This window comes from Puma concolor, chromosome D3 (assembly GCF_028749965.1).
Source record: "Puma concolor isolate L17-30 chromosome D3, mPumCon1.1.hap2, whole genome shotgun sequence".
Taxonomy (NCBI): Eukaryota; Metazoa; Chordata; class Mammalia; order Carnivora; family Felidae; genus Puma; species Puma concolor.
Window position 1 is genome coordinate 12,324,353 of NC_141678.1, and position 144,179 is coordinate 12,468,531.

Below are 144,179 nucleotides of genomic sequence, written 5' to 3' on the forward strand. Positions count from 1 at the left end.
CTGTCAAAAGGCCCTCCTCTCCTCTTGGCCCTTAAAAGAAATCCATTAATTTGCACATCATGTCGTTTCTCGGCATGCCGGCTGCCATCTCCCATTCTCCCTCGGAAAACAAGAATTCTCCAGAATGCCCACGAGCGTGAGCATCACTGTCATCTCTCGTTGGCTGTTGGTTTGTGTCCCCGGCGGTACCTGCCCAGGATGTGTAATATGGATTTTAGTGCCTTCTCGTTAATAAAGCCAGCCCTCAAACATGTGGCAGCTTTAACCCTTACCGACCTCAGCCCCGTGCAAAGACGCTGTCCTCTCTTCCGATTGGTTCCCTCTGACCCCCCAACCTAATTAACCTGAATTCCGCCTCTCCTCTCCCCAGGGGGAGGAGAAGCCTGCCCGCCCTTCATCCTCCTTACTCTTCCTCCCCGCAGTCTGGGACCAACCCTCTGGAGAAATCCGCGTGTGTCAGGCCCTGCAATCACCAGTTTCCTCAAGCGGTGCTCTGCTTAAGATGATGGGGTGTGTTTTTCATTTGAGACGAATCCACATCTGGGACTCACTTAACTTGATTTGGGAAGTCCTGTGTTTCTGATCCAGAGAACAAAACAAAACAAAACTAAATTGGTGAAAATAAGCCCGATTTTTTTTTTCTTTCCTCTTGCCGTGGATTGATCTAACTTCCGTTAGATTTAGCTTGCAAGGAAGACAGGGAGAGGAAGAGAGAGCGAGAACAAGGCATCCACTGAATCGACTCGGCTCCACAACTGCCTTGCCTTGTTGGATGACGAGGCCGTGCACAGGCGGGCTGATTGAATTATTCCACTGCCACTGCGGGGGGGGACAAGGCCAGGCTAGAATCCTCTTCCTGATTGCTGTCCCTTCGGGTTTCCTGCCCAGGAAAAAATGGTGCAGGATGAGGGAAGGCATTAGAAACCACAAAGAAGCAAAACCTAGCTGTGTATTTGGCTGGCCTGAATTACCAGGGTAAATACTTGGAACTGTGTTCCATAGATCTGGAGGGCCCCAGAGGATATCTGGTTATAGAAAAATATGCAAGAAGTCCCCCCCCCAACGCCCCCATTTACTAGGGGTGCATAGGTGATGGACCCAATATGAGAAAATCCAAATGTGAAAATCAGATGTATGTAGGGTGTGTGTGTGGGGGGGAGGGGAACAGACAGAGGTGATTATTTACTTTCTAAAAAATTCATTTTTTCCCTGCAAGAACCCACTCTGTTTTTTTAAAGTAGCTAAGCCCTCTACTTAAAATGTATCTAATTTGCAAAATGAGAGAAATGTATTTTTTTCTCTATAGTTTCAAAATAGCCGAACCCTCTGCTTAGATGTTCATTGCATTTTCCCAAAATGAGTGATGCATGTTCTTTTAATATAGTTTTTTTGATTTTTGATTTTTCTTAATTTTTATTATTTATTTTTGAGAGAAAGAGACACAGCATGGCAGGGAAGGGGCAGAGAGAGAGGGAGACACAGAATCCGAAGCAGGCTCCAGGCTCCGAGCTGTCCGCACAGAGCCCGACGCGGGGCTCGAACTCGTGAACGCTGGGACCATGACCTGAGCCAAGTCAGACGCTTAACCGACTGAGCCACCCAGATGTCCTTAATATCGTTTTTGCAACTAGCCAAACCCTCTGCTTAAAATTTTAATCTACTTTAACAAAAATGAATGATGCGTGATTTTTAAAGAAATTTGCCTCGTGTGTATGTGTATCTGGGATGCACAGCAACTGAGTCTGACCTTCGGCTTAGAAAACAAAACGTGGAGGGGCCCCCCGGGTGGCTCAGTCGGTTAAGCCTCTGACTCTTGACTTCAGCTGAGGTCATGATCTCATGGTTTGTGGGTCCAAGCCCTGCATGGGGCTCTGTGCTGACGGTGTGGAGCCTGTATAGGATTCTCTCTCTCCCTCTCTCTCTGCCCCTCCCCCACTTGGGTGCACGCTCTTCCTGAAAATAAATGCATACGCTTTAAAAAAAAACTAAAAAAAAGCCCAATAAAACATGTAAAGATCATCCATGTGAGATGCACACACGCAGACGCACGCACGCACACACACACACACACACACACACCACGCTTTTGGGTCTAACCTACCTGAACTGTGCACATCAAAACTCCCACCCTTCAACAAATCATAGATCACTTTGGGTATAAAGTTTATACATTGCTAGTGCACACGAGTTGTTTACACTTTTTCTTCTTATTAAATAAGCAGGGTGCAGGTGGGAGGGTTGGAAATACACCACAGGCTCTGGCATCAGCCAGACCTGGGTTCAAGTCACAGTTCCCCCCCCCCCCCCCCGTTACTATCTCTGTCATCTCAGGAAAGTTAAACCACTTCATGTGCAATAATAACTGTTTCATAGGGCCCTTCCAAGGGTTAAATTAGCTAAGACACTTAACACAATAACTGGTGCTTGATACGCTAAAAAATTATTTCAGAATCAGGATTGTGATTAAATACGATGAAATAAAATAATACATTTAAGCATTTAGCAGAATTCCTGGAACTCAATAAATATTCAGTAATTTGTAAGGACGTAGCCAAAGAAATAATCAACCCAGACAGTCTTGAGTACATCTAATGGAAAACAAGGCTTACATCAGTTGAAACAAGCCTATAATTAGGACAGGAAATAGCAGAGTTTAAGCTCCTTCACCAAGAAAACTGAATTTGACTTTTGTGGCAGCACCAAAATTTCAAACCGGGTTAGATCAGCTTTGGGAAGAAAATCAACCAGTCATCATGCTGTGAGGACTTTACAAATGCTCTGGATAGTGCTCTTCGCTAACATTTGTGAAGGGCTCAACCTGTAGCAGGCATTGTTTCAAGCTCTTGATACGAATTGAGTCTGGTTAAGGCTCACAGGAGCCCGATGAGGTGGGTACGGTTCTCAGTCCCATTTTCCAGATGAGGACACCCTCAGTTACGTGCCCGAGACCACACGCTTAAGTCAGCGGCAGAGCGGGGTGGGGGTGGGGGACCCACGTGCCTGCACTTAACCATGAGCCTTACTCCCTGTCCGTGACAGATTCTGGCCAAGGAAGCCCTTTATCTACAGATAAAAGGTTGCAGACATCACACAATGGCCATTCTCGGGAGCAGAAGAGTGGAAAATGAGAAGACGCCACAGACTGGGAAGCCACGATGGAAGGGCGGGTTGGAGGCACCTGCCGAGCCTTAGACGCTTATCTGTCACTGCGGGCAATAGGAATGCTCCATATGGATGGTGGCAAAAACAAAAAACAAACAAACAAACAAACAAACAAAAAAACGGTCCAATAGGAGTGCTGCGTACTAACCGAGGCAAATCGAGCCAATCCAGTTACAATTTGTAGAACTTTACCTGGAAAGCCTGTGTATATATAAAGAAAAAAAAAACCCCGCTTAACTGAGCTGCAATCTTTGTTGCTGTCAATGCTGAGTTATTTTTTTCTTCCAGGTAGTGGCTCTTTTGTGTATTTAATAACTATTTACTGGGGCCTGCCATATACCAGGCATGGGCTAGGGACAGAGGAGACGGTAGTGAGCCAGACTATCTTGGTTCCTACCGTCTCTCCAGTGGGAGAGACCTAATTTGAAAGCTTTTTCAACGATGCAATTAAATTTCAGACAAGAGCATTTGGAGAAGGAGGCTAGGTGGCCATAAAAGTATAAATATCTAGAGGTGATATTCAAATAACTTAGCAACCCGTAAACCCATCCAGGGTAGGTCCGTTCTGGGTGAGACTAATCTAGGCAGCGGGGGACAGGGAGAGTTCTGTTGAGGAAGTGAGTTAATTATTTTTAAATGAAACCTTTTACGGGGCACCTGGGTGGCTCAGTCAGCGTCCAGCTTTGGCTCAGGTCATGAGCTCGCGTTTGTGAGTTCGAGAGCCGCGTCAGGCTCTGCGCTTTGGATTCTGTCTCCCTGTCTCTCTGCCCCTCCCCTGCTCGCACTCTGTCTCTCGATCTCTCTCAAAAGTAAATCGACGTTAAAACAATGAAATGAAACCTTTCGTTTTGAGAGAGTCATGGAGTCACATATCACTGTCGGAAATAATGCAGGGAGATCCTGTGTATCCTTCACCCAGGATCCCCCCCGCCCCCCACCAACAATGGTAATATCTTGCAAAACGAGAGTACAGCTCACAACCAGGGAGCTGAAATGTATTTACAAGGAAATTTAGTAATCTGAGTTTTGAACAGGTTGTCCATGCACATGGAATGAGGGTTAATTTTTGCAAAGGGGGAGACAAGGGGAAAGTGAGTCTCCCTTATTCTCTGTCCCTCACACTCCCTGGAGTCCAATATTGTTATAATTTTCTTATATATCCTTTCTCAAATATTTGACAAATGTACAAACATGATACCTGTGTGTCTTGTGTATGTACAGTGTGTGTGTGTGTGTGTGTGTGTGTGTGTGTGTAATTTCCCTCCGTACCTGTGAGAGCATACCGTATCCATAATTATGCATCTTGCTTGTTGTACTTAACATCTTTCGATAAGAAGTGACCTTTCGGGGCGCCTGCGTGGCTCAGTCAGTTAAGCATCTGACTTCGGCTCAGGTCACGGTCTCGCGGTCCGTGAGTTCGAGCCCCGCGTCGGGCTCTGTGCTGACGGCTCGGAGCCTGGAGCCTGCTTCCGATTCTGCGTCTCCCTCTCCCTCTGCCCCTTAGCTCTGTCTCTCTCTCTCTCTCTCTCTCTCAAAAATAAGGAACATTAAAAAAAAAAAAAGGAATGACCTTTCAAGATGAGTCTGACGAAATGGTGGAGAGGCATTGCTGGCAGAGGAAGCATCCTGAGCCAGAGACCAGGAGGATGGAGGCCACTGTTGGTGAAGAGAAAAGGAGGAGGGTCGTGGCAGGTGCAACAGTGACTCTCGGACTTTGAACCCACCCTTATGTTCTCCATGTGGCCTGTACCCTGGGGTCCAGAGTCACCCTATGGCTCATGGGCACACGTCCCACCTCCGATGACAAATGTCCACCGCTGAAGATCAGCTCCTCACCGGTTGGCCCTACCTAATGCAGGGACACTGCTTGCCTCCCCAGACCCGGAGAAGTGCATTTGGGTGACCAAGGCTAACCGCTAGTTTCCTCAAAAGCCTGCCTTCTTTCTCCTCCTCGGGACGTTTCCGGCCTCCACAGGTCTTTCCAGACGGCCAAGGACGAGGAAAGAGAGGAATGGACGAAGACCACAATTCTCGACTCTTTTTTTGCTCCACTTTGCAAGACAGCAAGGCGGGAAAATGTGCCTCTGATTATGACCCCCTCTGTGCTTCCTAAAAGCTTCTTTCTGGACTTTTAAGTCTTCTCAGGTTTCCAGTTCTCTCTTTCTCGTTCCCCTGTTCTGTTTTCCTCTATTTAAACTAATCTTAAAAAAAAAAAAAAGCTATAAAAAGCCCCTGACACTATAAATTCTCCTGTAAACCCAGGTTTTATGGGTTTAATTGCCCCTTTTTACAACACTGCGTGCCTGGGTCCTGAAACACTTCAGTTTTGCAGGACAAGTTCAAATTCATAGCAAGAGTCTGGGCCACCCCGCGAGGGGGTTTTGAACTCTGGGAGCCCGCGAGGCGCTTGGGGCTGGGCTGGGCCGAACGATCGCTTCTCAGGCTGCTCCAAGTTGCCCCGAGTAGCCAGAGGGAGGCTTGTTTCTAAGCGAGAAGGTGACCACATCCTTAGAGAAGGCCGAGAGCCGTGAGGGCCCTGGGTGAGTGCTGGTTGGAGAGGACGCCCATAAAAGCCACAGCGACACCGATGGTATTTACTATAGCCACACAAGCAATCACCATTTATCGAGGGCTAGTAACTATGCAAAAGCATTTTACGTGCACGGTCCTCACTACCGCCCAGTGGGTAGGGTGACCGCCTACGGTGTAGGAGACCACTGGTGTAGCACTTTTTATTACCAGAAGCCACACCTAGGCTCAGAGGTTGATGTCATTTTTGTGAGCTCACACAGCAAGCCCGGGATGACAGAAAAGCCAGGCTTCTCATCTTCAGATGCAAAATCGAAGATGTGCCAAAACCCCTCGTGATCCACGTAAATCCCGTTTTAATGCCAATATTAAAAAATAAATAAATAAATCAGGGGCGCCTGGGTGGCTCAGTCGGTGACGGGTCTGACTTTCAGTTTCGGTTCAGGTCATGATCTCACGGTTCGTGGGCTCGAGCCCCACGTCAGGCTCTGCCCTGACAGCACGGAGCCCGCTTGGGATTCCCTCGCTCTCCCTCTCTCTGCACCTCCCCTGCTTGCTCACTCTCGCTCTCAAAATAAATAAAGAGACATTTAAGAAATTAAAAAAAAATCAAAGTGCCGAATGATGTCCCACGCGCCAACCACCTGATTTCGTAAACCCAGGTTTTTCGGGTCCGAGGCGGGGATTCAGGGCAGTCAAGGGAAGCTGAGTGGTCCCGATGCGGGTCTGAATCCTGTCGTTTTTTTACACTTCTGACATTTTTTTCCTCATGGACGCTTTGCATACTTGCGGGGGAGGATTTTTGAAATAATGCCTTAAAATGTTATTTATGCCAGTTATGGAGTTTTTTTGGTGGCCCCCTTCAATTTCACACCCAAGAGGCATGCCTCACTTGCCTCACCCTAGTCCTAGCCTTGTCACACGGTGAGGAGCACAGACCCCAGGCCTCCAGCTGACTTCCAAGGCGATTGGGAATTGTGACCTCGAAAGCACAGTCATGGCCGCTTTGCCCGGTGATGGTGGCAAGTCGGGGCAAGACTTCACTGTGGACCCTCCCCGCTCAGGCTGAGGAGGGGCAGTCTCCTGCATAAAATTGCCCCTGGAATATTCAGCAGCCTGAAGTGTCATTACTTGCTACCCCCTTAACACCATGTGCCCGTCACCACCTTCCGTCTGGGAGAGAGGACACGGGGACACCTTCAAGGCAAATTTCCACACCTTGTACGTTGGCAGGTTCATAATGTTCATTCATCTCCTCCTCCGGAAGGCCTTCTTTAAATATTTATTTATTGGGGCGCCTGGGTGGCGCAGTCGGTTAAGCGTCCGACTTCAGCCAGGTCACGATCTCGCGGTCCGTGAGTTCAAGCCCCGCGTCGGGCTCTGGGCTGATGGCTCAGAGCCTGGAGCCTGTTTCCGATTCTGTGTCTCCCTCTCTCTCTCTGCCCCTCCCCCGTTCATGCTCTGTTTCTCTCTGTCCCAAAAATAAAATAAAAAAACGTTGAAAAAAAAAATTAAAAAAAAAAATAAATATTTATTTATTTATTTATTTTTGAGAGAGAGAGAAAGAGACAGAGAGCAAGCAGAGAGAGAGAGAAAGAGAGAGAGAGAGAGAGAGAGAGAGACCCAGAATCCAAAGCAGGCTCCAGGCTCTGAACTGTCAACACAGAGCCCGACGCGGGGCTCGAACTCACAAACTGCGAGGTCATGAACTGAGCCAGAGTTGGACGCTTAACCGACTGAGCCATCCCAGTGCCCCAGGAAGGCTTTCTTTGAAGGCTCCTCACCGGCGATCCAGACAAGGCCCTCTCACCCCTACGACCTCTCCTTCGCTACCCTTGTACATTGACATTGATTGACTTCATTGTGGGCAGTGGTTGGGTTAATGTCTACGTTTCCTGGCAGCTGGTAAGTTCCAAGTGGCGGGTCCAGGGTCCAGCTTGTCCAACACCTCATGGCCAACGCCCACCGTAGACCTGGAGCCCAGGGGGAACTCAAGAAATATTTGTTAACTGAACGAGTGGCTCTTTGACCTAGTAGATTGCTCTTAACTTCCCTGAGCCGAAGGGTTCGAAGATGTGGAATGAGTATAATTTGATTTCAAAGGGCCTCTGACATTCTGTTGTGAGTCTGCGATACCATCAGGGGCCTCGTTAGGGAGGACACAGTGCATTGGAGTTCGTCCAAGGCCTGGGGCTCCCATGTTCCCTGTGAGATGAGATGCATTCTTACTGACCACTGAGGCAGGGAAATGGAGACCGGTCTGGTCTTTTCATCTCAGTCAAGAGATTGGAATCTCCGACAATACCAGAGATTATCCGCCCTCCCTGATTAGTCTGCCTTCAGCTTGGGGGCCAAGCAAACAGCTTGAATATTACCCAAATCCATCGAGGTTTCTCTGGAGTCACTTTCCCACTGAGGGCTTGATTCCGTCTTGAGAAAGAGGATGATGTCACTGTTTGGAATTAAAGGCATCGGAAGATATCTGCTGACATACATTCGTGGTCGGAGAGAAGCTAAGCTGTGTGCGTGTAACAACATTTCAATATGGAGTCCCCCAGGCTGGTGAACTTCCGCGAGGGCTGAAGGTCCACAAAGACTTAGCTGCAAAGCTGGTTTATGAGGAGTGGAGCATAAGAGCATGGCAACACTGAGTGAAAGGCCTTCCGGCCGGGCATGGGTCCCCCACCACTGTCCTCCTGCCCTGTCTGAACTTCAGTGGGTAAAAACAAACACTCGGGAGGCAGATTACCAATGGGCCCACGGGTGTTCCTCAGATCTTCCGGAAGACTTTGGTCAAGACCTTTATCTTCTTCTCGTTTCCCACTTGGCACCATTTGTGGTGTTTGGGTAGGTCTATGGGAGAAAATTCCGGAGTAATTCTTTCATAAGTTCAAAAATGATGATGCTGTTCATTTGACCTTTAGGGATGAGACATCGTTCTCACCACCCTCCCGGACTCGTTCTTGCTCCAGAAGACTGACCTCGGATGCCTTCTGCCTTTTCAGTAGCATTGGGGAGCTTCTCATTGCCTCCCCCAAAGAAGAAAGCCAAAATGGCACCCTTCGCCTGGGTGGCGCAGTCGGTTAAGCGTCCGACTTCAGCCAGGTCACGATCTCGCGGTCCGGGAGTTCGAGCCCCGCGTCAGGCTCTGGGCTGATGGCTCAGAGCCTGGAGCCTGTTTCCGATTCTGTGTCTCCCTCTCTCTCTGCCCCTCCCCTGTTCATGCTCTGTCTCTCTCTGTCCCAAAAATAAATAAATGTTGAAAAAAAAAAAAATTCAAAATGGCACCCTTGCCGCTCACACTAGGGTCCTGTGGCCCGAGGTTATGCTGCCCGCTGACCATGCAGCGTCGATCAGGTCACTTATGTCTCAGAGTCTGTTTCTACAACTCTGCAACAGGCATGATGATGACGATCGTACCTGCATCCCCATGCCTGCTCTCAATGTTAAGAGAGAGGCCGCACGCCAGGGCCTCTTCCCTGATTCACACGTATCGGCCGTGATAATTGTTATTTTCCACCATCCGTTTCCTATCATGTTCCATACTGTGTTCTTCTCTTCTTTGCTTTGCCGCACCAGCCCCCACCCCCATCCCCACCGCAGAAGCCTTTCTCCCCATGACCCCATTCCTACCCAGGAACTGTAGGCTTCTCATAGAGCGCCTCGTCCCATTCCGCAGACCCTTCCATACTTGCCAAGCCCAGTTCTGGGATTGCTGTGAGGAGTAAGCAAAATGGCACTTAGCCTGGCACCTGGCATGTATTAACAGCTTAATAAATGGCTTGCCGAAGCTTCTGACTCTGAAAGAAATGTCTTACAAGAAATCTGTGGCTATAAAAGGTCACATTTCCTGCGTCTCCCCACAGCACGACCTCTGTTCTGGAAACTCCGCCGTTAAAGATGTGTTTCCCTAAGAGAAGTAAATATGGGATTAAATGCAAATGCGGGTTTACGCTTGATTACTGATTTTGCAAAGCGCGTCAAGTTCTATTTAGTCACTGTACCCTCGTGTGAGCTCGTTTCTCCATTCCTACTTACCCTGACAAGTAGCTAAGACTCTGCTTTTAAATCCGTGGTAGGAGGAGGCCTGGCAAGAGAGAATTGAGAAGCTGGTGATGAGAGAGGGAGAGAAATCATAAAGCGATACACATGTACCGAAAGAGGATACGGAAAAGCTCTAAGGACAGACTTCTCCCATCTTGTGGTATGGCTGAGACTTAACCCATGTATTTGTTGAATGAATAACTGATTGCTCTCAGAATTCTCTCTATACTTTCTCTTTGGCTTTGAAGCCGGTGGCTACATTTTTTTTCACTGACCACGTCAATCTGTACCCGCCGAGATTTTCTATAGGGTTATTCAAGGTCCGGGTTCCTCCAGATTTCCCCACGTGATGTAGGCTCCCAAGAGCAAGGGAGATTCTGTGTCCTGTTGACTTTCCTGAACTCAGCCTGTCACACGACGATTGTCATGTATATAGTTGGGACCCATTCCACGTTTGTTCAATTGAATACATTCAGCTTGTTCCGTCACCAACTTATGTCGGTGTTTTCTCCTTTAAAACTCTGGTCTTCTCTTGGGGCGCCTGGGTGGCTCAGTCGGTTGAGCGTCCGACTTCGGCTCAGGTCACGATCTCCTGGTCTGTGAGTTTGAGCCCCGCGTCGGGCTCTGTGCTGCCAGCTCGGAGCCTGGAGCCTGCTTCCGATTCTGTGTCTCCCTCTCTCTCTGCCCCTCCCCTGCTCATGCTCTGTCTCTCTCTGTCTCTCAATAATAAATACATGTTAAGAAAAAATTATAAAAAAAAAATGAACACTGCCCCTCTATGTAGGTTTCCAACAACACCTTTGAGAGGTTCTGCTTTCACCAAGCCCCTCCTGGTTTTTTGTTGTTGTTGTTTTGTTTGTGTTTGTGTTTTCGTTTTCTTTGTTTTTTGGTGCTTTATGTGAGTCCTTTTCCTGCAAAGCCCTGGGAACCTGACCAGGTGAGGGATTGGCCCGGATGAGGTGCCACTTTGGCGAGGCTGCTGGTGGGAACCGGCTTATTACCAGTTTGGAATCCGCACCTTCAGCTACTCCTACGGCAAACGTTGATGGAGCATCCGCCCCGGGGCCAGGACCTGGACGCTGTCCTGGGGGCCCAGCCCCTGTCCCGTCACAGCTGTGACGGCTGTCTGTGGGGGAAGGCGGACAGTTCAAGGAGCAATGACGATACATCGCGAACAAGCGGGCTGGCCCGAGGTCTTAGAGCTTGGCTGTTACACCGAGTGCCCCAGTGGGCGCCCGGCCTTGTGCACAATTGTGTTACGATTGTGCCGACTTGAGTCTTCTCTCCCGTGAAAGGGGAGTGCCACGGGACTTATCTCACAGAGCTAAACTCACGAGGACTTTTAGGGCCTTCGTCGCGAAAGCGCTCAGAAGCGTGCTGGCATGTGAACGTGTGAGCTCACAGGGCGTATTTACACACCCCCATTTTACAGATGCAGAAACTGAGGCTCGGAGCCCTTCAGCTGTTGGCCTTGGGCTCCGAAGGCATCGGAGAACATGGGGAGGACTGAGAAATAGAGCTCCGTGCCCCGCCCTGCAGGCTCCAGGCCCGGGAGCTCTCTTAGGCTCGAGGATTGTGCCCCAACCTCTCGCTGCCTCAGCCCAGACCTGCGGGAGCTGCCCCGGGGCACAGTCGTCAGGAACTGTGGAAAAAGTCCAATCTGGCCCAAGAGGGACAAACTAACTACACACAGGCTAAATTCAACACCGGCTATGGGGTTTTTCTTCTTCTTTTCTTCCCCCCCTCCTTCTGAGCTCTCTCAACTCTGAAAAATCAGAAACCCCATTTACTAATAATAGGTCTTCTTGTATGATTTCTGGATTCAAGGCAGGTAGGAAATTGGAGAGAGATAAATGATTCAGAGTCCCCAAACGCAATCATTTGGCCTGCGGTTTGGAGAGGGTTTCACAGCTGTGAGGGAGACCTCAGAGCCCAGCCAAACCTGAATCCTGTGTGCAGTCTGGCAAGACCACAAGTGCAATTGATCTGGAAACATGGGCAGACGCCTCCTCTCCCCACTGCCAGCTGGGACCCCAGCAGTGGAAATACAGAGAGCTGGCCTCATCTCCCACACTTCCACTCATGCCTACTGTGCCACAGGAAAGCAAACAGACAAGCAGAGGGTCCAGAGTCTTCTATTCTCCTGTGACACTGTCTGCTCGAAGGAAGAAGATGGAGAAGGAGAAGGAGGAGAAGGAGAAGAAGAAGAAGAAAAGAAAGAAAGAAGGAAGGAAAGGAGAAAGAAAGAAAGAAAGAGAGAGAGAAAGAAAGAAAGAAAGAAAGAGAAAGAAAGAGAAAAAGGAAGGAAGGAAGGAAGGGAGGAAGAAAGAGAGAAAGAAAGAAAGAAAGAAAGAGAAAGAAAGAAAAAGGAAGGAGGGAAGGAAGAAAGAGAAAGAGAAAGGAAGGAAGGAAGGGAGAAAGAAAGAAAGAAAGAAAGAAAGAAAGAAAGAAAGAAAGAAAGAAAAGAAAGAAAGAAAGAAAGACAGGACACACTCCCCCTCCCCAACTCAACTCTATGATGACCCAGAAGCTCTCCTTCCAAATAATGAAATTTGGGGCAAAAATAAACACACAGCTCAGGGATGGGCTGTCATGAATTCAAAGAGTACATCCATACGGCAGATTATTGAGCTAATACTGAACCGATCATTAAAAATGTTTCCAGTACAACGTGAAGTTTTTTTTTTAAAAAAAAAAAAAAAAAAAAAGCAGAAACTTGGGTGAGCTCAACCACATAAGGAAAATAAATACAGATGGGGGCAAATGACCAGAAGGAAATACCCCAAACCATCACTCCAGAGCGTTTGCCTTTGGGTGGGATGAGTCTTTGTGACTGCTTTATTTATCACCCATTCCGTGAATGAGGCCCAGCCCTCTCTTGGCAGAAACATTCTGGGAGTAAATCCTTGCAATGATGGAATTACTCTAAGTCTTAGCAATATATCAGGACAGATCGCAGCCCTTCGGGAGCGGTCCAGGTAAGAAGGAGCTGCCTGTGGTGGCTCCCTTTTCTCTTTCCCACAGAAAGGCGTCCCTGATGCAAACTAGCATAAATTCCTTAATCCCAGGAGTGCTTCCCACTACGCATTTCACAGAACATGAACTCTGGGAGATGTTTCCCTCCAAAAGGGCAATCCACGCCAGCATTCGGGAATCACCTGGACTGCCTGCCGTTTTCCACTCTTGAAGGCTCACCCGGCACATTGGTGATTAAAGGCCCTGACAAGTCCTGCACGGAAGCGTATTTACTTTGTCGAGCCCAACCTTTCACAGATTCTTTGATCACACACCCCTTTATTTCCTGTCATCCCTATGCTCCTTCCATGGGACTGGAGTCCCAGGAAAGAGCCATGGGAAATAAACTGTGTTTGACTACAAAATGGCCACAGTCTCTCCCCTTCCCCGGTATCCACGTGCTTTGTAGTGTGGCTGCAGCATGTCCTATCAAGCACTGGAGAGTGTCCCCGTCCGTGAATCTAGGCAGGCCTTTCGACCTGCTTTAGCCACTAGAATATAACAGAAGTGACAGGTGGCAGTTCTGGGCCGAGGCTTCAAGAAGCCTTGCACACTTTCACTTCCTCTTAGAACGGACGCAGCCACCACCACGGGAGTGAGCCCCAGCTATCCCGCTGCAAGAGGAAAGACCACTGGGAGGGTGGGCGAGGGTTCCGAGCGGAGGGTCCCCTGGACCAGCCAGCGCGCTCAGCCAACCCCCCAGCTGACTGCAAGCACATTTGTGCGTCCGGCTTGGACCAGAAGAACAGAGGTGGCGGTTTCGATCGCCACTAAATTCGGGAGGAGCCTGTCCCGCAGCGAGAGCTGGCGTGTGTGTGCGTGCGTGTGTGTGTGTATATAACAGGGATCGCCTTGAATTAAGTATATATTTTTTAAAACGTTAATGATCTGCAACTTATTCGTAAGGAATAAGGATTCTAATACACAGGTGTATGTCAACCAAGCTGGGTTGGAGAACCGCACCAACGTGGGGTTTGGGCCGCATCTTTGCTTTCTCAAGGAGAAAAAAAAGTCCTGCTGCCTCCGCACAACTGCCCATAAGGCTGTCTTCCCAAATCTCATCCCATTCAACAGGCTTCTTTTCTGCTTCCAGCTTCACGGAGAACTACAAACCTTACTCTGTCTGCCCAGACGGGAGATGCACTTTGCTTTGTCTGTGGTTGCGTGGAAGGGGGGGGGTGGGGGGGGAGTGAGGGTTTGCTAGAGCAGAGGCAGGGACTGGGGCTGGGGCTGGGGCCGGGGGCCAGGGGCTGGGCCAGGGCCAGGGGCTGGGACAGGGGCTGAGGGTGGGAAGAGAGGTTTTCCAGGGCCGTGCAGCGCTGGAGCGAGCAACCCCGAGCCGGCCAGTTGCAGAAAGTGAGATCTGGAAGGGACGTATGTTAACAGGCCAAGGAACGTACCAATGAACTGGTTGTTGATGGAGTGGCTGTTGCACGCAGCCCTGCCATCTTGTAAAAAGGGTTTTATTTGTCCTTTTTTTTGTGAGGGTCCTGGGAAGCGGTCATTAAAGGAGCAGAGCCCAGGCCGGCAGCACAGGTCTGGGAGAGTGTGTGCCTGTGTGCGTGCCTGCCCGGCCTCCCTCTGGCACCCGCCCCCCGCTTTTACAAGGGCCAACTGGGTTGCAAGGTTAAAGTCAGAGGGGACCGATTGGTGTTGTGGGGCTTTTTTACAAAGTGCAAAGGATCAAAGTAATTAGCAAAGGGCGAGAGACCAGGCCTGTTAGAGAAAGAAGCCAGCCACCCCACGCCTTCCGCACACACTGCCCCTCGTCCCCAGGCCCGCTGCTAATGCCTCCTTAGAGGGCCAGGAAAGGGCGCGTTGCGGGGTGCGGGGTGTTGGAAGGGGCTCCTTTGGTGTCAGGCAGGAAGTGCGCCCAGAAGAAGCCAGCTCTGAGCCTGGTGAGCTTTGGGGGATCTTTAGGTAGCCCAAGACGTTTCTTGTTTCGGGGGGAGTCCCCCGTGGCTAGACCCAGACTTGGAGAACAGGGTGAGAGTAACGGACCCTTACGGAGCACTTCCAAAGCTTATCAACTGTGATAATGTCAGGCCAAGACTTAGGATCAAGTTAAGTCATTGTCCGGGGCATTATGTTAAGTCGCCTACAGACAGGACTTTAAATTATATAGAACTACTCGGTGAATAGCTTCCTTCCTTCTTCCCTCCCTCCCTTCCTCCCTCCCTCTCTCTCTTTCTGATTCTACCAAGAAGTCTCTGTTTGGAGCTAGGGTGCTGCAGGAGACAGAATAACGACCCTAAAAGCTCTCCACACTTGTGACTATGTTCCCTTACGTGGCAGAAAAGACTTTGCAGGTGTGATTAAGGTTAAGGTCCTTGAGAAGGAGCGATTTTCCTGGATTATCCAGGTGGGGGGACCGCTCTAGTCACAGCAGTCCTTGAAATCCAAGAATCTGCCTTGGCTGCAGAGAACCAGGGAGCGTGAGAAGTCTCCAGTGACCCTGTGGCTGGTCCCCAGAAGTAAGGGTGACATATGTTGGGGCAGGAGAGAGGCCTCCTGGAGGTAAAAGCAGTCCCCAGCTGACAGCCAGCATGGAAATAGAGCCTTTGGTCCTATAACTGCACGGAACTGAATTTCGCCAGCACCCTAACCGGCAAAGAAAGGATGCTCCCCGGGGCTTCTAGAAGGGAATGTAGTCCTGCTCCAGTGGGACTTCTGACCTGCAGATCTGTACTATAATATGTTGTTTTAAATGATTAAATTTGTGATAATTAACACTTACGCCCCTTTTTATTTACACACACACGCACACACAAATTAGCGAGCGAGAGAGAGAAGCCCTCCCACTCAGCTCTTCCGGAAGGTCGTAAGACTCAGTTAAGACTTAATACCGTTGTAAGGTTTCCACTGCACCCATTTCTAGGAAACCAATAGGAAGAAAAAAAGTGGTTGGAGCAACCAGCCAGGTAAAGCTTTGTAGCGTGGGATAACGGCTAGGCTTCAGAACCAACCAGAACTGGCTTGGAGTCTTGGCTCAGCCCCCTTCAAACTGTGCGCCCTGAGTGAAGTACCTTGACTTCTCCGAGCCTCGGTTGCCTTATCTGCGAAAAAAAGGAGCCAATGGGAAAGCCCTCACTGGGCGGCGGTGCGGATTAAACGAGGTACCCTCTGTAGAGAGCACAGCTCGGGAAGTGCAGGAAACAATACGACCCATTATTACTACTCTTAGCTGCCCTCCCAGCGGCCGCCAGCCCGTTCACTCATTACAGCCTGTGATCTCCGCCTCTGGTGTTGGAGGACTGCCCTGAGGGGGCCTTCTGGGCAAGGCTGGGGCAGACAGTGTCCAGGCACAGCAGGCCTGAGCTGGTCTCTGTCACCCTGACACGCAGAGAAAAGCCGGGAGGAAGGAACCCGCAGAGCGGTAGGAGGCTGGGCGGCCACGCCTGCCCGCAGACCCTCTTTCTCCTCCACCGAGAGGCTCTGGCCCTTTTCAAGGACGGGGACCGAAGAGAGAACTCGCCGGGCTGGGAACAGAGCAGTGCAAGGCTTCTCAGCCCTGACCAGGGAGGTGGCATGCCAGGGCATTTGTGCCTGGGGAAAAACTGGGGAGAAGGGGGGGGGCGGGGAAAGGCAGCAAAAGGAAGTACTTTGTTCTTTCGCTGCATTTTGGGCCGTGCTTGCGATAAGTGTCGCTTGGGGTACCGGACGGGCTGGGGTCAGGAGAACTGCCTCTGCCAGTTTCTCGCTGTGTGGCTTTGGACAAGTGACTTCCCCTCTCGGATAATCACCATCGCCAACGCTCATCGAACCCCGGCTTCGTGCCAGGCTCTGTGCTGAGCACTTTACAAATATTAAATAATTTAAGCCTCACAGCAACCCGCTTGTAGGCGTGATCACTATCAACATTTTACACGTGAAAAGACAGAGGCGCAGAGGCACTTTGCAACTTGCCCAGGGTCACACAGCTAGTAGGGGGCAGATCCAGGATGCGATGCAAGGCAGTTTATACTCTAGTGTGGGGGGATATGTTATTTTCAAGATTTGTGCGTGTGTTGTTGACTGTTTAAATCTTTAACAGCTGTGATTTCTTTTCTTTTTCATTTTTAAGTTCATTTCTTTATTTTGAGCAAGAGAGAGAGAGAGCGAGTGAGTGGGGTAGGGGCAGAGAGAGATTGGAGAGAGAATCCCAAGCAGGCTCCACCCTAACGTAGCGCAGAGCCCGAGGCGGGGCTCGAACTCACGGACTGTGAGATCATGGCCGGAGCCGAAATTGAGAGTCGGATGCTTAACCGACTGAGCCACCCAGGCGCCCCTAAGGACTATGCTTTCTTAACTCGATTTTTTAGATTCCAAATGTAACTGTAAGATTCTGAGGTCGCACGAGGGTGCTTAGCAGTGCGAGACTGGCTCCAGACCCAGGGATCCTGCCTTATAGAAACCACATCTCTTCCTCTGTTCATTAAGCCGGCACACGCTTATTTGTTGCCTACTGTATACTCCACACTGCGCATATATTATGTCCCTGCTGTGGCACTTTCGCACCGACCCATACTCTGTTCCTCGGCATGCCCTCGGGATCCCCATCCCCCCCCCCCCCATTCCTGTGCTCAGGAAGCCAAGCCCTTCTTGGACCAGAACCCCAAGCGGACCAAACTGCCCGCAGATATCCCCTAGCATTCAGGACCCTGTCAGCAAGCCGCGGCCCCGCTGAGAGCTGGGTTTTCGGCCAAAGTAACGGCAGTCTGGATTAGCCGCGGCTTGAAGGAGGCCGTGCTGAGACCCTCCTTGTTCCCGGACACCTGCCAGACTTCCGGGGGTCTTCAGCTAAAAGGGCAGACCCCACCCAGGCGAGGCTCCTGGGCTTACATACTGTCTTAGAAGAAATCCGATAGATGTGGAGCCAAGAAGGAGGCTGTGGGCGGGGGACTGAGGCTCAGACTGTGTGTGTGTGTGTGTGTGTGTGTGTGTGTGTGTGTGTGTGTGGCGGGGAGGGGGAGGGATGTTCCCAGAGAAGATTCTGCCAAGAAACCTCTGAGTGTGGGGAGAGCCCTGCCTTTGGGCCTGCTGAGCCAAGGTCAGTGGCTCCAAGCCCCGGACAGCCTATGGATCTGTCAGGGTCTGCAGGTACGACGGTGACATCCCCGGCGGTTCTCTCCTCCCCTCCCCCTTCCACGTGTGCCTCCCTCTACTCCTTCCCAGGTGAGATGCTCTGACTTCATGCTCCCAAGTCCCTTTCAAAAGAGAGGCGATCGGTGAGTGTGAGATGATACGGAGGGGGTAAGGGTTGAACTGCAGCTCGGCCGCTTTGCTCCATGGGGGGCTTAGTGCCCCCAAGCCTCAGTCTTGGCACCTGTGAAATGGGCATGCTGAGGGCGTTCTGTTCGCGGCTAAGTGTCTCTGAAGAGAATCCTATGCTCCTTTGTTTGGCCTCCTCCACCTGCCACTCTCTTTTTTTTTTTTTTAATTTTTTTTTTCAACGTTTATTTATTTTTGGCACAGAGAGAGACAGAGCATGAACGGGCGAGGGGCAGAGAGAGAGGGAGACACAGAATCGGAAACAGGCTCCAGGCTCCGAGCCATCAGCCCAGAGCCCGACGCGGGGCTCGAACTCACGGACCGCGAGATCGTGACCTGGCTGAAGTCGGACGCTTAACCGACTGCGCCACCCAGGCGCCCCTCACCTGCCACTCTCAATCCTCCCCTTCCCTGGCGGTGGTTCCCCCGGAATGCTTCCCCGTCCTAATTGCTGCCTGATGACCGAAATGCAAAATCTTGCCTAGCCTTCAAGGCCCCGATGAAATGGTTTTTCTTTCGAGGAGCTTCCTTCGGTTCTGTCCCCTCTGTGGTTTTCCTAGCCCCTTCGAAGTACCGAAGAAGAATAATCAAGACGGCGAGGACAGCAGGAAGAGCAGGGACACGTGCCTGCTGTGTGATGAGCGCCCTTAAGTGTTCGTCATGATTAAGGCACGGCTTAGTTGTGCCAACGGACTCCCCGGCGCCATGTTCTTTGCCCTGCCGCTCTGTCCTCCCCTCCGATTCTAGACTCAGTCACGTGACTGACTTTGACCGACAGAATAGTAGCAAATTCGATATGAGCAGAAGCCCGAAAACGCACGCAAGCATTTCTTTCCACGGACTCTCCAGGACCCCTGCGATCACTTGGGCTAGCCTGGCTAGAGGATAAGCAGCTCTTTGTCTCCTTTCTAAGGAGAGGAGCGTGTTATTCCAGCCAAGGCCATCCCCGATCCGCCAACGGTGAGCCAACTACAAGACACGTGGGTGAGCCCCGGCTGAGGTCGGAAGAAGCACAGAGCGTGCCCAGTCAAGACCAGAAGAAATACCCAGCTGACCCCAGGACTCACGAGTAATCATAAGTGATTAAATCTTGGGATGCTTTGTTACGCAGCAATAGCTAACTGATACAATCATCACCACTAAGCACTTCCTGTGTGTCAGAAAACCCTAGGGAATACTCTATAAACGTTACGTGATTGGTCCTCACCTGAACTGGGCACGAGCCCCATTTTCAAGATGAGGACACTGAGGCTTAGGGAGCGTGCCCCTTCTCCAAGCCAGTGGCCCTAGAAAGTGGCTCCATACCTGTCCGGGGAGTCTGATCCTGGCTTCCCTTTCTGGTGATGTGACTCAGGGCAAGTCTCTTTTATTTTTGTGCCTCAGTCTCCTAATCTATGAAGCAAACATGATGACAGTTATCATGGTTATGGAGTTGCCATACCGAGAGCACTACAACCTGCTGAGATGAGAGACTGAGCTGAACTCATGGTGGATGCCCAGCAAAAACGTTAGACGTTCTGTTTCTCTTCCTGTTCCCTTTTCTTGAGGTCTGAGAAGCTGATATTTTTAGAGCTGTCATCTCCCATGGAGGTGCAGTCTCCTTGAAACCCTGCGTCCAGGTCTAACTACTCTGGGTCCCCCCACCACAGTGCCTTGCCCAGACTATCGGCTTCCGCAAATACATACTAAAAAGCTAGTTTAACTCCTTTCGCTGGAAAATGAAGCGTGAACTTAGTGCCCTCAGAAGAGGAGGTGGCCAGGAGCACATGGGGGAGAACGATGAGATACAGCTTCGTACGAGGGCTTTAAGTTAGACTCCGATAAGAACTTCCCGGGAGGGGAGAGAAGCCATGGGTTTTTTTGGTGTTGCTGTGGTCTTGGTCTGCTTTGGCTTCTTGCGAAGGACGTGTCCTGCCTGGAGCTCTCTGAGCAGCTCTGGACGCTCTCAACCAGGCATAATTTTCAGTCTATTTAGAGACTCGGGGGCGGGACCGAGATCGGTGACCCCTCCGTGCCCTTGCCTGCGCCGGGGATCCTTGCGAGACTGCCCGTTCCTCGCCACTATTTTTCTTTGCAGCTGTCTCTGCATTTCAGAGTTCACATCTCTGCCAGGGACTCTATTTTGGGATTTGTGGGAACAGGCGGGTTTCGGCAAATAGGAAGCTCTCGAAATCTCGGCGAGCCTGTTCCCCTGGGCCTCCCAGCCGACTCCGAGGGCAAGGAGAGGTTCGGAGGGGCCGCCCCGGGGCCCCGACATGTGCGCACGGGAGGGCAGGTTGGCCCTTTCCCAGCAAAGCCCCGCCGCTGGGGGCCACGGCCTCCGACGCAATCAGCAATCAGCGCTCAGAGAAGCCTGCAGACACGGAGCTCGTTTATGTGCAAACTGACACCGAATCCCCACCACATCCCCTCTCCCTTTCCACACGGAGACAAGTGACAGGTGGCAGCAGGAGAGCCCCGCTCTGTCTGACTCAGAGGAGCCCCGGGGCCGAGGCCTTAGGGTTGCACGCGTCCGTGTGTCCATGTATTTGAAGATCTGTCCTTGCAGGGACCCAAGGCTGTGCGTTGGCGTGGGCGGGCCTGGCGCGTGTGTGCATCTTCCAAGCCGTGAGCCTGAATCTGGTGATCTGTACGCGTGCGTCCCTGGTGCTGGGGCGTCTGTCGTCATGACATTCCGGAGGCCCTCGTCTGTACATTTTGATACGTTTTACCTATTTGCGAGAGACAGCATTCTGTCTCTGCGAGATAGCTCTCTGCGAGGGCGGCAGAGAGGGAGGGAGACGCAGAATCCCAAGCGGGCTCCCGGCCCCGAGCTGCAGCACAGAGCCCGTCGCGGGGGCTGGAACCCACGCTGGTGAGATCGTGACCTGAGCTGAAGTCAGAGGCTTCAGGGACCGAGCCCCCGCACCCTCCTTATCTGTAAATTTGTAATTCACCCGATGTGTTCATGCATTGTATATATATTTCTTCGTCTCTTCCTGTTCACAGAGATGTCCTAAAGTGTAAGCTCCGTGACAGCAAGAATGGTGTTAGTATTAGTCACCACTGTATACTTTATATACAGTGCAGCAAATACTATGTAGATACATACATAGGTATATATACACACTCTATATATACTTGCAAATACACACACATACACACAAATACGTATGTAGATATCACTTGTATATATAATATATGCTGATATTTTATCATGATTGACTGTATGATGAAAAGTTTACATAATTATGTATCGCACGTGAACGCATGTCTGAATATATTTCAGAATTTACCCAAAGTAAATTTACCAGAGTGGTTTTATAAATGTTCACAGTATACAATTTGTCCAAGTAGAGCCACGATTAGCAAACAGTTCTATACTCTTATTTTTTATCTTTAAAACAAAAATTTTAATGTTTATTTATTTTTGAGAGAGAGAGAGAGAGACAGAGCATGAGCAGGGGAAGGGCGGAGAGAGAGGGGGAGACACAGCATCCGAAGCCGGCTCCGGGCTCCGAGCTGTCCGCACAGAGCCCGACGCGGGGCTCGAACCCGCGACCTGCGAGTTCATAATCCGAGCCAAGGTCAGATGCTTAAGTGACTGAACCTGCAGGTGCCCACAATGAATCATTTTTTAATGAACCAACTGGCAATCGCATTAGCCTAGCTCTAGAGAGACAGACGGCCTCACTCAGAGCCCATCTCCTCCGGCTCTCAAGATCCCAGATGAACTCGTGGGGATAGGAAAAGAGACCAGGAGAGGAACACCCCACGGAGGACCCCTTGCTGCTGACGTCGGGGACAGAGTAGGTCTCCGGGAACGTGATCCCTCTTTCGGCATCTGCCCCTGGGCTGGCTCCATCAGGGAAGGGAGAAGAGGAAGGGGGACTCCAGGTGCGAAGTCCCAGCCCTTGCCATCCATCAACGGCCTCCTAATGAGATGATAGCCCTAATGTGTGAACATTGATTTCTGGGGTGACAGCAAAGCCGAGATGATTTACATTCAATTTCCCATTGGTGATGCACCATTGATCTCCGTGGGCACTGAAATATTTACTAGAGAGAGCAGGACTAGAAGGTCCCTGGCCAGGGGGAAGCGGGCAAGTGACCAGTGGGTTAGAGATTCAGGATGTGAAGCATCTTGCCTGAGGAAGAAAAGCCCAGGAAGCAGACTAGGGCAGCCCAGGGATGTTCGGAGCCAAGAACCCCCCCCCCCGGACTCCGGGCCAGAGAAGGGATGCCAACCTGAGCCTGAGCGTGTCCCTCAGTTCTGCCGACGGTCTCCGTCACTCCACATCCGTGTCAACGCTGACACCGCCCCGTGTTTGGCTCTCTGCAAAGCACTGACTCCGATGTACTTTTCTCTGGGTATGTGTGCATATGTCTGCTTCTCCCCCATTGGATTCCGAGCCCCCCCCCCCCCCCCCCTCGGAGAGCAGGGACATGTCCTCCTGGCTCGTCGCTGTGTCTGCACTTTCTGCTTGGTGCACAACAGGCACCTGCTAATTTTGTAGGATGACGAGATGGGCCCCTCCGGGCTGGCGTTCCTCAGCGCCTGTGGGATTATCCTCAGCTCCAGAAGACGAGGTGTCTCTCCTAGACTTTTCCAACACATTCTCCCGGGAGGAGGAGACACCTCTTGCCCCAGGTCGTGGCCCTTTCACCCAGCGCTCCCAAGTCTCCAAATCCAGGATACAAAGGGCGCTCTCCCCAGCTGAAAACCTTCCTCGGACTCCCATCTCCTCCGCCTCGCAGCCCAGACTCCTGAACCTGCCGCTAGGGTTTTACGACCTCGATCTTCACCCTTGTCCTGTTGTGTCTCGCAGCCGTCCTCCCTTCCCCTCGTGGAATCTACCCGTGTTAGAATGCGTATTGGTTTTCTTTTCCTCTGCATCTCAGGGCCTTTGCATAAACGGCTCCCTTCCCCCCAAACCCTGTCCAGCGCTGAGAGGGTCTGGAAAGGGAGAAAAATTGATGTTAACAACAGCAACCAGTTGAAGTTCAATCATTGACTGCTTTAGGTATTTACATGTGCCGATAAGAGAAGGAATCACACAGACATCAGTGACTGGCTTTTACTTTACGTACTTTCTTCCATGTCTTCCCCCTCCAGACGCCATGGAAGAAGTCCCACTGTTGACCCGTTTTACCAGCGAGGAAACGGAGGCACAGACAGGGGAAGACACCTGCTCCAAATCCACAGCTCGCCAGTGAGAGAGCTAAACTTTGCACCCAGCGGTGTCTAAAACCGAGGCCTGACTGTGATATCTTTAGGGAATTCATGGTCTCCAGCGGGCGGAGATTATTCGGGGGGCGGGGGGGGTAAAGTGAGAGAGTAGACTCTTATCGCTGCCATCAGTTGAGCGGCTGGCATTGTGCTGGCGAAGGTGTTCTGCTGGCTACCCTCCCAGTGGCCCAAGAGATACACCTACTGTCCCTACGTTGGGGGTGAGGTCAGCAGGTTCAGGAGGGATGGAGCGTCCTCCCCAAGGCCACATAGCCTGTGAGTGGCAGAGTCAGAATCTGGACGCTGGTTTGACTCTCCATTCCTCCCGGCCTCCCCACTTTCTAGTGTGCCCTATATGTTTCCAACTAATGGATGGCCCCTACCCTGCCCGGCGCTCTAGGCATCACCCTCCAGGCCTCTCCGCCCCTCAGAAGGAGCCCGAGTCAGCACCCCCGGGGCCCATCCCCAGAGGACATGGGCCACCTGCATCCAGGCAGATGACAACTGAAGTCCCATCAGGCCTACCTGAAGGGTTGGCCACCCAGCCCCGGGCTCCGCCCCCCGCGGGTGAGTGGTGTATCTCTTGCAGGGGAACGTCCACTTGCCAAATGGAAGGTCAGCTCTCAGCCGGGCCAAAGCCCTGGGAGGGCCGACTGGTAACTTGTTTCCAGTTCATGGGTCCCTCCGGGTCCTGAGGTCAGGCCCCTTCAGGCGTCTCGAGGCCAGACCTTCTGTCTCTGAATAAACAGGCTGTGGAAAATCACCCACAGACACACACACACACACACACACACATGTGCGTGCTTGTGCAAAATTATTCTCTCCGCCACCCCATGACATGAATGCGATACACAAACAGACCTGGAGATTTACATACTTCCCCCATAGCCCCGCGTAATACACCTGCGTGGACATCTGCCCACCTACGCCCTCCCACACGACACAGCTTAAGGTGGGCCTGCACACCCACGCAGCAGGTGCACGCTCCTACCAAACGCACGCTCACGCGCAAACGCGCTTGCACCGGTAACGGGGCAGTCCCACACTTATGCAAAGTCACACGCACACTCTCCACACAGACATACGTCCACACGTGTAGAAATACCCCCATACGTCTACACTTGTACAATACGCATCTGGAAACCTTCATATGCCCCAAATAGGCAGACACGCACACGTGTATCCACATACACGCACATTCGCAGACATCCATCCTTAGACACGTGCCCATTGGTCCCGTGCGTGCAGACACACGTACGTCATATACAGGAATCCACGTGGGCACAGCTCCCACGTGCCGAGTCAAGGGTAAAAGGTACGCATTTCTGCCAACACGAACCCCAACGTACAGAAACTTGCACACCTGTGTGTACCCATATGCCTTATGTACACACATACCCCCCCCCCCCCCCCCGCCCCATAACTCGAGATCTTTCTGGACCTGATCCTCTCTGCACATCACAGCGTCTGCTGAAACTCTCATTTCCTGCTTGGAATATCCTAGAGAAATGTCCTGTCACGACGCACTTCATTTTGGGAAGACACTGGATACTCTCTGGAGGCATGCAGGGTGCCCTGGCGTATCCACTGGAGGTCCCGTGGGGCCAAGGCTGGGTGAGCTCTGGGCGTTGCCGGCATCCATTCGGCAGCCTCAGTGAGACTGATAAGTGCTTTATTTCTTTGCAGGCGTTATCGCGCCTCCTCCCAGGGCTTTTCATCTCCTACCCAGAAATTCTCTCTCCCTCTCTGTCCTTACACTGCCCATTATTTATATCTGTGCCAACACTTTTCGGGGCGCCTGGGTGGCTCAGTCCGTCAAGCGTCCGACTTCGGCTCGGGTCACGATCTTACAGTCCGTGGGTTCGAGCCCCGCCTTGGGCTCAGTGCTGACAGCTCGGAGCCTGGAGCCTGCTTCGCGTTCTGTGTCTCCTTCTCTCTCTCTGCCCCTCCCCCACTCGATCTCTGTCTGTCTGTCTCTCTCGTTCTCTCTCGAAAATAAATAAACATAAAAAAAAATAAATAAATAAAGGCCAACACCTTTGCCCTGTGTCAGAGTCTTCTGGACACTGGGCTCCCAGAGGGCAGAAGACATGTTTAAATTGTTTCCTTTTCCCTGGGGCTGGGCTGTCCGATCCCCGGTACCTGCAGGCGCTTAATAAAAGCAAATCCAAACGACTGCTGTTTTGATGCTTCAGTGTACAAGCATGTATGATCGGTCTCAAGACGTTCATCAAGCCTTCATCAAGCAAGCCGGCCAACCAGCACCTTCCGGTGGATGGCAAACTACCATATTTCCTAGACTCGAACTTTCCCCTGCAGACGGATCTGCCACTATTTTGCATCTCACCCGGGAACGGGAGGCAACGCTGTCGTTCAGTTTAAAAATGCGTTTCCTTCATCACTTGGCATTTTTCTTTTATATTCATTGAAAGAGCCCTTTGAGATTTATGTAGATATGTATTTTCATCGCCTACCACGCTGGTGCATGCTTCAAAAGAGACACCTAAGCAAAACAGATCGATTGTGGATTTCCTTACACATTTCTAACGGAGTCCGAGATTTTCAGATCGCTTTTTAAATTTTTTAAATTTTTTATTTTCTTGTCTCTGTTCAATGTTTATCTTTGAGAGAGAGAAAGAGAGACGCGCTTCTCTGTTAGTTCTGGAATTTTCTTTCAAGGTGCTGCCACTCATTTGCAAGTTTGGATGCTAGTACTCTCTTGATCTTACCAGAAGGTGCCCCGCGAGGTTCTCAGACATAACCAGGACACGCACACTGGATGGGAATCGTCTGTTTTCCAGCAGGGCTACCCCGGCAGACAGAACAGGGACTGTTTTATTTGCTGTCTTTGGCTCATCACGGGTAATCAAAATAAAGAACGTGCCCAGGACAAACTAAGGGAGTGGTAAGGCATCTCCGCGTCCTCCCGCATACCTGAGTGGCTCCCTGGGCCAGCGGGCACCTTCTTTCATCACGAGGCTGCGATGACCACAAGAAGGGAACTGGCATCCTCTCAGACTCTTCTGGATGACACCTGCCTCAGGAAAGCAGGTGGAGAAGAAACCAGGAGGTATTCGGGCAGAATGGTCTAACACTCCAGCCCTGCCTAGTTTCCCCTCTGAGTTCTGCCCCAGTTTGTGGCTGGATGGCGACAAGTTACAGCATCTCAGTCTCCTTGTCTGCTGGAGGGTTGTAGACACATTCGCTTCACAGGAATGCCTTGAGAGTCACCTAGAGTTTTCTTTCCTTTCTTTTAGTTGGCAAACGTTTGCTGCACCACTTACTGTGATCCGGGCACAAGGGACACAAGGCTGAACAAAAAGATGTGTTGTCTCCTTGTATAGTAAACGGGAGGAGCAGAAAGAGAGAGAATCCCAAGTTCTGTGCTGCCAGCATAGAGCCCGACTCAGGGCTCCATCCCATGAACGGCGAGATCCTGACCTGAGCTGTGACCAGATGCTTAACCGACTGAGCCACTCAGGTGCCCCGTCAGGTGCATTTTTTTAAAGTCCCAGGTGGTTCTGTGGTGCATCGGCATTTAGGATCACGGAGGAATAGCCAATACGTGCAAAATGCTTAGTAAAAATACACGATGCCGTTATTATTTGTTTGTTTCACCAGCGTTTCGCTCCTCCTCCGCCACTCCCCAAATTCCTGCACCCAGGACACGTTAGTGAAGGACAGATTCAGCATAAGAACATGCTATTTAGAGCGGGGATCTGAAACCCAGGCCTGTCTGGCTCTCTCCCCCCCTCTCCCCTTCCCTCCCCTCCCCTCCCATCCCCTCCTCTTCTCCTTCCTTCCTTCCCCAACCAAGCAAATAAAATCATAGAGAAAAATGTAAAGGGCACTATGTTTCCAACATTCAGAGTTTTCCAGTTCATTATGCATTCAATCAACAAATATTTATTAAGCACTTGCTCTGTGTAGACCCACAGGGCAGTAGATGGGCCAAATAGCGCTGGCTTCGCGGAACTTCCATATTTGCTTTGGATTTTTCTCCCCCCACCCCCGAGAACGACATCATTCCTAACATAACACAACGCTCCCCGTTAGCCCTTCCTTCTCCTGTTTCCCTCTCACCCAGCTGGGACATAAAAACGACCCCAACGGTTGCAGTGATGAACCCACAGGCTTCTCTCACATTTATTCATTAATGCCTTACAGCGTTGCTTTGTAGGTTTTCGAGCTTTTTATACACAGTGTCGTTATATAATCATATATATATATAATCCGTACATCATATAACGTATCTATTTCGCTCACTATTTTGTTCTGCAATCATCCAGGCCAATGCATGTAGCTTTTTGGTTCCACTGGGTCGAGTATTTAATTATAGGACGCCGTAACTGTGGGTTTAACGGTTCGTTCTCTTCCTGAGGGACACCCACCTTGTTCGCCCGTTTCTAATGTAACCAGTGCCACAGTGGACATCTTCCTATGTGTCCACCAATACCTGCCCGTATGCTTAGGAGTATGATTGCTGAGTCATTCAATCCACACTTTAGCCTTGCAGGCTACATCTAGATTGCCCTTCACCTTGGGTGGAAACCAACGTACTCTCCCAGTGGCAGACTATCTGTCCCTCAACCACACTTGTCTTTCAATTTCTGTCAAGCAGGTGGGTCCGGGGGGGGGGGGGGGGGCACGGGAAGATCTGGAGGGAAGTAATTCTCTTCTTTTGTTTATAATTAACACCTGCTTGGTTGTTAGTGAGAGTGGACATCTTCGCTGATTTGTATTGGCTTTTTGGATTTCCTTTTGCTGGGAAGTGCTTGTTCTTACCCTGGTTCCGTATTTAAAAAGCAGCTGATTTAATGTATCATTAGGTCCGAGCTCTTGGCCGCTCCACCGGCCGGCTTCTCCGACGGAGAAAAACAAATGCGTTTGATAAAGGAAGTCAGAGGCAGCAACCTTCTTCCTCCAAGGGCCGAGAAAAAAGAATCTCTTATTGACTGGCTTCTATCACTCATCTGATTAAAGGTACCACTTACTTCCAAATGCTTAGAGCTGGGGCCGGAGCCATTCATAAAACTCATATTGAACGATCGGCTTTCACAAAGTTTGCCTTAATGTTTTTGCACGGTATCGATCTGCGGGGGGAAACTATAAAAATTGACACCAGAATAAACTTTGAAAGACGGCTCTCGCTCCGCCGAACCGGGATCAATGCAAATCGACCGGGGTGATGAGGGAGGGGGAGAGACAACCCCTTCTCCATTAGCTGCTCCCCACTCGACCAGCAAAAACTCTTCTGGGTCTTTCCCGGCTGGGCTTAGGGATGCAAACGCAGAGGCGGTGGTGGTCAGGGGAAGCGGAGGAGAAGGTCTGCATCCTGAGCGGGGAGATGCCTTAGGCAGCAGCGCCCGGGAAATGTCATTTTCCCTTAGAAACCTCTTTCCCCCACTGTGGTGGGAGTTATGAGTGAAGAAGCCTTGGAGAGGAGAGAGTAAAATGATCATTTCTGGGGCGCCTGGGTGGCGCAGTCGGTTAAGCGTCCGACTTCAGCCAGGTCACGATCTCGCGTGATCTCGCGTGATCTCGCGTGATCTCGCGTGATCTCGCGTGATCTCGCGTGATCTCGCGTGATCTCGCGGGAGTTCGAGCCCCGCGTCGGGCTCTGGGCTGACAGCTCAGAGCCTGGAGCCTGTTTCCGATTCTGTGTCTCCCTCTCTCGCTGCCCCTCCCCCGTTCATGCTCTGTCTCTCTCTGTCCCCAAAATAAATAAACGTTCAAAAAAAAAAAAATTAAAAAAAAAAAAAATGAGCATTTACTGAGCACTCGCTGTATGTCCCAGGTGTCAGCGCCAGACTCTTTGCAAACACTCAGGAGGCAGTGTAAGGTTAGCACCACCAATAACTGCCAGATGGCTGGGGCACCGATGTGGCTCGGTTGGTTAAGCGTCTATCTCTTGATTTTGGCTCAGGTCGCGATCTCACGGTTTGGTGCGTTCGAGCCTGTGTCGGGCTCTGTGCATGGAGCCTGCCTGGGATTCTCTCTCTCTCTCTCTCTCTCTCTCTCTCTTCCCCTCCCCACCCCACTGGCACACTTGCTCTCTCTCTCACTCTCTCTCTCGAAATAAATAAACTTAAAAAAAATTTTTTTCTAACTGCCAGATGACCTCAGACAAGTGACCTTTGGGAACTTCCGTTTACTCCCGTGAAACGCAGAGCGTTGGGACAGCTGCCCTACAGGACTGTCTTCTGGTTTCAAGGGGTCAGCAGGGTGCCTAAAGAGAGCGTGAACCTGTAGAATGTGTTTTATTACCCCAGTCGGTCCTAACAGCAGCCCGGCCCTTAGAACATGGTCATCCCCACGCTGAGGAGGTAGAGACAGAGGCTCAGAGACGTTAAGCGACTTCCCCAAGATCACACAGCCAGCAAGTGACAAAGTTTGAACTCTGGGCCCTCTGCGTCCCAAACCCATGCTCCCTCCCTGAGAGCACACTTCATAATTATTCATCTCGGGGTCGGGGAAGCACACGGCTCTCGGATGAAAGGCACGATGGCTCCCAGGGTCTGCGCGAACTGTGGGTGACTCGAGGCCTCCTTACATCATCTGTCACCCCGAGATGAGCACCGTCAGCCAACCCGGGGAGACCTCAGACAGAGGGTGCTGTGTTTGCGGAAGTTTGCAAGTCAATTCGAAGGAGGTGCGCGTGGTCAACGTAGGAAGCAGCAGTGAGATCATAAAGGCGTCATAAGCACTGACTCATTCCGACAGTGCAGACGGAGGCCTTACTGTATGTGGGGCCCTGGGCTAAGGGCCAAGGAAACAACGCTGAACATCGCTGACGTGCAGAGAGAGGTACAAACTGTCACGACACAGAGTGAGGGATGAACTGATGGGGGGCCACGTGGGGCGGGATGTGGGAGCAGAGGAAAGGCTCCCCGGCTTAGAACCCCAGCCCAGCTTTCCCAGAAGGGCCCCTCGATTAGAAATGAGAAGGGCTCAAAGATCATCTTAAAACGCAGGCTCAGAGGTACTTTCTTTAGGGACTCTGATTCAGTACGTGGAGGGTGGGGAGAAGGGAACCGTCCCCAGGTGAGCAGACAGTCAGGTTTAGCAACCTCTAGGCCAGCTGACCTCCTAAGATAGTCTTTCTCAGCCCTGGCTGCACCTTAGAACTACCTGGGATGCTCTAGAGAAATCCCAGTGGCCAGACCCGCATCCGGATCAAGCGAACCCGTTTCCCCAGGGGGTGGGTGGGGCCCGGGCATCGGCATCCTTGCAAGTTTCCCCAGTTGATTCTGATTCACAGAGAAAGTTAGGAATCACGGCTTTAGAAGGCAGGTGCAGTGTTTGGACCAGCAAGCAGGGAAACATCGGGCTGCCTTGAACTTCCTTTGAACGAGTAAGAAGGCTAACAGCATGTATTAGGCACTTACTGCATACCAGCCCCTTTCCCACCTGCCAGTGAACTGACTTAATCTCTACAATGTCTGGGCATTACCGTCATTTCTGTTGCCCGGATGAGGCCATCGAGACTCAGAGACGTTGAGTTGCAGCCCTGAGTCACAGAGCTCAGATGACTCCCACCCAGCGCACCCCCTCCAAACGTCCCTGGACGTGTGTGGCCACAGCGACGGTAAGAACATCACAGAGCAAAGAGAGGAGGGCAGTGGCTCCCTCAAACCTATTCCTGGGCCACCGGCCAAGTATGGCAAGGAATATCTCGCTCTGGACATAGGCGGAGGTTGGAGTTGGCGGGGGGGGGGGGGGGGGGGGGGGGGGGGGGGGGGGGGGGGCGGGGGGCCAGGAGGGAGCTTCCTGGGTGTTAATGGATGCCACGTGAGCAGAAACACCCCACGGTTAAGAGCGCATTTATTATCTCCATCTCTCCCACCAGAAAATTTATGACCTTCCAGTTCTGACTTGAAAACACACAGCACAGAGCCATCAGCGGCCGCTTCCCGGAGCCTCTTCTTTCTAGTTACTTATTTATTTTTTCCCCTTTCTCTCGGGCCTGTGGCGTTTGCTTTCTCCACGCACCCTGCTTCGGTGGAAGCTGGGAGAGAAAACTCCCTCCCGGAGCTGGGGTTGCGGGCGGGGGGTGGGGGGGTGTCGTCACTTACTGGGGAGACTCGGGGGCTGAAGGTTCCTCCCCCCACCATAAATAACCTTGATCCCTCCCCAACCCACAAATCACTCCAGATTTTTGGAGTAAATAGTAATTGCTGTGTTTTTCCCCCGTGGGCAGAGCTGAGGGTATATGTATGAGCTTGTGTGTGCTTTGCTTATTTATTTATTTATTTTTTTATTTTTTTTGAGCCTTGTAAAAGCTTCTGTTCCACCCACCAATTCTAAACACTCTCTTAGAGGGATTTAAAGCCTCTGGAGTCAGGGGCTTGGAAAAGCACTGTAGGTTGGAGATTTACTGTGGCTCCAGGGACCCCAGAGACGCACCAGCTCAGTTCAGGGCCGGAGGCATGTTCTTCTATGGTTTTGCGTTGGGGACAGACACTGTGACATCCTTAACATCCTCTGTTCTATACCCGTCCCCACTGCCCCGGCTCTAATGCTAGTAGGATCTGTACAGCCCTGTTCCCTCTGATCTCTCTTCCACACCAGCCGGCCCTGGAATGACCTTTCTGAGCCTCTGGTCTGACCGTCGTACAATGCTAATCACTATTTCCAGTTCCTGCCTTCACACCTCCTAGTGTCCTTCCGTCTCTGAGTCCCTCCTAAGCAGATCTGGGGACAGGGATTTGGATGCAGGTACTTTATCTGAGAGATGCGAGCAGGGGAGCGGAGGGAGGGTCGGGACGGTGAGGCAGAGGACGGAGGAGAGTTACAGCTGGTTAATACTGTCGGCCCCTGGGGCTCAGTCCCCCGGGGAAGCTCAGGCCATCTGTGTAGAACACGCCTCTGGCCACAGAATTTTCCCATCCTTGATTTGTTTCGGGTCGCCTCCGAGGGTGTTCCCTCCTCTGCCCTTCCGGGTTGTGCCTGTGCCTCGCTGAGCAAGCCTTTCGCAGCTTTGGAGGATGCACAGCACAGGCAGGGCGACGCGAGGTGGATGTGGGGTGCAGAGGCAGGATCCCGGGGGGTGTGGGGTGGGTCATGACCCGCACCTGCCACCCCCCTCGTCACTTTTAGGATAAAGCCCAAACTCCTTAACGTGACTCGAAGCCTCTTCAGGATCTGACCCTGTCTGAAGTTTCCAGCCTCACTTCTTTCTCTGGCGTTCTCTCCACCTGGAACCTTCCGTTCTGGCAGCGTTGAGCTCTCCCCACACCCACCAGAGTCAAATCCTAGGGGATGGGACTGGTGCTGTGGGCACCAAGACTTGGCAGGTACTCAGGAAGTGTTGACTAAATCGATGGGTTGAAACGCGTCATTCTGCATAAAAGGCCCTTTTGGTGGGCTTTCCCCTTTCCCAGCCGGGACACAAATCCTTCACCCCTGGTCTCAGCGCACCTCCTGTCTGGGTAAAGAATAACGCTGGGGTACAGTGGCAAATGCAGGGAATTCGGGGTCAGAACGCCTGGGCCTCGGAACTTTCTGGAACGAGAACTTGCCGCTTGTTGGCTCCATGACCTGGAGGGTGCCCTGCCCCTCTGCAGCTGTCTGGAGGGGGTCAGACTCCACTTGACCGGACTCTCATTCCGCCATGGCTTTCCTTCTCCGATAGCAGAAGCGGTGGCCGCATGGTGTGCTGGGCCATTACTGGGTCCCACGTGTCTGCACTGTGCTCTGCGCTCGGGGACATTGACCTGCATTGCCTGTCCCGATGGCTCCTGTTCCCTGTGGGTTCCGGGTGGGCTCAACCAAAGGAGAACATCGGTGGGAAATCAGAAAGGGAGCACAACATTAGGGTGTTTGTTCCGCTGACCCTCCCGTGGCAGGATTGCGGTGGGGCGGGGATCGGGGCTGCTATCAACTGTCCCTTCCCAGAGCCGCACTCTTTCTGCCTTCTGACCACCTCTCTCTGGCCCCGGGGTGGCAACAGCACCCCGCTTCGCTAGCCTTGTGGGACTGCGCCTTCCCTTGTGAGCTCCTCAGCCTCTCTTACCCCCCCCCCCCGTCATTAGCCCTTTACTTACCTCTGCTCAAATCACCCCACTTGGGATGCCTTCTCCTCCTCACCACGATCCCCACCCGTGGTCCATACCTGTCGATTATGTAGAGGTGAGCCACGAGAGGAGGGTCACTTGCCGTCACAAGGACTCCCAGGCCCGTTCTCGCGCTGAAATACCCTAGGGGAACCAAGGCATCCCCTCGGGGCAAGAGGGAGAGAACGAAGGCAGCGCAGAACCGTGTGGGATGCCCGCGAGGAGCTCGGGTCTGGAGTCAGACAAATCCTAGGTGCGGTTGCCACATCCGCGTGGTGTGGATAAATGTATCTCTGTGGCAGGGCTACGGGGAGGACAAAGAGCGTGTGTAACACATTCAGCACTGAGCGGGCAGGTGGAGACACTCGTCATGAGATGCACGGGATCGCCGCTCCGTTCCTAGTGCCACCTGCCACGTCACCGTTGTAGACATCCTTGTGCGTCTTTGTCTGGCCGTCTTTCCAATTAAAAGCTCCACGAGGCTGGGGTTTCTGTCTTACCCACTTCTCTTTTTTTTAACGTGTATTTATTTATTTTGAGAGAGGGAGAGAGAGCGTGAGCAGGGTGGGGTGGGGGGCAGAGAGAGAGGGAGGAAGAGAATCCCGAGCAGGCTCCGCGCTGTCAGCGTGGAGCCCGATGCGGGGCTCGCTCTCACGAACCACGAGATCACGACCTGAGCCGAAATCAAGAGTCAGGCGGTTAACTGAGCTGCCTGGGTCCCCCATGTGCCTTACACACTTCCATAACGCCCTCAATGCCGAGCTCAGGGCTCGGCAGACAGGAGACCCTCACGATGGATGGAAAGAAACCAGCATGTCCTGGGAATCCGGTATTATTCTCATTTTGAAGATAAAATATGGAGACTTGAATGACTGGTGAGCTTAACGAGGGCACACAGCTTGAATTTGATTTGAACTGACGGACCCCACCACCTCCCTGTGTTGTTTTACACGGACACACCTGCGGATGCTTTGACCCCTCTGATGAGGACAAAGACACCAGTGATAAAAATCTTCATCGGGTTATGTGAGATTGTAAAGCAACAGAAACCCATTCTGGCTACCCTGTGCACAAAAAAGGTTTTATTGTTCGGAGAAGCAAGTCTTGCCCAAAGGAGCAGAACCAGATGGCAGAAGGGACAGGGAACTTGTCAAGGGCAGGATCTGAGTAGCGGGAAGCGATGGGCGGGCCCTCCCGGGAGCTGCTTTGAAAGTAAACGAGCACCATTAGGATCTGGCCTGTGAATAACTCTGCTGAAGATTCAGATCCTGGGGAGGAAATGTCTGATTAGCTCGGCTTGGGTCACGTGGCCTCTTGGCAGAAGGCAGGGATGGATTGATGGACTTTGGGACCGCATGCAATGGGGGTGGGCAGGGTTGGTTTCCAGAAGGGAAAACCAGGGGCCCGAGATGAGAAGGGAAGGAAAGAGACCCCAGATTGGTCCCAAACAGCTGATGCCCCCTGCAGGGATGGTATCAGCTGTCTCTCCACAGTAGATAACATTTGCTGGGTCTTTCCACGTGTTACAGGGCTGCCGCGTACAGTTGTGCGGTCTGTGCCCTGCTCAAGGCCATTTGGCTGAGACAACGCAGGGCTGCTAAGTCCCAGCCTGATCTCTGCTAGCCAAGTGGCCGCATCTACCCACAGGAAGGGAGCTCTTTCCTGATGTGCAAAACTACACTAGGCACTTTGTATAAGTCATCGTATTTAATCCTCTTAACAACTCTGAAAGGTAGATTAAAGACAGTAACAAATCCTTTGTTTCTCCTGCCAGCAAGGAGCTAGTCTAATCCCTGGGGGACGGGATTCATCCTATTTGCATCATTGACCGGGTGGTATCGCTTTCCCCACCCCTTGAATCTGGAACCACCCCAGTGACTTGCTGATCAACTAAACGGTGGGGATAATGTCCTAGGATTTCCAGGGCTAGAGCAGAAGACCCCTTGCTGCCTTTTTTCTGGGTGTCTCGGACCCCTCTGCCACCATGTACGCGGTCCAGCTATCACATTCTCTTGATCGGTTGCCGAGCTCGGATCCAGGGGGAGGAGCCAAGCCATGACCCCCCTCCTGGGAGGAGGGCCCAACAGTGTGTGCACCTCCTCCATCTACCAACACGTGAGTTGAATTCATTCGACCAATATTTGTCTGTTGAGCACCTACTCTGTGCCAGACCTTGGCATAAACCCTGGGGAATATCGTGGTGAGCAAACCGGAAAAGGTTTCCTTCCGCATGCTGGTCGGAGTCTGTGTTCCGGCGGGAATAAATGGATTCGTGAACTGGAAAGAAAAGTTAAACATGTCTGGTCTGCAACTTTCAGCCTGATGCATGTGCCCCATAAGATCATCTCGCTGCGGTACAACATTGGAGAGATTTCGAAGTTGCAAGAGACCGCTTTCCGCCTCCTTCTTTCCGCGAGAGGCCCTGCACGTCGCCGGGCTTGGGAGCAAGGTGCTGCTTACGGTTCTCCGGGTTGACTCAGGTCCCCTGTCAACTAACTCCGGATTGAGGAACCTGCCTGGTGGGACTCACAGAGAAGGAGGGCACGCGGGGAGGGAGTGGGGTTGCATCACCGTGACTCGGGCCAGCCAGCGTCCACGCGGGAACTGAGCTGCAAGCTTCAGGATCCATATGGGGAGGTTACTTTGGGCCGGAGGGCTGGGGCTGGGTAGCGCTGAGGAATTTCACACGTGGTGCAGCCAGCCTGGGTTCTGTTCTGGAATAACGCATGTCAGTGGCGGGGTAAACTCGTGAGTCACAGAGCTAATCTGAGCTCTTTTGACCCGGGTGCCGACGAGATGAGCAAAGGCCAGACTTCAGCGCCATCCAAGTGGTTGCATGACAAAATGAACAGTTTGAACGGGAGCAAAAGGCTGAATCACGCAGGCCATTGCCTTCCCCTTGCCTGAGTCAGGCGTAAAGGATTAAGTGTGCTATTTTGGGGAGTTCCTAAGTGCTCCCTCGGAGGGTTTCCAGCAGAGGTGTGTGAGTTCCCATTAACTCCTTTCAAGTTACAGTCCATTTATTTTATTTTTTTTATTTCCATTATCGGGCAGCCGACCAATTACTATTTGTTGAGCTCTAACTCCGAGCCCCCGTAGATGCGTTTTGTATTAATCACCCAGGTTTACTTTTCTCCGGATGTGTTTTGCGGAACAGCAACTTTCGATCATGCTTCGTAGGTGGTCAGGGGCGAGGACGTGGGGAGGGGTGGTGACATGCATAAAAAAAGAGAATTCCCATCACCAAATACACCGGGGGAAATACTTGGTTACATTTTTCTTCTACCCATTCCTGCACTCTAGAATTTTAAGGTTTCCAACGTGCTCGTGTGCATTGAAAATCTCTAAAAGGGATTTCGATGATTCATTTTCCCCCAAACTCATTTTAGGCCTAGAACCCCCTCTTGTAGAGCAAAGGAATTGTGTTTTTGACGAAGATGCTTTGACAAATACTGTCCTCGAATTACCAACTTAGAAAAATTCTTTCGGGGCACCTGGGTGGCTCAGTCGGTTAAGCGTCTGACTTTGGCTCAGGTCATGGGTCTTGAGGTTTGTGAGTTCGAGCCCCGCGTCGGGCTCTGGGCTGACAGCCCGGAGCCTGGAGCCTGCTTCGGATTCTGTGTCTCCCTCTGTCTCTGCCCGTCCCCTGCTCGCACTCTGTCTCTCTCAAAAATGAAGAGAAATTCTTTCCAATTATGGGTGCACGATTCACTGGAGAGCTTGCTATAAAAATGCAAATTCCCACCCCAGATGTCGAAATTGGGTAGGTCTTGGGTGAGACTCGGAAATATTCATGTAATAATCATCTCAGGTGATTCTGATATGAGTGATTCACGACGCCCACTGGGCGCTGAGAAGTGTCTTGTCACACAACGAGTTTTTGTAGAGTCGGGAGACTGGCCCGGACTCCCTGTTCACAAAAAAGAAATCTGCCCATCATCTGCTGAGGCATGCAGGGCCTCATATGCATTAGAGGTTTCCATAACTAGTGATTAGGTGTTCAGGGGTGGTATCGAATTCATGGATAGATATGGAAAAACTAGATGACTAAATTAATGAATATATGTCCCTTATTCTAGTCCCTTATACCTCTTTTGATGCAACCCAAGAGCATCAAATTTGCTTTGCTGAGTTCCTCTGATGACAAAGAAAACTGAGGTCCAGAGAAGTTCAGTAATTTGCTCGAGGTCCCACAGCGAGATAAGGGTTGAGTCATCGTTGTAAGTCGGTTGTTTCCCATCGCAGACTCCAGCATCTCCGTCCCACAGCCCCCCCTTGGACTCTAGAGCCGGACTGGATTGTGGTTCGTGGATCTTTCGCTTTTCAACTGGGTAGCATCGAACCACTCCCATGACCTCTCTGGGTCTCAAGTGTAAAGTGAAGAAAATATTAAGTTGCTTGGTCACATCCCTTGGCATGGTGCCCAGCATGCGGTAAGCCCTTCATAAGTATTGACTACTACCCGTAATAATATCGATAACCGTGAGTGGTACGTAAAAGAGGAGACCAATACCTGTTGAGAAGGAAAACGAATCCCCTTTTGTTGGGTAACAATGCCACACTCAGAAATCCGTAAGGTTTGGCTTTCCTGGTGTGGCCGGGTGTGGCCGGAGTGCAGAGGCTCAGAATCCCAGAGTAGGAATGAGCTCTGGAATTCACCTGATCCAACAGCCAACCCTCCGTAGAGATGCACTGTGAGAAAGCCCCAGCGGCCCCGTCTACTCTCAGCTTATCACCTCCGCCGACCGTGAACTCACCACCTCGTGAACAAGCCCAGTTGCTCCCTAGAAAAATAAGTGATTCTGAGTACTGTTCCCCGGTGCTGGCCAAGCATCACTGCTTCCAGAAGCTGTTCCTCAAGAAAAGAGTTCTGCGTCCAAATAAGCTCGTGTGATGTCACGTGCTCTAACCGCTTCCCTTCCTTAGAGATACCTGTAATGCCTATTGTCATGTCAAAGGCTCTGAGAAGTCCTGCAGTTGAGAAAGAAAAAAAAGTTAATCTTTGTGGACCCCAAGGCCCTCTCCAAACTCATTTGACCAAAAAAAACCCTACAGACAGCCCGTAGAGCTTTTACTCCCCACCCCCCCACCGTGGAATCACTTTGAGGCCTTCTCCTATGTTAGAAAGTAGTTCCTAAGTGATTTTTTTTTTTTTTTTTTTTTTTTTTTTTTTTTTTTGGTAATCATGCTGATAAGACGTTGGTCCAGAATCATTGGAGTTGAAATACTGCTGTTGTCCCTTCTGAACGTGGATACTTCCCACATCCAGTGCTGGTCACAGCTGGCACACACAGGTGCAGGGGGACCGATGGGTCACAGCTGGTGTGTATTCCGATTGGCCTGTGTCTGGACCATACTGCTTGCGAAATATTGTGCATATTGCTTCTGCTAACCATTTCTTATTGCTTGAGCCGGTCGTCGCTCAAAACCCGCCACCCTCCTTCCCTGGCTGCTGTAGATCAGCGTCGCAATGCCTGCGCCCTCCTCTTCTCTCTGGGACCCTCCACCCAGCTCAGACGCTGGATCTGCCCTCAACTTGCTTCTCGAGCTAGCCAGTGACTTGAGTTTCTCTCTCCTGTCCCCCGAAAAAAGTGTGCCTGGGAGGAGAGGTTGGTGGGGAGCCAGAGGGCCCGGCACGGTGTTGGTGCTCCCAGGTTGCTATTTGACCTTGAGATTCAAGCATGTGTGAGCACACACACACGCACACACACGCACACACACACACACACACACACCCCTGCCAGACTCCCCCAAAGCAGATATCCAACCCTCGCCCCTTCCCTGTTGCGGCGGGGGTCTCCCTCCTGTGCACCAGGCGAAGCCACTTAGAGAATTTCCAGAGCCCTTGCTTGGGGAGGGGAGGAAGGTTAAAAGTGTACATGTAGCATTCTTTCTGGCTCCGCTCAGAAGCCGTCAGGGCAAAGGGAGTGGGGTTTCTGGTTTCAAAGGAAGCCCGGGGAAAGCTGCTTCTTTTCGTTGCAACCCCTCTTAGGAAAATGGAGCGCTTTCTTTCCTTTTTTTTTTTTTTACCTTGTGCAAGCAGCACCATAAATCACGGTCCTGTGAACGGGGGCGGGATTAGGGCTGTTGGGTCGGATTTGTTTGAGTGTGTGTCTTTTGGTCTTTATCGCCCTCCCCCTTCATAAACATCAGCTTGTAAGTTCCCATCCTCCAGAGGACGCACCGAAGGCATCACGTTAAATATTTAGAACAGGAAACCGCCTCATGCCGCTGGATGGGAAAAAGCAATCTCAGGAAAGGCGCTCGTGTGCGGGGGTCGGGGGGGGGGTGTCTCTCCCTGGACCCCGTAAGGGAGAAGACACCCTTTTGATACCCGGAGTGTCACCCCAAACTCTTCCCGAGGAAAGAGAGAGGCTTGGCAAGGCCGGCAGGTGAGGGCTTGGCTGGGAAAATGTCTCCTTGCAGCAAGGTTTTGTAGGCCAGGGATAATCGATAAAATACATTTTTAATAGCCTTTTTCTTGTGAGTAAGGTGGTTGTGAAGGGAGGAAAAGCACGGTCTGCCAAATCATCTGCCACAGCACCACCCGCGTCCAGGTGCTTGCTGGTGTTGAAATGCAGCACTGCTCGTGGTGCTTTCCTGTGCACAATCTTCTATGGCTCCCTACTGCCCAGGGAAGAAAGGTCAGGTTGCCACAAAGGGAAGAGAAGACACTTCAGGACTTGGCTCGAGTCCGTACTTCCTTTTTTCGTCATCAAAATTCTCATCCCTTCTCTTACTATCGACGCATTTTCACGTCTGATATCCTTTTTATATTTTCTGCTCTCTGTGGCTAGAATGATGTGTGCTTCATCATCCCTTCATATTCCCGGAAGGGTCTGGCCTGACGGGTATTAGTTTAGAATGCTTTCATAGTAAATAGCAATAACGAGTAAAGAAGATACCTCAACTGTGGCACTGAGAAGTCAAGGTACAAGGGACTTCAGGTAAGGCTGGATCCAGCAGCTCAAGCAACGGCAGGGAGGGCTCAGTTTCTCCCCTCTCTCTCTCCCCTCAGGAACTCTTAGCTCTCCCTTACCCGCAGTAGAGTAGTTCTACCAGGTCTAGACCTCATATACTCACCCCGTACCACCCAAGAGAAAAGAGATTCCTTTCAGGTAACTCCTTTACAAGTCTTGGGACTCATTCCTTCAATGGCCCAAATTAGTTCTTGTCTCCATCCCTCCACCAATGACTGGGACTGAGGGGATCATATCTATTTGTCTTTATACATGCCATTCTCTCTCTGTGAAATACTTTCTGTAAAACTCCTATTCAACCCTCAAAACCTGGGTCAGATATCCCATAATGTCGTTAGGCTTCCCGGTCCATTCCATCCTCTCCCAGGTGAGTGAGTGACTCTTTCTGCCATGTTGCCAATGCCCTCTGATTCTTTTCCTTTGTGCACCTGGCACATCGCCTCATGGTTGCATTTTAAAAATGTGTGACTTCCCCCGTGAGTTCTTCTAGGACACTGACCACACTGGCTTTATATCAAGAGCCCGTATGTTGACTCAGGTACCGTCGGACACACAGAAGGTCTAGAAATACCCGCTGAATGAATGTAGGTACAGTGTTCACGGACATCTGGTGTTATCGATAACACCTCGGTTTTGAGTCATCAGGCAAGGTAGAGGTTCTTGAACTCTCCGAATCAGTTTCGGCTTAGAGCTTGAGTTGATCTTAAGATATGGCACTTCCCTGGCAAGCCCCACCTCACTTTTGCAACACACACACACACACACACATCCATATGCACACACACGCACACACACTCACACACATCGCTCTCAAGGATCGTCTCAGGATAGACTCAGTCCTGAAAACCTAATCCCAGGCTGGTTCTAAACAGGGATGGAATATAGGTCAGACTCTCAGCAGGATGCAGGTGGGTGCCCCCAAATAGGGTAATTTAGGGAGGGTTTAACAGAGGAGTGTTTACAAAGGTGTGACTGGCTTACAAAAGTGTGAAGCAGGCCAGAATTAGCAATAACAGGACCCTGTTAACAACCTCGAAGGAATCCGGAGAAGAGAGAGCTGGATAGGGACTGGCATCTCATAGAAGCAGGGGCTGCGGAAAAAGGGGAGACAGACAAATGCCAGCGTTCCGGCAGGGAGGAAACCAGGGAATAAATACCCGATCTCTTTCTTCTCCCGCCGGGGGCTGCCATTGCCCAAACTCAGTCCGACAGCAGGGAACCAGGGACCTGCTGAGCTAGTCGGCACAGCTCAGCCTCCTGGGACAGACAGCAGAGCGCAGAAGGGCGGACGGGCACACGGAAGATGTCCACGGGGTGAGGTCCTGGAAAATGAAGCAGCGATTAGTAGGGGCCAGCGGGGTTTCCTACACCTGCTAAAATGGCCTCGTTGCTTCTTTCCAGATCAGGGAAGAATGCGGACTGTCTGCCTTGGTTTCAACTCGATATCTGACGAGAGTTTCCATGATGTGTTTTTGGAAAAGACAGCTAAGGGTGGGCCACACGTCTGAACCGATCCATGGGCTTCCTCGCAGATTGGATAATGACAACGCAGTGGCAGTGACTGAAGACGCGGAGACGGTCAGAAGGATGGGTGTGAACCCGGGCCACGGGCTCCGTCCGCAGCCCCGCCTGCTGATGTTACCAATGCGCTGGTTGAAAACGGAACACCTCTCTGTTCGTGATGCTTCCCAGGGATCAAAGGTTGGGAGAACTCCCTGGCAATCTGGAGAACAGACCAGAATGGCAAATGGATGCAGTGATGAGCTGAGTTAAACGAAGCTGAGTGAGGTCTTGCAGCTCACAACGTGAAATGCAGAAATCCAAGACCAAGGATGGTTTTTTAAGGGAAGAGAACAGGTTGGCCAGGCAAAGGTGACCCGAGTTCATCCTGGCCGGAGGACCGAGCGTGAGCAAAACAGCATCGAAATGAAGCAACCCACAAGTAGGGCTGGGTCTAGGCTGCTAATGGATGTGTCAAGAGGCAGGAAGCGAGGAGAGGTAATGCAGGGGAGATGGAAAATGCCCCGCTCGAGCAGGGTTTGCTGAAGAGCATCAGATTCACCCAGGAGGGGATGGGAGCTCAGGCACACGTGTTTAGCAGGTGCCTAAATAGACCAGATTATTTATTTATTCCCTCATGCGTGGATGCGTGCGGTTACGTGTTTCTTTTTGTTTTAATCAGTTGAGTGGTGCAGTTTTACGTCCGGAAGGTTTGATCACGGGAATTTTCAAACACGCAGAAAAATCGAGAGGATTGTGCAGTGAACACCCACATACCCGCCTCCTGGGTGCTGCCGTTGACATCTGGCTACGCTGGCTTTATCACACGTCCTGCCCTTCTTCCGTACTTCTCATCACCCACCAACCCACCTTATTTCTTTGTTCCCCCTGTAAGGAAGTTGCAGGCATTGGGACACTGTTCTCCTAAATCCATCTGGCTTCATAGCCTTAACTGTGGCTCATGCTTTGGTCACATGGGTTTGATTTCAAGGATGAAATCACTGCCTATCACACCCAGTAAGTCGATCCAAACCAGGCAATCCGATTGCACCGTGGCATCTGGTTGGAGCCAGCCAAGAGTTTTAAGTAGAGGACTGAGCTAACAGGTGATGGATGGGTCGGCGGATGGAGTCTTGATAAAGGAATGAGGCGTCCCCACAGGTACCTGGGCTTACCAAGTTGGAGGGGCCCCAGGACCATGGAGAAGGGATGCTAAAAGAGAGGGATGCGAGTTCTTCCATCAACCCACTGGCCCGTGACAGTCGAGACACTGGACTCAGAGAAGTCTTTGAAGACAGCGGAGATGGGCAATGGACCCTGTGCCTTCTGGTTTTCCTTAAATCTTTGACTCAGCCCAGGGCACTTGCCTTGGGAGGGAATGGGCAGGACTCTGAGTCATAGGTCAGTGCTAACAAACTTCCTGAACGTTCTGAAGAGGATGAGATAAAGTCCGGGAATGTTCATCACAGAAACACTAGAAAACCACAGTGGAAGAAGTGAGGACTTCACGTTAGCACTTGGGGCTGGAGTCCTCATGCTTCCGTGTTTAGCTCTGTGATCAAACCCAGCCCAGTGTCCCCGGTTTACTCATTTGTGTATATATGGAAAACTCCAAAGTGCTCACTTCCTTTTATATCGGTCCCGGTTTCTCAAGGCATCAGGGACTTTCCTCGGGACACACGGGAGTTTAAACAGGGCTCCTATCAGAGCTGTCTCAGCAATGAGTTAGGCCACATAGTACATCATCTGCCATCAATACATGATTAAGTGGCGACTTAGTAGGATTCCAGTCAATGAATAAAGATCAGCTAATTGAGAGGGGGAAAAAAAGCAATTAGTTAATTCTTGAATTAGTATTCCTTTTCCCTATCAACTGTCGATGCTGACTTTGTGTGTGTGTGTGGCGGGGGGGGGGGGGGGGGGTCAGGGTATCTTCTCTGATGTAGCAGAAAGCTAACTTGTCCAATGGTAAATCAAGCCGTGTCTGAATTTCCACAGCCAGTTTTGCATCACGGAGCGGGTGTGACCAGACACAGACCGGACATAACGTTAAGACGCTAACCTCGTAATCAACATGTAAATTCGCACTTCAACATGGGGGGGGTGGGGAATGGGAATCAGAGAGAAGAATCTCAAGGAAAAATGTCATTAGTTTTCTTCCTGGCCTGGCCTTAATAGTAGAATGTAATTTGGCTAATGGAGTCTTCGTTTCTCATTAAATTACGTGGGCATTAAAAATATCTCTAAAACAGTAGAACGATTCCAGGGAGTTAATTACTCCTGGAGTTACTCAGCCATTCTTGCCCTGTTCAGGAAAACCCCGCAGATTCTCTCTGACGTGAATGAGGAAACTGAGGGCGAACCTGTTGTATCGTGATGGGACCTGTGATTGGACCTTTGAAACGTACTTCGAAGACGAGGTTCGGATGGCTCTTAGGAAAACGTCTTTCTTAACGCCTTTGCTTTCGAGACGTGTCGGAAACGAACACATTGAAATAATCTGATTTGTCCTTTTACCCAGAAGGAGCCCCTGTGCTCCAGGGAGGAGGAGAACACTGAAGAAAGTACCAGTGGCCATCGATCACGTCTTTATTCTTTTACTCCAGGAGTATATTTTGAGATCCCATTGAATGCCATGGGCTCTGCGAACGGAGTTTTTCCTGGGAGTAAAGGAGTGAGCCTCTGTCATGCTTATGAAGCCAGGCCTTTCTGATATCAAAATAGTGGGGCGCCTGGGTGGCGCAGTCGGTTAAGCGTCCGGCTTCAGCCAGGTCACGATCTCGCGGTCCGTGAGTTCGAGCCCCGCGTCAGGCTCTGGGCTGATGGCTCAGAGCCTGGAGCCTGTTTCCGATTCTGTGTCTCCCTCTCTCTCTGCCCCTCCCCCGTTCATGCTCTGTCTCTCTCTGTCCCAAAAATAAATAAAAAACGTTGAAAAAAAATACAGTAATTCTTTAAAAAAAAAAAAAAAAAAAAAAAAAAAAGAAGCAAAATAGTTTTTTTTTGGGGGGGGGGACGCCTGTGTGACTCAGTCCATGAAACGTCCGACTCTTGATCTCAGCTCAGGTCATGATCTTATGGTTGATGAGATCGAGCCACATCTCGGGCTCTGAGCTGACAGCAAGGAGCCTGCTTGGGATTCTCTCTCCCTCGGCACCTCCCTCCCTGTCTCTCTCTTTCTTTCCCTCAAAATGAATAAATAAGCAAACATTAAAAACAATCGTTGGAGGTCTTGCAGGACTTCCACCTGTACCCTAATGAAAATTGCAGGTGAGCTGTTAAGTGTCCCTGAATTGTATCCGGGAATGGACCCATAGAGTGCTTCCTGCCGCCATCCATTTTTAGGCAGTGGGTTTGATCTACAACAGATTTGCTCCAACTCTGCTCTGCGGAGATCTAATTTGATGAGTCATTAATAGATGTTTAATAGACAATCCCAAAACAGCCAGATCAGCCTGGAATCCCTGCACACTGTGCCTTGCCCCCCGGAGAGTTGCTTATTAATGCCCCGAAGAAATACCAAAGTAAGATGTGTGTTGAACTGGGTGAAACCAAGATGTCTCAAACATGCTGAACATCCACACACCCCACGCACACAAACCTTTCCTTTCTTTCTTTCTTTTTTTCTCCCAGAGAAAGCATTTAGGCAGGATGCTCAGCTGAGTACGCCAGTAATCAGTGACTGTATCCGGAAAAAAACAAATCACAGCAATTCAGGAATTTCCAAACGCAGAGTCTGTCGCATCAACCGATATTCCGTGCCTGCAACGCTTGGCGAGACTACGGCTGTACAACAGCATGGGTGTCGCTTCCTGGTTATTGGGCGTTTGGCTTGGTTCATTCCTTTGGATTCCTCCTAAGAGGAGGGCAAAGTCCAGGACAAAAAAAAAAAAAAAAAAAAAAAAAATTCAAGATGAGTAGGGCCATAGTCATGCGGGTAATGACAGCCACCATTTACTGGGTAGGTAGCGTGTGCCAGGCTCCATTCTCGGTCATTCACGTGTGTTGGATCGCTTAATTCTTCAAACAGTCTGACGAGTTGGGTGAGGATTGTTAGTATCTCTGTCTTAGAGCTGGGGAAACTGAGTCACGGAGCGATGAAACCACTTCGGGGGCCCCCAGTTAGTGAGTGACGACTAGGCTGGAGTTGAGACCAGACACTCTGGTCCCAGTCCATGTGCTTTTAACTCTTCTGTCTTCTGCCTCGTTTGTAAAACAGCCACTCATAGTTCTGAGGGATTACTGTGTGTCAGGCACCGAGCTAAGCACTTGCAAGCATTGTCTCATGCGTGCACCTGGTTCAGAGAGGCTTAGCCACGTCTCCAAAGTTGCTTAGTTAAGCAACTATTCCAGTTCAACTCTAGCGGAATGGGGAGTCTACTTTCTTCACTGAACTGTGAAAAGGAAATAAAATGGTAGATGTCTTGAGGAAGGCGGAATCTGAGTCAATATAAGGAAGACCTTTCTAAGAGCCAAGGTTGTCCCTCAGTGGAATATCTGCCTGCCAAGGTAAGAGCTCCCCATGACTTGGCAGTGTTCGAATAGGGAGGGGCGATCGTCTGCCAAGGTTGTTGTAGCGGGGTCCCGATTCCCTGGGGGACGGCCACTTGGATACCTTTGACCTAAGATCGTATAACTGTGGGAGGACCTTTGGTTGGATGTAGGATGACAGAAATTCTGATCATCAGAGACGAGAGTATGCTAGGAAACAGTACATGCTTTTTGTTTGGATTCATGGGCACAGATTTGGCATTGCAAATGGTTACCTTATTCATTTATTTATTCATTCATTTGTTACCTAATATTTATTGAGTACCTACTGAGTGTCAAGCCTTATGAAAAGCCCTGATGAAAATCTTGTAGAGTTTACAACCTAGTGGTGGCGTCTGAAAGTTTTTTTTGAAGGTTTTTGTTTTTAAATAATCTCTGCAGCCAACACAGGGCTTGAATTTACCACCCAGAGATTAAGAGTTGCATGCTCCACTGACTGAGCCAGCCAGCCGCCCCTGAAGTCTGAATTTTGTAATGAGACAAGTAAACAAAATAAGCAAATCATTGGCAAGTGCTAGAAAAGCTACAAAGAAAGGAACCACAATCCAGTGATGAAGAGTAGCAGGACACGGGGGACAACCTCTTCAGGCTGTCAGGGAAAGACTCCATGAAAAAGACATTGAAAGCAGAGGCTTGAATTACAAGAAGGGGCCAGCCATGGGGAGATCTGGAGAAAGAGCGTCCCCTCAAGAGGGAAGAGCTTATGCAGGGCCACAAGCAGGAAAAGCTTGCTCAAGCAATTGGCCAAAGACCAGTGAGACTGGAGTCATCAGAGAGGGACACTTGTGTGAGACGGTGAAGAAGGAGTTTGTACACCAACCCAAATGGTTGGTTGTACCCAATTACAATGGAAAGCCATTCAAGAGTTTGAGAGAAGGAGAGTAATGCTATAGCATTTAGGTTTTTAGAAGATACCTATGGCTGATGGGTCAAGAATGGATGGGAAGGGAGAAGACAAGAACAAGAGAAGAACAAGCAGTTCAGGAAGGAGGATGCGACAGTCACTTAAATGGGACATGGTGGTGGTGGCTTAGAGCAGCAAAATGGTGATGGAGAGGTTAAAGACCTGGCAAAAATGTGATAAATACCCGTATGTATTTTTGGATTGGAGGTCGGGCAAAGAGGATTTGTTGATGGGTTGGAGGACACTGGGATAGACTGTAGGGAAAGGAAAAAGCAAGAGATCAAGCGTAATCCCCCTATTTCCGGCTGGATGATAGGATTGTTCACTAGGGTATAGGAAAACCCTTTGGCAAATATAACTGGCCTGTAATTGCCAGTCCTTTTGACTTGATTGCCAAATTCTTGGCCCAGAGGATGTTGGGAAAAGCAACATTTATTTATTTGAATCCCAAGGAACATGGACCAAGGATGGTCCACCAAGGTCTTGTGAACAGCGAAGACCTGACAACCATTGGGGGTCCACGGTCATCCCCCTAGACGAGGCAACTTAACACACACACATACTCCTAAATCGTCAGGGCTCTCTGTCAATTACCGATGGTAAACCACACGCTGGATCTCGACCAATCCCATGCTCCCACAAAAGCCAACAATTAAAAGGTGTATCCTCGGTGGATGACCAGCCACTCTGGAGACCCCGCTGTCCCTGGGGCTTGTCTAACAGCTTTCAAGAGCACGCCCCAGCTCTATCTAGCTCCCGAAACCCTGGCCCGGGCCCTAGGAAGTGCTTCAATAATGGATGATCACCAATAAACAGCCAGTGATTTGCTGGAAATTATGAGCGATAAATAATTGAGAGGTAGGGAGCCTGACCAGCAGTACCCTAGTCTCCTGCTGATTCTTCTTAATGCATTTTCTTGATGTAGGTCCCTGCAGCGTAGGGCTCAGACGGACCCATGCCCCCCAGAAGATGCTGACCAGTGAGCTCGGAGAGTTATAAATATATGGGCCTCTCTGCATTTTACTACGGGGGAACATCAGCCAACCGCCCAGCAAGGATGGGGTCCGGCAGCAAACTCTACTTAACCCACTACTTAACCTGGACCCCACTGGCCATGGTGTGATGCACAATCATCCCCAGTGGGCAGCCAACCTCTGAGACCCTGAGAAAGACTGCAGGTTGACAACCTACATGAGTTTAGGGAGAGATGAGAGGGACTGAGTCACCCATGAGAAGGAAGGGAGGGGTGTTTTGAGATGATCTCAATTGCCCAGATCATAAAGAATTCAAGCTATGTTTTCTCATCAGGCGTCAAAGCCTCCTCCCTCCACGGCCCCTCTGGGTCAGGCACGCGAAAGCGCCCCAGGTGCACGCCGCTTCTCGTAACCTCTGCTGTTCCGATCCGGTGCGGGCCACGGTCACCATCACCTGTGGCATTGCGATGGCCTCAAGCAGCAACCCCCTCGCCTAGTTTCAGTATAAGAGCCAGAGAAGGTCCACCATGGGTGAATCACAGTGTGTCTGTCTTCTGCACGAAGCCCTCCAATGGACTTGGAATGAAAGTCAAAGTCCTTCCTGATCTGGGCACCAGTTAGTTCCCCGGCCTCACCTCCCGCTAGTCTCCTCATCGCCGCCTCTGTTCCCACCACACCAGGCTCCCTGCTGTTCCTTGCAGGTACCAGACACATCCCAACCTCTGAGCCATCGTGTCTGCTGTTCCTTCTCCCTGGAGGGCTCTTCCTCCAGATATCAACATGGCTTTCTACATCCCTTGATTCAGCCCTTCGTTCTTGTTTATTTTTTAGGTTTATTTATTTTTGAGAGACAGAACACAAGCTGGGGAGGAGCACAGAGAGAAGGGGAGAGAGGATCTCAACGGGTCTGCACCGACAGCACAGAGCCCGATGTGGGGCTCGAACTCACAAACCCATGAGATCACGACCTGAGCCTAAGTCGGACGTTCAACCCACCGGGCCCCCCAGGTGCCCCTCAGCTCTTTGTTCAAATATCACTGTCCTGGGGAGGTGTTTTTTGACCACTGTGTTTCACACCGAGTCCTTCCCCGTGCCATACAGAGCGGGCACCTCTTCTGATATTACGTTTCCGTCAGTGCTTACCCTCATCTCTGTTAGTTTTCGATCGCTGCTGTACGTTACCGTAAGTTTAGCGGTTCAAAAACCACAGCTTTACCGTCTTCCGGTTCCGTAGTTGAGAAACGTTGGCACGGGTCTGTAGCTGAATACAATCGAGGTGTGGCCGGGGTTGCGTGCCTCCTGAGGGATGGAGGGGAGTAGCTGTTCCCTTGTGTTTCCCGGGTGGGTTCCAGAGGCGTCTTCTGTGGCTCGTGCCCCCCCCCCCATCCTCAAAGCCACAGTGCTGTCCTCTCTGCCCACACTTCCGCGGTCACATTTCCCTCTGAGCTCTTTCTTCCCTGCCTCCCTGTTGAGTACATTGCGCCCCCCTACCTAGACCATCAAGAATAATCTCCCTATTGCGAGTCAGATGCTCAGCAAAAGCAACTCCGTTTGCAGCCTTAATCTTCCGGTGGTCATGGAGCCCGACAAGTTCAAATTCCAGGCATTAGCATGTGGACAGCTTTGGGGGCTATCGCTGAGCCCACTAAGCCATCCAAGGGTCAACTTTGATAATGTTGCTTACTGTCTGTCTCTGACAAGTAGAATGTAAGCTTCAGGAGGGCAGGGCGTCTTTGTGGGATCGGTTCATTGCGTTATCCGCACTGAGCACCTGTAACAGCGCCTGGCACGGAGCAGTTGCTCAAAAAATATTCAATTTTTGAACGGATGCATGAACACATGGCACTCTGGGATCATTCTCTGCCCTTCTCCACTCACCTTTGGGTCCTGGACGCCCTGTGTGTATGCTGTCCCCTGTCTGGAATATTCTCTTGCCTGTCCTGTAAGTTTTTAACTGAAGCATCCTTAACACCGAACACTTCGGCTCCCTTCTGTGAAGTGTTCTGAGTCTCTCAGGAAGAAGGAGATTGCTCTGTCCCTCGCCTTCTTCCGGCACCTTCTGTATTCCTGAATTTTGTGTCTTCCTCTCTGGAATGCTACAGGAAGATTGCCATGATGTCTTTTGGTGTTTCGTCTTTGTACTCTCTATCCAGCATGTAGTAAGTGCTCCAGATTTCTTTTCATCGCGTGCCTTTACTTGCTTTCATGGAAAGGTCCAGATTTGGTGGAGAGGAGCTCTACGATTTAGAATTCAGTCGTGACTGGGGCAAGAGGCTCTGGAGACAGAGAGTATATTACATTTTGGAAAGTAATAATAATAAAATTGCTTGGAGTGCTTACTACTTGCCAGGAACTGTGTCGAGTATTTTCCATGCATTATCTTACTTGATTCTTACAACAAAGCTACTCTGATGCCAATGTCCATGCTTTTAACCACGGGGCTAAATGCTTAGGACAGTTGGAACCAGAAATAAGTCATGGTACAACAGCCAGGGAGAGAGGCTGTGAGTTCTGGTGCATACCTTTACACGGTCATTTATAAACTGAGAGGGTAGCAGGTGTAAGTGCGGAACAGAGGAAAGAAAAATAGTAGAAGCGGGAGACCCAGAGGGCAAGAAGTAATGGGTGTTCCCAGCACAAGGTGACATTTCCTATGGTGGTGCTTCTGTTGAACACAATGTAACCTGGGCATCGATCTCTGGGTCTGAACCTTACTGAGGCTAATGGGATTAGATAGGACTGATACTCGGCATGCGGAACTTGACTCAGAGTCAGTAAGTGACAAGGGGACTTCGGAGGCGTGGGGAAGTTCAGTGGGGGAGATCTTTTGAGGGGGAGGCTTCTCTGAGTCCCGCAATGTCGTAGGAACATTTGTGAACCCGAGGGCTTTCTGCAGCCTGATCCCGAGGGAGATGCCCAGCAGTAGGGATCTCGGCCTGCCCACCCTCACTGAAGCAGGGTGGGCTCATTTTCTATGCGCCGTGTTTCGAGCCTGCTCTGCACATCAAGGCGGGGATTGAGGATCAGAGAGCTATTTGTGTAAGATGTCTTCTGTGCATGCCTTCCGATCCACTGTCCCCCGTTCTCCGCTCAGCTTTCTGCCCTGAGAAATGTCCCTATGCACTTTTGGAAATGTCGTCAGCGATCTCCTGGTTTCTGTCTGCATTTGGCCGGCGGGGGTGCTGGCAGATCAGAGAGAGGTGGATGCGGGAAGGGGAGAAAGGTCAGAGTAGTTCGTTCTCCTGCTCTGTTCTTGCAGGGTCATCTCAGACCTCTGGTCCTTCACCCAAAGGACACAGCTCCTGCTGGGTGACCCTCTGGGCACAGCCACTGGCTGCAGGTGGTGACCCGCTCCCTTCTCTTACGCTTCAGGTCTGGGCTTGGTAATGTCCCCTCGTGACTCGTCCCCTGCCGAGGCTCTGCCCTGCCCCTTGCTCCTTTCCTTGCCTCCTGCACACATCTTTGCAGAGAGGCTCTTCATTAAATTCTTCCCAAACTACCCGGACCTGAGTGTGTCCTTTGTTTCTTGCCAAGACCCTGACAGACATCCTGTGACTTACCCAAGATTGCATGACGGACTCAGACTAGAGCTCTCGTCCCTCTACCTCCTTAGGTAAATGGCCCTTTGGCCAAGTGGGCCTCAGTGGGCACTCTCTTTCCTAGGGAAGCACTTTGGGGGGAGAATCCCATGGATCAAGCCAGGATGGGACAGTGTCTGCTTTGAGGCATGCCGGAAGAGAAGAATGAGGACCCTTAGGACTTGGGAAGACTTCAGCTCCCAGAAAGTCAACAGGCCAAGTATCAGCTAATGCTAACAGAGCAGGCATCGTAGACACGAACCGGTTAGATCCATGTAACAATCCTACAAGGAACTTAATCTCTTAACAACATTGATTAGAATACATCCCTGTGCCCAGAGTCTTTTAAGTGAGCATTTAAACGTCAAGAAAATAGGTATGACTTCCATTGTTTGCTACTGAGGAACCTCCTCCTCATTAATTGTGTTACAGTTCTTTTCTGTATTATCATCATCACTCATGTTATTTTTATACCCAGACCATGCATCAGACCTAGGGCATCACTGTCTCATAAGACTCCCTTGGAAGGCAGCCTGGTGAGGAGAGGTGTTTCTCCAGGATGTAAGCTCTATGCAGGCTGAAGAGAGTGACTCATCCTCATTAAGTGGCATTGTGTGTGGTTTCTGGTACACAGTAGATTCAGTCATCAAGCTTTCATTGAATGGATGGAGGAGGGGATTAAAGAAAGAAAGAGGGAGGGAAGGGAAAGAAGGAAGGAATAAAAGAAAGGAAAGGAAAGGAAGGGAAAGGAAGGAAAAGGAAAGGAAAGGAGAAAAAAGGAAGGAAGGACGGAAGGAAGGGAGGGAGGGAAGAAGGGAAGAAGGAAGAAATGAAATTGTGAGGTCATGGCCTTTGGGACATCAGGGCCAACTCCAGCATTTTTTAGCTTAGCTTTCTGAATTCAGGGTCCTCATCTGAAAAAGGGGACTGACAGCAGTACCTGTCTCACAGGCTCCTTGTGTCATGTATAAAGTGCCTGACTCTGCACCAGGCACAAAGTAGGTGCTCAGTAAATGCCAGTCCCCCATCCCGCTCCACCCCTGCTTGGGAAAGCTGCCAGCACTGACTGAGCAGGAAGGAATCAGTTCATTGCCTCCGGACCCTCCCCCACCGGGTCACTGCGGACGATCGGCACGAACGTGGCCCCACGTGGCCGTGGTAGGGAAGCGGGGTACGAGCCGAGGTGTAAGGAGATTCCTGACCTTGACTGTTCTCTGTAGCCTGATTTATGGGGCAGTGCCGTTTCTTGGATGAGAGGTAGACAGTGTGAGTGAGAGACCCGAAGAAAGCCTTAATCCCCCAATGGCAGAAAGAGACACGCTGGAGTCCAGGACGTGTTTGATTACATCAATCAGGTGGGGCATCATTCTCCCAAACAGAATCCCATCAGCTGTCAGTCCTATACTGGCGTGTCTGAAGGAGGAACGAAATACTGTCTTCACTTAGCTGACAAAATCCTCGGCTGATTTGCTAAAAAAAAAAAAAAAAAAAAAAAAAAGGAAAACCTGGCCTCAGAATATTACAGTCATGTCATTGACCCAATCCCGGCACAGAGGGGCAGGAGGCCTGGGGAACGGGGGACGGTGGAAAGAAAAGCCCTCTTCGGGGAAAAAAAATAAAAGATATCCTATCTCTTTTCGGGGGGTGAAGGGGCATGGGCTGACTTGACGTGAGCGGCCCACGAGGGCCCCGGCTTCCAGGGGGTCAGGCTGGGAGAAATGGAAGCGAATTTGCTGTTTGCCTCTTTCCCTGGTGGCCGAGCAATCTTAGGGTCCCTGGGAACAAGGAGCAGCCGCCCTGTTGCAGAATCCACCGTGCTCTGTGGCTCCCCTGCTCCTGTGCCCCTGGCCGTCCAGACTGTCAGAACTCAGAACATCCGGAGAGGATGATGGGATTCCCCCTAGGGAGAAGACGGCCATCCAGCAGCCGGCGAACGAGGCTGCCGAAGAAGCCAGTCCTGCTCACGCCTTGACCTCAGACTGCCAGCCTTCAGAGCTCTGAGATGCTAAAATTCCTGTTGTGTGAGCTGCCCACATGGCCGCTCCAGCTGACTCATTCAAGGGCTCAGCAAACTCTCTTTTTGTAAAGGGCCAAGTAGTGAGCATTTTCAGCTTCGCAGCCACACGGTGTCTGTCGCGACGACTCAGCTCTGCCACAGCCGTGTGACAGCGGACGGTACGTTAGCGAGTGGGCTTGGCCGTGTTCCAGTGAGACGTGACTTCCAGGACGGGCAGCTGCTTGGACCTGGCCCCCAGGGAAGCCACTTGCTGACCCCTGTGTGAGCTGAAAGCCCCACGAGACCAGGGTCTTTTGACCACTTTATTTTATTTTCGTTTTATTTCTGAGGGTGGAGAAGAGGACTGAGCACACAGTAGGTGTTCAATTGAATATATATATTGAATGTATATATATATCTCAATTGATATGTGTATATACACACATATATGTATCTATATCTTATTAATTGTTTACACTTTTTATGTTGAAATAATTATAGAGGTTGCAAAAATGCTACAAAGAGTTCCACGAACCCTTTACGTCGGCAGCTTCGCCCACGTCTCAGGCATCCAATCAGTATACGTCAACTTGTTTAGAGATGCTAAAGCCAGAAAGTCTTGCTCTGCGTATTTCCAGCTATGTATCCCCGGGCATGACACGCGACTCCCTCGGAGCCTCAGTTTCCTCAGCTGTAAAACTGTGCTAATAGTCGAAGCTATCCACTGGGCAGCGAGGGTTTGAACAGAAAACACATACAAAGAATGTCGCACAGCGTTCAGGACTCGGTAAGCGCTCAATAAATGCCGACGAGGACAAGTATTTAGCGTTTCACTTGGCATCGATTTCCTGATGTTTCCAGACCCAAACAAACCCCTCTGAGATGTAGACATCAGTCCTCCAGGTGACCCTGGGGAGATGAGCTTAAGACCTTTTCTAGGATGGCCCCTTGCTGTTGGCGTAGAAGAATCCCCTCCTTACGGGAGGTCAAACTGCAGGACACTCTGACGGGCAAGGGCAAATGGAATGACTCCAAGAAGCACGGAGTCGGGGCTAGATGAGGAAAGTACCAGCAAGGCACCTTATGCCACGTTTCTGGACCAACCTATTAAATAAGACCCAAGACCTGATGAACTCTTTGAGGACCAATGGAAGGTCCAACGCGTGACTTTCCTTGCTCATATGCAATCAAGTATTTACCGTGTCTCACTCCCAGATCTGGCCCCCCCTCAGAAAGGCCTTGGGGCCACTGGGTGGCTCAGTCGGGTTGAGCGTCCGACTTCGGTTCAGGTCATGATCTCAACAGTTCGCGGGTTCGAACCCCACGTCGGGCTCTGCGCTGACAGCTCAGAGCCCGGAGCCTGCTTTGGATTCTGCGTCTCCCTCTCTCTTGGTCCCTCCCCCGCTAGTGCTGTCCTTGTCTCGGTCTCTCAGAAACAATAAACACACACACAGACACACACAAAGAAAGGCCTCGAGGAGGCCAGTAATAAAACTGCAGAAGAGAAAGAGCCCCAAACCAGGAGCTGGGAAAGAGAAAAGTGGCCAAGCCCCAGGAAAGGACAGCTAATACACCCAGGGGCCTCGCTTAGCTCTGCGTTACCGTAGCTTGAACCAGGCTTTTCAAAAGGCGATGATGATGATGATGGGGATGATAATGACAATGGTAATAATAGCTAACATTTAAATAGCACCTCCTTACGTTTATGTTAATGCATTTATACAAATGACCTCTCTGCGCTCGCTTAGGTAGGTACAGTTATTAATTTTTTTTTTTTAATTTTACAAATGAAGACACTAAGGCGAAGCGAGGCGAAGTAACTCGCCCAAAGTCGCACAGCCAGTAAGAGGCAGGGCTGGGATTCGAACGTCTGTGCTCAACCACCAAAAGCGTCAAATAGCTCTTCCTCATAAAATAGCTCTAGCCAGTGGATATGGAAGCAAGTTTCCAGAACAGTCCCTCTGGCCCCAGGGGTCAGCAAACTTTCTATCAAGGGCCAGGTTTACTTTCTGCAAATCTGACTTTGTGAGCAAGAGACCAAACCGAGGGTGTTATGTAGGGACACAGGAAAAAATTTTTTTTTCTGCGATGGGAAATCGTCCCACAGTGATGTTATTGACACGTTTCCGTTAATACTAATTGAGTGGTGCTTCTTTGCTTGTTTGTTTGTTGTGGCCGTCTTGTGGGACTATAGGCCTGCTAGCAAGAAAGGAATTCTATTTTGAGTTGGCTAACCATTGGCACGAATGGGGTGCAGCGTGTTTCCTACCAGCGTGATAGAAGCATGGTCCCATTTTGCAAAGCCTTTCCTTGCTTCTTTGGAACACCGACCGTCCCGCTTGGGAACTCACCAGAACACCGGCGGGTGTCTCTCTTTGGCATTGGCATGCCTCCCTCACAGGGTCTGAGCACGCTCATATGGGGAAGCAGTTAGGAACAGACATGGCGGGGGCTGGGGGGTGGGGGGACACTTCCTGAGTCTGAATTCCAGGGAAACTCATCATTCGCTGTGTGATGTCCTACTGGCTTTACCAATTTAGAACAGAGGCTGTTACCCAGCACCGATTCTGTCCCACAGCGGACACTTGGCTGGAGATATTTTTGGTTGTCACAACTTGGGCGGGGGGGAGGGTACTGCTGGCATCTGGTAGGTAGGGGCCAGGGACGCTGCTTGGGGAAGGCCCCCACAACCAAGACTTATCCAGCCCCCGTGTCAGCTGGGCCGAGTTTGAAATACTCTGTTCTAGAAGCTTCTAGAAGCTTCTAGAAGCTTCTGTTTCTTCCCCTATCCGCTGCGTGTGTTAGTGCCTACTCCCGTAAGCCGAAACAAGCTATGAAAAAGCAAAGAGACAGAGCAAGCCATGCCATATTGTGAAGCACTTGGGAGAAATATTCTTCCAGTTTTTATGCAATGGTTTAGGAACGTAAAACCACTCTTAGGGGCCGGATTTGGCAGCCCCCGCGGTAGTCTGAGGTGGGAACAGAAGCTCTCAGAGGAAAGACCATTTTGTTATTGTCTCTCTTCCAACTCATCCGCCAGCCACCCCTGCCCTCCCCTCTTCGCCACGCTCGGAGACCGGATGCAAAAGCCATTATTAAAAAATGAACATGAGTTGTTTTTTCCCCTTTTTGATCAAATAATCCAGTTTGCTGCCTCAGACAAATCATTATTCATATGGAACCTGCCTGCGCCGTCCCTGGGGAGGAAGGCCAAATTGATTTAACATCTAATCCAGTTTGTACCTTCTGCTAACCCCAGTGGTATGCTAACTTCACCCTTGCAGGATGAGGAGGAAGGGGTGGGAGGGAGGGGGGCAGAGGGAGGCAGGAGGAAATTAACCCAAGGCCTAGTCTCAGAGCAGCTCTCCCAGAGAGGGGTGGCCACTGTGGCACCCAATCCTGCTGCCTTCCTCAGAGGGAATTTCCCTCTTTTCTCCCGCTCACTGTAATAACAACTCCACCATCTAAAGGACAGCCGCCTCTCCGGGGGTGGGGGGGGGGAATCCCTGAGGACACCCTACACAAGAGACCGCACAGCGCCCATCATACAGCTGGGGAAGCTGGAGTCACGGAGGTTGAAGACCACGCGGAAACACATAGAAAGTTCTAGAACGGGACTCAAAGTCAGTCCTGTCTGCCTCTGGAGCCATAACGGACACAATAGCGGGCTCCCGAAGGTAGGAAGGTGTTCAAGTTTGACGGCTTTGCTGTTACCATAAAGGTCACCCGAGTGACAGTCCAGGCACCTTGGGGTTGCCTAGGCGTGGTGGGTGAAGAGTCACGTCTGGCTCTTCCGCTTCTCGCCACAAAGCCTGCCTGTGCATCCTCCACCTGGGCCTCCGGGTGGAGGCGGGCGAAGTGAAAACAGCTTCTGATAGCCCATGGAGCGGAAGGTGGCATCCCAGGGCGCCGGGCAGTGACACGTTCTTTTTATAAGTTTAGTTTTAATTGTTAAAATTTTTCATTTTTTTTTTTTTTAATGGCAAACGTGCACGCCGGTGAGCTGTAGCGTGGATAGGAGTCTGGGCATCGGAGGGAGCCAGGGAACCACAGGCTCCCAGCTTTGGCCCAGCCCCGCGGAGCTCTGAGGATGAGCGTCCCCGGCCGGTGCAGCCTTGTCGGGCACTGCAGGGGGCTGGCGGCTTCTTGAGGACCAAGAAACGGTGCCGGTGACAGCTGGCATCTTCACGGTGGACTCCAGCACCCTGGCTGTGCGCCACCAGCCCTCTGGACCCGGCCAACAGCCCGGTGGAAACGCAGATTATTCTCCGTGAGCGCGTGTGAGGCACCCTCTGGGGATTCTGGAATAAACTGAAGGCCACTAAACGGGGCGGGGGTGGGGGCAAGCTGTGCAGGTGGGAACTCAGGGGCAGTGGCATTTGAGAGTCAACATCAGGGGACCTAGCTTCCTGAAGCACTGGTGACACCTCAGCCCCCTTCCCTGCACGATGCACGTTCGCAGAATTATCGCCCCGTGGGCACCGCGTGGGTGCTTCAGGAGCCAACGCTCTGGAAGGAATGGCACCTGTTGGTCCGAGCTCCCCGCGTGGGCGCCTGCGGGGGGGTGTCGGCTGTGCACTTGTGTGCCTGCGTGTTGCTGTGCGTTCACACGGGGGGTCTGTGTTCGTGTCTGGACTTCTGCCTGCGCCTCTGGGGGTCTCTGTGCCTGTGCTCTTGTGCCTGTGCGCACGCGTCTGTGTTTCTGGATGCTTCTTGTGTCTGTGTTTCTTTGCGTGGTTGTGTTTGCCTTTCCGTGTGTGTGTGTGTGTGTGTGTGTTTCAGCTTGTGCTTCGGCAGAGGGATCCGTCTTGTGCTCAGTTGAGGCTGGCAGATGGGCAGGTGGCTGGTGTGGGAAGAACGAGCCCACGTTGCCTAAATGACACGGCCGGTGGGTGATGGGGACAAGGAGACCCCACTGCATCCTGGTCGCCCTGGGAACCGAGGCTTTGGCCCAGCCCCCCACCCTCTGGGTTTAGGGCCCGGACGGCAGCTCCTCCCCATCGGCCTCATGGCCTCCATCCTGCCAGGTCGATGCTGGCTGCTCCGTGCATGACCTTGTCTTCCCTTCCTTGCCTGCTGCCTGACCGCCCCGAGTTCCGGGGCCGCACCGCTGGGCCCCAGGGACAACCCCACACAGTCCGTGGGACGGCGACTGCACAGCACCTACCGTGCTCCCTCCCAGCCTCCCCCCCGCCCCCGTGCTCAGATTCCAGGCCTGCTTCTCCCTCTGGGCCTTTGAATAATTCAGACGGGAGAATCACACTGCAGGCCCGGCCGGTCTAGCGACAGAGGGGACAAGGCGGAGGGTGGGATGCACCAGATGGAACCTGTCCCTCAAGCTCTGGGTGAACAGAGCCCCCGACACCAGCCTGAGTCTTGTAGCCAAACCCGCCAGCCCTGCCGGGTATGTCACGGGTCGATTCAGGCCACAGACGGAGCCTCTGACCCCTGACACGCCCCGGAGCGCAGGATCCGAGGAGGGGACGGAGTGAGGTTGACAGGGACCCGCGTTCTGTGCTGGGGGCATTTTGCAAAGAAAGCGAGAACCACCGGCAGCAAGTTATTTCCCCATCTGCCTCTGTAGCCACAGGACCGGAAGGTCCCTGACAGGGTCCAACCGAGACACGAGGCTGCCCTCTTGGCGTGTGATGTGGCAGGCCACTCAGTCGCTGAGCCTCGCTGGAGAGACGGTTTCTGGACAGAGGTATGCGGGAATCGGCCAGGGCCAGCCTGCCTGCCCCCCGGGGGCCACAGCCAGGGTCAGAGTGGTGGGAAAAGTGCACTGCCTAGATTTGGGTGCGTCCCAAAGTGCACCCTGATGTGGGGCCAAGGAGTTTATTGGGAGGGGGGATCCCAAGAGGCAGGGATGGGGGTGGGAGAAGATAGGGAAGAAGAAGGGCCAATAAAAGGCGCATCACCAGGCGGGTGGCCGCTGAGGGTGCTCTGGAAGGAAGGCTGTGGGGCATGCCGTCAGGGCAGGGGGCCGGGGCACTTACCGACCGCTTCCCATGCGTCGTGGGCTCAGCTGGGGGACGCTGAGCAGGTGTCAGGGAAAGGCAGAGAGAGCCAGATGCTGGAGCCCAGATGCCATTGGCACAATGGGAATTGTCCCCTAAAGCTGCAAGGGGCCTCACTGTGGCCAAGGGGCCACGGAAGGACGCTGCTGGTGTTTGCTCCATGGATGAACAGGGTCACCGTTAGCCGACCTGCCTTGTGCATTTGGTGTCTTGTTTTCTGTCCTCTGGGAACACCCAGCTTGTCCTCACCTCAGGGCCTTTGCATTTGCTGTTCCCTGTGACAGCGACACCCTTCCCAGCTCTGGGCCTCTTCTTGGAGAGAATTTCCTGGCCTCCCCCACACCCACGTCGCCCCCTCTGCAGTGGGATTTCTCTACTCCACTTGGGGTCGGCTGATTCTCTGTGATGCGGCTGCCCCGTGCTCTGGAGGACGTTATGTTGTAGACTCTGTTAGTCTGTTCGGGCTGCCATGACCAAACGTCAAAGGCCGGATGGCTTATGAACAACAGAAATTTATTTCTTACCGTCCTGGGGGCCAGAAGCCCGAGATCTGCATGCCAGTAGGGTCGGGCTCTGGTGACGCCCTCTTCCAACCCCAGACTGTCGTCTCAGGTGACAGACGGAACAAGGGTGTTCTCTGGGGACTTGTTCACAGGGACACTAATCTCATTCTCGAGGGTTCCACCCTCATGACCTCATCACCTCCCCAGGGCCCCTCCTCCGGATCCCATCACACTGGGCGTTGGGATGTCGACATTGGAATCTGGGGGGACACAAACATTCGGTCCGTCGCCCCCAGTTACAGCTAACCCTTGTGTGGAAGCGTGCTCAGGTCCCAGCGGGTGATTTCGTATAATTCTTGCGTGAACTTCGTGCAACGAGTAAGATCATCTGTCTACAGTCACAGCCAAAAACCAAAGTTTAGAGACATTAAGTTACATCCTCACGGATTGAATGAAGGAATTTAAGAGACGTCTCCGAGGCAGACGTGATGGCCTATTGATTCACTTACATCAGGGGGTCGGCAAACTTCTTCTGCAAAGGGCAGAGAATAAGTAAATATTTTAGGCTTTGTGGACCAAGAAGCACGATGGAGATTGTTATGCAGGGATGGATAGAACCATTTGAAATGGGTGCATTTGAAACTGTAAAAACCGGGGCGCCTGGGTGGCTCAGTCGGACGGGTGGCCGATGACAGCTCAGGTCATGATCTCGCGGTCTGTGAGTTCGAGCCCCGTGTCGGGCTCTGTGCCGACAGCTCAGAGCCTGGAACCTGCTTCCGATTCTGTGTCTCCCTCTCTCTCTGCCCCTTCCCTGCTTGCTCTCTGTCTCTCTCTCAAAAATAGTAAACATTTAAAAATTTTTAAAAAAAAATAAAGCTATAAAAACCATTCTTAGTTTGCTGGTTGTAAAATAATCATAATCATAATCATAATCATAATCATAATCATAAGAGGCAGCAGTCAGGATATGGCGACTCCTGGGCCATTATCTCCCTGCTCCTGACCTAAGCGTAGGCAGTTAGAGAGATGATTGTGCACTAGAAGGCACTCAATTGGGATTTGGAAATAAAGGTGGATACCAGATTTAAAAAGGAGGGCACAGCATCCTTGTATATAGTGGGGCCCGTGCTGCTCCCTCCGACCTGTCCATTTCTTTTTTTTAATGTTTATTTATTTTTGAGAGAGAGAAAAAGAGAGAGAGAGAGAGAGAGCACGAGCAGGGCAGGGGCAGAGAGAGGGAGACACAGACTCCCAAGCAGGCTCCAGGCTCCGAGCTGTCAGCACAGAGACCGATGCGGGGCTCGAACTTCCAAACCGTGAGATCATGACCTGAGCCGGAGTCTGATGCTTAATCGACTGAGACACCCAGGCGCCCCGAACCTGTCTATTTCTAATCTTCTCACCCCTACGCAGAGCTTTTCATGGTCTGACTTTGAACTGAACAAAGAGGCAGGCTGGGGCCAGGACGGGTGGCTTTGGGTCCCAGTGCCATGCACACTTGTGTGTGTTGGGGACAGTGTAGGAAAGCCTGGGGGGGGGGGGCATTGCTCCCATCAGACCTTAAGGGACACGTCCTTCCCCCGTGCTGGCAAACCCAGCTGCAAACTCAGTCCGCCGGTAACGTAATTTGCCTCTTGCTGCCTTCTGTTTTTCCCCGGGTCCACTCTTTGGCAATTGATGTTCTGGGATTAAAACAGGGCTGGAGGCATTTGCAAATAAAGGAAATGGAGAAGCTGATTAAGAGGTCCCGTGGACGCCAGAGTCCCCTGAATCAACACTGCTGTTTATGAGAACTTCAGTCCTGCGCCAGCACCCCTGGCAGATAGAGACCCAAAAAGCTTCCCCGACTCGCCACCTTTCAAGACTCCAGAGCCAGCTAGATGGTTCCTGATCTATTCTGACTGTAGATGGGGCCACTGTGCAGATAGAACCCACTCGGTGCCAGCACCCCCTGGGCGAGGTGGCCATTCGGAGGAACGGTATTCTTCCCCCGCCCTCCCCACCTTCCTTGGGACATCCTGGTATAACCAAAAGCTAGGCAGGTGTCACGAGACCTGACTCACAGACACTCTCCTGATCCCTGACTTCAGAGTGGGGGTTGGGCAATGACCAGACCCCTCTTCTCCTCACTCGCCCCATCCTATAAAATGGGACCAAACGCGATCTCATAGTGGGTGCTTTGTCGGTTGGCAAACTGTTGTTACGGCCTTTCTTGATTTTGATCCGCGCAGACCCTCCGCTGAATTTTGGATACAGATGAGCTTAAACTCGAGGCTGGAGGGGTTGAAAGCCTGCCGACGACCACGCGGCAAGAAACGAGAGATCGGGGAGAAGAGTCCGGGTTTTCCGACTCCAACGGCAGTGCCCTTTCCGCTGGAAGAAGAAGAATGCCTCCAGTGTGCTCGCCTCCCAAGGCTGTGTTGAGCGTCCAAAGCATGTGCAGGCAGGTTGGGCAGTGCAGGGTCACGGCCAAGGGTGTCGCACCAGCCACGCAGCATGAAGTTGTACGGAGGCAGAAGCGGGGGGCTAAGAGACTTTGGAGCCTCACTGCCTTGGTTCACATTTGGGCTCCACCGTGACTAGCTGGGTGAGCCCAGACAAGTGAGTTAACCTCTCTGTGCGCCATCTGTAAAAGGGGACGGTAATGACAGCCTACCTTCCAGGGTTATAAGGATTAAACGAATCCGTGCATTCACCCTGCAGAGGCCGGGCCCCGGTGTCCCTGTCACAGGCAGAGAAGGTTGTAGACTGCGAACCCCCCAATGCTAAGCGTTTCCCCTCCGATGCTCTCTAACCATCCCTAGGAAGCCCCAAAGACCTGGCACCTTGTCCAGGCACAAAAAAATCTCAGCGCAAGAATCTGAAAATCAAAAAACTCTAACAGCTGGGGAACGCCTGGGTGGCTCAGTCGGTTAGGCGTCCGACTCTTGGCTTCGGCTCAGGTCATGATCTCACGGTTCGTGAGTTCGAGCCCCCCCCCGTCTGGCTCTGCATTGTCAGTGCAGAGCCTGCTTGGGATTCTCTCTCTCTCTCCCTGCCCCTCCCCTGCTGGTGCTCTCTCTTTCTCTCTTCTCCCCACCCCAACTCTCAAAATAAATACATAAACTTCAAAAAATTATTAAAAATATTCTAACAGTCAGAGTTGATTTCTATTGAACAAGATGCCATTGCTCAGCCAACTTAAGGATGGCTTTCTCCCCGTTGACTCATACCGCAAAAGAACTTGGCGTCGGAGGCCGTCCGGGTTTTCTACAGGGAGCGAGAGGGTGGCAGAGAGGGTAAGAGAGGACGCTCCAGGGTAGCAGCTGCCAGCTACCCTCACCCAGCTCACGCGGGCTGAAGGTCTCGCCAGTGGCCATTGGGAGACAAGGCAGTAGACGGGCCTGCCTTGTCACCACAGAGGCTGGGAGAGGCTTGTGAGGGGGAGGATGGAAAGGAGGCTGTGGAAACCGATCCGGAAACTGCCACGGGAAAAAAGGAGAAGCAACCTAAATGTCCAACAGCGGGGGATCGGCGTAGGGGATCGTTTTTAGTCCCTGTCGTTCCAATACGTGCTCCGAACAGCTCCACTGGAGATATCAGGCGGTAAGATCATCGTGGGAAATACCAAACCTACGCCTCGGTTTGGCTGCGTGTGTTATTTAACGTGCTGACGTGTCAGCTACCCCCTAGCCTCCCCGCTTTCCCGTCTAGTCTCTGCCTTCCTCTCCTCTGTTCTGTATTACAGGGAGCTGATCCCTACAGACGGCATTTGCCAGTCTCCCTTGGTTTCCAGTTAATTTCAGCCAAGGGCAGGTACTGGCGAGACCCTGGAGGGTGGGAATCGGGGAGGAGCCGGGACATCTGTCCATCCTGCTTTGGGAGGCAGTGACTCTGTCTTCTTGGTGATTCCAGCTCTCCCCCCCACCCCAGGACAGCCTCTCTCTCTCCGTGCCCCCCAGCCCCTGGAGGAATGACGGGCCTTACCGCAGGTTGGCTTCTCTGGGGAAGAGACTCTGAGACAGAATTTAACGTGAGGGTATTTATCAAGACGCTCCTACAGAATCCACGCCTGTGGGAAAAGTTTTGCCCTTCTTTCCAGGGAATTGGATACCACCTCGAGGGATTAGTACGAGGAAAGGTATTTTAGTAGGAGACAAAACAAAATTGCTGCATGGCAGTGCGAGCCAAATTTGAGACCCGTCTACAAGACCTAGCTTGGTTGAGTTACGCCAAATTCTGTGTGAATGAACCGGGGCTGGGAAAGGCCGTTAGTGAGTTAGTGACACGAAGGCCCAGTTAACAGCGGTGTTAAAAGGAATGAATGAAAGGCGCCTGGGGGCTCGGTTGGTTAAGCACCTGATTTTGGCTCAGGTCATGGTCTCACGGTTTGTGGGTTCGAGCCCCACGTCGGGCTCTGGGCTGACAGCTGGGAGCCTGGAGCCTGCTTGGGATTCTGTGTCTCCTTCTCTCTCTCTCTCTGCCCCTCTCCTGCTCATGTTCTCGCGTGCGCTTGCTCTCTCTCTCAAAAATAAATAAACATTTAAAAAAAGGAACGAATGAGATTCAGAAGAATAGGTGTGGGCACTAGAATGCCAGGGACCCAGGGTCCTTCTGTCGGTTTGCTCCTCTGGGCACATCCCTCATTCACAGGTGCACCCTCATATTTCTATATGGTGGCATCTGTGTTTCAGGTCAGGAACAGCATGAAGGAAAGGAAAAAAAAAATGCGTCCTGGAAGCTGCACTGGGCACTTCCCTTTACGCTGCAGTGGCCAAAGCGTAAGTCATGTGACCACGTGTAGTGGCAGAGGAGGCTGGAAAGGGTGACATTTATTCAAGGAAGTTGTGTGCTCACGTGAAACTTCTAGCACAGCGCTGTTCAAGAAGGTGAAAAGGGAGTTTAGGAAGCGGCTGGTAATCCCTGTTATGGTACATGCGTACTATATGCACATCTAACTCCGTGCCCCTGATAACCCTAAAAAGTGAATTATTCCCATGACACGGATAAGCAAATGGGACCCAGAAGCGCCAAACTGATACAGTTGAGTATTAACAGCACTCAGTTCTCAGCCTCCTTTCTCAAGGTCTCCGTTACCTACATTCAACTCACGGGGGGTTAATTTTTCTATTTCTTTGGAGTTTCAAAAACAATACGTAGGCAAGACGGCCCGGCCCTCCTGGCTGACCTTGCTCTTTCTCCATAGCACTCCAGCTTTGTAAGAACTCAGAGCTCTGTTTGTTTTGCAATTACCATGGGTTAAGGGCCCTCTGACATTTTCACAGGGGACAGAGGGAGGCCCAGATCCTCACCCCTCCCCTTGGTTCTTTGACTGTCATTTCCTCTACCTTTAAAAGAAAAATGCATAATGGCCATCACTTAGGCACCTTTCCAAAGTACTTGAACTACATTAATGCAAAGGGCCGCGGGAGGAAATAGCCCCAGATGTCACACGCCAAGTTACAGAGTGAAAAAGTGGATTCAGAGCTCTCTTTACCGAGATCCCTTCGGTGAACAGGACCGCATGGGCACATGAATTGTGGTTATGACCCATTCTCCAGGACCCAGGGCCAACGCAAACAGTATCAAAGTTGTTAATGAGATTTGGCCCCATTAGGCTCATGTAAACATTTGTAATAAACCTTCAAAGCCTCTGTTAAATATGTGTGTGTGTGTGTGTGTGTGTGTGTGTGCGCGCGCGTGTGTGTTGGTTCCATGAGAATGTACGCAATTGAAAGAGACTAACCACAGCCCCTTTTACATCTGTCCTTCATGGGACCGATCTGGGACAGGTATTGGTCTATATTAGGGGTGGAAGGCCACAAAGGTAGTGTCGTCACTTGTTGAGTGACAAGTCAACCTCCGTCGTCGCCTTGTCGGGACCGGCACTCTCTCGGCTGTCTTTGGTAATGGTGCCTCATTTTTTTTCACCGGGGGGCTTACCTCACCCTGTGCTCGGTCTGTGTGGTTTGGGCAAGGCAGACTCTCTTCCCTTGACTTTGGCTAATTGGCACACTACTCTGCTGCTTATAGTGCCATGATTCGAGTTCAGTACGATTCGGTTCCGGAACTGTGGCTACAACCGTAGGGAAAGGGGTGACGCGGGACCACATCCCCCCCGGGTGCTGACCGTCCCCATGCTTACTGGCACTTCCTACCTCAAGCACTCGAGACTCTCTACCTGAGGGTTTTCTCTGCTGCTCTCAGACCTTGTGGGGGGCAGACAGAAGTGCTGTGGGGTTCATGCCCCTGGGAGCAGCCCTCGGCCGATCACAGACGGGTGTTGGAGAACCAGCACATCATCTCTCTTGTCCCTGGAATGGGACACGTGTTCTGTACTATCCCCCAGAAGTCCCCAGGGAGGTGTGGTCCCTGTGGTCTCACGGGGGTCCCAGTGGGATTGAGCAGTGCTTGCCTACAGTGACAACCTGCTCATTAACGCCCCTCCCTTCCTTTCCCTCTCCTTCCCGGGTTTCCAGGGGCGGCTTCCCAAATAAACCATTTCCACTTGAATCCTGTCTCAGCGTCTGCTTCGGAGGGAACCCAGCCTCAGAGAGAGCGAGCGAGCCCCCTTGACACAATAGGGCGAGAACCTGCCCAAGGATGCAGTCAGCACAGAAGAGGCAGTGCAGAGAAACAGAAGGAGAGATGCATTCTGGATGGTATGTTGGGCATCTGGATCCAGCCATGCCTGAAAGTTGAATTGCCCTCAGATGTGCCCGAAGAGGAAGCACATAAGGACAGGGATTCCAAGGTCTTTGTTGTGACTTGTGTTATTTTTCCTTTCCATGCTTTTCTGGATGGATCTGAGTATCGAGTCCCACGTACTTATACAGGCCAGTGACACGAATTTGTCCCCAGGTCTGTTGGGCCTTATAACTGAGAGAGGGTTAAAGCCACCAGGGTGACAGTTCAAATCCTTCACTGCAATTTCATGCAAATAACCTTCTGGCAGCTTCCTCTTCACTGCTGTGCTCTTGTCTGCCAGCCAATCTGAGGCCTGGGCATCCCCCAGGAGATGTTAAGTCATCTCCCTTATCTGCTTGACTGACTGTCATCTTCACACATCACTGAGCTGGTGACGAAGCCCTTAATTAGTACATGTCTCCGGGGCTCGCGTTTTGCCACCCTTCATCTGCCCTCCCCGCACCTCTCTCCTCCCCATCTCTCCACCGTGTCCAAAGACGGAGCCCCACCTCCTCCTTAGCAATGCTGTTCCGTTGACTCACCTCCTCACTCACCGTCGTCCTCCCGGGCCACACGGTCATTGCCGTCCGCACTCCCTGCGGACCAGATTGGAAGGCGAGCATCTTGGGGGGTTACCCCATCTTACCCTCCCAGCCCCCGCCCCGTGATGGCACCTGGGATGCCCGATATGCAGACGAGGATACGGGCCCAGAGAAGTGCACTTTCCAGTTTTGGCCCCGGGCAAGGCCTAGTTTGAGTCGCTGCTCAGTCACTGACCAGCCCTGCGAGTTACTTAACCTTTTAACTTTCATTGTCCTGCAATATAAGCGTGAGGATGTGGGCTTCTTTCTTTTTTTATGGTTGAATAGTATTCCATCGCGTGTGTGTATAGGTATGCATGTACATATATATATGCAGATATGTGCAGTCGTCAGTCGTAAACAAGAAGGAAACCCTGCCATTTGCAAAAAAAAAAAAAAAAGAAAAAAAAAAGGTTGACCTCGAAGACACAGGGAGTAGAATGATAGTCACCAGAGGCTGCAGGGTGGGGAAGATAGGAAGGTGTCGGGCAAAGGGCACAAACTTCCAGTTATGAGTAAGTCCTCATCAAATGTACCCATGGAGACCAGGCCTCTTTGAATGACTCCTAATTTCCAAAGGAAAAAAGGCTGTTTTCTCCGTGTGCTGTTGGCAATGGAGGAATCCCACGGAAAGTAGAATTGTAATAGACATGATCACGTTTAGGTAAAGGGCGCAGTAAGTGAGATAAGCCCTACAAAAATGTTTGCACAAGGAGTTCACGTAGTAAATGCTCAGTAAATGCTTCCTGTGCTTATTGTAATATCAGTTCCTGCTGCTGAATGGGTCATACTTTGTAAATCGTAAACTGCCATTTCATCTATTAATAAACACATTAACAAATATTTATTAGCTGTCAACTAAGGGGTAAACATGGCGGGTTCTAGAATACGTCAGTTGGACCAAGTCCTCGCGGTGTTTGCGTTCTAATGCAGAAGTATCCAATAGAACATTCTGGGGTGATGGAAATGTTCTGTAGGTGCCCCGTCCAATATGGTAGCCACTAGCCCCTGTGACTACCGAGCTGTTGAAGTGTTGCTATAGTATAACCAAAGAATTGGACTTTACATTTTTATTTGATGTTAATTAATTTTAGTTAACTTTAAATACCCACGTTTGGCCAGTGACTACTGCACTAGATAGTACAGGTCTAGTGGATGCAAACAGACGATCACTTGTGCGTTAAAACGCCACACTGAATTTAGTAGCCAGTGAAGCAACAATGATCTATCCAGTATCCACAGAGTGCTAAGCATGGGGGGGTTCAGTGTTACGAAAGTTGGACAAAATGCCAGCTCTAAATATAGGATATTTAAGCCCAAACCCAAATGGGATGGGCGTAGTCTTGTCTTGCGATGCTCATGTCCTGTGATGAGCCGGAGGAAAGCATTCCAGACAGAAGAATGAACAAAACTCAAAGGCCGTGAGGGAGGAACCATCCTGGGATGTAAGAGGAACATTGCAAAAGGCAAGAAGAGAGTGGACCAAAGCGAGAGGTGGAATGAACCTCTTGGCGTGATACCAAGATGGACAAGGACAGATCATGGCAAGGTTTTTGGATTCTACTGGGGCTCTGTGGGAACCCACCGGGGGCTTTGCGTGGGGACTGACATGATGAGAATAATCTGCGTGAAAAGTCCCTTGGCTGCTCTATCAATTAATGGCCTGTCCCAAAACCACAGTAGATAGAGATCAATGGTTAAGAGGTTGTTAGAGTCATCAAGGTAAGAGATAATGGCTTAGACTGGCACACTTACAGAATCCTCAGTCCTGGTCACGAAACAAGTGTTTGGAAGAGAACTATGGTTGTTTGGGAGGCTACGGGCTTCCCATGATGAAAACAATAGTTTACTTTTGTCAGCCAACCTGTCCTAGTGTAGTATTCATGGAACACTGTTATGGATCTTGAGTTCAAGGGCTTCTGGAGTCAAGTTAGACAGAGGCTCCTTCTTTGAGTAATCCCAACCTGACTGGGGAGGGCAGTCCAATGCTCTACAAACAACCGAGCAGATCCCAAACTAGGGCACGGCCAGTGGCTGGAAGACAAGGCCCTCCGTGAGAGCCCGCTAGCTCAAAGGAAACAAGCTGCCAAGAGAGACATTGCACAGTTTATCCCCCACAAGAATCCTCCTTTTGGAAACGATTGTTTTTTCCATTTGGAAAGCATTGATGCATCTTCCAAAAGAAGCTGAAGCCTGAGCACACACAGATGGGCAGCCCTGCCATTTCCTCGAGGGGTGGAGGAGAGAAGTATGGATGTGTCCCAGACCCAATGAATGGAGACGATTTTTTTGTGGGCAGCGGGGCGGGTTGGGGGGGGGTGGCGCACTGGGAACCGGGTACTGGAGGCCATTAAGTCTCTTGAGTTGAGGAGCCATCTGTGGTGTGAAATGCCACATCCTGTCATGGGGAGACGAAAATGGTCAGCGGCTGCATCCCCCCCCCCCCCATTCCACACGAACCACCGACCATCTTGAGTACTACTATGTTCAGGAATAAGAAGGTTTTCTCTGCGACCTTGGCTAAAGGCATTAATTCCTCCAGGTGCCAAATACACAATATGGACAAATAGGAGGAGAAAACAACTCATGCCCGACTCTGGGGCATGAGAAACCCATGGTTGGCCGCACTCTACCTCCATTAATTCCCCTTCGTGTGTGGCTTTTCTTGTTCATAACCACCCCTGGCCACGAATGGAAGATGAAGAGTTTGGTCCTCTGTGTCCCACGTGGAGATGACGGTCCCACAAACCACGCACAGACCGTGCGACTCCGGGCAAACGAGATCTGCCCTGTCTTCCGGTCTTTGCAGCTACCTTGGGAGACGGGGAGCCATCCTGTCTACTTTAGAAGTCTGTTGTAAAGATCGGTGAGAAAGCGGATGTAAGAATTGAGCACAGGGCCGGCCCACGGCGGGGCTCAGTGAGAAGTGGGGACTCTATGAATGATGTGCATTAAAACATCGGAATAGCAAATACTAGATCAGGAACAAGAGCAACGCCTGCCACATTCCAGGCCATGGTGCATGTGGCACTCAACTGAATGATTATAGTTGCCTAAAGACCCATCTTTCAAGGATAATGGGTGTTCAGAGGAGAGAACAGGGTCCCGGAGAATTGGCTAAGCTAATGGGGGCAACCTTGCCTTTGTGCAATGCTTTCTTAGCTGGAGTCACCCAGATCTGGGTTTGAACCACAGCTGAGCCATTTGGCATCTCGATGGCCTTGAATGACTTCCCTTCTCCACATTCCTGTTGCTAAAATGGGGGAGGGTCACCCACCCTGTCTTGTAGTGCTGTGACTTAATCTTAACCTGGTGCTTAACAGATCCAAGTAGAACACTGGCTGCCTCTGTCATTGTTATTAATATAAAATCCATATTGCAACAATAGGGTTATTAGCGTCAGTAATAACAGCGATGCCCGTAGAATATTTATTTAGTCAGCATTGATGCAGCCTGGCCCAAGACCCAAGAGGAATGGGTAAAATTACTTGAGTAAAAAATTACTACCAGCTCTGCGCATTCATCCACTGAAAAAATAGTTATTTATTCTCCTACTACGTGCCACACACCGGTCGAGGAACTGGGGACACAGCAGTACATATGACAGACAAGATCCCTGGCCCCCTGGAAGGCCACGAAGCGAATATTTGGGAAATAAGGTCATAGAGAAACCATTAAGCGTAGAAATGTTGAACGTGTCAGGTAGCGATCAGTTCCAAGAAAAAAACTGCAAGGTCAAGGGAAAGAGTGATGGGGGGCGCCTGGGTGGCTCAGTCAGTTAAGAGTCTGACTTGGGATCGGGTCATGATCTCGCAGCTCATAAGTTCAAGCCTTGCGTCGGGCTTGGAGCTGACAGCTCGGAGCCTGGAGCCTGCTTTGGATCCCATGTCTCCCTCTTTCTCTCTGCCCCTGCCCTGAGCATGCTCTCTCTCTCTCTCTCTCTCTCTCTCTCTCTCTCTCAAAAATATTAAATTTTTTTTAAAAGAAGAAAGAGTGATGGACATAGACAGGACGTGAACAGGTGGTCAGGAAAGGTCTTTCTGGTAAGGTGACATTTGAGCAGAGACCTGGAGGAAGTGGGGGAGTGGCCTGGTGGATATCTGAGGGGAAGCACACTCCTGGCAGAGGAAACAGCAAGTGCAAAGGCCCTGAGGCTGGAGGAAAAAGAATGGAAACCTAGTAGGGCAGAGGACGTCCGGACAGGCCCTCACATAGCACAGTGCACGCCGCAGCGTGAGGTGCACAACCCATTGTTTTCCAGATCATTCTCAGAACGCTGCTTTGTAGCGCCGTGCGCCCAAGCCGTCGTGCTGAGCAGACCCCATTCTCATTTTCATACGACTGAGGGATTCCAACCAATGAGTCTTCTGGTCCCCCCGCAAGTCACACCCGAGACATCTGCAAGAAATGGTCATGTTGAGACGGAAGGCGCCAGAACCCTGGCCACAGCCCCTGGCACACGGCCTTTCTGCGAGGCGTGTCAGGCAGATCCTTGGAAGGGTTTCTTCCCCATGGCTTCCCTGGGACAGGATGCCAACTGCTCCCCGGGCTCCCTCCCTGGGTTGCATCATCAGTGACGTCTGCGACCAGAGAGCCCCAATTAGCAGCAGGCTTCTGCGGCCCAGATGGTTGGGGGACACAGGAAGGCAGAGGGGTCAGCAGCTTGGGTGGCTTTCCTGGAGTCAGACCCTTGTCTCTGCTTGGCGGGCGAAGGCCACAGCTGGCCTGCGGGTAACAGCTACCGTCCCCAGCACCGCGATGCACCATCTTCCAGAAGCTGGGGATTTCCCTTACGAGAGCAAAGGTCTGAGATGTGCAGAAAAGGATAATTGGATGGAATGTGTCCCTGCCTCATGCTAAGGGCGCTCCAAGGGGTTTGGGGCCCAGAAGCCCGGGAATGCGCTCAGTACAGCTGGGCAGCCGTGTTGCTAAGCTATGTCCCCCGGAAGGCTCTCGAAGATGCCTTCACGAGGTGGCAGAGTGAACTGAGTATCCCGAGCATTTGCAGAGCGCCAGCTGAGTGATTTACAAATGGGGCTTCCCTGAATGCTCACAAGAGACCTCTGAAGGAGGCACTCTTGTCACGCTGCCTTCTTTCTGCAGAGAAGGACGCTGAGGCCCAGAGAGGTTGAGGAAGGAAGGGCCTGGAAGTCCCGTATCTGGCAGAGACAGAGGCGGGACTTGAACTTCAGTGGTCTGAACGCGGAGCCCGGAGCCCTTATATACGCCCACACTGCTGCCCAGTCCCTCTTTGTCTCAGCCATGTAGACTAGGGGACAGTTAACCATCACGGGAAGGGCCAGATACTAACTGTCTTTGGCTCTGCCAACCCTGTAGTCTGTGCCACAGCCATATACAGCTCTGTTGCCGTAGGGCGAAAGGAGCCGCTGACCACAGGGAGACGGACGTGTGGCTGTATTCCGACAGAACTGTATCTACAAAGGCATCCAGAAGACCACAGTTTGCCTTGATGGAGACGGCCACCCACCAGTGTCTCTTCCTTCGAGCTAACCAACCGACTAAGCATCTCCACAATGTCCTCCAAGAACCCAGATTCATTTCGCATTTTGCTCGGCCGTCCTTGGTAATATTATAGGCCTCCCGTGATCATGCTTATTGCCTCATGGTCACAAAACGGCTGCAGCAGCTTCACGTAGGATATCCCCAAACTGCAGGCAGGTAGGGGCATAGGCTACGTAACCATTGCATAAAGTTTTGCCTTTCTTTCTTTCTTCTTTTCCCCCCCCACCGGAGAGGGAGGCCTCCTATGTGCACCAGGTTTCCTCCTTCAGTTCACTGGCCGGCACTGAGTTCCACATTCACCCCAAGATCAGTGTCTGGAAACTAGGAAGTATGAACCCAGTATACTCAGCTCTGAGGCTCAGGGAGGGTCCCACATTCCCTCCAAATCTAGGGATCACCAACCATTACAGAATCAGGTGAGACTGGCAAGGAAGAAGGGAGTGGAAGCTTTTGGGTAAGTGACAGCACCCAGTCATTTTTAGGAAGGATTCATGGAGCGTGGAGATCCGTGCTGCCGGGGCTCCACAAACCCCTCGGAACTTGTGCTAAGCCTCTGAGGTATGAGGTGTGGTAAGAGCCCGTCACTCACTCTCTTTTTTTTTTTTAATTTTTTTTTTTACATTTTTTACATTTTTTTACATTTATTTATTTTTGAGACAGAGAGAGACAGCGTGAGCGGGGAGAGGCAGAAAGAGAGGGAGACACAGAATCCGAAGCAGGCTCCAGGCTCCGAGCTGTCAGCACAGAGCCCGACGCGGGGCTCGAACCCACGAACCTCGAGATCGTGACCTGAGCCGAAGTCGGACGCCCAACCGACTGAGCCACCCAGGCGCCCCTGTCTCTCACTCTTAATACCCAGCATGAAGGGTGCGGGGAGCAGGTGTCAGCCCCCGAGCCGAGACAGGGGGCTGGGGAAGAGGGGGTGGGGGAGACAGGTGTGAAAGGGAAGGAGGATTTAGCAACCAGGTCTGGCCCCCTCCCAGGCAGCAAGATTCCTGCAGTTTCAAAGCCCCGGGACCTCAATGCTGAAATCATAGAGGGCGGGCCCCCAAAGTCCTATTTAGACGTGATCTCCGCCCCCCCCCCCCCCCCTTGCAGACGAGGTCTTCTGCTGCAAGAAATGGACTGTGGAGAAACCAGAAGCCCTTGTGAGCTAAATTAAGCCTGTGGCACTCATACATCCCCTCCGGTGGGACAGGAACACAGACGCCCTGCATAGTGTGGGGTGCCCAGAGTGAGACATTATCCCCTGCTTTGAGAAACGTGGTTTGAGACCTGAAGGCAGGAAAAACATGAGATGTGAATTAAACACTCGCCATTCATTCATTCATTCATTCATTCAATGCTTGAGTCATTCAGTCACGTTATTGAATGCTACTGTATGCCCGGGACTCCTCTAATTGGTGTGGACTCCTCAGTGAAAAGAATGGGGAAAAAAATCTCCCTTTCTTGTAAAGCCCACTTTCTGCTGCAGAAAACAGTCAGTAAGATGAATAAGAACATTTCATAGCTGTTTCCTCGCGCTAGGCATTTCACTTCTCTCAACCCATTTTCGCTCACAAGGCAGTTTCTTGTTACTCCCTATTTATTATGGTTAATTTCATGCGTCCACCTGACCGGGCCGGGGTGTCTAGATATTTGGTCAAACGTTATTCTGGATGTTGCTGTGAGGGTGACATTTTGGTAAGATTAATGTTTTAATTGGGGGGCTTTATCAGCAAAGCAGATTGCGAGCTAGAACGTGGGTGGGCCGCGCCCGATCAGTTGAAAGCCTTACCAGAACCAAAACTGACCTCCAAGCAAGAAGGCATTCTGAAGGACTTGAATTGCAACATGAGCTCTTCCCTGGGTCTCCAGCTTGCCGAACCACCCTGCGGATGGGGGGCCGAGCCATTTCGTGGTACCGAGGTTTATACATTCTGTTGGTTTCGTTTCTCTTGGGAATCCTGGCTAATACACTACTACACAGACGTTGTGCAAAGGACCTCACAGTGATTGTATTTCACGCTCAGACAACCCCGCGGGGTCAGTCTTCTCTTTGCCATCCCCACTTTATCGCTGAGCCACACGAGCCTCCAAAAGTTGAGTACGTTGCCAAGGCTACACTGCGGGCAAGCAGCAAAGTCAGGATCGGAATCCAGAGCTGGGTCTATACCTGAAACCCAACACACCCACTCGGGCCCAGCCGCCACAGGCTGCGGCCACGTCACACTGTTGCTGGGGACTCCCATGTGCGACAGTGTAGAGCCCTCCACTCTGAGCCGTGGGGAAGAGTCTCGAGACCGAACAGAAAGTCACGGAGTCAAAAGCTATTCTGCTTTGGCGCACACACAAAAAAGAAAATCCCGTGATTTACTTCTACTGATGTTGACTGCCACGCGCCTCCTATGATCCGGTGAAGAGCAAAGCCTGGATTCAGATCCTGGCTCTCCCATGTGCTGGCTGTGTGGTCCCGGCCAACTGCCTTCGTTCGCCACTCGGAACTTCGCTACCTTTGCGGTGACCGACAATACCTGTTCCCCTTCCAAGAGCCACGGTGCTGCTTAACTACGGCCGCCCCTGTGAAGCTCTGAGTATAGTTCACGGCGACACGTGTTTCACGAACATCAGCTCTTGTTTGGGGGGGAAGCAGAGATGGACCCGGGTTTGACAGAAGAGCTAAAGGGCCCCGGAGCCTGCGGTCTGGGACTCAGTCTGTCCGTTGTCTGTGGCGGCACTGATGGCTTCAACATCACCGAGCACCCAAGGTGCCAACTGTCTTATCGCAGGCTTTTCCAGACGCCACTCCATTATTTTCCTGACAGTGGGCCCTCTCGGGGGATTGGGCCACGTGTCTTGCGACGAGGTGAGGCCCCCAGAGCAGACAGCACCTGTGATCCCCTCACCCGGTCCGAGCGGCTCTCCCGTCCAGGAATTCCACCGGCTCATGAAATAATTCCTGAAGGGACAGGGTTGGGCTGGGGGCTGAATTTTTTCTTTTCCCCCCACGAGGTGGTTTCAGTCTTGTAATATTGTTCTTCTCCGGGGTGATAGAGGCATGTCCTTCCTCGTTGCATTCTCGACAGGGGGCGCGGCAGAGAAGTACGGAGGAAATGGAAGAACGCTCCCGTTCCCTGGTGCTCGTGATCATTGTCGTTATTTACGTGTGATCGGTTGCCGTCTGGGTGTTTGTGCTCCTACCCTCCCGGCTGACCCTCGCCAAAGTCTTGTGACATCACCTAGGCTGGGGTTGGTAGTCTGGTGTCACTGGCGGGGCAGCTGAAGTCCACGGGGCTCAGGGGCCCTTCCGTGGGTTCCACAGAGTGACACGTGCGGCAGAATCGACGTCTCTCAATGACGAATCGTATGCATTTTCCATTAAGTCGCAGAGATCCCTGGGATGTCTGGGTCTTTCTAGCGCCATTTTACAGATGAGAAAAACCGAGCCCTGGAAAAGCGAAGTGACGTGTCCGAGCTTGTCATCCCCATCATCGTCACCATGTGAATTGCAACAATTATTATTAGTAGTAATAGTAGCCGGGGGCCGTGTCTACTTGCTTTAAGTACATGAATTAGTGTATTCCTTACAAGAATTCTGTGAGATGGATATTACCATTATTCCCATTTTATGGGTAAGCAAACTGAGGCACAGAGAACTTACTATACTCACTATGGTGTGGCAGAGCTAGGATTCCTACCTAGCAGCCCAGCTGCGGAACAACTCTTACCCAGTCTATTAAGCCGGTCAGCGTGAGCTGCTCTTTGACGAGCCTGGGTCTCCAGATTTCCAGCCCAGGGTATTTTCTACCATTTCATTGGGGTCACCTCCTTCTTCCTCCTGGTGCTTCTTCTCCCCCAACGGAACCCCCTTGCCTGACCCTCTGCCCATCTCACCTCTCGCTAAGTGAGCACCATTTTGCAGGAGCCTGCTTTGGATTCTGTGCCTCCCTCTGTCTCTGCCCCCCACCCCCTTGCTTGTGCTTTATCTCTCTCTCTGTCTCCAAAAAAAAAAAAAAAAAAAAGAATGTATATTGGTTGGGGGGCCTGGGTGGCTTAGTCAGTTGAGTGGCTGGTTCTTGATTTCGGCTCAGGTCATGATCTCCTGGGACTGATCTCCGGGTGACTGAGCCCCACAACAGGCTCTGTGCTGGCAGCGTGGAGCCTGCTTGGGATTCTCTCCCCTCTCTCTGCCCCTCCCTCACTCTCTTTGCCTTATCCTCTTTCCACCAATGAGATTACTTGACATTGGTCCTTTAAAGGAACTCGTTTCTGGGGCGCCTGCGTGGCTCAGTTGGTTGAGCGTCCGACTTCGGTTCAGGTCATGATCTCGCAGTTTGTGAGTTCGAGCCCCACGTCGGGCTCTGTGCTGACCGCTCGGAGCCTGGAGCCTGCTTCCGATTCTGTGTCTCCCCCCTCTCTGCCCCTCCCCGACTCTCACTCTCTCTCTCTCTCTCTCAAAAATAAATAAACATTAAAAAAAATTTTTAAGGAACTCGTTTTTATAACCTAAGTGAATTTACGTTCTGTATTAGTTTGCTCAGGCTGCTATAACAAAATAACCACAGACTGGGTGGCCTAAACCTACATTGGTTTTCTCAGTTTTCTCACAGTTCTGGAGTCTGCAAATCCAAGATCGAGTATCAGCAAGGTGGGTTTTTTCTGCAGCCCCTCTCCTTGGCTCGTGGATGGCCTTCCTCCCATGTCCTTACGTGGCCTGCCCTTTGTGTCTGTGTTCTAATCTCCTCTTCTTATAAGGACACCCATCGTCTTGGATTAGGATGCATCTTAATGACCATTTTTCACTCCTTTTCCTCTCTAAAGAGGTTATGTCCAAATGCGGTTAGATCCTGGGGTGCCGGGGGTGTGTACTTCAACATGAATTTGAAGGGCCGGGGACACAGCTCAGCCCGTAACGTGTTCCGAAGAAATATCGGACGGTAATCGTGTCGCACCGTGACACCAATGTCACCATAGACAGAAGCCACTCTCACTTGCCGTACAAAGAAACACCCACTAGCACCATGGCCGGTGGCTGTTCTCGATTGTTGAACGGGTGGCTGGATGATAGGGCAACAGGTGCGGCGAAGACAGAATTATTCTATAACGTTCCAGGTAGATGCTGGTGCTTGGGAAGGGCTCTGAGCCTGAACTTCCTCTCCCTTGGCAGCAGGGAGATCCCAAGTTCTAGAAAGGCGTTGAAGACACGTCAGCACTCACCGAAACTTTCCCCTCCATCCAATTAGAGGCCCTGAAAGAGAAAGAGAATAACTTTCGCTGTATGTGATTGAGTGTTGTTTTTCTACCCCCTAAAGCCATCTCCTCTCCCACTGACGGGTCTGTTCCACGCCTCGGAGAACATTGACCTCCCCTCGGGACAAAGCCATACTGTCCCTGGGGCACGATGGAGTTCTCTTGACCTCTCTCCCACCCCTCTCTCTGGCCACACGCTCTGCCTCTTTCCCCACCACCGTGCACTCCAATTCGTCCCGTCCTTCCCCATGTCTTTACACAGCCCTCTCCTTCTGCCGGGAACATCTACCTCCTTCCTGCCAACCCGGCGAACTCCTCTTCGTCCCTCAGGACCCCCCGAAGGATGCCCCCGGGAGATGGGCGAGTCGAAAACGTACAATACCAGCTAGCACTTGCACTGCAATCGCATAGTAAAGGGGAAAAAATACAAACATCCTTCTGGAAGCCGTACATATGAACCTGCTAAAAAGCGATGGGAAGATGGTGATTTATTTTCTTTTCGCTTCTCTGTGGCTTCTGGTATTTTGACAGCCGACATGCATTCTGTAGTCGTAACAAAAAAGCTACTTTTGATGTCTGGAAAGAACAAGCGTCTTCATGTTTTCTTTGGGGAACTCTTTTCCAATCTTACCCTGCTCCTCGAGATACGTGTGCGTGTGCACATGTGCCCCCGGCAGGCAAAGACAGTCACCTTCGGCCAACTTTACATTTCGCACGGAATTCTGTTCTTTTTTTTTTTTTTTTTCAACATTTACTTATTTTTGGGACAGAGACAGACAGAGCATGAACGGGGGAGGGGCAGAGAGAGAGGGAGACACAGAATCGGAAACAGGCTCCAGGCTCCGAGCCATCAGCCCAGAGCCCGACGCGGGGCTTGAACTCACGGACCGCGAGATCGTGACCTGGCTGAAGTCGGACGCTCAACCGACTGCGCCACCCAGGCGCCCCATGTTCTTTTATTAATCGTGCCAGTTTGGCATTATCTACTTCCTTAACTCTTTCCCGCCGCGGTCCGCAAGGCAGGATCCTTTAGATGTTAAGAGCGTAGATCCTGGAGCCACGGCCCCCCTCCCCCCTGCCACCGGCTTGAATTCTGGACCCACCACTCCGTCCATTTCTTCCCTGACCATGAAGCACAGACCCTGTGTCAGGCACTTGCACTGGATACAAGCGTATCCAGACCGGGCAATGGCCCCCGCATTCGTGGAGTGACCAAAACAGTCACCAGTGAGCCTCATACGTCAGCAAACTCAGGAAGATATTAGAAGGTGTGCATCTTCCACAAAACGACAATGGGGCGCACAGTGAGAGAGAGATTAAATGCGAAAGGACGTCTGAGGGGGAGGAATGAGCATTTCTCTGGAGCGGCGGGTCTAGGCATCGCAGAGGAGGGAGCCGTTGGGGCGCCTGGGCGGCTCAGTCGGTTAAGCGTCTGACTCCTGATCTCCGCTCACGTCTCGATCTCGGGGTCCTAGGTTCAAGCCCCACACTGGCTTCCTTGCTGGGCACGGGGCCTACTTACAAAAAAAATAAAAATAAAAACTAAAAAATAAAGAAAGGAACTTTTGAGTAGGAACCTGCAAACACGGAGGGTGTTATCCGTGCAGATGACTGGTGGAAATGCATCCCATGTGCAGGGAAGGCCAGTGCAAAAGCACAGTAAAGGAGAATGCCTGGTGCCGTGGACCGAAGTGTGACCCCAAACCTATGTACTGAAACCTTAGCCCCCGCTGTGACTGTATAATAAGGTGACAGGGCCTGTAAGGAGGTAATGAACGTCAAGTGAGGTCCTAAGAGTGGGCCCTGAGCCTCTAGGACCCGTGTCCTCATAGGAGGTGGGAGAGATGCCAGGGGTGTGCGTAAGACGGCCCGCAGGGCCCCATGGGCTGTTGCGGGGTTCTGTGTTCCCTCTGAGGGAACTGGGGAGCCATGGCAGGGTTTTGAGCCGCAGAGTGACGCATCCTGAGCTACGCTTCAGAGGCATCCCTGAGAATAAATTAGAGGGAAAAAAAAAATAGAAGCAGGAAGGGAAGACGGTCAGAGGCCGATGAAATAACTCCGGGGGAGCTGACGGTGGCCGGGGCCGGCGTGGAGGGGAGAACAGCTGTCGGATCCCTCATGGGTTAGGCGCAGGGGCGGGGGGGGGGGAGAGACAAACGGCAGGGATGAGTCCAACGTCGGTGAGACGGGCAATCAGAGGAGGCAGCAGCTGTCGACTGAGATGGGAAGGCTGTAGCTCGGTGGTTCTCAACCTTGGGCGACGCTGCCCCCGGGGACACGGGGCGGTGTCCGGGGCGGGTTTGGGTTGCCGTGAATTGGGAAGTGCGGTTGGCATCTGGCGAGGAGAGGCCGGGAATGCCGTTAAACATCCTCGCACAGGAGGGCCCTCCTTCCGCAACAACGAAGAATGATCCAGCCCGGAAGTCAGGAGTCCTGAGGCTGAGGAACTCTTGTATGTTGCGCAGAATGCGGTTGGGCCGGGAGTGAGACACGTCGCAGACAAGATCAGTGGTTCAGACTTGGGCGTATTAATTTCTCTTCCTGGCTCTCTGTATCCTGGTCGGGACCTCGGTTTTCTCGTCTGTAAAATGGGGATACGTTTTTCGCTTACCTCATAGGGGTGTCACCGCAAAGCACTTGGAATGTTACCTGACACAGAGTAAGTGCTCCATACCTCTTATCCGTGATTGGAAGGGACAGTGTGCCTTATGCGTTGCGAACCCCCAGCACCAGAACAGCCCCAGCGTGCAGGAGGCACTCAATGAACGCTCGCTGAGTGAAGCAGCAAACTGATGGCAGGGTTTCTGTCTGACTATACGTGGCTTTTCTCCAGGGCCCACTCCAGCTGGAAATTAAGAGTGAATACTGAGGGGCACCCGGGTGGCTCAGTCGGTGAAGCGTCCGACTTCGGCTCAGGTCACGATCTCGAGGTCCGTGAGTTCGAGCCCCGCGTCAGGCTCTGTGCGGACAGCTCAGAGCCTGGAGCCTGTTTCGGGATTCTGCGTCTCCCTCTCTCTCTGACCCTCCCCCGTTCCTGCTTTGTCTCTCTCTGTCTCAAAAATAAATAATAGACGTTAAAAAAAAAAAAAGTGAATATTGAAAGTCAGGTTTGTCAACTTACTTGCCCAGAGCCTGGGTAAGGACGCGCAAAGTAAAGTTTCAGTTGAAACTTACGAGCAGGTGGGCCTGGAGGTCAAGGGGCCAGGAATAACCGAACCCTCACGGTCAGTTCAGACAGGCTTTCCAGGAACCTTCCACTGGCTCTCCCCGAAGCCTGGGCTTTGTGTTTTTTGTTTTGGGGGTTTTTTGACGCGATTTCGTTTATTTACGGTTTCATAACTTATAATTCAAGTGGCTTTCCGTGTCAAGTGTTGTTAACTTATTAGTTAACAGACAAAAGTATGATTAGGTCCAACCGAGAAAGAGATCACACAATCTTTCAATCACGATGCACGCAGTGTTAAGCTGTCCTTGGTTACTAGAGCTCATAGATTTATTTCTGCCCAGTGACCTGAGAGAGTTTCTCTTGGATTCCAGTCCCTCCTGCTCGGTCATCTTCTGGAGCTTGCTATGGTTTCCTTGTCCCCCTGTCCCCCCACCTTGTAATCCATAAAGCTTCAACTTGATGATGGGTGACTACGTACCAAACACATGGGGTGTGGGGCTCTCTCCACGAGCCAAGCAAACAAGATCCCTGACCTCGCGTTACTTGCATTCCCAAGGCTTGTGTCTGTTGGGAGGACTTCCGGTGCAAGCAGCAAAGTTGATTCAAACTTCACGTGCGATATTTAGAACGTTCACAGACATTTGCATCTGTAAGGTATAAAATCTGGCAGAACAGATCACCCAGCGATGGAGCAATCCCAACATTGGCTCGCTCGGTGGCTCAAACTAATCATCAAAAGCCCTGATATGACTCACTATTGTATTCGTGACAGCCAGCGCTGTGCTGGGCAGAGAGGAGCTCAAAGAACATTTGTTAAAAAAATGAGAAGAGGGGCGCCTGGGTGGCGCAGTCGGTTAAGCGTCCGACTTCAGCTCAGGTCACGATCTCGCAGTCCGTGAGTTCGAGCCCTGCGTCAGGCTCTGGGCTGATGGCTCGGAGCCTGGAGCCTGTTTCCGATTCTGTGTCTCCCTCTCTCTCTGCCCCTCCCCCGTTCATGCTCTGTCTCTCTCTGTCCCAAAAATAAATAAAAACGTTGAAAAAAAAATTTTAAATAAAAAAAAAAATGAGAAGAAAGAGTAGATATGATACGAGCTTGGCGCCTTCTTATTCTTGCAAGGTGGCAGCCGCATTTCCCAGGATCCCACCGGGATACGATAATGTCCAGGTAGAACGGATTGTTTTTTCCTGTGTTGGGATTTTTTCATATTTTTGTTTCGAATTATTTCATATAAACAAGTATAGACATACACGTATACGTATATATTTTATTTAATTATATGTAACTTACACATAAGGTACATATTAGGTTTAAGGAATAATAAAATTAATGTTCCTGTAACTTACCGATCGGTGTAAGAAACAGGACTTAAACCCCTGAATCTTTCTGTGCGTCCACCTCCAATCATATTTCTGTCCCTTCCCACGCACTCCAGAGAGCTAATCATTAATCTGAGTGTTGTATCACGGCTTCCTGGTTATCCCGTCTGTATTCCTTTGTAAGCGCAAGACAGCATTCCCATGGACACTCAAGACTCTCCCTCATGTTTCATTGGCCAGAGCAGGGTCATATGCCTGTCCACTAATTGGTCACAGGCAAGGGACTGGGGTTGGTTATCATCTGCTTGAGCTAATCAGGATTTTTAGTTTTAGTCTTGAGGGGAAAATTCCAAAGGGTCTTTTGGAGATTGAATCAGAACACATATGTTACCCCATCACGATGTTCAGTTCCTCAATTATCCAGAGCTATTTATTCCAATCTGTAAGTCAGCTAATCTGCCAATTGCTATCCTGAAAACACACACACACACACACACAGTTGCACACATACAAACACACAACTTTGGAATTGGACAGTCCTGAATAACCATTATGCAAAGACTCCTACAACTAAATACAAAATTATAAGTCTCATTAACCTACATAGGGCGAGTTGTGTGCTGTGAAACTGCGTGAGGGGCGCTCTCTGGAAGGCTTCCCGGCAAAGTGATTGAATTGGGACCCGGAGGAAGACTAGGCATCGGTTGGGCAGCAGCTGTGGTGTGGAAGTGGCCCATACGCCACATGAGAAGCGATAGTTCCATTTTCAGGAATTTTGCAAGCTCTTCATTAAGCCCAGTCATTAATAAGAATTAAATTATATGGGCATAAAATTAAATATGCTGTATTAACACAAGTAATAAGTTCTCAAAACTCATCACTTCCCAATTATCATGTTACATCTATGCCCTCAAGATCACGTGTGCCCGTTATAGCCATTTGGTGGGAAGGCCCCCTAACGATGAGATGAGCTCCAATGCTTTCCTTCCCGACTCTGTATTCAGTGACGTCGCCTTCGTAGCTTGACGTCGGCCATGGCGGCCATATTTACACCACAGAAATTGACAAACGCTGCAGGTCACTTTTTGCTTTTTGTTTCTGCCTCCCTCCCGTTGTTAAATGTTTACCGGTATGCCACTGGACCAAGGGGTCTAGGGAGAACATTCTAGGCAGTAGGGACAGCTTGTAAAAAGGCCCCATGATGGAGAATAACACGACGTACTTGAGAAATTGAAATGAAGTCACTGAGAATATTAAGAATCTCTGCTTCAGGGCGCCTGGGTGGCTCCGTCGGTTGAGCGTCCGACTCTGGCTCACTCAGGTCATGATCTCACGGTTCGTGGGTTCGAGCCCCACGTTGGGCTCTGTGCGGACGGCTCAGAGCCTGGAGCCTGCTTCGGATTCTGTGTCTCCCTCTCTCTCTGCCCCTCCCCTGCTCGCGCTCTGTCTCTGTCTCTCAAAAATAAATAAACATTAAAAGAAAAAATCTCTGCTTCAAAGGGTTTTATGGACTAAGCGAAACGAGCTGTGTAGAAACCCATTTAACACTGTCCCTAGCACGTACTGTCCCCAGTGATCACAGTTAATTTTTTTCAAACGTTCATCAGCGCTCAGTTTCTTCAAATGGTAGCTAGTTTTAGGTCCGGCAGCTTGAACAGCACGGCGACAGCTGCTACTGGCTTCCTACCCCATACCCACCCCCAAACTGCAATCGTGCTCCGTTAGTAGTAATATTTGTGATCTCAGGCTCTGGGGGGTCAGGGGCAGCCACATCACTCAGTGCTGCCTAACGTGACATAAGCCGGAAGATCTCTGACAAAGCTTGCTGTCTGCTCATTCTTTCTGGAATGTCCCCCCCAGACCCGGAATGCGGACCATGCAGCTTGAAGGTACAAGAGGTGTTTTGCATTCGTGGGGCTATAAGCATGACAACGAATGGAGAGGGAAAAGTGGAAGAGACCGGATCGGCGAGCCACTGAAATTGCCCTGGACTATTTATCCATTAGTTTTGAAATCCCCGATCTAAGCCACGGGGGCTGGCTGTTCTGTTACCTGCAGCCAAATACGTTCCTCCCCGATGCAAGTGGATGGTCCAGCCACACAGTAGAAAAGGCAACATGGCAAGAAGAGGTCAGAAGTCTCTGGAAACTTGCTGCGGAAAGTATGGGCAAAATCAAATAGACCTTAAACAAGATCTCCAAGCATTGCGTTAGGAGACTCTCACGAAACAGTTAGATTCTGGGTTCGAGGGTGCCTGCCCGGTGGGCATCCTTAGATGCCCTAAGGATGCAAAGCCAGAACCTACCACGTTAGCAGATTTTTTCAACGTCATGCTGGAGCCCAGCCCAGCCCTCAAAAGGCAATCAGCATTAGCTCTGAGCAGCCCTCCAGAGTGACTTCCAGATTACCCAACACCCAGCAATGAAGCCTAAATATCCATCCCTCGATAAACATGCTCAGGCCCTTGAAAGTTCAAACTCCGTGTTGGGTCCTGACCTCTGAAATATGTATACACAGTGATGCACCTTCCAGATAACATCTCCCGGAATCTGCTTAGCAGCCTGGTTGCAAGCGGCCGGAGTTAATGAATGTTCGCCTTGTCTATAATTCAGTAAGAGAGCTTTCGCTGAGCCCCCAGACGCGGCTAAGAATAGGCAGGTTCCTTCTCGTCTTCGAGAGCGCCAGCATCAAAAATAAGTTTCCCATTTCTCTCCTTCCTCCTCCAGACTCCACTTTAGAAGCTCTCTGGGTTGGTGCACCCTGGCACATGCCCAAGAAATACCCTTGTTTGTTGGAATGGGTTCAGCTCTTGGCCGATTTCTTCCTTGTACTATTGCTTGCCAGACTAGTTCAATCTTGGGTCATCCCTGTTTGGGTTTCTTGATTAACCCCAAGCCTCCCAGGGAAAGGAAGAGACAACACGCTTTGTGAGGACAACAACGTCGTGGGCAAGCCAGCCGGAGCTCGTCTTCTCTCCCCTCCACCCCCCCAGACCCTTCCTGAACTTGGACAGTTCTACACCCTGCCTCGGTCCCTGCCTGCCCCCCAGACCGAAGGAGAGTCCGGAGACCAGGAGCCTCAGAAGGTATCAGAGACTGAAATCAAAGCACAGCTCGGCCTCTCACCAGCTGTGTCACCAAGACTAAGTGACCCAACCTGTCCGAGCCTCACGGTCCCTGTCTGTGACACGGGGGAGGAAGACGCCTGTGGACAGCTCTTGCCGAGAACTTTGCCCACACCCACTGGAGTATGTCCGGAGAGGGCAGGAGTGTTGCCCGTGTGGGCTGCTGTCGTGTCTCCAGAACCTAGAACAATGCCTGGCCCGTTGAAGTCACTCAGGACACGTTGTTAGGATAATCGATCCTGGCAACAATCGTATGAGGTGGGTTCTAGAACTCTCCCATTTTGCAGATGTGGATATGGAGGTTCAGAATGGTTAAGTCTACTGTCCAAGGTCCCGTAGCCTGCGGGGGACAGAGTGAGGATTGGAACATACACCCACCTGACTCCAAAGCCAGTGCCAGCCACCCCACTGATCCGTAGACAATTAGATAACTGACCAAGTGCACATACGTACTTCACACGTCATGGGTGGCGAGGGCTGCTCCCTCTTCCTCTTGACCTCCCCGCCCCACTCTGCCTTCTTCCCCCCGCCCTCCCCCAAACTCTATTTCACGTTGGAGAACGATATCATGAAGGGAAAAACAAATCCCTGGGCTTGGCTTCTTCACGTCCCACTGGTGATGGAAACAGGCCTTCACACCCCAGGCCGCGTGGAAATGGGGCATATTCACCTCCGGGGCATCCCAAGGCCTCGGCATTTTTGCCCAAGACCTTCGCCTTCTCTTTTCCAACCTTGACTTTTCCAACACAGGTGAGTTGAGGCCGCGCGTCCCCATACTATGGGTGATCTTTCTCAGCGTGTGCTCTGTGGGCCAGCCGCTTGTGAGAATTCAGATCCCTGGGCCCTGCCCCCACCTCACTGAATCCAAATCTCTGGGGGGGGGGGGGCGGCGCACACGGGGGGCCACTAGAGAGTGCATTTCCCACAACCTCCCCAAGTGGCTCTCAGGCGCACCAAAGCCCGGACATCCCTGGCGTGGACCTGGGCCAAGTGGGGAGAAAAGACGGCTGCTGGGACACCTGTATTCTCCTGCCCTCGGATGTTGGTTGGTGCTCGTGGCGCCTTGGGTCTTCAGGCCTAGGACTCGGGTCCAGAAGTACACCGTCCACCTGATTCTCAGGCCTGCGGGCCCAGACTGAATGACACAACCTTCTCTCCTGGGCTGCAGACAGCAGATGGTGGGATTTATCAGCTTGCGGCTACATAACGGTCTTCTCATACCTCTATCTGTCACCTATGCTGATTCTTGTGCCTGGTTATATCTGTACCTATAGCTGTATTTACACGTATAACTATGTCTGGATCTACTTATATCTACACCGTCTATATCTATATCTGCATAGACCCATCGATACCTGTCGATATCCATAGTAGACCTGCATTTACACCTATACCTGTACTGTCTGTATCTCTGGCCGTATCTACATACGCTATTAGTTCTGTGTCTCTGGAGAACCCTAACACACACACACACACACACACACACACACATACATGCTGATATTCAGTGGTTTCAACCCTCCCATCCGTGTTTCCAAGTCCTTTCCCAAATCGGCCGTCTGATGATCTCAGTTTTCCTTGGTGGCTCTGGGCATGTGCCTGAACCTCTCTGAGCCTCTGGGGCTATAAACGTGGGATAATGACCCTGCCTGACCCACCGCAGAGGGTGGGGAGCCAATTAAGGGGCGGCCACTTTCTTTGAAAAGACTCAAGGACAGTACCAATAGCACGGTTATGAGGATCGTTTGTCACAGGCGGGCGGCAGTTTCCGGGGCCCCTGAGACGCCCAGGCCAGCGTGTCCCGAGCCCCTGTAGCGCATCTGCATGAGTCCGTTCTGCAGCGGGGCAAGCCGACCCACTCTGGGCTTCAGCAACACGACAGAAGAGTGGAGGGCAGTTGAAGGCCTCGCCCAAGGTTCCTGGCCCCTTTCCGGTGGCCTCTGTGAAGTTCTGCGTGCAAATCTACTTGCCTTTGTGGGGGGAGCACAGGGAAACGGTTGGGAAAACTTGAGAACCTTTGCTCCCAGGTGCTGCTTCCTCCCGAGAGGCACTTTGCTGTTGCAGGGGATCGAGTGATCTCGCGCGATTGGCTCAGGATTCTCCGCCTGAACCAGTTCGGACAGACAATGGCTTGCTTTCAGTGCCATATTCCCAGAGCTTTGCCTAGACACCTGGCATACAGTAGGTGCCCAGTAAACGTGTGCCGAATACGTGAATAAGTGATTAAACCAGTGAACGAAGAAAAGGATGGACAAGCGCCTCTGTGGGACCCAGCGTCGGCAGCACGTGTCCTGTCTGCCCCCATCCCACACCCGTTGCCGACTTTAACCGACAGATGAAACCTATGTGCCACCCGGCTCTTCCTGGAGTGGCCAGGGGAGGGGTCCCGTCTGAAATACATTCTCCCCGGAGGTCAAGCATTGCTATTTCACTTCTACGACAGGCACGTCGTGCCCCACGCCAGAGTGTCTGATCCGTTGCTGAGTCCCATGACGTGGACATCCTGCTGCATTTGGAATCTGGTCACCTGCCTACATTGTACTTGCGGGTCTGGAGCACCACGGGCGCTCACCGGGCACCCCTCATCGCATCATCCACACAAAGGCCTCGGCACAGGGCCTGACACGTGGAGCATTGGCAAGCCCTGCTTGGCGCTTTCATTTGGACAGCGGTGAGCCAATACGCGGTAGGCCAGTGCAATACTTTTCTGCACTTATGACCAGTGTGCACAAGGGCTAAACCGGCAGGCTCTGGGGCTCAGATTTCCCACATCCCAGTGTCTCTCCTTGCCCCTCTCCGGTGCCGTCCCAGCCTTGACCTTGCCCTGTCTGCGCCTCGGGCTCCCCGTCTGCCAAAGAGAAATAAAAGCTATACTGACCTTACGAGGCCTATGGCGAAGTTTCCGCACATGAATATATGCAAAAGGCTTAGAACGATGTGAAGCTTGGAGTACAAAGCACTATGTAAGTGTCATCCATTATTGACTTGTTTATCTGGCCAAGTGTTGTGAGGGAATTAAAGAAGACAGAGGACATCAAGTGTGGGACACAGTGCTCTAGCGTCTGGACGGATGCAACTGTTATTTTCCCTGGTCGGGCCGTTTAGCCAAATTTTTTTTTATTTTTTTTATTTATTTATTTTTTTCAACGTTTTTATTTTATTTTTGGGACAGAGAGAGACAGAGCATGAACGGGCGAGGGGCAGAGAGAGAGGGAGACACAGAATCGGAAACAGGCTCCAGGCTCTGAGCCATCAGCCCAGAGCCCGACGCGGGGCTCGAACTCATGGACCACGAGATCGTGACCTGGCTGAAGTCGGACGCTTAACCGACTGCGCCACCCGGGCGCCCCGCCAATTTTTTTTTTAATGAACTACCCACACGTGGGAAATTTGGAGTCCTCTCGCGTACAATGGGCGAACTCCACGGGGACGTGCCTAATTCTCATCTGTGCATCCAACCGATGCCTGTCCCTGGAGTTCTCTCCCCATTAGCCGCAGGAAGGGTGTTGCCTCTTGCCCACCAGCTCCAAGCTTCTGCCAAATATCGAAGCCTCCTCTCTCTGCTCACGGGCGTCCTGGCCCCTGACAAGTCTCCTTACGATGGGAGAAGGCCCCTGGTTGCCGACCTCCATCTACAACCGTCGGCCGATAAATTCGGGTCCCTCCTCCCCTCCCCGACTCGCCTTCCCTCCCCCACCCCCGACTATTCCTAAGCCCTCTGTCAGTGTCCGTTAGATTTTTCATTGGAGAAAAAAAAAAAAAAAAAACCCTACTTCCTAAAATGTTCAAAAGTCTTTCCTCAGTTTGTTATTAAAGCAATTATCTAGCATAACACACTGAAATCGCAAAAGGTATTCTAATGGGAAACAAATGCTCCAGACAAGCGACTGACTGGACTCAGAATCTTTATTGAAAAATGAGGGGAAGGCGATTAGTGGGGGGAAAGGCAGGGGAGGAAAGATTTTCCACCTGGCCTTGGACAGTACATCAAACGGCCGTCAAAAGGATGCTATTTATAATCATTATTGCTCTGTCTTTGGAGCCCTGTCGGTCTGACCGTTCCTCCTGCCTGTTCCTTCCTTCCCTACGCACTCCCCGCTCCCCACCTCTGCACGCAGCCTGGCTCATGTGGCCCATCTTTTAGAGCTGGGTCCCTAGGGGCCGCGTCCTGGAGACAGCTTATACGGTTTGAGGCCCACGTGCCAGCCAGACAGCTTCCCATGTGTCTCCATGCGCTCCTAACATCTTTACAAACTCATTTCAACTTCCCTCTACGTAGCTTTCAGCAACAAAACTCAACACCTAGCAGAGATGCCGGACCGCCCACACGTCCAAGGGAAGCTAGCTTTCCGTGGACGTGGGCTAAGGAACGGCGAGTGCCACAGGAGAAAAGGCCAAGGGGAAGATAGAGTCTTCCACAAACATCCATCGGGCGCCCATGATGGGCCTGTTGCTGTATGCTCAGCACTGGGAACATAAGGGTGGAAGTGACAGTGCCACAGAGCTCTCTTCAAGGGTTGACACTCGGGTAGAAGGTAGATTTTAGTCTGGAGCCAACTCCCATTGATTGGCTCGGGCTGCCTGGAACCACAGCCTGAGAAGATTCTCCACTCAAAAGAAAACAACGCTGTGATTGATTATGGAAGCCTGCCACAGACACAACAGAGAGGAACGACAGCACTCCGTGTCTTTGACCAAGCCGTCCAGAGCCGCTCCTACAGCTCTTGGGTGTGCGTGCGGATTCATCGGGATCCTGTGAAACGGCAGATCCTGAATCAGTAGATCTGGGGCAGGACCCAAGGGTCTGCATTTCTCGCCTTCTCCCAGGTGCTGTTGACGGCTTCCGGTCCGTGAACCACATGTAAGAGTGGCCAATGGCTAGTGAAACACACCAGGGAAACCGCCACATTCCCAGATCATTCCCAAGGTCAAATGACTTTGTCTAAATCGCTGACCCGGGGAACAAGAGACTCCTAGGTATACCCTGAAAGGACAAGTCAGCAACTGGTCTTTAAGATTCCCCCAGATCGAAGGCGGTGGTCCAGCCAGCTCAGCCCTTGAACGGGCGGCTTCCCTTGATTGGCCGAGAGCAACAGAAGGCTTCCAGGGGCTTTGGCCTCGGCTCGGATCCCCAACCAGAAGTTCAGATGTTTTTCCAAACCAACTCTAGGGCTTTCACAGGTCTCTGGGGGCCTCCTAGGCGCTCCGTCTAAAGCTCCAGAAGGTTACATTCCTGGGTGAGCCTTTGGGCAACACCACCTCCCCCTCGGCTGAACAGACGAGCCCTTCAAAGGTCTTCTTTCTTGTGGTTATTTCAGCACCTCTGACCTTGGCCAAGAACCGCCAGCCCAGAGGCGTATGTAAGTGAAAAAAGAAACGGGGAAACATCGTTCACCGACTCCCCCACTCCGGGCCAAACAAGCTTTGCCAAAGTTTTTTGCTTGGGCTCAAGTTTGAGTTTGGATGAAGATGCCGTGGGGCCTTGCAGGGTCAGTTACCCCTGGGTTTAATTCCGCACTTGAACCCTGTTCTCGGAGGAGCAGACGGCACGCACGTACCAGGGGGATAAGACGGTATTTTAAACACGGCGGTTGCTCAGAGAAAATCTTGTAGCCACGCGGTGAGTGGAGGGACGCCGTGTTCAGGAAATCTGTTCTTGGTGATAAGCTCATCATCCCCTGAGCGTGGATGGATAGGGAAGAGGTAGAAAGCAGAGGACTTAGAAATCCAACTTTTGGGGTTAAGGCCCTGGCTTCACCACTTACGCGTCGTATCTCCTACTCTCTCCTGCTCACACACTACAGCCTGTCTATACTGCCCAGCTGTCTGTTCCTCTAAGCTCATTCCTACCCCAGTGCCTTTGCACCTGCTATTTCTGCCCAGAAGGGTCTTCCGCAGATCTTCATGTGGCTGCTCTCCTCTTATCATTTGAATTATCCCTTCTCCATCACCTCTTCAGAGAAGTCTTACCCGACCATACTGGCTAAAGGAGCCCTCGCCCCGCTCTGGACATTCTCTGGCACACTGCCCTAACTTAATTTGTTTCCTGGCACTCAGCTCGATCTGGAATAGCATTGTAGCTTTTCATTCGTTTGTACGTTAGTTGTCCATATCTCCCTCTAGAATATAAGCTCTGTGAGTTTACGAATTTGTTTTCTGTTCACGGGCGTATCTCCATACACCCTGAAGAGTTCCTGACACGTAGAAGGTACTCAGTACATGTTTATTATCGCTACTGAATAAATGACCTCACGGCCATAGCAATTGGCTCAGGGGCGATGATGTGATGCAGACAAGGCCGATACGAGGGTTCGGGGCTGTTGATAGAAAGGGTCTCAGGTCTTGAGTTAATGGAAAGGAGTGCTGCTTTCCACCGACTCAACTGGAAGGATGTGGGTGTTGAGCTATTAGAAGTTGTCTTACTGCTGGGTGGAGAAAGCCTGTCCAAGGGATGGGTTAAACCCTGACCACAAAGTGTGAGCCGTGCTTGAAACCACGGAGATCTACCTTTTTGGCCTTTTCAGTGACAGGGACAAGACGTCTGCTCCCTTCTTCTACCCCACAACCACCCACAAAGCTTAACCCGGTCTTAGTTTCTATCGTGCAAAACTGACAGAATCCTGGGCACTACATGCTGGACTGGGGCAGGATGGGGGTTGAGTACCTGTCTCTCTACCACTCCCTAGCTATGGGACACTGCCATTGATCAGATGATGGTACCTCCAAAAATACGTCCACCCAGCATCTGAACATGTGACATTTGGGAAAAGGTCTTTGCAGATGTAATTAAGTCAGGATCTTGCAATAAGATCATCCTGGATTATCTGGGTGGGCCCTAAATCCAACGACAAGAGCCCTTACGAGTGAGGGATGAAGGAGGTTGGAGATAGACCGAGAAGGCCACGTGAGCTAGAAGCATAGACAGAAGCGATGCGGCCGGCAGCCACGGAATGTCCGGAACCCTCAGAAGCTGGAAGAGGCAAGGAACAGATTCTTCCCCCTGGAGCTTTCAGAGGACACGCCGTCCAATGGACACTTCCGTTTTGGCCCAATGACACTGATGTCAGACTTCTGGCCTCCAAAACTCTGAGAAAACAAATTTCTGTCACTCCAAGCCATCGAGTCGGTGGCACAATTCTTCCAGCAGCCACAGGCAATAGTACGGACCTCCGAACTCTTCTTACCCTCGATTTCCTTGTTAGGAAAATCGGAATAATAACTCCTTCCCCGTTTCGATCGAAGAAGGGATCGAGTGAAGTCGAATTGGCCTGGACCCCCAACCCCGGCTCCGCCACCCCAGTGGCTGCATGTGTCATCTCGAGCAGCCAGAGTTTCCCGGGAGCCGCAGTTACCCTATCTGGGAAACGAGTCCATTTGTAACACTCTCTCCATTCATTTGCGAAAGGGTTAAATGAAAGAACACACGCAAAGTTCTTCCTGCCTGGTTAATGCTCGCTGAATGACTATGTTAGACTGTGAAACATGCTCGTATTTGTCTGCAGTGATGGTGATCCTGCCACCTTACCGTGGGCACTGTCAAAGGCAACCTTGCGCTATTATTTCAGGAAACTTCCAGAAACGCCAATGAACAGTGCCATTGTCATTAAAAAAAAAATTAATGTTTATTTTTGAGAGAGAGAGAGAGAGAGAGAGAGACTGAGTGGGGCAGCGGCAGAGAGAGAGGGAGACACAGCATCCGAAGCAGGCGCCAGGCTCTGAGCTGTCAGCACAGAGCCCGACGCGGGGCTCGAACCCACGGACCGTGAGATCCTGACCTGAGCCGAAGTCGGACGCTCAACCGCCTAAGCCACCCAGGCGCCCCTCATTGTCATTTTTAGATCAGTGATTTTTCAGATATCACGGTTGGTTACCACGGTGGCTGAATACGGATTATTTGGAGAGACGGTTAAAGGCGCAGATGACTGGACCCTGCCAGACGCTCCTTCGTGGAGACTCAGGAAGTAGGGCCAGGAGCGTGGGCTTCCAGTAAGCAGAGCTGCATGTGGGAGCCACTCTCTTACGTCCATATTTGTATTATTATTACTTAGGAAACAGTTGCTGAAATGTGCCAGATACGTGCTACCCGGTGCGCCCTTCTGAGCGTCCACGCCTGGATCTCCTCCTCATTCCCGGCGTCTACAGCCAAGTGCGCTTGGAGGGGTCAGCCGGAGACAGCCTCTCCCCAAGGGTGCGTCCCACCGGGACCATTTTCAGGAAGTCAGTGAGAGTTTTCTTCAACTCCCACAAACCCTGTGATGTGGTGTTCCCTGTCGGGCGAGTCGGAGGGAACACATGCAAGGCATCAACAGCGTAAAAAGCAATGGAATCCATAAATCTCGGGCACGTTGTCTGCTTCCTTAATTCCAGTTGTGGAACAACAGCCAGGGCCAGACATCACAGCCAGACCCGCAAGCCGCCCCATCTGCCTTCGAAGGCCATTTGCTGGAAGGGAGGTTCACGTTTGGAAAAGCTTTGCATCTATCTGTTATTTATCATCTTTTTTTTTTTTTAATGGAAGAAGCAAAAACTTGAGAAGCTAAAAGACGGCGTCTAACATTCCTGCCTGTGACCTTGGGAAATACAGGTCACGGGCGATGCCGTGCATGGTGGTAGGAACTCCAAGTGTTTTCCGAAGGCAAACAGTTTTGGAGGGAAGCCGTCCCCCCCGAATGCAAATTCGGCCTCTGTGTCATAGACACTTGTTTTCTGGCTCGCTTGGGGCTGGATTAAGAAGAGAATAAAATGGCGCCTGGGTGGCTCAGTCGGTTAAGCGTCCGACTTCAGCTCAGGTCACGATCTCGCAGTCCGTGAGTTCGAGCCCCGCGTCGGGCTCTGGGCTGATGGCTCAGAGCCTGGAGCCTGCTTCCGATTCTGTGTCTCCCTCTCTCTCTGCTCCTCCCCCGTTCATGCTCTGTCTCTGTCGGTCTCAAAAATAAATAAACTTAAAAAAAAAAAAAAAAAAAGAAGAGAATAAAATATTTCTGGTATCCACGTCTTTAACCGATAAAGAACAACTCAAAGAACATTGAACAGGCCCCCTGTCCCGGGAACAATGGAAAGTGCTAGGCCTGTGTCGCTCAGGTACACAGCAGATTGTTTTGTTTTCTGTAAGCAGCAGCGGGTATCGCCGAGCTGCTGGCCAGTAGAAAAGAAAGGACCCTCTGCCCCAGATGGGAAAACACATCACTCAGTAATCAGCGCCGAAGGGCAGCCGTGTGCCTGTGATGGCAGGAGTATGTGACACAACGGCATTCGCGGGCAACTTAGCGGTCCGGAGCCCTGGGCCACCCTCTCCGTGTTAGGTCCTGTCCTCCCGTGCCGCAGGGACCCAGTAAGTTGTTGCTGTCACCGTGCCAGGTCGCCATTCTCACTAGACAGAAGGTCCGTGACCACTGTGTACTTGTTCTCTCGTAACAGGCTGTCCTCAGCCTTCTCAAGTGATGATTTAAGGCTTCGAGCCTCTAAGACGGGGGCCTCAACTGGCCGGGGGATGAGGCACAGAGCTAGACACAGCAAGGTATTAAGGGAACAAAAGCACGTGTTCTGCCCAGTTTAAGAGTTCCCTTGGTGTCTTTAGGGGCCTGGTGCCAACAGCCGGCTGGGAAACAGAAGTTTCCGAGCATTTCCAGGGCGGCAGGAAGGTGTTTCCCTGAGTAACATTGCAAACGATTCTTTCCGCGCATGGGGCGCCTACTGGGAGCGCAGCAGTGAATGCAACAGAGAAGGCACCCTGTCCTCTTGGAGCTGGGGAGGGGGATTAGGAAGAAATGAAATGGTGTTTGTCACTCCTCCGGGTCCCTGCTTTTCTCTAATTGGAGGCACAGAGCAGAGGGTCTGCGGATGGTTGTTCCCGTTGTGCACTGCACAACCCCAGGGGCGGCAAATCGCTCTGAAGACTGTCAGTGCCCCTCCCTAGAGTCAGGCAATGCCCAACCTGTTGGACCATACCCTGCAGCCCTGGGGAATGGGGAGGGTGACAGTGTTTGGGTTATACTTAGATGGAAACCAAAAGTGTCAAGTGAAGAAAAAAAAATACATACAAGAAAAGCTGTTACTAACGGGTCCTACTCCTCTTCTGCCTGGGTTGGTCTTAATATCTAACACCTACAAGAACAACATCCATCATCTACGGGGCAGTGACAATGCGTCATACTTGGCATTAGTTTTTAAAACATATTACCTCATTTAAGGCCAGTGCATCAGGGTTAGAAGCGCCAGACGCGATAACAAATTCGTCCCGTCGGTTCAGTGGCCCCACGCAACGCAGCTTTGTTTCTCACTCACACAAGAGTCCGATCAGGTATTCTTGGCAGTCTTGAATCCACCCAAAATCCTTCCAGACTGAGGTTCCGCCACGGCGTGGAGCCTCACGACATCCCGAATCCATCCATCACAAGGGGAAAGCGAGAACATCACGAGGCACAGAGAGCTGCTTATTAAGAACGTCTTTCAGGGTGGGAGGGAGGGGAGGGTGGGTGACGGGCATTGAGGGGGGGCACCCGTTGGGATGAGCACTGGGTGTCGTATGGAAACCAATTTGACAATCAAGTTCATATTTAAAAAAAAAGAAGAACGTCTTTCCGCAACCGCGGCGGCGCAACCCTGCTGCTCACACTCCATTGGTTAGAGGTAAGTCACATGACACATCTTGCTGCAAGGGAGGCTGGGAAATGTAGTCCGGCCATGTGCCCGGAAGTGGAGGAAAGCACGCACCGCACCGTCGCTGCCTCTGAAACCATCAGACAGATTGGGAAGAGAGGTTCAGAGATGTTAAGTGACTTGACCGAGGTCACACAGGTAGCAGCAACTGGGAGTCAAAGCCACGCGATTACGAACCAAGAAGCCTTTTTTATTAAATAAGGGTGTGACATGTTGAAATGGAGAGAAGTGCTTTTCCATCCGTGTCCTTGGGTCTTACCATCAGCTCTCCACGGAGCGCAATTTCCTGTCCTACTTCCTCCCTCCCAGAAAGGTTTCTCTTTCTGTCTCCAATTCTCCCGGAACTCATGTCGATTTCAAACGTTACTTCCTCCATGAAGCAGAAAGCCTCCTCTGATCCATGAAACAAACCCTTACGCATTTAGCTCATCCCCCAAAGTTTTAAACGGGAGGCTCTGAATTTCACCCACCCCTGGATTTTTGTAACGGCCAGCAGGTACCTGACACCCAGTGGAGGCTCAAAGACCTTCCCCAGTTTGAGGTCAAAACAAGCAAAAGGCTTTTATGAACCTTACCTTTGTAGCTTTCAAAAAATGATGCTAAATCCGAATTAAAAAAAAAAGTTCCTAGTCTTCTGTATGATTTAGAAGTAAGTTTCCTGTGAGTAACAGAATCCCAAACTCACAGCGATTTACACAAAGTAGAAGTGTATTTCTCTTTCACACACCTCTGAAGGTAAGGAGCCCAGAGCTAATATGAAGCTTCTACATCCCAATGCCCCGAGAGGCTTAGGCTCCTTCCAGACTTTTCTTCTGCCTTCCCTAGGATGTGGGCTGTGTTTGCAGAATCTAAGTTGGCTGCCGGTATGGTCGTTATTTTATTCACCTTCCAGCCAGCAAGAAGGCGAAAGGGACAAAAAAAAAAAGGGGGGGGGTGACAAACACACATCTAGGTTTTAGGGAAAAGTTCTTATTTTTTTAAAATTTATTTATCTATTTTGAGAGAGAGAGAGAGACAGAGCACATGCGTGCGAGTTGGGAGGGTCAGAAAGGGAGAGAGAGAATCTCACTGTCACCGTGGAGCTCCATGTAGGGCTTGAATTCACCAACTGTGAGATCATGACCTGAGCCAAAATCAAAACACTTATGGGGGCGCCTGGGTGGCTCAGTCGGTTAAGCGTCCGACTTCGGCTCAGGTCATGAAGGTCGTGATCTCGCAGTACATGAGTTCGAGCCCCGCATCGGGCTCTGTGCCAACAGCTCAGAGCCTGGAGCCTGCTTCAGATTCTGTATTTCCCTCTCTCTGCCCCTCCCCTGCTCGTTCTCTGTCTCTCTCTGTCTCTCAAAATAAAACGTTTAAAAAAAAAAAAAAGAATCAGACGATTAACCGACTAAGCCACCCAGGCACCCAAGCCACCCAAGCGTCCCCGGGGAAGATTCTTATAACCTATTTGCTACAATTGAGACTCATGCCTAAAACTCGTGGCAAGAGAGGCTATACTCTTTATTCCTGGTGGGTATATGAGGAAAATGGTGCAGGTGTATTGGTGCTTGGGAAAGAGGGGGCTGCTGGGAGGTGCTGATGAGAATAAACGAAACGAGAAGGCACGTGGAAGGGAGGCTTTATAGGAGTTGCCACACTCTCATTCTAGGTATCTTTCTTGGACTCTCTTAGGGCAGGAACTTCACTCCTTCTCCACGCTTCTTACCCTCATTAACTCCTCTGTACCACCCGCCCTAACTACATGCGTGAATTTCTCATCTGAATAATCTAATCCCCAGACCTTTCCATTGGGTGATATTTACCAGAATATGGCTCTGCTCTACCTGCACCAGCTCCCTCTCTTACCGTGTTGTCTCCATATGATAAGAAAAATATCAGCTTCTATAGGGAAGCCTTAGCTAGATTTCTTCCTCCCTTCCTTCCTCCCTTCTTTCCTTCCTCCCTTCCTTCCTTCCTTCCTTCCTTCCTCCCTTCCTTCTTTTCTTCCTTCCTCCCTCCCTCTCTCTTCTTTCTTTCTTTCTCGCTTGCTTGCTTGCTTTCTTGCTTTCTTGCTTTCTCACTCTTTCCCTCTAATTCTTGTTCTGATTCTTCCTTATCCAAAACAAGGAAGCAAATCTGGAAGGAACTTGTCATTAGGGTAGGGGATCAGGAAGCCCATTTACGTCCCAAGCACTAGTCAAGCTCTACCAGAAAGTTCAATGTCTGGTGCCATTGGGCCTTGGCTCCATTACTAACCACTCTTGTGTGTTAATGAAGCAGCACCCTTGTTTCCTGCTTGCTGTGTGGCCAGCCTCCTCTGGAAGGAACCTTTCTGGGAGGAGAGGTGAATGCCGATGCATTGTGGTCTCAAGCTTGGTAACCATTCGCCCCCATTGGAAACTTCACTCTCACCTTTAATAAGCACCTATGATGTGTAAGGTACTTCGTAGCGCCGCTCTCGTGCACTCATGACAAAACCCCCCCGCGATTTTTGTCACCTCCATTTTACAGATGAGGAAACAGAGACGCAGGAAGGTGGACTATCTTCCCCAAGCTCATGAACTCGGAAGAGGCAGTGGTTCCAAAGCTGGCTTCTTGATTCCAGCCCCTCATTTCACCTCCAGGCTACAGCTTACCCTTTATTGTCTCATTTCCCCCTTGTTTCATCCTTTTCTGCCTTTATATATTTTCTAGTTCATTGAATCTTACTTAATCGTTCCTGTTTTTATGGTCCTTTTTTTTTTTTTTTATGAACCCATTAAATTCTTACCAGAACAATAAACAAATTAATAGTCCCATGTAATTGTCTGTCGGTTTTCATTTCTTCCTCTGCTGGACACCAAGTTCTTTGAATTCTGTGACTGGCTCTCCACTTCTTCAACCTCAGAACATTCTTCCCTAGACGTGCGAGTCCTCAATCCATGTTGGAGGACAGAACACAGTCCCAATTCCTCCCTCTCCAGAGCTAACCAGCAGAGTGGAATTCTGTTCCCTGGGGGAACAGTCACTGGTCTCTTGAGCAATCTGTGGCTGCACAAGGATGAGTTTTCTTTGATCTGTCTGGGTGATCTTGGGGGACTAGTGAAGCCAGCTGGGCCAGCAGATTTGGTCAGCATCTGGGTCTATGGTCCCATGTGGTATTTAGAGCATGATTCCCAAGGAGACATTCCCAAAATGTCTGTCCTCATTTTGTGTTGGCAGCCGAGCTTCCAGAGTGTCACAAGCCCTGACGCCTTCACACTGATGCTCACGTGGGAGGGTCTCAAGTCATTGTCTCCCCTTGCGTTTGGTCTGGGTAGCTCAAAATAGTGAATATTGTTCAAGAAATTTTTTAGCATGTATGAATTCATTTGACCTGCACAATAACCCCTTGAGCAAGGAACTAATTTATCTGCGTATCTACAGAGGAGATAAACACCCACACTTAACTGGGGTGGTTAGCTTTCTCAAGGTCACACCACAGTAGTGCTGGGGCTCCAATCCAGATATTCCGGCTCCACAGCCTATCCGAGTAACCACTCCACTAGATGGAGACTCCCAAAATGTAGCAGCGACATGGAACATCGATCCCTGCTTAGTGGGCTCCCTGGAAATGTTGAGTTGACCACATGGAAGGCACAAATGACCATGTCCAGGGGCTTCCTTGGCCAGTCTGGTGCTGCTTTGAAGTGATACAAGGTGAAGAGTTGGTTGCCCACTGTAGTGCTATGAGCTAGGTTCACTTGGGGCTGATTTCTGGAACTGTCTGTTCCTGGGTGTGGCGCCATCTTTCAAGCTGTCTGTCCCCCTTCCAATGGCCAACTTAACTGAGTCATTCTCCCACAGTGATCAACCCTGAGAAGCCATATTGTATAATATGAGCCCATCCACCCCCCCAGTCTCTGGTGTTTGATCAGAACTAAACCCTTGAATCCAGCGAAGCCAAGAGCATTTCTTGCCTAAGAATCTGGACTTGCATTTGAGAGACAGAAAGAGAGAGAGAGAGGTGCTCTATTTCAGTGTCAGAGTTTGCTGATGGCCATCTCGGGTCACTGTATGGTTGGGGGAAAGGGTCAATAAACTAAAGGGCAGAGAAGAGAAAAAAATGTAAGTCACGTTTCTCTCGTTCCTCATTCCTTCCCCTTCACCAAACCTAACTGCATCCTTGCCTTTGGGGTGTGACGTAGAACTGAATTCCCCCCTTAAGGTAGCTTCTGGATTCCATGACTCGCGACCCAAAGCACGCGGGCTCTGTTCCCTCCACTCGGAACACAGTTTCCCCAACTTTCTGCACTGGTGGCTCTGCCTTTAACTCAGCTTTTAAAATGTTGTCTTTAATTCATCATTTACATGGTGTCCTTGGCACACTTAAGGGCGTACTAAATGGATGAATAAATGAAAAGAAATCTGACGAGTCCCTGGTGTCACTTGGAGAAAATTCATTCCCGTCTCTGAGTCTCAGTTTCCCCAACTGCGAAATGAAGCACAGAGGACAAGGGGGCTACAAAAGACTAAACGTAAGAGGTGCAAGGTGCCTGACACAGAGGAGGTGCTCCATGAACAGCGGCCACTCCGGGAGGCAGTGCCGGACGCAGACATCCATCCATCGTTTGAGCATCCCCAATGGTAGGCATTGGATTCCTGCCTCAGGTCGTGTCCCCTCTCTAGGTTTTCCCTCAACCCCCCAACAGGGTGAGACTGTGGAAAAGGAGTAATCTGAAATTAGATTTGCCACTATGATTCCCAAATCAGAATCCATTTTCATTGACTGTGTCTCTAACGCCCTGAACAGTGCAGTTGTGTAGGAGATTAAACACGGACAGATCCGTCTCTGAAAGAAGGGAGAATTCCCTGCACTGATCTGTCAAGATATCTGCTTTCCCACCATCTGTCTGGGTTGGATCCCAGATGCCCCCTCCCACTGGCCACCTCCCTTGCCATGATCAGAGATAATATTAAGCATCGGCTCTTGGAACTGAGAAGACAGATGGAAACACAGGAATGTCAAGATCTCCAGGGTTTTTCAAAAATAAATATAATTCTCTCCCCACTCCCCGGACCACATGCTGGGGATACCCAGGACTTATCTGTCCACTCTGTCGGCAGGTGTGCAAGGAGATACCGTGGAAGAAAACAGATCACGGACACGGAACATATCCCTAGGGTGGGCGGCCGGGGGGGAAGGGGGGGTTTAGGGCTCATCACTCAAAAATTAACAAGTGAAAAAACCCTTTCTCTTGAGTATCGCCTATGAAAGCCCATCGCTATTTCATAACAATCTTTTAAAACTAAAAAAAAAAAAAAAAAAATTTCAAGTAGGCTTCACCCCCAGCACAGAGTCCAACACGGGGCTTGAACTCACGACCCCGAGATCAAGACCTGACCTGAGATCAAGAGTCTGGTGCTTAACTGACTGAGCCGCCCAGGCGCCCTTGTTTCATAAGCATCTCAATCCAACTGTGTAGATTCAAAAGGCTCCCATGGTTCGCGAAGGACTGGTGCAAAGTGGGGCATTAAAATGATTTCGACATTGAGGCCATTTGCAACGAAAACGAAACGGGGGGGTGGGGGGGAAGATGGCTTTAAAATGAGCCACATCGTGCGAGTCGCCGCTGCATCAGGTGTTAGTAGAGGCAGTGTAAGTAAGTGAACCCGTATTGTGACGACGTACCCGATCTGTTTCTTTAATCGGCCTGCTCTACTCTCCGGGGTGATGGGAGCTGAATCTCACGGTGGTGCAGTGGACGAGACACCAGACTGGGCGTAACTAGTAGCATCTTGTATAATTTGGGGCGAGTAACCTTCACTTGGGACTCAGCTTCCCCATCTGGGAAGGGGGGCAGTAGCCCTGCAGGTAGGAAAGTGGATATTTGGCTCTTATTTCTTGACCGTTCTGTTCACAGCAGACGGTATTAATCCACCCCGTCATTTTTTCTTGTTTACCCAGATATGGTTTCAGGATCCATTTCAGCCCAGAGTTTCAGGAAGCCACCACCAGTTGATCAAAGACAGCCTCTGAGAAGTTTCTCTGTCATTCCCACACCGGGGGACTTTAAAGGTCTTTATATTGTGCAAGCGCTATATTCACGTAGGACAAGTGTGATGTCGCCAATCATCACCCTAAGTGAGTTTATGGAGGAAAAGTTTTACTCTCTTGCCTTCAGCCGAACTCTGAGCGGCTTTCGAAAGAATATCACGAAGGGTTAATATTTCCAAATAATACGCTAAACTCAAGGTTGGGTTTTCGTTTTAATGGTTGAATCCCTCATCCCATAAAAGCTTCACAAAAACAAGGGAGAACGAACTGGAGGTGACCTCAAAGCGATTCAGAGGACTGCTCCAAATTATCAGCGAAATCTGCCCTAAAACCATAAGAAAAAAAAAAAAAACAAAACTTCATTGGGCTCAATATGGGAGGTTGCTTTCCAGACCCGAGCTCAGTCCTTACCCGCTTGGCAATGACTCATTTTTCTTTCAGATTATGCCCGATAAAAAGCATTTGCCTGCCTCTCAGAAGTCTCTGGAAGGAACATGTGAAATCGTAATTAGGTCTGAGAAGGTTTTTACGCAAACGTCCTGGGAGCAGTAAAGCCCATCCTAAACCTGGCTCATCTGCTGAGGCTGACGTGTGGCGAAGCTATGCTGCCCCAAAGTACTTACACTTCGGACAAGGAGGAACCGGTCCCCAGGAGAAGAAAATACGGGCCCGACCCCCATTCGTGTGCTGATGTTAGTGGACATAGCTGTGCCTGGCCTCAGGGGCATCAAAATACATCTCTAAGGGGGTTCCTGGGGGGCTCAGCCGGTTAAGCGTCCGACTTCGGCTCAGGTCACGATCTCGCGGTTCGTGGGTTCGAGCCCCGCGTCGGGCTCTGTGCTGACAGCTCGGAGCCTGGAGCCTGTTTTGGATTCTGTGTCTCCCTCTCTCTCTCTGCCCCTCCTTGGCTCAAGATTTGTCCCTCCCTCCCCCACCCCTCTCAAATAAATAACTATTAAAAATTTTTAAACAAATAACTATGAGCTTTTTTCTCCGCCAACCCCAGTATTAAAGGTCATGAAACTAGAATGCCATAGAAGGAAGTTGTCTGGTACTATTCCTTGGGGACACAGGCCATGAAACTCCCTGTGGCTCATTATCCAGGTTTCCATGGTACAGAATCTTCTCTGGTTTGGGCAAATGCCCTGCAAAGCAGGGGCATCAGAATAAGGTTCGAGGTAGCAATAGAACCAGGGTTTTGGTTGGACTGGGGGAAAGTATTTTGAATTCTGCTTGCTTCCACTTTCTTTAAATTTTTTTTTTAATGTTTATTTTTGAGACAGAGGGAGACAGACGCGAGTGGGGGAGGGGCAGAGAGAGCGGCAGACACAGAATGCGAAGCAGGCTCCAGGCTCCGAGCCATCAGCACAGAGCCCGACGCGGGGCTCGAACCCGCGGACCGCGAGATCATGACTTGCGTCGAAGCTCTACCCACGGAGCCACCCAGCCGCCCCTGCCTGCTTCCACTTTCGTCTGATGTACACGTACCTCTCAGAGCGATGTTAACTGAGATATTGCACAAGCGCCGGCAGGTGGAAAGACCTCAGTGATGGAAGCAGATAATTAGGAGAGCATCGTAGGCAGGCTCCCTGCCCCTAACTACCTTCTCCGGTCCTTTCTCCCCATCTCGGGAGTGACGGCGACACTCAATCACCCACTTTGCTATACTGTCTCTCATTCACTCACCCAATGACGATTTACTGAGGATTCAGTACTACAGTCTAGGTGCCCCGTTTCTGATTCTGGGGACACAGCAGAGAGTGAGACAAAGAAGACCCCCTACTCTCATACCACTTACGTGTTCATCAAAGAAGACAGATAATGAAGGTGGGGGGGGGGAAGGGAACTAGATGATTTCAGATAGCAATTAGGACTCTGGAATAAAGACAAGAGTGAGATACAACATGGAGAAATGGGAAGAGGAAGGACAATTGCATTGGGTGCCGAGGAAGGCCCCTCTGAGGAGGACACGTTGACAGCTGAACGTTGGAAGTTGTTCCCATAGAAGGATCTCAGGGTAGATCAGAGCAGACATGTGCAAAGGCCCGGAGGCAGAAATGACCTTGGCATGTTTAGGGAAAATCAAGGCAGAGTGGCTGGGGATGAAGGAAGTGATTCTTCCAGCAGTAGATGAAATTGAAGAGGTAAGCAGGCGTCAGCATTTGACCACCCCTAGCATTTGACAGAACTTGGCACCTACGAGATGGCCGATAATAACTGGGAAACTTCTCCTTTTCGTTAAACCGGTTGCTGACCAGACTCTCTTTCTCTTTACCATGGGAAATGCGTTTCTGTATTTCTTCCGGCTCAAAAAGCAGTTTGGGCCGGGAAATTCAAGAGTTACGGCTGAAAGGACTGGAAAGAATTTCCCAAGCGAGGCTCAGCTCAACTCATTCACAAGACAAAACATTTCTTGAACGCCTACTTGGTTTCTTCCCTAGGTCACTACGACTCTGTGTTGCCATTTGGAAGGTGAAATCGGTCCTGCTATTCCTCAGAGCTGAGAAGCCCGATTCTACCCATGAGTCACCCCGGGCTCGGGCAAGAAGTTTGAAACTCCACATGGGTTATAAATGTACATGAGTCAGAAACCCTCAGACTCACTAGATGAGTAGTTGAGGAGGTCAGTTTAAGAGTCTCCCAGACCTTGATTGGAATCCTGCGTCTGCCCGTTTTTAGCTAAGTTATCCGGGGCCAGCCACTACTGTCTTTCTCAGCCTCGATTTCCTCATCTGTATTATGGGGATAATAATACTATTCTTACTGGTGAGAGGTTACATGCCTTCTTAGCTTACGTGTGGTCTGCTCTGGGGTGTCGCTAGGACGGGAAATATTGTTGTAATTAATTATGACATAAATTACAAAATTAATTATCACATAATTATTACAGATAAAAATGACCTAAATACTAATTTTCCCTCATAAAGGAACCCGGAGTAATTATTTGCCCTGTAAAGTGCAGCCAGCGTGCTTTGAAAGAAGAATGCCTCCACATCAGAAGCCGTGAATCCCAGGTTCTAGTTCCAGCTGGGATCCCTGCTTGCTCTGTTATCTGAGGCAGGTCATTTCTCCCATCTGGGCTCTGGGTTCCACGGTTTGCCTCTCAGAGGTTACAAGACCTCTTACCCCTAGAGCCGAGCGTCAAAGCCAGCAAGGGCTGTGCTTCCCCCAACCTGCAGTGCCTTTCCTGGCGGAGCAAAGAGCCATGCAGCAAACTTCGCACCTTGATCCTGTGTGTGCTGGCATGCGTACGGCTTCCTCGTGGGGATGACTCTGTCCAAACAAGCTTTCCTCTGCCCCATGGGGTCAGCCTCGCTTCTGAAAATCAAGCCGCCGACCGAGTCTGGGTCCAGGCATCGTGGGAGTCAGAGCACGGGGCCAAGCACGGACTCACATTCCACGATGATCATGTCCAGGGATGTCTGAACCAGCTCCTCGACGGGGAGGAAGTCCCTCCAGGTTGGGGTGACCTTCCCAGCAGTGTGTTTATTTCACAGCCCAAGGCAACACATTCAGGGAGGAAGGGAAGGGGGAAACGAGGCAATTGAAGCAAAAGAACATTTTCCCGAGTCCGCCGAAAACACGTAAAGCTCTGACAACAGGAGACTGCTACGAGCATGTTGAGAAAACAGAAGACAATCAGAGAAAGAAAAGTCCAAAAGTCTACAATACGGAGGAAACTCGCACTTTGCCCGTCTCAGCGCTGAGGTAGATTAGTGGTTATTGAATCCACTCGGCACATAATAAACAGTTAAGAATGATTTGTGAAGTGATTGAATGGCAGGAAGGCATCACTGCTGGCCGGACCCACTAGTGAAGGTGTCACAGGTTAAATGGCTTGTGGGAGACGGGTAGGATTGGACTTGCTGGCGGAGGGAAGTATTTCAGGAAGGACATCAGCTTCAGCAAAGGTCTCTCGAGAGACTGAGCTTGGGAGTGTTGGAGGATGTATTAGTCAGCTGAGCCCAGGCTCTGCTGCAGTCAATTTCCCTGGAATTTCAGCGACTCGGTGTAATAAACGTTGGTTTCTCACTCCTGTTGTATGCCCAGTGCAAGCTGGCCACGGGCTCTGCTCCACACGGTCACTCCAGGACCCAGGCCGACATCAGCACTGACATCTATTACCTGCATCTTCCGCGACATGAGTTCTTGAAGGTCCCCAGAGTAGGGGAAGAGGTCTCATGGAGAACTCGCACGTGCTCTTTGGTGCTTTGGCATGGAAATGACATAGGGGTCTTCTGGGCACCTCCCCCCTCCCCGTACAGAACTGGAGTTCTGGCTCCACCTGATGCTCGGGGGCTGGGAAAGGTCATGAGCTCATTTCACAGGCATCTGTGAGCCGCAAATGGCTCTGCTTCGTGGCAATGGTCAGAACGGCCCACGCAAGTGGCAAACACATTCTAAGTGAGGTAGAGAAGAATGAAATATTTGTAGCTTTGCCGTGGACAGTGTATATCCTGAGAGTCTCTCCCATCACATAGGAAAGCTCCCTCTGCAGTGTCCTAAATTTGTCAAGTGATCAAGAAAGGACGTCTCCGTTATTTTTTTTTTTTATCCTTACAAGTGTCAGAGTTATCAGGAAACCACTCTACTATCTTGTCTCTCGGGCTCTTCTCAACAATATATGAATGAATTCGGGTATCTGCAGAAAGGATTCTTAAGAAGGGCAGACATTCTACGTGTACCTAGAACTGAGTCTGAGCCTTAGCGCCCCCGTACTTGTCAAGGCCCTTAATCTCCATGTCTCTATTTATTCCTTCAATTGCAATTTATTGAGTATCTACCATGACCAGCCTATGAGGCGGGGGAGATACAAAGGGGATCTACTGATAGGATTCTTGTCATCAGTAAGCTTTCAGACTAGTGGATGAAGCTTGCATTATATGGCCTGACAAGAAAGCAAGAAAGACAGATGTTAGACCATAGGGAAAAACTCCTGGTCCTCGGAGCGGCAAAGGTCCCTGAAATGGGGAAAGGCAATGAGCCTCCTTCGTCAAAACCGTCAAAGCACAATGTGGGTATTTATTTCCATGGATCCCTCAAAGTTTTCCAAAATATGTGGGGATGGGAGTGGCTGAGGACAGCTAACGGAAGGTCCGGTCTCCTTACCACCGAGCAGATGCCCCACTTCTAGAAAGACACTTGCTATTCTTAAAATACCCATAAGTCACCCTAGAGATCTTTGATAGCACCCAAGATCAAGACCATTGACCTCAAGAAAAAGATGACTCTCTAATTATTAGGAACCCACTGGGCATGGTAATCAGATTTAGGGAATAAGGACAAATAAAATAGAGGCACCTGGGTGGCTCACTCGATTAAGCAGTCGACTCTTGGTTTCAGCTCAGGTCATGATCTCACAGTTCGTGGGATCGAGCCCCGTGTCGGGCCCTGTGCCGACAGTGTGGAGGCTGCTTGGGGTTCTCTCTCTCCCTCTCTCTCTGACCCGCCCCTGCGCTCCATTCTCGCTCTCGCTCTCTCTCAAAATAAAGAAATAAACTTAAAAAAAAATAGAATAAATAAAATATGACCCACCTCACTGAACAGAGATGAGCATTAAGGGTCATCATGGATATCCCAGACTTTCCAACATATGGCTCCTATGGCAGATTGTATTTTCCAAAAATGGCTGCAATACCATATCAGTCTTCTCAGTTATTCTTACAGTATGACTTTGACCATCCTCCCACTGAAAGGACGCGGTGAGGTCCTTCCGTGTGAATCTGGATACACTCATGACAGTAAACAGTAGTGCAATGGTGTTGTCTGACTTCCGAGAATAGGTCACAAAGGACAACACAGCTCTGCCTGCTTCTCTTGGGATGTCCCCTTTTGGAACCCAGCAGCCATGCTGTGAAGAAGCCGAGGACCTTCATGGCGAAGTCACACACAGGCTTCCCAGCTGAGTGACCCGGGCTCCTGGAACTAGGTTCTATGCTTGTGAGGAAGCCTGTGCTCTATTCCCGCCCAGAAAGACTGTGGGGAGAAGCCATGTGCATGCGTTCTGGCCAACAGTCCCGCAGAGGTCCCTGAAAATAGCACCAACCACCACGCATGTAAATAAAGATGCTTCTAGATCCTTCCAGCCCCAGCTCTCACGTTATGCTTAGCTTTGAGTCTTTCCTGAGAAAGCCCAGGCAACCTGGAACCCAGGTTCTGGAACCCAGACAACCAATTCCCATAGTGCCCTGTCTGAATCCCGGAAGGACAAAATGGCGGTGTTACGCCACTCAGATTTAGGGCAATTTGTTCTACAGTGGTAGTGACGGAAACCAGTTCTCAGTATAGCTGAATCACCTAAATATTTAGCCAAGTGATAACATTCTGGGTACCAGAGCGTTCTAGGTAGGTGACTGTTGACTGAAACACTCTCATGCCAGGACTGGCGTGTCAAGTTGAAAGTTTATCAGTCTTTAGCTGCAAAGTCTTTCCGTTTTTGCTCTGTGCAGGGGCAGCATTCCCTGAAAGATCACCCCATGATGTTCTGTGGCCTGAATTTCCCCCCCAGAAGCTGCAGTACTGGATAGAGTTTAGGTCATATCCGGGGCGATATGCCTAATTTCAGCGTCTGTTTGCCTAACATTAGAGCTTCAGGTAGCTGGTCTTATTATTTCTGGGAGTTCTTCCAGAGCTGCGCTTCCTTATTAATATTGGCTTTGAGTTATTACTCATGTTATTTGCTGCCCTTCATTTCAGATCCCATTTTCTGGGAGAATTCTACATCCCTGCCCCGGGGCTGTCAGACTCAGGCTTGTGACCTGCCTTGGCCAATGGCGTATAGACGGAAGTGGCATGGGCCGTTTCCAAGAGGCAGCTCTCAGATCCGTTAAGAGCCACTGGATGGTAACACCATGTTCTTTCCCCTCTACCCCCCCACCCCCCGCCCACCATTAGTCCACGAAGGCCCAGGATGTCATTTATTTCATAACCCTCGGTCCCAAAATAAGGAAGACATACAGCCAACACATGATGGATGTATCATGTGAGGAAGAAAAAAAAAATCTCAGTTGTTGTAAAGCCCTGGGATCGGGGGCATTTGTCACGACAGCATAACTTAACCTAAACTGATTAATACAGCTTCAGTGCCCCACTCCTGAGACAACAGTGATGTTAATACCAAGAGTTAGCTTCCTGGAGCTTCCAAAGCAGATACTTGGCTGGTGGCCACATGGGTCCTTTGTTCCTGGCTGCCTCCCCCAAGCCACGTCCATGTTGAGTTCCGGAAAAAAATAAGGAAGAATACCTTTGGCCTCTACCTAGTGCCACATCTTGTCACCTGGGACCCAAAGCAGATTATTTGTGCCTCACAGATCACAGAAGGTCCCATAGATTTGCCTCTATCCCTTCCGTCCCAAGGATTCAGAGATAGATTCCATGGAGCTGTTCTGAGAAAGAGACTTTCTGCCACCTGACAGTCTTTCAACTTTTCGCTGACATGTTCTATTTCCTCATCAAAGTTCCCTTACGTCTATGCAAATCCAGATATGCAAAATCACTCCTGTGGGCTTGCGCCCTATCACTTTATCGGACACTCCTAGACATATCTGAGTCCCAGGTTGGTGGAGACAAGATCCTATCTCTCCCTCAAGAGCAGTCTCTAGCTCTCTTCCCAGATATCCTCGCGGGCAGCTCCCTGGCTCTCTGTGATAAGGTTCCCATATCAAGGAGAGAGACGCCTCTCCCATTATCCTTCGTAAGTGGCAAACTTCATGCCCGCTCAGCCAATCCCACTCCTTTTTCTTTTTCGTCTTAGCATTCACCGTCGTCTGACATGATTCGTTTATGCTCTGTGTCCTCCGCCGGAATGTGTTTGTGTTTATTTATTGTTCTATTACTCGCTTCTTGAATCGTCCATGGTATACAGTTTGTGCTCGATAGATACGTTTGACTCAAATAATGAAAGCCCTAGAGATTTAAAATAATATTGGTGACGAAGCCTTGGGTTTTCAAAGAGGAATCCGTGGAGGACCAAGCCTCCACGGGGAGTGGTTTTGAGATCCTTCTAGTTACAGGTGCTTCAGAGCAACTCGGGTTCTATTTGCTGCGTCAGGTTCAGGGTTCGAAGAAGATTTTATCGGAAAAACAAGTTCAACTTAAAAAGAGTTGGGAAATCATGGGTACGGGCCAGATCGGTCATTGAATGGATCTGTAGACTGAGGTCTTGCAAGCTGAAGACTGTTTACCAGAGCACTCCGCCAACGAATGATAGAACGCAGCTCACGTGTTGATTTATTTTACATCGTTGGCATAAAAACATTGGGCAAGATCGCTTATTAGGTGCTTCTGCTTCCACACACTCTGAGTCAGACCTCTGATATGAAACTGAGTGCAAGGACAGGAGGGGTTCCTTGTTCATAAATCCTGCCTTGTGAAACCAAGGCGTTAGATTCCGAGGTCTGACTCTTGACAGCTGGAAATATCTACAAAGCTGACTTCGTGCACATGTGCATGTACTTATATGGTGGCTAAGTATTGTAGGTGGCAGAATGTGGCCAACTGTGGCCAACTCTTATTAGATGGTCGGCCACTTGCGGTGTGGGTCTTTGTACCAGTGAGGGCTCCCTCATCTACGAGTAAGAACCACCCAAAAGGATAGTGATCATCTCACAAGGGGGACTGCGAAAGGGAACCCCCAGGGCCGGCAGATTCAGCAGTTCAATGGCATCGTCAAACCAGCTCATGTGCTCTTTATCCCCAGTGACACTTTTCAGCAAGTTTGTCTTGGTCGGCCTTCCTCGTGACCCCAAGATGGCTCCCAACTCGTGAAGAGGCCAACGAGTAGAGGCATAAAAGGGAACGTCTCTTTCCTTGTGTCCCCCCTCTTATAAGCAACGCACAGTTACCTGAGAGCCTCACGCTGAACTTCTGTCTACGTGCCCATGCTGCAACCAATTTGTGTGACTCACTCCCCGATAGTCATGCTGCTGGCGGGGGCGGGGGGGGGGGGTGGTAACCAAAATCAGAATTCTGTCAGGGTGATGATTTCTTTTTCATGTCAGCTTGGCTAGTAAACACTAATCTAGGTGTGCTGCGAAGGGATTTTGCAGATGGGGCTACACTGTACAATCTGTTGCCTCAAGGAAAGATTATCCTTGATCATCTGGGGGGGCCTCGTCCAATCAGTTGAAAGGTCTTTCACACAAATGTGAGCTTTCCCCAAGAAGGGATTCTGCCTCCAGACCGGATCCTCAGCTCCTGCCTCAGAACAGGCTGGTCTGCCATAGAGATATTGGACCTGCCAGTGTCTATAATCTCATAAGCCAACTCCTTAACCTTTCTCTTTCTCTATTTCTCTCTCTAATAAAACTACTCAATGAGTCTCTTTAATATACACTATCTATCTATCTATAGATAGTCATATATATAGATCTATAGATAGATCTACAGATACATAGATAGATAGATAGTCATATATGTGTGTATGTATAATACATATTATATTTCATATACAGTTGGCCATTTAACAACGTGGGGCTTAGTAACACCAACTCCCACACGGTTGAAAACCCACCTCTAACTTTTGACTCCCCCCCCCAAAATTCAACTACTAATAGCCTATTGTTGACCAGAAGCATTATGTATAACATGAACAGTTGATTAGCACACATTTTTTTGTTATATGTATTATATAGTGCATTCTACAACACAGGAAGCTAGAGAAAAGAAAACGTTATTCAGAAAATCACAAGGAAGAGAAAACACATTTAGAGTCCTATGATGTAGTTTTCAAAAACATCTGTGTAGGGGCGCCTGGGTGGCTCAGTCGGTTGAGCGTCCGACTTCAGCTCAGGTCATGATCTCAAGGTCTGTGAGTTGGAGCTCCGCGTCGGGCTCGGTGCTGACAGCTCAGAGCCTGGAGCCTGCTTCGGATTCTGTGTCTCCCTCTCTTTCTGCCCCTCCCCTGCTCATGCTCTGTCTCTCTCCGTCTCAAAAATAAGTAAAAACATTTAAAAAAAAATCTGTGTAGAAGTGAACCTGTACAGTTCAGACCTTGTTATTCAAGCTTCAACTGTATATTACACATATTATAAACACTTATGAATATTATATAACATATCACATATATGTAGAATACATATATTCCACCAACCTGTTCCCTCTGACGGGTAATGGCTACTGGGTAGATAATCAACATTCTCTTTTTTTTGAACAAAGGGTGAGATTCTTTTTTGAGAACACACCATTCTTTTATTGACTTAACAAATACTTGGAGCGCTCACTTTTACATTTATTCGCAAATATTTTTGGGTACTTTCTAGGTACTCGGGAGATATTACCGAACAAAGCAGATAAAAAATCCCGCCCTATTCTAAATTGGCACATTCTGACATATGTTTTCATGCCACCCTAAAATTTTCCTTCATAGTGCTCATCGCCATCTGTTTATACGGTACTTTCTCTACCGCCAGACCTTAAGCTTTTTTTTTTTTGAAAAAAAAAAAAAAAAACAAACAAACTTCAAGAGGCATAAGGCAAACTAAACCCCAGAGTAGATGTGGTAGGCTTCTAGTGCTCCCACACACCCGTTTCTCTTCTTCTTCCCGAGCATGTGGGAGGGCGGTATTGTCTCCAATCCCCTTGAAGTAGGTGGGGCCTTGTGACTGGTTCTGTCCCAAATTCATAAGATGGAAGGACCCTGGATCCACGAGTCGCTTCATGGACAGCAGCGGGCCTGGAAAGTTGTCCAACCTGATAGAGGACTTGCATGAGTGAGAAATAAACCTTTTCTGTGTTACGGAGATGAGGTACCGGGGTTTATGTGTCACTGCAGCATAGCATAACCCATCCTGACTAACACGGTCGAATTCCAGATCCAGACTGGAGGCCCCCGGGGGCCATATTGTTCTCATGCGCCGCGTATCCTCGGCGCCCAGCTCGATACCTGAAACAAACTAAATGCTCAGTAAGTACTTTTAAAAAATAACACCACAAAACCCCATCCATTGAAAGATATATAAGATAATTTACACCTTAATGGGTTAGTGATCTTGTAAGTGAGCTTGATTTAAAAAAAAAAAACCACATAACAAAAACCTTTTTGACTTTCCTGTCAACCTAAATAAATTACCATGGATGAATACAATTCATGAAGACAGGAGTCATCAGCCAGCAACCTGTTGTCCTTGTCATTCAAATGCAAATGAATGACACCCTAATTTCTTCCAAGTGTAAGGCACTGTATGGGGCCTCCTTAGTAATTTTAAATTATTCCGTAAAGTGTGGGTTTCTTTTTTTTTTTTTTAATGTATATTTATTTTTCAGAGACAGAGACACACGGAGCATGAGCAGGGGAGGGACAGAGAGAGAGGGAGACACAGAATCAGAAGCAGGCTGTCAGCACAGAGCCCAACGCGGGGCTGGAACTCCCGAACTATGAGATCATGACCTGAGCCGAAGTGGGACGCTTAACGTACTGAGCCGCCCGGGCGCCCCGTTCAGTATCTTTTTATGGGGCCCCTACTCTGTGCTAGCCGTTTGCTAGGTGGTGAGTATGTAGACAGGACCACGGACCTAGTACAAACAAACCCTGGGCCAGGGCGCGTGTCCTCAGTAAATGATGGCTGATTGCATGGAGAACTGTTACGATGAAGTCAGCACAGGAAATGGGGGAGGCCAGTAGAGGGGCATTGGCGAAGCAGGCCAGGCCGATGGCCCTCAAAATGTGGTCTCATGACCAGCAGCCAAGGCATCACCTGGGAAATTGTTAGAAGTGCAAATTCTCAGCTCCCCAGTCCAGTCCCATCGTAGCAGAAAGTCTGAGGATGACGCTCAAGAATCTGCATTGAGGGGCGCCTGGGGGGGCTCAGTTATTAAGCCTCTGACTTCTGCTCAGGTCATAATCTCGTGGTTCCTGGGTTCGAGCCCCGCGTCGGGCTCTGTGCTGACAGCTGGGAGCCCGGAGTCTGCTTCCGATTCTGTGTCTCCTTCTCTCTCTCTCTCTCTCTGTCCCTCCCCTGCTCACACTGTCCCTCTCTCTCTCAAAAATGGATAAACATTAAAAAATACCTTTAAAAAAAGAAGCTGCATTTTGACAAGCCTTCCAGGCGATGGTGATGGACCCCAAAATTTTGAGAACCATTGCTCTAAGACCTTGTTCCTGAGGCCTCCTTATTACCTGAGAGCAAATGGGGAACACAGGAGCTCGGATCCCATCCCTGACGGATCCCCTGCATCAGAATCTCTGAATGACAACGTCCCCAGGGGATTCATTTGCAAGTTCGATTGTGCGAAACACTGGTCCAGGCCAATGGTGTTCAAACTTAGCTGCTCAGTGGAATCAGCGGGCGGCTTTTCAATCTGGCTGATGCCTGGCCTCTACCTCCAGAAATTCTAGCTTAGTTGATACAGAGTTTGGCTTGGACGCCAGGGAATTTTTAAATGCCCCCTCCCCCTAGATAATTCTGATGTGTGGGCCAGTTCCAGGACCAAGGGCCTCCAGGACTCTAAGAAGGCTTCCCAGAGGGGCAGCATCTAAGCTCAGCCCTGGCCCCCAAGGTGGGGTGTTTCCCGGAGGGGAACAGAGAAAGCCACAGTATTTTCGGTGTAACTTCCGCCCCTGTGGTTACCTGTCTTCAGTCAGAGAGGGAGGCCTCCCAAATCAAAGGCTGTCAATCCCCTTCCTGTCAACAGCCTCAAATTCACTAAAACACTCGAGGCACGGGTTCAGAGGCAGGGCAGAATGAGGGAGAGGTTTTATTGCATAAAGCCCGCATTCTCTGCGCTGTGCGTTAATTAATTTCAAAGTAGGCCGAGTGATGAGGGAGATTTGGGGCCGCAGCGTGGGTAATAAAAAAATTTGCTGAAAGTCCCTCTTTGCCTCCCGGAATGCCCTCTGCCCCGACCTACCCTATCACGATCAGAGAGAAAGGCCAGCCCGTGAGCATCATGACCTGCTGAGACCGGCCAGGGATGCTGCTGAGAAGGTACCCCGTCCTCTCCTTTGTTGGGAAACACGAGAGGTGGCTGGTGAGCACACAGAACTCGAGGGGGTCCTCAGGAGGGCCAGAGGGGGTGGGGCAGAGGAGATCCGAGGGGGTGCCCCAGAGGGCAAAGGTGAGAAGGACGTGGAAGGAGCCCTTTTTTCGGAAAGAAGGATCTAGATTCTTCAGAGTTGGCCTCTTCCGGTCTCCCAACACTGGGACTGTTTCCATGCTACCCACTTCCACACCTCCTCCCCCTATCGTCTGTGACTAATGATTCTGACCCTTCCCCAACCCGATCTGCAATATCTCAGGCCTCTGTCATAGTCGGCTTCCGGCCATCCGCAGGTCAGATGGCTCTGAGCACGGGAGGGCCAGCCTTGTAGCAGCAAAGGGCAGCAGAACTCGGCCAAAGGCAGGTTCCCGAAATACCCCCAGGGCTCCTTCCCCCCCCCTTTCCTTTTCCTTCCTTTCCCTCCCCCCTATCTTATTACAATTAATTAACTTAATTGTTGATTCTTCTCTCACTCCGTAGGGTCTCTTTCCCAGCACTAGCCCAGGGGGTCCTAGGAGGCAATGATAAAGTGACTGTAGGTTCTTACTTCCATTACCCGAATGAGTTCATCACGCGAGGACTTCTCAAGAGAGACCCCTTCAGCATTATCTTCTCAGAACGAATATGGTGCCGTCACCCCAAGTGCTCCTTGAATTCCTCTTGCGGAATGGCCTTAGGAACGGTCTAGATGGGCATTTCAAAGTGAAATAACAATAGTATTATTATTATGCTAGTCATTCACCTTTTTGTTGTTGTTTTAATAAACAAAATCCTGCTTGGGGCGCTTTGGTGGCTCATTGGGTCTGGCGCCTGATTCTTGATTTTGGCTCAGGTCATGACCCAGGGTTGTGGGATCAAGCCCCGCGTCCAGCTCTGTGCTGAGTGTGGAGACTGCTTAAGATTGTCTCTCTTTCTCTCTCTCTCTCAGATAAAAATTTATATATATTACAAGAAGTCATGCTTGTGTCTCAGTTGTTTGACCCAAAATTAGTGTTAACCAAGTGAATCATCCATTTTATTCCTAATAGTTATCCCTGAGTAATATTCGACTCTTTCCCCCAAGTTAAAACTACCTCCAGCCCTGGCCCCCAAAAAAGAACTTCGAAAAATACTCTGAATAAAGACAGAATCTTCAGGAGAAGTGTCCAGCTTCTGCAAGAGAACCTTGGGCAGGGTAATACTGACTTGAGGGGCCGCTCTCTACAGTCACGAGCTGAAAAGAAGCGTAAAGGGTTTTCTTAGTCACGATTAATGAACTCGGTCCCACTTTCTTTTTTATCTTCCTAGGAGTATCTGGGACTATCCCAGCTCTTAGCAACTCAGATTTTCCAGGCATCTCTCCTCCTCGGGGTAAACAAGAAAAGGAACAAGTACATACTTGACTCAATATTATAGGATGTGGTTTTCTCCTCTGTTTTATTTTTCCCTTTGACTCCTCTCCTCTCGTACCTTGAAAGGAAAGACTATTTTAATGCCAAGTGAAATCAATTCGACAAGTATTTTCTGCATGCAAGGCCCTGTTTCACATGGTGTGTGGGAATCCCTGGCCACCTAAGATGTGCTTTCTCACTTATTCTCTCTAGAGCGCTAACAGAGCGAAACGGATTGGGAAACTGGGGGAGGAAGGATTCTGTGTTAAGAAGGATCCTGAGGTCCAGATTCAGTGGGAAAATACACATATGGCTTCTTTCTCCTTACACTTAATGCACATTCAAATATTTTGAATGAATAACTGGAAAAAAAAAAAAAAACCAGAGTGAGTGAATGCATCCAAGAGTGATGAGACCCACCACTTGGGCAAGAGGAAATGAATCACATTATGTCCATGCATCCAAGTGAACTTTTAGAGTAATATCCATCCCAGATGGTTGCCAGAACACAATCCTTTCCTCTTTCCACCCAGCGTTGAAAGTCACAGTGTACGTGAGATCTGCACCGAAATCGTTTATTTTGAAGTATATTTTGCCCCATTCTGTTGAAATAGATTGGCCATACATGAAAGTCAAGGAAAGACGGAGGGAACGCCCCAAGACTAAGGGCGATGAAAGGCACATGAAAACAAACAAACAAACAAAAGGCACCAATGACTCTGAACGAGAGCCTCTGACTACAAACAGCATTGTGTGGAAATTGAATGGGACCTGAGAACTATCTGGTAACAATTTACCAGTGTTACTTTCCCTGATATTGATTGTTATATTTTGGTTATACTGGGAAATGCCTTTGATTTTAGGAAATAAACATTAAGTAGCAGGGCTGAAAAAAATTGGTTTTACCTTGTCCACACGTATAAATGTACACCTTCTTCCTCTTGCCCCCATTATGAAGACAGGATTTACCTCCAGCAAATATACACAGAGTTTCCTAATAAACAGTGGCCAAAAAAAAAAAAAAAAGTACACAAAAATATGTAGGAGAACTGAATGAATATATTTAGGTCCAGCTTGATGTTCTTGGTGGTTTGTGCTAAAAAGAAATTTTCCAGCTCCCGTGAAATGTGCTCCAAAAAGAGAGTGTACTTTAAAAAAAAATTTTTTTAATGTTTATTTTTGAGACAGAGAGAGGCAGAGCGTGAGTGGGGGAGGGGCAGAGAGAGAGAGGGAGACACAGAATCTGAAGCAGGTTCCAGGCTCCAAGCTGTCAGCACAGAGCCCGTCGCGGGGCTCGAACCCATGAACCACGAGATCATGACCTGAGCCAAAGTTGGACACTTAACCGACTGAGCCACCTGGGCGCCCCAAGAGTGTACTTTTTATTTTTTATTTATTTATTTTTTTAATTTTTTTTTTCAACGTTTATTTATTTTTGGGACAGAGAGAGACAGAGCATGAACGGGGGAGGGGCAGAGAGAGAGGGAGACACAGAATCGGAAACAGGCTCCAGGCTCTGAGCCATCAGCCCAGAGCCTGACGCGGGGCTCGAACTCACGGACCGCGAGATCGTGACCTGGCAGAAGTCGGACGCTTAACCGACTGCGCCACCCAGGCACCCCAAGAGTATACTTTTTAGATGCCCATCAAACACTGCAGCAAAAGAACAGACTTAGGATATTATGAGGTCTTAGGTCTTAGAATATTATGAGCTGCTACATCCTGGGGCGGTCATAGAGATTTCATGGCTTTGACCCTAGAAGAGCAAGAATCCCAGGCATGTTTCTAAAATAGTATCTTACCATGGGATACACCTGTCAGAGTTCCTGATTCCTTGAAAGATGTGCTTAAACAAAAATACCCCAATGGAAGAAACGTTCTCAACTTAGAGTTCTCAGGGTCAGGTTTGTATAAGAAGGTTTTGGTGTACAAATAACTGAACAGATGCCGGAAAACCCAAGACTTTCATTTGAGTAGAAGAGAGGGATTTATTAGACCACTAGATTAAAATTCCTGTATTTAAGACATATTTCACAAACACTTTAATGGGGTTTTCCCACCCGTTAAGAGCAAACCAAGGGCACAATGTTCCGTTTTAATAGGGGGCAGTAACTCTATTTCATTTACAGACTAAACTGACAGAAAAAAAAAATACGTGTATATATGGGTAGTTCTCGCCAGAGAAAACATGACTTAATGCAAATGCTGAAGCAACATATTAGAAATAAATGTCTGTCTGTAGCCTTGGCAATTTCTTTTCCTTTTTCTATTTTTGGGAGGGGGTGATGATTTGGAAGAAAAAATCCTGTGGTTGGTATCCAATGAAGTTAACCCTTCTGGCGTAGGACCTCTATTACATGCAAACATCATGAATTATAATTAGAGAACAGCGTATTTACACATGGAGGTACACAGGGTCAAACAGGAAACGCTGCCAACAATCTCAGCGTTTGGCTGGGAACTCTTGGCGGTTGGCATAAGCAAATGGTCCTGGAATGGGGCAGAGCCGGGAGGAACACGGAGGTCTAGTTTTCAGTCCATGTGACATTTAGCAAACACACATCAAGAGATGCATCATAAAAAACCCATGCAGATTTATCATTTTGATCAAGAGGTCTCAAAAGGGGGCCACATCTGTCTCCTAGGATTCAGGACATTGAAGCTGTCGGTATATAAAGCGAGTCAAAAACACTTTCTCGAGGAAATTTGGAAAAGTCCGTGTTAAAACCTTTAACGATATGAGCGCCTGTCTCGAGTAGTGCATCCTAAAGAGAGAACTAAAAAATGTTCCAAAACAATATGTGTTTACGTTACAAGGATGCTTCTTGCAACGCTGTCCACCAAGTGTAAAATATTGATCTCAGTGTTCATTGATAGGAAATTGGGTAAATCAATTACAGCAGATCCATAAATGGGACACCATAGAGCCTTTGAGGAGGATGACATATATTTATATGTATTGACTTGGAAAGATGTCCCCAATATATTAAATTAAAATGGCAGGATATTAAGAAATGCACAGGATGATTTTATTTATCGTTAAGAAAACAAAATGAAAGCACGCGTGTGTGTGTGTGTGTGTGTGTGTGTGTGTGTGTATTTCAAAAAGCAGGCTAATACAGGACTACCGAAAGCAGTTATTCTTGGTGAGCAGAATCACCAGAACACGTCCGGTTGCTATAAACGTCACATTTCTACGTTGTTCGGATTTGTGCACAAATGCAGATCACATTTTTATGAGAAAAGACTCTGAAGTTGTGTCCGGGACGCTGTATCTCAGAGAGCTGATCTCATCTTTCCTAGAGGAACCCCGGAGACAGAACTCGGGACGCACCGGCTTCCTCACCCGGTTCTGCCCTTTGCCAGCTGTTGACAGCGGGGAAGTCACCCAGTCGCCCAGCCTCTCTGTGGCTATCTTCCACGCTGTTATGTAAGGACATTCCTTTCCTCCTGGGCTGCTGGTGAGCACGAGATGAGGTAATGTTTTGCACAAGGCCTGGCCTCATTCTTGGCACACGTAGGTGTTCGGTTAAAGAAACGAGTGGGTTCCTTGTCTCTCGAATAGCGACAAAGCGCATCATCCAAACTTGAGCCGCAAGTGGCTCTACTCAAGGGGAGGCGCCGAGAGGCCCACAAGCGAGCCAGATGATGTGGATCTCTCCCTAAAGTGCCTGACCTCCAGCCGGGAGACGAATAATTGTGATCAGTGACCTACTATGCGCCAGGCACCGCTCAGGCTCTTGAATGTGCCAAGTCGTTGAATCGTTACAATCACTACTGACTCGTCATAGACTAACCTTATTCCCATTTTGCAGGTCAGGAAGTCAAGGCGCAAGTAGGTTTGGGAGCTGGGTAAGGTCACGCAGCAGCTTAGACATCAGAACTAGCTTCTGAGTCTGAGCTCTGGCCCACCAAGGCACACGGCTGTCAAAGAATTTAGGGCGAGGTCCAGGCTACAGAGTGGAATTGAGCGGAAAGGGCGTGCCTCTGTGTGGCAAGGAGTCAGTCACCAACACCTTAGAATGGACCAGATGTTCGGGAAGTCCTGGAGAGCTTGTTGGAACCCGCTGGCCACACTCTGCCCCAGAGCTTCCAACTGGGGAGGTCCAAGGTGGTGTCTGAGGACCTGCCTTTCTAACCAGCTCCCAGGTGATGCTGATGATCCCAGGGCCCCACCTGGAGCCACAAGGCCCCTGGGGAGCAAGGACAGGGCAGGACAGGAGAGCAGCCCCCTGCCTATCTCCTATTTAACTGTCAAGTCATAGAACGTTTTTAAAGAAACCTAAGTAAAGACACTTGCCTCCGAATACAACCCTACTGCCCTTTGATTTCCACCTCTGTGTGAGGCAGCATCCGCAAAGTATCTTTCAGAGGCGGCTGGGTAGCTCAGCGGGTTAAGCATCCGACTCTTAATCTTGGCCTCGGTTATGATCTCATGGTTCGTGAGCTCGAGCCCCACGTCAGGCTCTGTGCTGACAGGCTCTGTGCTGGTAGTGTGGAGCCTACCCTAGGATCCTCTCTCTCTTTCTCTGCCCCTCCCTCACTTTCACTGTCTCTCTCAAAATAGATAAATAACCTTAAAAAAAAATCTAAGGGGCGCCTGAGTGTGTCAGTTGGTTAGGCATCCGGCTTCCGCTCAGCTTGTGATCTCACAATTTGCGGAGTTCAAGCCCCGCGTCGGGCTCTGTGCTGACAGCTCGGAGCCTGGAGCCTGCTTCGGATTCTGTGTTTTCCCTCTCTCTCTGCCCCTCCCCTGCTTGTGCGCTCGCGCGCGCGCTCTCTCTCTCTCTCTCTCTCAAAAATAAACATTAAAAAAAAATTAAAAAAGAAAGGAAAAGAAAAACCCCGAGGAAGTCTCAATCCTTGTGATTTTGACTGTTATTCTGCTAATAGGACTCCCCGTGATGAAGTCAGGAGATGCACATCTCCTATTTTTGTCAGCTGATTTTATCAGATAATCCTACCCTGGTCATTTATGGCTACAAGACCTACCCTAAATTGATTTGGGGGGGTGGGGAAGGGGGGTTGCTGTAGTATTTCGAGAGTGGGACAGGGCGGCATGAACTCTACCAAATTCCAGAATAAAAGAATTAACAAGTCTCCATCGCGGTGTAAACGATGTCAATGAAAGGTTATTTCACAAAAATTAAAGAGAAGTTTAAAGCACAATGTCTAGTAATTCCGATGCGTTAAAATAAATGTAGTCTGAGATCTGATATCCTGTTGAAAAACCTGAATGCTGCCTCCATGTTGTGACTAATCGGATCTCCTTGAATAATAACCTTCTGGACGGGGAAAGTGGTGCCAATGTTCTCATTGACTTTTTTTGACGAGCCCAGAAAGTAAGTTCATAGTTTGCCACTCTGTTCCCAAGGAATGCTTTTATTGTTTCAAATAGCAATGGGAAAGTGACCCACTTATTTAAGCTTTAGGTCTTTCATGCTCTGTAGTCAGGGTGACCTTTCTTTCATATGTTATACGTTGGAGTTTGGATATAAGACTTCCCTTGAGAAGAGATTAATACTGTGAAAACCAGATTGAAGACAACCGACAAGGGTCATTTCAATCGGAAAAACAGACCTTTCTCCTGGTGGGACCCAATGAAACTATTTTCCATGTTGGTGGGAAAAAAATAGGCCATAAACATTTGTACTTTTCTGGACTTCTCTCTTGTAAAGTTTTGTTTTTGTTTTTGTTTTGTTTTAATGATTACTGTCATCGCGTGAAACTGTGGCGTTGTGTCTTTGGGGTTTATAGGACAATAGCAAGCCCTCTCACTGCCCCCGCCTCCATGTCAGCAACCCCCCAAAATCCACAGTCTGCTGGCCCTTGTTGAGGGCCCCAAGGATGATGTCTGTCTTCTCTTATGTCTATTTCAAAGATTATAAACAAAGCTCTGGTTTCCACGATTCTCTGAATATATTATGACTTAAACACTATGAGTGAATCCACGAATATCAGTAGCTCTCCATCCTCCTTGTGCGTCCAAAGCTCCCGGGAGCTTCTAGAACATCTAGATTCCCAGCACTCGGTCCAGATGTACTAAATCAGAAGCTCCAGGGGTAAGTTCTGGGCATATTTAAGGAGCAGCAGCATGAACACGGCTTTCTCACCCTTTATCCCGAAATCAGACCACAGTCAATATCACGGGGTGAAGCTGGATGCCCAGAGTCTGAAAAGTAAGTGCTGCTCGTAGATGGCCAACAGGGAGGCGTGTCGCGGAGCCCAGGAGCTACTGGGAATGCCCTCAGCCTTCGTGCGTAGGTCCCGTCAGTGTCAATGTTGTCTCCTGAGCGTCATCTTGTTTTTTTCACTTCATGCCCTATGCTGTCCATTCAAGTAAGGCTCCTGGGGAGAAAGGTCATGGTCTCCTGAAGCAGTATTTCCCAAGTATGCTCATCCTAAGCAATGCCCACTAGAAAATGGACCTCTGGGGGCGCCTGGATGGCACAGTCGGTTAAGCGTCCAACTTCAGCCAGGTCACGATCTTGCAGTCCGTGAGTTCGAGCCCTGCGTCAGGCTCTGGGCTGATGGCTCGGAGCCTGGAGCCTGTTTCCGATTCTGTGTCTCCCTCTCTCTCTGCCCCTCCCCCGTTCATGCTCTGTCTCTCTCTGTCCCAAAAGTAAATAAAAATGTTAAAAAAAAATTAAAAAAAAAACAGAAATAAATAAACGTTGAAAAAAAAAAAAAGAAAGAAAATGGACCTCTGTGGTCAAGCTCGGGACATGCTACCGACCCCGAGCCCTACTTTAAGACCTGCCATGCACCCGGGCTCTGAAAAGTCCTGCAATAAAGAAATCTGTTCCGCGAGCATTCTCCACCCATAACCCACCATGCAACCATTTTCCTATCACTATCAAAGGACTACCCTTTGGCAAAGGCTGATCCAGACTGGAAACAGCCGGACATCAAGTCCAATGTCTCCTGATCTCCGTACCCCTTAAAGCACTCAGCGAGGGAGCGGAGTCCTGCAGCCTGACTGCAGGGACAGGAAAGACGTGGGTTGACCGAAGGGATTGAGAAGCAGGATAGTAATCAGAGAACCTGAGTGAGATTTGCTTATGTTGTTCCCGAAAGCATCGCAGCCAGGCCGGTGGTCCAACATCCTAATTAGCTAATGGGCAGAGGAGGGTTTTACCAGTTTAGAAAGGAGGGCTCATTGGATCAGCACTCTAAGATACTCGGATTTGGTTTTGTTTTTCTTTTTTGACTTTCCATTTTCCTCTAAGATTGTGATTCTCCAACTTCAGCGTGCATAAAATCCCCTGGAGGGCGACCCCCGCCTCCAAGCGTCTGATGCAGCAGGTCTGGGGCGTGATCTGAGAACCAGCATTTCTAAATTTTTTTTTTTTCAACGTTTATTTATTTTTGGGACAGAGAGAGACAGAGCATGAACGGGGGAGGGGCAGAGAGAGAGGGAGACACAGAATCGGAAACAGGCTCCAGGCTCTGAGCCATCAGCCCAGAGCCTGACGCGGGGCTCAAACTCACGGACCGCGAGATCGTGACCTGGCTGAAGTCGGACGCTTAACCGACTGCGCCACCCAGGCTCCCCTGAGAACCAGCATTTCTAGCAAGTTCCTGGGTGATGAGGCTGCTGCTGGTCTGGGGACCCCGCCCTGAGAAGCACTGTTCTGGAAGGTGGAGAAGAACCCCAGAAGAGAGGAATAGAATGAGACAGGCTGGATGAAGAGGGGACAGAACAGAAAGAAGGGAGAGAATGTAAATAAGAGAGGGAGGGAGGGAGGGACACACACACACACACACACACACACACACACACACACACACGGGGCTGTTTGGACAAATGCGTGACGCTCCCCAAGGTGTCAGAGCTGGAATGTGGGCAAAGGACCAGTGGCGGCCGACGCTCCGGTGTTTGGGGGGAGGACCTACTGCACACACAGCTAGACGCTTTTCCATCCATAGTCTTCGTGGATATGCCTGGGTTGTGAGTTTCCCTGCCTCAGCTCGGTGACACCAGCTGATCTGGAAGCAAGTCTGGCCCCAGTGAAAGGGAAAGCCGTGAGAAAGTAGGACAGAGTTCTCCAGTGGCCTCCGTTCCCCCTCGTACCCGCCTGCCTCCCCCGTCTTGCTGGATCCGCGATCTCCTTCCCAGGCCTCCCTCTGACCCAAAAGCACTGCCAACTCGAGCTGGAACCGACCCTTCCACTCCACACTCCCTGCTGCTGGCCTGGGCACGTCCTTCAGCCGTCCCGTGCCCAAGACCCCTTAGGGCTCCACGTTGGGGCCACGTGGGTCCCCACTCCCCCCCCCCCGCCCCAGATCAGGCAAACACGTGGGGTCTGGAGGGTCAGAGGAGGCCGCACCAAGGGCTGCCGATGAGATTCACATGTTGTTGTTCCTGGGGCCGCCTTCCCAGCAAGGAGACGTTTATCATCAGAACCTGGGGCCACCTCCACGTGAGGAAATCCAAGTGGGTGGAGAGGTCCCGGGGCTTGGCTATGTCACCTCGTTCAAAAGAGACACGCAATGGCCCCTGGCGATGGGCCGTGTTGTAGCGACGGTGGGGTAAACAGGCTGAGGAAACGTGGGCTCAGCCTGGGAAGCAGGCAGGCAAGGCAGTGCCTCTCTCCCCCGGAGGTGCGAGAAATCCTCGCTATAAATCAAGGAAATTAAATAGAGTGCAGGGCTTAGGGCCATTGCTCAAACCCCTAATCCCCATCCCAGGGTTGCTCAAAAGGCCGCCACGCCCAGCAGCTCAGAAAGAGGAAGACCGTTTCACAGGCTTTGCTCTCCCGGGAGCCCGGCGGGGAGACCGGACCCGGTGGGAATTCAACACTCAGAGGGGCCCTGCATTCCCGGGGCAGAGGGAGGCCGGAGTTAGAGAGGGGCTCAGAGACCCTTGCCTCTCATGGCTTCCTTTTCCCAGGCAGAGAAACTGAGGCCAGACGAGAAGGAACTTGTAGCGAAGCACGTAGGGATTAGATATCCACGGGATCCACAGGCAGCTACAATTTCAACTTCAAGTGTCAGCAGGCATGGTGTCTGGGAACAATCCCCCAGTGGTTTGCTCTCAGAGTCCTGGGACTGCAGCTACACAGTGACAGGCGACAGTTCTAAACTTTTGAAGATGCGACTCGGGCGCCTGGGTGGCTAGGTCGGTTAGGCGTCGAGGTTCGTGGGTTCGAGCCCCGCTCATGCTCTGTCTCACTCTCTCTCCCTCTGCCAAAAATAAATAAATGTTTGGGGCACCTGGGTGGCTCAGTCGCTTGAGCGTCCGACTTCGGCTCAGGTCATGATCTCACGGTTCATGAGTTCAAGCCCCGCGTCGGGCTCTGGGCTGACAGCTCGGAGCCTGGAGCCTGCTTCGGATTCTGTGGCTCCCTCTCTCTCTGCCCCTCCCCTGCTTGCACTCTCTCTCTCTTTCTCTCAAAAATAAATAGATATTTAAAAAAAATTAAATGAAGACATGTCTTTAAAACAAATAGGCAAGCAACAAATGCACTTCCATTCACACTGTAAAGTTACCCAAGCACGTGCACCATGTTCTCTAAAGTTTTGCAAAACACTAAGACTACGCGGGCTAGCGTAGCGGCGACAATGAAAACCTTACCACATGCAAGATGAAAAAAGCATGACTTTGGAGTTTTGCGCATTAATGATGCATCCGACATGTGACCAAGCCCTCGACTGGTCATCTCCTTTAATCCTTACCGATGCCCAAGGGAAGTGTTTTGTTTGCAGCCATTTTTCAGATAAGGAAACTGAGGCTCAGAGGAGGTAAGGTAATTGCTCGAGATCGAAATCTGGCCCTTCCTGTGTTTTTCACTTAATTCTCCAGTATGAGTGTTTGTCAGTGGCTGGAATTATTCTTCTATGATATCACGTGAGATGGTTGCTTCCAATTCCACCATAGAGTGGACGGCAAATCTTTGGTGGCAGGGACTGTGGCTCGTCCTTATGGTGGAGATCTGTAACCTTATTATTGTTTTTTTTAATGTTTATTTATTTTTGAGACAGAGAGAGACAGAGCATGAGCAGGGAAGGGGCAGAGGGAGAGGGAGACACAGAATCGGAAGCAGGCTCCAGGCTCCGGGCTGTCAGCACACAGCCCGATGCGGGGCTCGAACCCACGAACGGTGAGATCATGACCCTAGCTGGAGTTGGGTGTTTAACCGACTGAGCCACCCAGGCGCCCCTTCAGTGGAGCTTATTAAAAATGCAGAAGGGAGAGCCCACACCAGAGAATCCTGAGCCAAGGGCCGAGAATCTGCGATCATGGTGAGTTCTTTCAGGTGGCCCTGGTGAACGGGCTGGGCGATGCGTTTAGAAAAGCACAGCCGGGTGGATCTTGGACTGGGAGGCTGGCAGGCACCACATACAGGGGGAGCAGCCGGGGGCGTCCCCATCACAATAGCCCTTGGAGCCACGTTTCTGTGTCCCAGGAAGGGACAGAGACTGGATAAGCAAGAGCGAGTGGTAAAGACAAGAAGTCATTGGAAAATCACCTACAACCCAACAACCCTAAGACCCTGCCCCCCCCCATTAGAATGGCGACAAGGGGGGCTTAGCTTGATGGCATCTGTTTGTAATCTGGCCGCACGATGGCAGAACCTGAACACAGACCTGAGGGTTTGAGACCCTGGAAGACTAGGACAGAGAGGCTGAGTCAGGCTCTAATGGATGGACGATCTTTCTGGGGGTTCAAAGGCCAAGTAGGTCTGTAGCGGGGAAGGCTGGGCTGCCCGAAGAGCTCTTGGTTCTGGGGACTGGCTGCTTTTCCAGTAGCCTCGGGGGCAAGTTCCAGGACTTCCAGTTCCGGGCAAGGGAATAATGGTGCTCAGAATCAAGGTCACATGACCCACTCTACCCATATGCACCTGCATTAGGATTCAGGATCCTGACCCTTGGTGATCCTGTTGTAGTTTGGGAAAAAGATCCTGCTCACCTCACATCCCACTGAATGGGTTACCCTTCAGGATACAGTTGGCACTCAATAAATGCTTGCTGTGTCCTCTTAGTGCCCAATAATCTTCCTTTTTCTCTTACACTATTTTTTAAATGTTAATTTTTTTATTTTGACAGAGGGAGAGAGAGAGAGAGAGAGAGAGAGCATTCCTGAGTGGGGGAGGGGCAGAGAGAACGGGAGAGAGAGAATCCTAAGCAAGCTCCGTGCTGTCACTGCAGAGCCTGACGTGGGGCTCGATCTCACGAACCTTGAGACCATAACCCAAGCCAAAATCGAGAGTCAGAGGCCTAACCAGCCGAGTGGCCCAAGCTCCCCTCTCTGACAGTGTTTGAGCACAGATAGTAATAAAAGCAAATACAGCTGACCCTTAAACAACACGGGGGTTAGGGGCACTGACCCACCAAGTGATCAAAAATTTGCATGTAATTTTTGCCTCTCCCCAAACTTAAATACACTAATAGCCTACTGTTGATCAGAAGCCTTACTGATAATACGGTCACTTAACACATACTTTGTATGTTACATGTATTATACGCTTATTCTTTTAAAAAAATTTTTTTTAACATTTATTCATTTTTGAGAGTGAGAGAGACAGAGCCTGAGCACGGCAGGGGCAGAAAGAGAGGGAGACACAGGATCCGAAGCAGGCTCCAGGCTCCGAGCTGTTAGCACAGACAGAGCCCAACGCGGGGCTTGAGCTCACGAACTGTGAGATCGTGACCTGAGCCGAAGCTTAACTGAGTGAGCCACCTAGGTGCCCCTCCACTGTATTATTAGAATCAGGTAAGTCAGACAAGAATGCAAACTGGTGCAGCCACTCTGGAAAACAGTAAGGAGGTTCCTCAAAAAATTAAAGATAGAACTACCCTACGACCCAGCCATTGCACTACGACGTATTTATCCAAGGGATACAGGTGTGCTGTTTCGAAGGGACACGTGCACCCTATGTTTATAGCAGCACTATCGACAATAGCCAAAGGATGGAAAGAGCCCGAATGCCCATTGACAGATGAATGGGTATACACACACACACACACACACACACACACACACACACACACATATATATAGGAACATTACTTGGCAATCAAAAGGAATGAATTCCCCCCATTTGCAACAACATGCATAGAACTAGAGTATATTATGCTGAGCGAAATTAGTCAATCAGAGAAAAATATCATATGACTTCACTCATATGAGGAATTTAAGATACAAAACAGATGCATGTAAGGGAAGGGAAGCAAAAATAATATAAAAACGAGACGGCAAACAAAACGTGAGAGACTCTTAAATATAGAGGACAAACTGAGAGTTGCCAGAGGGGTTGTGTGGGGGGGGGGATGGGCTAATTGGACAAGGGGGATCCAGAAGGACACTTGTTGGGCTGAGCACTGGGCGTTCTACATAGGGGATGAATCCCTGGAATCTACTCCTGAAATCATTGTTGCACTATAGGCTAACTAACCTGGATGTAAATTAAAAATAAAAAAATAACAGGAATGAGGACGAGAATACATTTATATACTCTGCTCTGTTTATTGAAAAATATCCACGTGTAAGTGGGCACACACAGCTCAAATCCAGATCGCCCGAGGGTAAACTGGACCTGTTGTAGGTCTTCCATATGTGGACAGGTACCTTCTGCACTAAATAGACTACGTTCGTTGAAAACGATCTTCAAGGGCATCCCCGTGGTACCCGTGAAATAATTCATGCGGATCTCACAGAGGCCCTACAGTTGAAACATGTTGTACCCATTTTAGAGATGCGGAAACAAAGGCTCAAGAAGGGTAAGTGATTGTTTCTCCCCCCCCCCCCAAATTGTGGAGCTGGTGAGGAGAAGAGATAGGATTTGAATGGGATGGTTCACTACCTACCATGCCACGGTCCTCACTGGTTTCTAAACATTCTCGTGTGTAGGCTGCTTACAGCAATCTGTGATTGGCTTTGGTAAGGAAGTGGTTCTCAAAAAAAAAAAAAAAAAAGAAAGAAAAGAAAAAAGTGTGGCTCTTAGACCAGCGTTGACAGCACTGACCTTAGAATCGCAAACTCTCAGGCTGTCCCCCCAACCCAATGACTCGGAAACTTGTGAGGAGAAAGACCCACCCTCCGTGTCCTAAGAAACTCTCCAGGCAATTTCAATGGACATTCAAGTTTGAGGACCGGCGCAGAAGGAATCTTGTTTTTTCTAATTCGACACGAGGGAACAAAGGAACAGAGAGGTTTATCGGCTTGTCTGAGGTTGCGCAGAAAACGGTCACCGGGCTGGACCCGTCTCCGGGGCCGGAGCATCCAGATCCGCATGTTAAGAAACTCCCAGGTGACTCCAGAATTTGAGAACTAACCTCAGAGAATTACACAGTTCTTGCCTCTTCCCGCACCCCTGGACCGGATACCTGAGCTCTTCTGGTTTCTCTGCGACTAACCTGGAAGGTACCCTGCCTTGTTCCTCTCGGTTGTTAAGCTGTTTAATTTTTGAAAGATCACAAGTCAACCACAACTATGTTTACTGTAAGGCTTCAACTACTATAGAACTTTATAGATTTTTAAAAAGGGAAAGCTGTTTTTCTTCGGACCCTCCCCCTGCCCCAAATCCAGACCACCCTCAATTACCGTTAACTGTTTGGTGTGGAAGTTTGCAGGCGTTTAAAATTCTTATTTAAATGCCTATATGCATGTATACCCTCAGATGCTAATTCAAAACAGAAAGGAGCTATATCATGATTACACTGTGGCATGGTCCCCTTAATGGGATATACTTGCACGTACATCTCTGTGTGTGGTGGTGTTTTTCAGGACATAGAAATCCAGCCCGTTCTTGCTTCTGGTTAAAGAGTATTCTGCTTCTGCAAATGTCTTCATTGCCTTAGTCACCAATTGGTAAAGCTTTTTGGTGACCCTGAAAATCCTTAGAGGTACACTCCTTCGAACACGTGTCTGTCTGAAAGGTTGACCACCTTGAATAGGAAACCCTGCGATCCTGCCTGCCATCCGTTCCACTTTTTCACTCTATCCTTTTCCAGCCAGACTTTTCTATGGGGAAGGGGGGAATTGACACAGAAAGACCACTTGTAGCTGTTGCCATTGTACTTTTTGCCAGCGTCAGAGGGGGAAGGGGCGGGTTGAAGACAGAAAAAAAAAAAAAGAATGTTTTTCTTTCTTTCCTCCTTTCCTTCTTTCTGTCCCAAGGTGGGGAGATCATCCCGAATGTCAGCGTGAGCTTTCAGATGGAAATTGTGGGATGGTGTTCTCCACACGATTCCTAGAGGGACAGAAGGAGTGGCAGTTCGCAGGGACCAGGACGGTTGGTGACTTTTGCCAGGTGGAACGTGGCACGTGAGTCACGTGAGACCGGGGTTGGCCGCGCTCTGGCTCGCTATTGCTGGGGACCATTTTCTTCTCATCCCCGGGTGACTTCCGTAGATGCCCCACACTGCCGCCCCCCACCTCCCCAGCTCTCTGTGACTCAGTCGCACACTCATCCCTAGTCATCAGAGGATGGAAACCATGAGCAAAGCCTGGCTCGCGCCCAGGGAGTGACAGAGCACGTCCAGAAAATCAGGGATTCCCTACTCTGCCAAGGAGGCGCGAGTGGAGACAGCTGATTCTCCATGGTCGGGAGGGCGATGTTTCAAAGCTCCCGGCCCCTGAGGTTGGCAGGGTGCGTGTTGTTTTGGAAAACGGCGCGTTGAAGCGACTGCGAATTGCTTCCAAGCAAGAAGAACGACCACGGGCATGTGCCGTGCAGGAGTGGTGACCGATGATGACCCCCAGTCTCGTTGGGGTCATCCTCTTTTTTTACAGGTAGCATTTAAAACCCATGTTCTCCTGGGGCGCCTGGGTGGCTCCGTCGGTTAAACATCCAACTCTTGGTTTCGGCGCAGGTCATGATCTCGCGACTTCGCGGGTTCGAGCCCCACCTCGAGCTCTGTGCTGGCAACGCGGAGCCTGCTTGGGATTCTCTCTCCCTCTGTCTCTGCCCCTCCCCTGCTCACACTGTCTCTGTCCCTCTCAAAATAAATAAACTGAAAATCGAGAGAGATCGATATCGATATAGATTATAGATAATAGGTAGATCCCTGATTAATGATAATAGCTATTTTTTTTTTTTTTGGTGTTATTAAATGGCTACTCTGTTTGGGGCACTGTGCTAGAAACTTCGAAGACTTTATTCCCTCTGATCCTTAGGACAATGCTTTTGATAGGCACGGTTATGATCTTTCTTTTTTTTTTTTTTTTTTTTAATTTTTTTTTTCAACATTTATTTATTTTTGGGACAGAGAGAGACAGAGCATGAACGGGGGAGGGGCAGAGAGAGAGGGAGACACAGAATCGGAAACAGGCTCCAGGCTCTGAGCCATCAGCCCAGAGCCCGACGCGGGGCTCGAACTCACGGACCGCGAGATCGTGACCTGGCTGAAGTCGGACGCTTAACCGACTGCGCCACCCAGGGGCCCCATGATCTTTCTTGTAAATGGAAGGACCAGAGACCCTAGACGGGCGCTTTGCTGCCCAGCGTAGAGAGTCTGGCTCCCGGGCCTGGTGACTGATGGTGGTCAGAACAGAGTAAAAGATCCCAATGTGCACTCACCATCCCTGCTGCAAAGCCTCGAATGCTCCTGGTGGATGATTGCCTGGCGTCAGGAGCCACACCCGGTCACTTCTGGTCGCAGAAACCCACCCTCGTCCAGCGTGGGAGCGGAAAGGATCCTACCCAGAAGCGTGGGATCACCGGGCACCATCTTGGAGGCCAGCTGCCTACTGGTGACATAACGACGCATGGTCTTAGCTAGAAAATCGTCCAGCGGTTCGTGTCACACAACACCCTAAAATACAACACGCAGGATCCTGTGTGTGCTTTTGCTCTCCGTCCAGCCCTCAGGTGCGTCACGTAGAAGGGAGGACTTCTCACCGAAGCGTGGGGGAGATTCTGTCTCCCTTCGGCATGACTATCCCACCCAGCCAGCGTCTGGCTCTGGGCTGACAGCTCGGAGCCTGGAGCCTGCTCCCCCAAGGCTGTCTGTGTCTTCCTCTCTCTCTCTGCCTCTCCCCCACTCATGCTCTGCCTCTCTGTCTCTCAAAAATAGATAACCATTAAAAGAAAGAAAGAAAGAAAGAAAGAAAGAAAGAAAGAAAGAAAAGAAAGAGAAAGAAAGAAAGAAAGAAAAAGAAAGAAAGAAAGAAAGGAAAGAAAAGAAATGTCTCTGACTTTAACCATCTGAATGGAATTCTTTTTGTTCTTCTGGGAAGAAGGCTCCAAAGAGACTGAAATGGTCTCTCTGACTCGCAGGCCTTGGTTTCTTCACGCTCGGAGACAACTCTTGAGGCATGCGTAAATGTAGACAAGGGCCCAGGGCTCGTTTTAGTCAACACAGGATTTGAGAAATCCCGAGAGACACATTAGGGAAGACAAGTACTTTGGGTTTATGTGGCTGCGACTACCTCATCGCAAAACTGGTACCCTTTTGAGTCGTCGAGAATTGTGTACGTTTTTAATGGGAAATGCATGACTGTAGGCTCTCGAAGGCTTCCCAGGGGACGGTTACCTGGGGCACTGAGATTTGGGGAACTTGAGAATGTCCTTCCACAAAATACCCCTAGCAAATCAATCACAGTTTGCTATTTGGGTTCTATCATGCTGTGTATGACCTCCTCTTTATTGTACTTTTTTTTAAAGTTTTTTTTTTAACATTTATTCATTTTCGGGAGTGAGAGAGGCAGAGCGTGAGCAGGGGAGGGGCAGAGAGAGAGGGAGACGCAGAATCCGAAGCAGATTCCACGCTCCGAGCTGTCAGCACAGAGCCCGACACGGGCCCTGAACTCACGAACTGTGAGATCGTGACCTGAGCCGAAGTCTGACGCTTAACCGACTGAGTCACCCAGGTGCCCTGACTCTTTATTGTGCTTTTTAAAAACAAGAATGTGTATCATTTTTTTGTTTTTTTCTGGGGAAAGACAGAAGAAGCAATCCAGGTTTTTGTGTTTTTTTTTTTAAAGTGAATTTTCAACCTTTATTTTTTTTGGGACAGAGAGAGACAGAGCATGAACGGGGGAGGGGCAGAGAGAGAGGGAGACACAGAATCGGAAGCAGGCTCCAGGCTCCGAGCCATCAGCCCAGAGCCTGACGCGGGGCTCGAACTCACGGACCGCGAGATCGTGACCTGGCTGAAGTTGGACGCTTAACCGACTGCGCCACCCAGGCGCCCCTAGCAATCCAGGTTTTAAAAGATCCTCTCCTCAAATGATGCAATGCGATGGTTCTCTATTACTACTTGGAGGTGAGAGAAGATAGAAAAGCTGGACGTGATTTTGCAAACCATCCACTCACGCATTCATTCACCCATTCATTCTGGAGCCCTTACCCTGGGTCAAGGAAGGTCCCGAGGGTGCAGAAAGAAACCAGGCTTCCATCGAGAAGCCCACAGTTTAACGAAATTCAACAGACAGAGGGGCGCCTGGGTGGGTCAGTCGGTTAAGCGTCTGACTCTTGATCTCAGCTCCCATCTCGATCTCAGGGTCATGAGTTCAAGCCCCGCTTTGGGCTCCACACTGGGCGTGAAGCCTATTTAAAACAAAAAGCAAAGAAATTCAGCAGGCCAGAGCAGAAAGAGCCCAGAGAGGGTCACGCTGAGGGAGCATCGCCCATTCACTGTGTTCCAAAGAGAGCAGGTTAATTGGGGTAAATCTGTTTGGTCACATTTGAGAAGCCATTTCTCAGGCAGGCTCTTCGGAGGAGGGGGGAGAATGAGGAAGGGGGAAAAAAAAAAAAACGCCTGGAGAAAAACCTTGTAATTAAACTCTATACCTCCAGGTTAAGGACAAAAAAAAAAAAATTGTTTTTAATGAAAGCGGGGGAAAAAAAGATACTCTCGCTCACTTTGAAGAATCCTCGCTCTGGAGAAGCTTCTAGAGTTTTGCCACAGTGCCCGGGACCATTAGTCCGATCACCAGCTATCAGGTCACGCTGGCCAGAGACAAATGAAGTTGGTGCCTGGGGTTCCCACACACCTTTAGCGCCGCACGGACGCACAAGGAGGTAGACGGGCTCCTTGGACTGTGGTTGTTTGTGTCTCGGGGGAGGTTCTGCGACTCTTGTCCTTGTCATTTGAAAGATCTAAAGGCATCCACCTGGAATGATGCTTGTCCTTTATTATGGAGTGTAAACATTTGGAGTTAGTCACCAAAAGGTATTACAGGTTCAACTCTCTGTCTCTTTCTCCCTCTCCTTCTCCCTCTCTCTCCCCCACCGTCACTCTCTCTCTCTCTCTCTCACTCACACACACACACACACACACACACACACACACACACACAGACACATTTTTATACATACATACACATACATGCTTAGGAAACATTTGGTAGGATAGAAGAAGGTAAACATTTTCAATTTAAGTTACAAATTACAGTCATTTTTGTTTTCTTCATTGTGTTTATATGCATATATTTTTTCAAATTTGTTTTCTCCTCCTCTCCTCCTCTGAAATGATCCAAACTTCCCATGGTAGCGTGGGGAAAGAATACTGGAGTGAAGGCATTTAAATAGGTTCTTGTCTTACAGGACTTATCAGAGCCTTTACTGCTCTAACATTCACTGGGAATATGGATGATCCGTGAATATATAATAATGTAGTTGCCATGTACGGAGTATTCCAGGCACTGTGTGGAAGCTTTTTCAAATTTTGAAACTTTGTTTTTGCTACCATTTCTGGAACGCTTTCTTTATGCCGGGGTCTCCCATCAAGCCTCTTTACATCTGCTACCTCATATGATCCTTTCAATTACCTCCCAGAGGAGATGCTGTCACTGCTCCCATTACACAGATCAAGGCAAGTGAGGTCCAGAAAGGACCTTGTTTTTGTTCGCATAACTGGTCGAAGTGGTGAATTCAAGATTTAATCAGAATCTGCATGTGAATATTCTTTTCAATCGTCTAGAGAAAAGGACTAGGGAATTGATTCCCAAGAAACTCATTTGTGGGGTTAAAGGGACGGGTAAGACTCACGAGAATCTGGGAACTACCTACCGTGTCTTCTGGAAGCCAGGTTCTTTAGCCCAAGTGGCCAGATATCGGTGTGGCTGACGTGAAGTGAAAAGCATCAGACCCAGAGCAAAGAGTATAAGGGTGATTTTGCAAGTGTGTGTGTGTGTGTGTGTGTCCTTTACCATTTTTAAATTCTAAGACGCCTTTCATTTCAATACTAGTTTGATGTCAGCTCTCAGCGCGTGTGGGTTCGATGCCGTGAAAGGCTAGATGCCTGTACCTATCGTTGATTTTCATATGCTCCCTGATCTCAGAAATCAGGAGAGGGTCTGTCCCTTGCAGTCAAGAAGATACTTCAGACACATGATCTTGGCAAAAATGAGGGGCGGAATATCCCTCATTTCCTCTGCATTTCCCACATTGGCTGCACCGAGTATTTGGCCCTTTAGTAAGAATGAAAATAAAACGAACAGATCTTTGAAAAGAAGGTCGTTGCCCCTGAAAAAAAAAATCTTTCTGCCTGTCTCTCCTTGTCCCCTGTACGAACCCTCAGAGGTGGGGATCCAGGAACCTCCATGCCTGCGGGGAGGCGTTAGCATTTTACCCACAGATGACCTATGTTACAGACGAGAAAAAAGGGAATCGAGTCAAATCCAATGTAGAATTCCTGACCCTCCCCCTCCCAGGATCTTCTCCGCCCCCCCCCCCCCCACCTCAACCTTGTCCCAGCTCCTATGGCCTCAGCTTTGCCCCAGCCTTGTCCCAGGGCTGCCTTCCTGTCCCCAAATATCGCCATCACTTCCGCTCAGCGCACTCCAACCTCAGTTCAGAAAGAGGGAGCATCACCTCCCATCTCTGTCTCCACCAAGTAACACCGTAGGCTGGTGCCCCTCGTGGGATGGGTCCCACTCCTGGGGGGTCCCCTGGTATAAAATATGGCCGGTCCAGGAGGGGGGCACTGAAGCCTGGCCGGTTCCTGCACTGTGGCCACCGTGGTGACTGACGGATCTCGGACACTCCGAATCCTGCCCAGGACACGATCTTCCTTGAGTCTGCGCTAGTCCCACTTCCTTGCCCATTGACCGCATTCGCTTGTTTATTTCTTCGTTCATGCATTCATTCAACAGCCGAGCATTGATTCTCTGACGGTTCTAAGCCCTCGGGACAGAGCAGGAGGCCAAACAGCCAGCAATGCCATTATAGTGACACTAAAGAAAACACACAAGTAAATGATGTAGCGTGTCCCCCAGGCTCGAACAAAACAACGTGAATGCAGCGGGAGGGTTGGGGAGTTTGTAATTTTAAATGGGGTGGTCAGAATAGACCCCCATGAGGGGCCATTTGAGCAAAGAGTTGGGAGTGAGGGAGCATCCCCTGCAGCTATCCTGGAGAAGAGGGTCCCAGGCAGAAGCACAGCCAGCGCAAAGGCCCTGGGGTAGGAGCCATGCCTGGTATGTGTGAGGACCAGCAGGGATCCCTGTGTGTCTGGAGGGGAGTGAGGCAAGGGGGACACATCAGAGATGAAATCACAGAGAGAACAGCAGGTGTAAGGCGAACGGTGATGTAGAGCCTTCGGGTCCCGGGAAGGGCTTTGATGCTCATACTCTGGTCTGATGAAAAAGAACATTTCCGCTAAACACTCAGAAGCTCTCTTGCTGCATTAGGGGCGTGCTGAAAGCAGAAAGAGCTACAGTGCCTCCCCCGTTTGGGGGGAGAAGGGCTGACGTCACGACGCACACGAAACAAAGAGGAGGCCTCGGCTCCGATGTGCACACGCACCCATACGTGCGCGAACGAACGCGCACGTATGAACACACGCGCGCACGCGCACGCACGGCCTCCTGTCTCAGAACCCGGGAGTGATATCAACAGAGGAACGGCGACCGTGGCAGCCTGGGGCCTTGGGGTGATGTCGAGGGAAGCCTGCGCACTAATGCTAATGACTTCTGATGATGCGGAGCGGTCATTAAACTAATAAGCCCATCTCCAAATTAGCACAGCGGCTGTAGCCAGCGAACATTTAATCAAGCCGCCTTCCGTGTTGTAGACACGGCGCATTCGGTGCGAGCGACGGCAGGAGGCGGGATGGGGGGCCCTCATCTGATGATTTTATCACTTGCCTGCCGGAGCGTGAAGCAATCGGCGTGATGAAGTTGCTCTGTTGGTTTTTTCCCGGCCAGAAAGGGATGCCAGCAAAGGGAGGGCCTTTTTCTTCCTCTTTAAAAAAAAAAAAAAAAAAAAAAAACGGGGCGCCTGGGTGGCGCAGTCGGTTAAGCGTCCGACTTCAGCCAGGTCACGATCTCGCGGTCCGTGAGTTCGAGCCCCGCGTCGGGCTCTGGGCTGATGGCTCAGAGCCTGGAGCCTGTTTCTGATTCTGTGTCTCCCTCTCTCTCTGCCCCTCCCCCGTTTGTGCTCTGTCTCTCTCTGTCCCAAAAAAATAAATAAACGTTAAAAAAAAAAAAATTAAAAAAAAAAACAACAAAAAAATCTCGTGGTGGATTCGTTATGTCCTAGGTCGCGCTTATTTTTCAAGGTCGATTATTGGATGCCCACCTTCTGAAGAAGGTTCTCTCTCTGCTTTGGTTCCTCCCGGTTTTCTCCCCGCCAGCCTCTCCTCCCCTAGAATGGACACCCGCACCCCCCCCCCCCCCCCCCCCCCCCCCCCCCCCCGGTTCTCAGCAACCCAGACCTTGGAAAGCTCAGCTCAGGCAGGTGCACACAAGCAGGGAGGACCGTGAGCTTCCTGATTCCTCTCTTGAAACGTGTAGCCCAACCCTGCTTTCTCACCTGTCCCCTTATGCCTGAAGCGCCCCCCCCCCCCCCCGCCGCCCCCGCCCCCGTTTCTGGACAGTTAGTATTATTAGCTGCGGCCTAATCGGATCAGGGTGACCGCCTGGTCCCAGATTTCTCAGGACTTTGCCAGTTTTAGCCTTGAAAGCCCCACCTCTGGGGAAAAACCCCTTAGCCCCTGAGAAACTGGGGCAGCTTGTTACCACATCGGAGACTCCCCAGCATTCTGTCTCCTGTTGGGGTTCCCTTGCCCATGAGTGATCGGGCTCTGTCTAATGTCCATTGTTGGAAGGAAGGAATGCCCACAGTTCCTGGTAAGCAGCACTCAGGCTCCCTCTCGCTCTCCTCCTCTCTCTCTATTTCTGTGTCTCTGCCTCTCTCCCTCTTCCCTTGACCTTTTTCTTCTCTCTCTGACCCTCTCTCCATCAGTTTCTCCCACCAAGAGGGTTAAACGAGCCATGTGCAATGCCTGTTCCTGATAATATCCAATCAGGTGTTTGTCATCGTCACTGGAAGGTTCCATGAGGATTGTTGCATCCAGCACTCTGATTTTTTTTTTTTTCCAACGTTTATTTATTTTTGGGACAGAGAGAGACAGAGCATGAACAGGGGAGGGGCAGAGAGAGAGGGAGACACAGAATCGGAAACAGGCTCCAGGCTCTGAGCCATCAGCCCAGAGCCCCACGCGGGGCTCGAACTCACGGACCGCGAGATCGTGACCTGGCTGAAGTCGGACGCTTAACTGACTGCGCCACCCAGGCGCCCCCAGCACTCTGATTTTTAAAAAGAATTCATATTGGCTTTCCCGAGCGCATGGGGGGCAGGGTGGGGTGGGGGACGGGCTCCCAGCTGGAGGACCTGATGTGCCCTTGTTTGAAGGTGGAAACTGGGCTTAGAGAGATTACTAGCATGTTCAGGACGCCCCCGGGGTTCATCCTCGCTGGTCCCTGGCCTGGTACCCTGGCCTGCCCAGCACGAATGCTACCTTCTCAGTCACCACTCTCTATGGCCTTAGGCGAGCTGCTCAACTTTGGTTTCTGCTTGTTACACACAAAAAAGAAAAAAGAAAGAAAAAAAGAATAATCCCTGAATTTGCTTCCTCGCAGGAAGGCTCGGCCTGGAATGAACAAACATACCATCGAGCCTTTCTGGAGAAGGAAAGAAAGTGGTGAAATCTGATGATCGCTGTGCTTACCCTCGGGTATTTCCTTTTCTCTGCCTTGGACAGAAATGGAGAGGGTGTGTGTGAATGCACGTGTGTGTGTTTTTCCTCCTGCTGAACGATTCCGTGCCCCCCCCAGCCCCCCCGGTTCTCAAAGGTGGTGGCCCCATGGGGGAAGGGTGGCTGCCGAGGGAGAAGTAATCCTAAAAAAAAAAAAAAAAAACCAACTGAGGCTGACAGCTGTTCTTACCTTTGCAAACATTTCGGCCAGGCCTGGGGAGGTCTCCTGCTTAGAAGATCAAAGAATCAGTCCTCGGAGCTGCAGAAACAGGGCAGAAAAGGAATTAAGTAAATAAACACATCATTTGAGGCTGATGGAGTGGCTGACAGGAACCTCGTTGTGGGTGGGTGAATTGATCAATATTTGCGGAATTCTTATATTAGACGCCGTCCCGAGTCTTTAGAAGATGTCAGTCTTGTCGCAGAGGAAAACGTCTTTAGAAAGCCAAGGTTCCCGTCCAGGCACGCGGCCATTTATTCCCTTTTTTTCTTTTTATTTATTTGGCGGGGGCTGGGGGGGGGGGGGGAGTGGTAAGATGCAGAGAGAGGGAGAAAGAGAGAGAAAGAGAAAGAGAGAGAATCCCAAGCAGGCTCCACACTGTCAGCACAGGGCCCGAACTCTGTGCTCGAACTCACGAACCGTGAGATCCCGACCTGAGCCCAAACCGAGCGAGAGTCGGATGCGCGGCCGACTGAGCCACTCTTCCCTTTCTGAAATGAGGACGCCGGGTCTCACTGGGTGAGCGTTCACAGGCACCGGGCATGGGATGTGAGTCGTTTCATCGGATCCTCGCATCGGTCTCAGGGAGAAGCCGGACACCCGGTGAGGCTGCGTGGCTTGCCAGCTGGAAGCCAGGCTTCTGCGCACACGTTCTTGACCTCTACGCTCTTTTGCTTTCCCTTCCCCTGAGTGTCAGTCAGGATGCCGAGGGAGGCACGCTGCGACCTTTCATGTGCACACAGATCCCTCAGGGACCTTGTCAAAATGCAGATTCTGAGCCAGTAGGTCCGAGGCAGGGGGCCTGAGATTCTGCGTCTCTAACAAGCCCCCAGGTGGGACTGATGCAGCCGGTCCGTAGGTCACCCCGTCAGTGTGAAGGGGTTACACTATGCAGCACTAACAAGCATCCTCCAAATCTCAGCGGGTTAAAATGACAAGGGCTCCTTTCTTATTCATGCCACGTGCTCACCATGGGTCAGCCAAAGACTCTGTTCCCTTTTTTTTTTTTAATTTTTTTTTTTTAACATTTATTTATTTTTGAGACAGAGAGAGACAGAGCATGAACGGGGGAGGGGCAGAGAGAGAGGGAGACACAGAATCCGAAACGGGCTCCAGGCTCCGAGCCATCAGCACAGAGCCCGACGCGGGGCTCGAACCCACAGACCGCGAGATCGTGACCTGAGCCGAAGTCGGACGCTCAACCGCCGGAGCCCCCCGGGTGCCGCTTGAACCAGAACTTCTCAGCGGCCAACACTGAGTGAGGTATCCAGCGGTATCCACAAGCTCCTCTCTCTCCCCTTCCTGTGGACCCCGGCTGCTCGAACAGTGAAAAGGAAAATATCTGAATGACAGTTCCCGCACGCCCGCAGAACGCGCCTCAAAGGTTTTGCAACCTTAAAACACGCGGTGATTACAGACAAGCTTTTCTGAGTTATGCAAAATCTCAGTTGCACAAGGCTTTCCAAAATAACACTATTGTGTAAGCTGGGCGTGTCAGTGTGTTCCAGAGATCATTCTGGGGGCACAGTTTTGCATACTGCTCTTCCTGGCTTTCTGCTTACCATTGTCTGTATCTTGGGTTTCACAAGCTACATCTTTTTTTCTCAGGCTGTAGTATTCTACAATGTGCTCAACCAATCAATATTGTCGAATATGTCCTTTGTTCCTGCCTCTTTTTTTTGCTATTATGTCAGCGGTACCATGAATAGGCTGGTAACCAAAATTTGCTGCACCTCTCCATTTATTTCTCTAGAAGAAACTCCTACGAGAGGAAGCATGCAAGGAATATGAATAGACTGTGTCACAGCAATTGTAGCTTGTGTTTATAGCTTTGGTAACTGATACGTGTGAATAAGTTAAAAAAGAGATTCATTAGTGAATGTTTCCTATTCTGTCATAGATCAGCCCATACATAGCCCTGTGCCATCTTGGTTTCCGTTTGGGACTTAGAACTTGGCTTCTTCTATGGTGACTTTACGTAAACGAGCTCGTAACCCTTCGTTTGACACATATGGAGGTAGAATTCTCTCGGATGTGTCTCTTGGGTTTTAGCTGCCTTTCGAAAAATAAATACATAAACGTGACGGAAGGAGGTCTGAGATGGGGTTCACTTGATGGGAGCCATTTGAGAATACGTATCAAAAGGTTTGAAAACTTCATAGGTCTTGACTAAGCCATTCTACTTCCGGGAATTTTTCCTAAAGGAATCCACACGATCGGTGAACGATACTTAGGTTCCTGGTTATTCATCGTGGGGTGGTGAATGAGAGCAAAATGAGGGAAGTCTAGTCTTTCTTCCTCTGTGTTTCTCCTTTTCTGTTTTCATCAATGGTATTATGTCTTAATAATAACAGAGAGACAATAGTAATAATAAGAGAGACGAGCACGTCATTGTAACATTCTTCCGGGATTTTCGTTTTTGCTCGATTAAAAATGGATATATGAATAAATAAATGAATGGACAGGTGAATAGATGGGTGGGTAGATATTTTGGACAGATAGATCAGAGAGAGAGACGATTTCCACGTAGATCATGGTTAGAGAGAAAGAGAGAGAGAGAGAGAGATCAGAGAGAAAGAGAGAGAGCCACACTGGTTCTCTCCATTAAATGTGCTTCAAAATCACTTGCAAGGCTTTAACTCACACAAGTCCGGGCTCCTCCCCCAGAGGGAATGACTCAGTTGGGCTGGGTGAGGCCCAGGGAAAAGATCATGAGAGGCTCCACTGGGAACGGAAGCCAAGAACCAGAGAGAAAAAAAAAAAAAAACCAAACAAACATGGAACACTGACTCACCACCCAGGCGGGAGCAAGACTGCAGAATTACCAAGTTCCTGCCTAACTCAGAAGAAAGCCCGCGCTCCTCAGCGTGGCCCCGAGGCGCCTTCTGGGCCAGCATGGAGTCTGAGTTCACCTGGTTCCAAGGGCCCCAGCCCCAAGGCACCAGGACTTCTGGCCTTTTTTTCTGTCCCGGAACATGCCAGGCCAGATCCCTTCCTAGGGCCTTTGCTGTCACTGTTCTCTCGACAGGGACACTTTTTTATTTTTTAATGTATGTATTTTTACATTTATTTATTTTTGAGAGACAGAAGGAGACAGAGCGTGAGCAGGGGAGGTGCAGAGAGAGAGAGAGAGAGAGAGAGGGAGACACAGAATCTGAAGGGGTTCTAGGCTCTGAGCTGTCAGCACAGAGCCCGATGTGGGGCTCGAACCCATGAACCGTGAGATCGTGACCTGAACCGAAGTCAGATGCTTAACAGACTGAGCCCCCAGGCGCCCTTTGCCCGGGACACTTCTCTCTGGCACATAGCTATCTCTCCTTGGTTAACAGTTCAAAAGCCATGTCCCCCAAGAGGCCCTACCTGGCCTTCGTCACAGCCCCAGTGACCAGGTGTGCCTCAGGCACCTTTGGGCTCTGTCTTCCATCCGTCCACGTGGCTCAGCCCTCTCCACACCTTTCTCACCTCACCAGAGCCCCCTCACCTGCTCACCCCCTGCCACAGGTTGGCCATGATTCGGATCCCCCATGGCCACGGCCAGACGGGACGCGGCGGGGCGTGGGGGGAAGCGTCACCTCCAAGCATGACTGCCGGTCCCTCTAACCGGTCCCTTCTGCACGATGCCGAGAGGGTGTCTGTCTCCCTTCGCCTTTACCTGCGTCGTCAAGCACCCTGCTTTCCCGATCCTTGGTAACCTTGGTCTAGGACACACTGGGGCAGGTGTAGGGATCATGCCGTACCCCACACGTGAGCTGCTCCGCTGACCCTTTGGAAACCAGGTGAGACCTGGGTCCCTGCCATAAAAGGGAGGCGGCCTGTGTGGTGGTGACGGATGTTAACTAGACTCATTGAGGCGATCGTCCCATGATGTGGACAAACACTGAAGCATTCTGTTGCACACCTGACCCTAATATAATGTCGTATGTCGATTATGTCTCAACAAGATAATAGGAATTAGACAATAAACCTGAAATAATGCTCAGCCTTAACGTAAGGAAAAAAAAAAAAGAAGGTAACGTATATTTAATGAGGACTGACCAGGTTCCAGGCCCCGTGATGACAATGAAGACGAAGACCCTGTCCCTCCCGAGAAGGGTCTCTCCGGCACCTTCCGGCTCTCTCCAGCACCTTCCGGCTCTCTCCGATCCTCCAGATTCCTCC